This window comes from Aethalodelphis obliquidens, unplaced genomic scaffold, assembly GCF_003676395.1.
Source record: "Aethalodelphis obliquidens isolate GAN/ISIS:26980383/991018 unplaced genomic scaffold, ASM367639v1 scaffold59, whole genome shotgun sequence".
Classification (NCBI taxonomy): domain Eukaryota; kingdom Metazoa; phylum Chordata; class Mammalia; order Artiodactyla; family Delphinidae; genus Aethalodelphis; species Aethalodelphis obliquidens.
In genome coordinates this window covers 9873456-10017634 of record NW_020838003.1, presented here as the reverse complement: position 1 = coordinate 10017634, position 144179 = coordinate 9873456, and the positions used below count along the sequence as shown (strand labels likewise).

At 40.3% G+C, this 144179-nt stretch overlaps 4 protein-coding genes, 1 long non-coding RNA gene, 1 other non-coding gene and 1 pseudogene across 18 annotated transcripts in view; 6 read left to right on the top strand and 1 right to left on the bottom strand.

The window, feature by feature from the left end:
• The window catches only part of TMEM150C (transmembrane protein 150C), a 66196-nt gene extending 37494 nt beyond the window's left edge, over nt 1-28702 (top strand). The window contains exons 2-8 of the mRNA XM_027087603.1: nt 10990-11079; nt 12560-12613; nt 12743-12775; nt 13241-13308; nt 19954-20081; nt 23244-23421; nt 26429-28702. Of these exons, the coding sequence (XP_026943404.1) occupies nt 11000-11079; nt 12560-12613; nt 12743-12775; nt 13241-13308; nt 19954-20081; nt 23244-23421; nt 26429-26637 (750 nt within the window). The 5' untranslated portion in view covers nt 10990-10999 and the 3' untranslated portion in view covers nt 26638-28702. The remainder of the gene's footprint in view (nt 1-10989; nt 11080-12559; nt 12614-12742; nt 12776-13240; nt 13309-19953; nt 20082-23243; nt 23422-26428) is intronic.
• On the top strand, nt 7359-7502 carry LOC113609962 (U4 spliceosomal RNA). The gene has a single exon (XR_003428889.1). It is a non-coding gene; the product is annotated as a U4 spliceosomal RNA (small nuclear RNA).
• A 14540-nt stretch (nt 28703-43242) lies between the features above and the next one.
• On the bottom strand, nt 43243-78845 carry ENOPH1 (enolase-phosphatase 1). 2 transcript variants are annotated; one of them, XM_027087497.1, is made up of 6 exons: nt 78520-78845; nt 55632-55733; nt 53985-54187; nt 51809-51941; nt 49725-49848; nt 43243-44360 (listed from the first exon to the last, which is right to left on the bottom strand). In XM_027087497.1, exons 1-6 carry the CDS (start codon nt 78601-78603, stop codon nt 44221-44223), a joined length of 786 nt encoding a protein of 261 aa, XP_026943298.1. In that variant the 5' UTR covers nt 78604-78845; the 3' UTR covers nt 43243-44220. The 2 variants fall into 2 exon arrangements, with proteins under 2 accessions (XP_026943298.1, XP_026943299.1); XM_027087498.1 differs by having other exon boundaries at nt 78549-78841.
• On the top strand, nt 75838-88000 carry LOC113609845 (uncharacterized). Its single transcript, XR_003428841.1, has 2 exons — nt 75838-76800; nt 86919-88000. It is a non-coding gene; the product is annotated as an uncharacterized LOC113609845 (long non-coding RNA).
• On the top strand, nt 79058-84833 carry HNRNPDL (heterogeneous nuclear ribonucleoprotein D like). Of its 7 annotated transcripts, XR_003428838.1 has the most exons (9): nt 79066-80187; nt 80980-81148; nt 81248-81409; nt 81899-82030; nt 82177-82291; nt 82817-82987; nt 83326-83418; nt 83791-83895; nt 84573-84833. XR_003428838.1 is itself a non-coding variant. In XM_027087494.1 (8 exons), the coding sequence occupies exons 1-7, from the start codon at nt 79745-79747 to the stop codon at nt 83394-83396; spliced, it is 1263 nt and encodes a 420-aa protein (XP_026943295.1). In that variant the 5' UTR covers nt 79066-79744; the 3' UTR covers nt 83397-83418; nt 84573-84833. The 7 variants fall into 7 exon arrangements, 5 of the variants coding, with proteins under 5 accessions (XP_026943297.1, XP_026943296.1, XP_026943295.1 ...); XR_003428837.1 differs by having other exon boundaries at nt 83326-83895; XM_027087494.1 differs by lacking the exon at nt 83791-83895.
• A 10399-nt stretch (nt 88001-98399) lies between the features above and the next one.
• Nucleotides 98400-107388, top strand: LOC113609903 (28S ribosomal protein S17, mitochondrial pseudogene; annotated as a pseudogene).
• Nucleotides 107389-132133: 24745 nt separating this feature from the next.
• The window catches only part of HNRNPD (heterogeneous nuclear ribonucleoprotein D), a 17160-nt gene continuing 5114 nt past the window's right edge, over nt 132134-144179 (top strand). For 2 of the 6 annotated variants that reach the window (XM_027087487.1, XM_027087485.1), the window contains exons 1-3: nt 132175-132718; nt 134565-134621; nt 143684-143852. In XM_027087487.1, coding sequence (XP_026943288.1) covers nt 132486-132718; nt 134565-134621; nt 143684-143852 — 459 coding nt within the window. In that variant the 5' untranslated portion in view covers nt 132175-132485. Of the gene's footprint in view, nt 132719-134564; nt 134622-143683; nt 143853-144179 lie in introns of all 6 variants that reach the window. The other 4 variants (XR_003428825.1, XR_003428827.1, XM_027087488.1 and 1 more) reach the window with 4 other exon arrangements.

Below are 144179 nucleotides of genomic sequence, written 5' to 3'. Positions count from 1 at the left end.
TATTGTGTTGTTCATCTCTGTTTGTTTGTTCTTTAGTTCTTCTAGATTTTTAAGTATGTTTTCATGTGTCTTTTGGCCTGTATGTCTTCTTTGGAGAAATGTCTGTTTAGATCTTCTGTGACATTTTTCTTGTGTCTGTTCTTTTTTTTAAATTGTGGTAAAATATCATATAAAAGTTACCATTTTAAGTGTATAATTTAGTGGCATTAAGTACATTCACATTGTTTTGCAACCATCACCTTCATCCATCTCCAGAACTCTTCTCATCTTGCAAACTCTGTAGCCATTAAACACTAACTCCCTATCCCCTTTTTCCCCCAGCCCCTAAAAACCACCATTCTACTTTCCAACTCAATAAAGTTGATTACTCTAGGTACCTCATATAAGTGGAATCACACAGTATTTGTCCTTCTGTGACTGGCTTATTTCACCTAGCATTATGTCCTCAAAATGTCCATGTTGTAGAGTATGTCAGAATTTCCTTCCTCTTTAGGCTGAATAATACTCCATTGTATGTTTACACCACATTTTGTTTAGCCATCCATTGATGGACACTGATTGCTTCCACCTTTTAGCTACCTTGAAAAATGCTGCTGTGAACATGGGTGTGCAAATATCTCTGAGTCTCTGCTTTCAGTCCTTATGGGTGTGTATCCAGAAATGTGTTACTGGCCCGTATGGTAATTCTATGTTTAATTTTTTGAGGAACTACCACACTGTTTTCCATAGCAGCTGCCCTATTTTACATTCCTGCCAATACTACACAAAGGTTCCAGTTTCTCTCCATCCTCACCAACATTTGTTATTTTCTGGGGTTTTTTTGGTTTTGGTTTTGATTTTGATAATGGACATCCTAATCAGTGTCACGTGGTACATCTTTTTTTGATGATGTAGGTTTCTAAAATTATTTTTCTATTATGGTAAAAAATATATAACGTAAAATGTACCATTTTAACCATTTTTAAGTATATAATTCAGAGGCACTGATTAGATTGGCAATGTTTTATAACTATCACCACTCTATTTCTAAAATTCTTTCATCGCCCCATGGATGAAGTTTTTAAAAGTGAATTTTAAACACTATGACAATTAATCCCCAAATACTTCAGTGTGCATCTCTAGAAAATAGATACCTTTTCCTATATAATACAATATTTTTATTGTAAGAGCCTTCACTTACATTCCATTGGACAGAACTTACACACAGGGCCACACTCACTTGAAAGGGAGGCTGCTAATTATAGTGTAGTTGAGCAGCCACTTGCCCAGTTATAATGGAAGAAGGGAGAGCAGATTTTGATGCTATACCAACCTACAGTAATAAAGCAATGAAGACTTAATTGGTTCACATTACGAGAAGTTTGGGAGCTGGTGATATCGGGAATTTAGTACAGTGTCTAATGAATGATATTATCAAGGAGTCAGTTCTTTCCATCTGCTACTCTGCCATCCTTAGTATTTTGGCTTTGGGTCCTTGTGTTTGTTGTCTCATGGTTACATGATGGCTGCCATAGCACTAGGTATCATACTTTCACAACAGCATCCCAAGGGGGAAAGGAGAAGAATGGGCAGAAAAGAGGCTTTCCATTTCATCTCATTGGCCAGGTGCAAGGGAGTCTGGAAAGATATTTGTCTAAGGAAAATGAGATAGCTATAATTGACTTATACTGGCCATGACTTATACTCTTGGGCCGAACACATTGCTGTACTGGGTAAAACTAGATTCTGTTAGCTAAGAAAAAGAGGAGAAATGATTTTTGAGTTGGCAATTATATTTGCCATATGTGGGAAATATTTTTATTATTGAAGGTATAAATGGACTCTGAGGAGGATCTTGGCATAGAAATTCTAAGAGGTTAATATTGAATTGAAAGACTAGAAGAAGGGACTTCCTTCTGGGATTATTCCGTGAATGGTGTGAGGACAGTATGTTCCATCTGTTTCTGAGAAAAAGAATCATTTGGGCCACTAGCGTGAATGGATCCCTATAAGTCATTTGTCGACTGAATGAAAGCGATTGATTTTAGAAATCAAGAGCCCATTGAAGAAAAACCAGTCACCATTCGTTCTACATAGAAACTATCATATTCCTTTGGAGATGGTAATATTTTAAAGAATTCCATTATTAATTAATATATTGTTTCTTTCCAGTGCTTGTGGAAATTATTTTGGCTCAAAATTGACCTCATAGCTTGAATAGTATTGTTTATATCTGTATGATTAAAGGAAGTCATATATTTTTATATGACACCAAGTCACTCAAGCTATCATGCTTTCCCAAACTTAGGATTTTGAAAGCAAAACTTTAACCATCAGCATATTGAGTTTGCTGTATTGAAGATCTCTATGCTGACTTACATCTGAGACCCTGTAAACATTTTAGGGCTGAAACAAAACAAAACAAATAGTCCTTGTCTTTACCATCTATAATTGTAAATGAATTACAAAATAACTCACGCTGTCCACATTTGTCTATGATACATGTGGAAAATAACTCGAGATTCCCAGAAGGTTAAAAAAAAATCAAGGGTGCTCTTGGTCCATAGACACTGCAACAATCCTGGTCATTAGTGGGTGACTCGTTAATCTTTCCTGCTCCATGCCAGCTGGCCCTGGGAGCAGAATGAAAAATTGCTTTGGTAGAGAGTTTATTTCCTGATAAATTACAAAATTTTAAGAAAGATAACTGAAGACCCCGAAGATCACTTGCAGTGGCATATAGTTAAGACTTATTGAAAAGCCATCAAATGTTAGGCACTGTTATCAGAGCCTTAAATGTATTTTCAACCCTCATAAAAACCCGATGAGTAGGTACTATTATTGTTCCCACTTTACTGAAGAAACTGAGGTACAGAGAGGACTGAAAAACCGAGATCACACAACCACTATAATAAGTGGCAGAGCTGGGATTCCAAGCCCTGGTAAGCTGGCTTCTGAGTCCATGAACTCTAGCTGCCTCTCACCACTACCCTAGGTTATACAAAATCCTTCCAATTCATAACAAGCAAATCGTTTCCAGCCCCAAAAGATATTATCTTAACTTTTGAGACATTTCACTGTCATAAGTAGTTTCTTATTAATAAAGTTTTAAAATCTGTAAATCAAGATGATCCAATGGGCTTTCTTTTTCCATTTGTTGCTTGGAGGAGTTTTACCGCCACCTGAAAGAACGGAAAGTTTGTCTTCAAGGATTATTATTGGTAACAGTATGCTATATTCTTTGACTTGAGTAGCTTCATTAGATTATACTATAAGAATCATCTGTTTGGAATTTGGTGATAAAATTATGAATATATGACCTTAATTTTATCAAGACCCGTTCATGTAGTTGGAGTCAAATCACGTTTTTCAAATCACGTTCATGTAGTTGGAGTCTTGGGTGCTGAGCAAATGTGGGCTTAAGTAACACTTTGTTTCTTTCCATGAGATTGTAAATTTTCAAATGACCAAGTGTTCTCTTAACCATTAAAGCTAGAAGACTTACAGAGGAACAAAAGTGTCGACAGCAGAGCCACTGCAAACGTTTGACAGTTCATTTTTCTTTCTGAGGAAGAAGGAGCGCTCAGGGAAGCAGGGAGCAGATTGAGATTTTCAGCCTTTGACTCTGAGTGCTCAGCAGTCCGCACTGTGCAGTCCCACTCCTACCACAGATTCCATGAAAGAGACTGAAGATCGCTCAAACTTTGAGAATGCTATTTATTGGAAGAAAAGAACATGCAAGAGAAATGTACAGGGGATTAACAGTACTGGCATTCGAGGAGGATTTGACCATCTGGATAACAGCTTTGCAAATCATTTGGGTAAATGACACCATTTGGAGGGGAGTCTTCCAAACTGAGTCTAAATGCCAGAACCCTTTCGAGAAGGTTTATGCAATTCTGGCTCTTTTCCTCCTTTTGTCAGAAACGCATTAGGTGACCTTGTTCCAGATATAGTTTACCATTTGGGACATGGAAGCAATTATCCTAAGTTTTTTCCTATGAGGTATTATTGGAAGATTAATATCAATGGAGTAAATATTACACAAAAATTTTAAAAAGTATAATTCAGAATGCACAGATAAAACTATCTTAAGAGTATGGAGTAGTCCTTCCTTCTTCCCCTCTTTCTTTAAAAAGGCAAGGAAAAATGTATCCTCATAGCTGGTAGGTACCATGTTGATGCAGCTCAGGGAAAGAGTGGAACTTGTCCTTGCTTGGAAATATAAGTAAAGTTTGTGTGACACTTTCTACTGTGATAGGAAGCATTGGGCCAGTTTATTTTAATGGTGTCTGGAAGGATGGGAGAAAGAGAACCACCTCTCAGTTTTAACTTTTAATTCTTAGATAACATTGAGGCAATGAAGAGAGTTGATTGAATAGATCTATTCATTTTTTTCTTTTAGAAGTACTTCCAGTCAAACATCTGAACTTGTCAAGCCAGAACACCTTATGAACCAAACCAAATCAAACATTCATCTCCTGGCATCTCCAGAAATCCTCCTCCAGCACAGAAAGTAGAGAGTATATCAGTGTTTTTTCTATTGCAGGTTCTTTGGTTACATTATCAGCTGGGTATGCGCTAAGGAAAGACAAATAGATTATTTTGGACAAGAAAAGTATATGTAACAGAGTCCCCTTCTTTGGTTAACACAGTCCCACCAGGGAGGGAGAAGGAAATAAAAGCATCAAGATATGTCAGATGGGGTATTGGTAGGTTAACAAAACCAGAAGCTGGTCCTGAAAGAGCATTTTACTTTGATTTTCTGGTCTCCATGATAACTCAAAGGTGGGTAAGGAGGTGAAGTAAGGGAACTTCCCCCATCTACACACATACACCTCACTGTTCTGTTCTTAACCTCATACTCGTCAGTTGACAAAAGAACCTGGCATGGTAGGGTGTATTATGGCTTAAATATATGTTCTTCATTGTAAGAATCTTCTTTACTACTTATTACTAAGTCAGAAGACTGACTTAGCTCATCACCTATTTCCTGATCCTTGTTAAAGTGATTTATAAATGGTCTAGGGTCTAATACAATTGAATAAGACAATAGAAATCTATTGTTTAAAAAGACATAACCAGATCACAGATTTAAATGTAAAATTATACATCTTTTAGGAAAACAATACAGGAGGAAATCTTCGATATTAAGGGCTAGGCAAAGAGTTCTTAGGCTTGACATCAAAATCATGATCCACAAAAGGAAAACTTGGTAAGTTAGAACTCATCAAAATAAAAAGACAGTCTTTTAAATAAATAGTTCTGGATACTATCAAGAAACCAGAAAATAGGGAATTCCCTGGTGGTCCAGTGGTTAGGACCCCACGCTTTCACTGCCAAAGGCCCGGGTTCAATCCCTGGTCAGGGAACTAACGTTCCACAAGCTGCACAGTGTGGCCAAATAAATAAATAAATAAATAAATAAATAAATAAATAAATAAAATCTGACACAATCCCTGTTTAAATAAAAAAGAAGAAAAAGAAAACAGAAAATAACAAGTGTTGGTGAGGATGTGGAGAAACTGGAACCCTTGTACATCACTGGTGGGAATGTAAAATGGCGCAGCTACCATGGGGGTTCCTCAAAAACTTAAACATAAAATTACCACATGACCACCAAGTACCAGCAATTTAATTCCTAGGTATATACTCAAAAGAACTGAAAGCAGGGACATGAATAGATATTTGTGTATGTCATACATATGTTTATAGCAGCATTATTCACAATAACCAAAAGGTGGAAACAAGCCAAGTGTCCATTTACAGATGAATGGGTAAACAAAATATGGCATATACATACAGTGGTATATTATTCAGCCTTAAAAAGAAATGAAGGGCTTCCCTGGTGGCGCAGTGGTTAAGAATCTGCCTGCCAATGCAGGGGACACAGGTTTGAGCCTTGGCCTGGGAAGATCCCACATGCCGTGGAGCAACTAAGCCCATGCGTCACAATTACTGAGCCTGTGCTCTAGAGCCCACGAGCCACAACTACTGAGCCCGTGTGCCACAACTACTGAAGCCCATGTGCCTAGAGCCCGGGCTCCGCAACAAGAGAAGCTACCGCAATGAGAAGCCCGCGCACCACAACGAAGAGTAGCCCACGCTCGCCGCAACTAGAGAAAGCCGTGCACAGCAACAAAGAACCAAAGCAGCCAAAAATAAATAAGTAAAATTAATTAATTTAAAAAGAAATGAAGTTCTGGGACTTCCCTTGTGGTCCAGTGATAAAGAATCTGCCTTCCAATGCAGGGGACACGGGTTTGATCCCTGGCTGGGGAACTAAGATCCCACATGCTGCGGGGCAACTAAGCCCGCACACCACAACTACTGAGCTTGCGCACCTCAACTACAGAAGAGAAAACCTGCAGACCACAACTAGAGAGAAGCCCACGCACTGCAAAGAAAGATCCCGCATGCCTCAACAAATATCCCGCGTGCCGCAGCTAAGACCCAACACAGCCAAAAATAAATTAAATAAATAAATAAAATTTTAAAAAAGGAAAAGAAATGAAGTTCTGATACATGCTACATCATGGTTGAACCTCAAGAACTTTATAATAAATGAAATAAGCCAGACACAGAAAGACAAATACTGTATGATTCCACTTACATGAGGTAGCTAGAGTAGTCAAAATCATAGAAGTAGAGAGTAGAATGGTGGATACCAGGAGCTGGGGGAGGAGGGAATAGAGTTATTGTTTAACGGGTATAGAGTTTCAGTTCGAGAAGATGAAAAGGTTCTGGAGATGAATAGTGGTGATGGTTGCACAACAATATGAAGGTACTTAATGCCACTGAATTGTACACTTACGATGGTTAAAATGGTAAAATTTTTACATTATGTATATTTTATCACACATACACAAAAATAATTTTTAAAAAGACCCTGTATAAGAGGATAGAGATGCTACAGACTTGAAGAAAATAAATTGCAAACTACATGTCCAAAAACAGACTAGTATCTAGAATATATGAAGAAATCTCAAACTGTTTTTTTATTCTCAACTGTAAAAAAAAAAAAAGAAAGAAATCCAAGTTGAAAATGGGTAAAAGACAAGAATAGACATTTCACTGAAGAGAGCATACATATGGCAAATAAGCACAGGAAAAGATGTTTAATATCACTAGCCACCAGGGAAATGCAAATTAAAACCACAATGAGATATCACTATATGATTCTCAGAATGGCTAACATAAAAAATTGTGATAGCACCAATTAACACTGATTAGTTAATGATAACACCAAATAGTGATATCATCGATAGTGATAATGATGTGAAGAAACCGCATCAATCATACATTGCTGGTAGGAAAATAAAATGGTACAGCTGCTCTGGAAACAGTTTGACCAAGTCTTTAAAAACTAAACATGTATTAGCTTTGCACAGTGGCAGTATTGCAGCCAATGAGGTTTATCCAAGGCGTGATTATTGCTAACTGAAAACTTTTCCCAGTACCCCACCACCATAACGACTTGAAATATAGTCTGCAATGGCAATTTTTGACAGTCTCTATGGAGATTGAAAGAAAAAAACTAAACATGTATTAGCAAATGACCCAGCAATTGCAATCTTGGGTGTTTATTCCAGAGAAATAAAAACTTATGTTCCGAGACTTCCCTGGTGGCGCAGTGGTTAAGAATCCGCCTGCCAGTGCAGGGGACACGGGTTCGATCCCTGGTCCAGGAAGATCCCACATGCCATGGAGAAACGAGGCCCGTGTGCCACAACTACTGAGCCTGTGCTCTAGAGCCCGCAAGCCACAACTACTGAGCCCATGCGCAGCAACTATTGAAGCCCACGCGCCTAGAGCCTGTGCTCCACAACAAGAGAAGCCTCTGCTCGGCACAACTAGAGAAAGCCTGCACGCAGCAGCGGAGACCCAATGCAGCCTAAATAAATAAATAAATATTTTTAAAATAGTAATAATCAATTAAAAAAAACTTATGTTCCCACAAAAACCTGTACACTAATGTTCATAGCTTCTTGATTTGCAATGGCCAAAATCTTGAAACAAACCAGATACCTTGTAAGAGGTAAATCAACACACTTGGTCCATCCATACCATGGAATACTACACAACAATGAAAGGTACCAAACTGTTGATCAACACAAACCTTAGATGGTCTCCAGGGAATTATGATGAGTGAAAAAAAGTCAATCCTAAAGGTTGCATACTATATGATTCCATTTGTATATCATTCTTGAAATGGTAAAATTATAGAAATGGAGAACATATTAATGGGTGCTAGAGATCATTAAGGATGGTGCAGGGGAGGGAAGTGGGTGTGGTTATAAAAGGGCAACATTAGGGATCTTTGAGGTGTTGGAACTGTCCTGTACCTTGACTGTAGTGGTGGCCACATGAATCTACAAATGTAGTAAAATTGCATAAACTAAATACACGTGCACACACACACACACACAGAAAGGAGAGCATGTAAAGCTGGTGGAATCTGAATAAAGTGAAAGGATTATATCAATGTCAGTATCTTGGTGTTGATATTGTACTGTGGTTATACAAGATGGGAAGACAGAGTGAAGGATGTACAGGATCTCTCTGTTTTCTTTCTTACAACTGCCCATGAATTTGCAGTTTTCTCTAAGGGAAAAAAAAAGAAAAAAGCATAACCAATGTAAACTTCCTGAGGAAGCACCAAAATAGTTCCATTAGAAGCTAAATAATACAATTATCCATAGACTTACTCTTACCACCTCCCAAGGCATACTTTTAGGTTAAAAAAGGGAAATTTCATCTATCATTAGGCAAGGGATACAGTATGGTTTTCTCATAATTTGTATACAAGGTTTCCCTATGAGAATTAAACTAGTAAAACTAAAACAATTTAGGGCTTCCCTGGTGGCGCAGTGGTTGAGAGTCCGCCTGCCGATGCAGGGGACACGGGTTCGTGCCCCGGTCCGGGAAGATCCCACATGCTGCGGAGCGGCTGGGCCCGTGAGCCATGGCTGCTGAGCCTGCGCGTCCGGAGCCTGTGCTCTGCAACGGGAGAGGCCAAAGGGGTGAGAGGCCCGTGTACCGCAAAAAAAATAAAAAATGAAATAAAATAAAACAATTTAGGAGAGTAGCCATTAGCCACCTTAGCTGCTTCCAAAACAAAGTAAGAAAAGCAATGTATACTTAATGATAACCAGAGGGTAGAAACTTAAGAAGGTGGGCCTTCAATATATGTGTAAGAAAAAGGTATTAATTAATTTTTTGGAGCGTCATCTGAAGAAAGAAACTATTATTAATACTATCAGGAAGGGAGTCTGCCCTGTTCTAGAAAAGCGGGAGCCCAGAGAAGAAAGTGTTAAGCTGTCGTGAGGCCCTGCCCTTGTCCTAACAGGTGTATTGATCTGCTTGGCAGTTAAGAGTTGGCAGGGATGCCACTTACAGAACATGTATTTATGTGTGAGGTACTTTACCTGCCTTGTCATTAATCCTCAGCACAACTCTACAAAATAGAAGTTATCTCCATCATTAAACTAAGGCTTAAGAGATGAAATAACTTGCTAGTGAAATAACTTACTAGATCACACAGCTAGTGAGTGGCTATTGTGCTTGATGCCTTGGTCTTAGAATTATCTCATTAACTCTCTTCATTCTAACTTCCTGCTTCAAAATTTTGATTTTCCATATAGACATTCCTAAAAGGGAAGCGCATGTGAATATTTAACCTTTTGGCAGTTCTGTTTTCACTGTATATCAGTTAAGTTGACACTGTGATTTACTCACCAGCCTAGTGTGAAAATGGTTCATAGGCATGAATTCTTCTGCAGCTGATTATTCTGGGTATATGGGAGCATTCTGTTACTGTAAAAATATAAGATACTGAACTTGGGTTAATTTCCAAGGTACCACCACCCTGTGAGGCTTCAGTCTTTGATGCCCTTCTCCCTCTCTTAGAATTCAGTCTTCATGCAGCAAGATGGGGAAATGGTGTTGCTGATTTAAGTAAATGGCTCAGGCTTACGGAGTCAGTTACAGGCAAAGAAGAAGTTGAGAACTAGGTCCCCTAACTCTTACTCCAGTGTAACCCTTTTGGCTGTACTCATCTTTTCAGAGCACCCTATTTCAAGGGGCAGATCCAGAAAAATTGGTTTACATGCTCAGTTAACATCCCTATTTTCTGTACTCCCTCTGCATCTTGGCTACTGGTGGAATTATTTTTGTTAGCATTATTGATAGCTTTATTATGAGCTCAATTTTCTGGACATAAATAAATGAATAGACAGTGAAAAGTCATATTGTATTTGTTTAAAATGTTCATCGTTTCAACATCGTATAAACTGGGCAGCCATGCACCACTGGCTCAGATAATAGCTTTTATATATTGCATAGACTATTACATATAAAGAGTTATACTCATTAGACCTCAGTATTTCCACTGCCTGGTATAGTACCTGGCACAAGTAGGTTGTCAATACCTGTGAACTGGATCAGATTGGATTAGACTGAATTAAATTGATTGAAAGTGGCTCTAATGTGTTTCGACTCCTAGATTCTGTAATTTATTTAACACCCCTACCCAAGTAGGTGTTTACACTACAGCATGTCTGTTCAAAGACACATTATTAGGTCAAGTTGTCTGTCCCCTGATCTGAAAGATCTACCTAATCAGGTAGGTCAGTTCTGGGAACTAAGACCTTCCTGAGACCTCGCAGATTACCAGCCTGGAAGGGAAGGCTGTGTTCTCTCTCTGTTCTCGGCACTGGGAAGGGCCAGGGAGTCTCAACACATGATAGCAGATATTGCAGAGGTGCTCAGAAATGTGGCAGCGCTGGTTCAAACCCAGTAAGTGACTTTTTGAAGTTAATTGTAAAACCCCAAATAATGAGCAGTGATATTTCCTTAGAGGTGCCACTTAATCACTTCACGCTTCTCTTTGTTAGGTCACCTGCGGAAGTCACTAGGGCACTTTATTTTCTTGAAACAGGTTTTTTTCCATCTTGAAAGAGTGAGATCAATTTTTGCCTTAGTTATTAATACCTGTTCATTTTATTTCAGGGGTACAGGCATGGATGGGAAGAAATGCAGCATATGGATGTTTTTACCCCTTGTATTTACCTTATTTACTTCAGCTGGATTGTGGATAGTGTGAGTATTCCCTTATTTAAGGACTCAGGTGCAATGTAGATAAAAATGTCAAGTGTTGATAGTATGGTTGCCCCTTCGTATCTGCAGACTGCACATCCTTGGAGTCAACCAACTGCAGATCAAAATTATTCAGGAAAAAAAATTCCAGAAAGTTCCAAAAGGCAAAACTTGAATTTTCTGCTCACTGGCAACTATTTACATAGCATTTACATTGTATTTACAACTATTTATATTTTATTAGGTATTATAAATAACTTAGAGATGAAAGTATACAGGAGGATGTGCGTAGGTTACAGTTGACCCTTGAACAACAGGAGTTTGAGCTGCGAGGGCCCACTTATATGTGGATTTTTTTCAATAAATACTACAGTACTGTATGGTCCATGGTTGGTTGAGTTCGAGGATACGGACCCTTGGATGTGGAGCTGACTATGGGACTTGATTATCCACAGCATCTTGTGTCCACTGCTGGTCCTGGGACCAATCCCCCACATATACCGAGGGACAACTGTTCATATTCATATGAATGTATTTGTAAATACTTTAAAATAATGTTTACTAATTCAATCATGCTAAATTCCCCATTTCTCTTCCCTTCTTGTTTCACCCAAAGTAGATAATAAGAGCAAGTAATAAATTATGCAAAGCAGATGGTGAAGAATACTGGTGATGTGGACTCATTATTTGCAAGATTTGCTAATTTGACATTAACATGCTATAAAGATTCCATTCACAGCCCCGTTCATAGTCCAGTTTTTTGGTGTGTGTGACTGGGTCTGGTATGTTTATAAAATGGGTATCATTACATTAGAAGTCTTGCTTATCACAAAACATTCCCACACTTGCTTATTTCAAGTACTGTTTACTTCTAGAAAATTATTTTAGTTCCTTGCAGTTCATTAAGAAAGGTGGACACGTATTCCTGAGAAATTAGAAACTCTGAATCCTAATTTTAGTTTGCCCAAAGTTGTATGGTCTTACTTCTTTGCTTCCCGGTTTCCAGATTATAATGATTGCCATTAATTAATTGCCATTAATTTTCTTTTGAAAATTACAGAAATACTATTAATTACATTTATGGTTCAGAGGGCTAGGTGAGCTATAGGTAAAGCATTGTAGTAAAACAACATTGTCCCAGTTAGAAAAAAATGAATATGATTTAATGTGGTTAGTCCAATAAAACTGGGAAACAAATGATTCTTGGGTTTTTTGTTTTGTTTTGTTTTGTTGCGGTACGCGGGCCTCTCACTGCTGTGGCCTCTCCCGTTGCGGAGCACAGGCTCCAGACGCGCAGGCTCAGCGGCCATGGCTCACGGGCCCAGCCGCTCCGCGGCATGTGGGATCTTCCCGGACCGGGGCACGAACCCGCATCCCCTACATCGGCAGGCGGACTCTCAACCACTGCGCTACCAGGGAAGCCCGATTCTTGGGTTTTTTTACATTTCTTTGTTTTATAAATTTTTTTGTTTTTTCTTCATAGATACTTTATAGCTGTGGAGGATGACAAAATTTTCCCATTAAACTCAGCTGAAAGGTAAATTTATCTCTGGGTAATTCTTTGTTCATCAGTAGATTTAACAAAAACTTTGCCACTGATGAAGTTAAGCTATGCGCAAGTGACCATGCTTTAACCTGAGCTTCTGGGTTTTCTTTTGTTATCCAGGAAACCTGGTGTGAAGCATGCACCGTATATAAGGTAACTTGATAATTCTCTTCTGATCTGTTGGATCTTAGGAAAGTTTAGGGTGTATTAGTTCTGGCTACTAAGGCAAAGTAGCATAGACTGGATGGCTTATAAACATGAGAAACTTATTTCTCACATCTCTAGAGGCTGGAAGTCCAAGATCAGGGTGCTAGCATGGTCAGGTTCTGATGAGAGCCTTCTTCCAGGTTGCAGACTGCCATCCTCTCATTGTGTCCTCACATGGCAGAAAGAGGGCAAGAGAACTCTTTAGGGTCCCTTTTATAAGGGCACTAATCCCATTCACCAGGGCTCCACCCTCATGATCTAATCACCTCCCAAAGGCCCCACCTCCTAATGCCATCACATTGGGGGTTAGGATTTCAGCATATGAATTTTTAGGGGACACAGACATTCAGTCGATGGCAGAGAGTTATCAATTTTACTACAGTAATAATAAAACACTTCCTGTTTTTCAAGTATTGCAGGTGATGAACCTCCTGCAAGCTGTGTGTTTAGTCAAGTTATGAACATGGCAGCATTCCTAGGTAAGAAGAGCATAAAGAATGCTTTATGTGCTTTGGTATGTTTCTTTTTTATTTTAAATTCTCCCAAACCCATATCAAAATCATGGTGAACTTAGTTGATAATTCGGTATCATATCATGTCAATATGCTGAAGAGGGCTTTTTGTTTTGAGGGTCTTTTTTCTCATGAATCCTTTTACATTCACCTGCTTACCTTACGTTTTCTTTTCCCTTTACCATCTTTAATCATTTCAGCCAATTCTTGACTTTATTTCTTTTGCTGCATGAGATAATATATTTCATGGGCCATAAAATCCTGCATGAGAATGTAATATTGTGCGATATGTTTGCTTTAAAAAGAATGCCTTATTTTTTCCTTCACTGGCAAGGATGAAAAAATGCTTAGACTCTGTGATAAATATTGATGTGTGTAGATATTGTCTTTAAATCTAAAGGTCAGCCTTAACATTAGGGTGATGCTGTCCCCTGTGCCTATACACATATCAAGCTGGCAAATGGAAATGTAGGTTAAAAAAAAAAAGAAAGAAACCTTTTGTACTCATGTCTGGCGCCAATTCCCCACTTTTCCTTTAGGGACCAAGGCCCTCATTTAATATCCTGTCCCCTTTGTACTGTTCCCTGGGGATCGTGGGAACCAGCCATGCTCTCTGTCTTCCTCCAAATTGACCTTATAGCCCATTTCCTCCAGGCCAGGACTCTCGGTGTCTTTCAAAGGGTCAACCAGCTACCACCACTGGCATATTGTTGGGTCGGCCAGTGACAGCTAAATTTTTCAACAGTGGTTTTCTGGAAGTGTTTATTTTGCATAGTAAGACTTTCACTCCAAGTAAGAGAGAATGATGATGTTATTACCAAGGGAGTATTGGCACCTGTCCCCCAGAGAGGTGCCCTGTTATTTCATCTATTTATAAACACCCCACAAAGAAATTTCTATTCACTCTTACATGTTCCTTTTTAATGTTTGCTGTAGGAAAAGGGAAGACCTGTAGAATTCCCTGGAAAATCAAGGGAGACTGTTGGTCCAACATGCAACACAGGCAGAATCTTAGTTGGTTCAGAAGGCTGATAATGTGAGAAACATGGAGAATGTTCCCTGTGAGGCACCAGGGGAAGTGCTAGTGGGTCCGGTTTTGTGTCACTGCCTTTAGCCTCAAAGTTGCCAGGAGCTGTAGACTCACTCTTTTTTCCTAGCCTTGACACTACTCTTCTGAAGAGCTCTAATAAACATATTCATGCTAAGGCATAAATGACCTCTAAGGAGATATTTGCATTTAATAGAACACAAAGTCCCAAGGGTGAATCTGGACTTGCAGGGTCAGGGACCCTTCCCAGCCCCTCTGCAATCACACCACATAGGCCTGCAGGTTGTTACAGACTCATATGATCATCCCCACGGAGCACAATAATAACAATAATTAATGGCAGTCACTTAATATTCCAGGCACAATGCTGAGTGCTTTGCAAATACTGCCTCTTCTAATCATGATACACAGGAGACTGCCTTTATGAGGAAGGAGACTGCCTTTATGAGGAAGCTATCACAGGCTCTCTGTCCTCCACTGGGCTTTAAAGAAACCAATGAACATGTTGGAAACAATATATTATCCTTTATATTCTTAAGACAAATTGATATGTCCCAATAGTCTTTAGTGTAAAATCTAAAATATGCCAGTTTGCACAGCTCGCAAATTTATCCAGTTATAAAGCTGATGATTAACTCATTATAAAAGCATTTCCAAAAACACAGTCATGAAAACAAGTTCCCCTCTTGCAGATGACATTCGTCATCATCTGACTCTCCAGTCCTCCCCTGCTCCACCAAGAAGCAATTAAGTTTTTACTAGCTTTTGCTCTAAGGTATTACAGCATCCAATATTTATACTTTATTATCTTTCATCATTTTTAGTGCCATCTGGTAGACACAGAACTGATTAAGATTAGTGTTCAGTGGGAGTGAACCAACAATTATTTATCTGGGAATGAAAAAGAATCAGTTTACTAATGATTCTTGCTCTAAACTGTGGTTGCTTTTGTCTCCCCAGGCCTATCCCTCTTAGACCTCAGACTGTTACTTTAGACGACATCACTGACTATAAGAAACAACATAGACCACCTGTAAATCACTGCTTGTTGGCAGCTGTATAGATGATAATTTATAACCTGCAAATGAGTTGGTGTAGCAAAGATCTTATATCTTTTTGATGGACTAATCAAAGATCAAATGCTCAGTGATTTCCTTATAGAATTAGTTACGCTTTTTGTCCTGAATCCACACTTCCATTTCTCCTGGGGGGTGGGGTGTAAAGACCTAAGACAAATTTCTTTTTTTTTTTTTAGGTAAGAAGTGGATTTATTTAGAGAGAAACATACTCCACAGACAGAGTGTGGGCCATCTCAGAAGTCAAAAGGCCCCAGGTTACAGGGTGGTTAGTTTTTATGGGCTGGGTAATTTCTTTTTTTTTTTTAACTTCCTAAATTTTATTTATTTGTTTGTTTGTTTATTTCTTTTTATACAGCAGGTTGTTATTAGCTATCCATTTGATACATATTAATGTATACATGTCAATCCCAATCTCCCAATTCATCCCACCACCACCACCCCCCCACTTTCCCCCCTTGGTGTCCATACGTTTGTTCTCTACATCTGTGTCTCTATTTCTGCCTTGCAAACTGGTTCATCTGTACCATTTTTCCAGATTCCACATATATGCGTTAATATACAATATTTGTTTTTCCCTTTCTGACTTACTTCACTCTGTATGACAGTCTCCAGATCTATCCACGTCTCTACAAATGACCCAATTTTGTTGCTTTTTATGGTTGAGTACTATTCCATTGTATACATGTACCACATCTTCTTTATCCATTCATCTGTCGATGGGCATTTAGGTTGCTTCCATGACCTGGCCATTGTAAATAGTGCTGCAATGCACATTGGGGTGCATGTGTCTTTTTGAATTATGGTTTTCTCAGGGTATATGCCCAGTAGTGGAATTGCTGGGTCATATGGTAATTCTGTCTTTAGTTTTTTAAGGAACCTCCATACTGTTCTCCATAGAGGCTGTATCAATTTACATTCCCCCCAACAGTGCAAGAGGGTTCCCTTTTCGGCACACCCTCTCCAGCATTTATTGTTTGTAGATTTTCTGATGATGCCCATTCTAACTGGTGTGAGGTGATACCTCATTGTAGTTTTGATTTGCATTTCTCTAATAATTAATGATGTTGAGCAGCTTTTCACGTGCCACGGCCATCTGTATGTCTTCTTTGGAGACCAAGAAAAATTTCTTAAAAGGAATATTATTTTCTGCTCTGGAGAGGTTGTGAGGATAAACTAATAGCTGAATGATTTTGGTCACCTAATAGCGGCGTCTTTCCCTCCTTCAGCCAAAACATATTGATTGTCATGTTCTACTGCTGTCATAAATAAGAATTATTGATGCATAAACAGTAAAACTAAACAAAATGAAAAAGAATTTGGCCAGACACCAGTCTAGAACTGCAGTGAAGAGCTGCTGTTTTGAGTTTGAACTTTAAAAACCCGATCAGCTTCAAAATAAAAGAATTTAACAAAGAAAATAAGGAATTACTCTAATATTTATATTTTTTAACAGGCAGATAAATAAGGGACACTTTTATAGCAAAGGACTGTTGGGAATATCAAAAACAACAAAAGGGTGGGTTTTAAAAATCTTTTCTAAAACTGTAAGTAAAATTTAAAATTTTTAAATGAAACAAAAAATATATCTATTGAGCAGAATGTTAATGTGGTAAAAATTGGTTGACATATATAAAGATGGCTTTGAAATTGCCCTACTGCCCAAGAAAACTTTTTCAATAAGGTATAATTAAATCATTACTTGGTTGTAAATGGACTTCATAACAGATAGTCTGAATCTGTCTGCATTTAAACCTGTTAATAAAACTGTTAATGGATCAGAAGCTTTATTATTTCCACAACCATAAAATTTCAACTAGACCCTATTATGGAAAGAAATTAGGCCTAGCCTCAGCTGATTAATAATGGAGTTAATAGGTTAAAAGGGCCAAGTGTGGTGTTTGGAATGCTGTTCTGGAAGTTGGGAATGTTGGGTTGATTCCTGTCTTCAGGGAAGTTTCTGTTTCCTGGTTAATGTCATCATCTGTTCTTGATGAAATGACTTACCATCCATATTACAAATGAGAAGGCTAGCAATGCTGGAGCCAGGAGAATAGTACACATCCAGAGTTCACTGGAGAGAAATGAGTAACACAGACAGTGGCACTGACTGTGTCCCTTTGGGTAGAGTGGCACAAACTACCTGGATGGTCAACGTGAAGAGCCATTTCGGTGTCTGCTTTGGCAGTGGGTTAGGGCTTCGGCGAGAGTTCCGACACCATCCTAGCCCTCCAAACTAGATGACAACCAGAAAGTTCCCAGAGTCATACTCTCCACTAGTCGTTTTTAAAAGAAATTAAATGTGCTGCCTCAATATTCTGTCATTATGTGCTGACTAATATCCACACACAATTAATTAGCAAATGTCTCCCCTGGTGCCTTGTGTGGAGATTTCTGGTCTAAATCTAATGACTTCTTTATCTGAAGATCACTTTGTGTCAGGGCGCTTATGTTGAATTTCTCGTCTCCCCACTTCTTCCTCCTATTCGTATCCCCTAAAGTATTAGAAATTGTGCTTATTTTTTCATCCTCTAGGATAGTTATTGTCAACATTAATAGACTTCTGATAATATGATAACTCCTAACTGGATCCCTCAAACCATTAGGTTGAAAAATTATCAAAAAAATGGTTCTGAAGAACCTAGGGGCAGGACAGGAATAAAGACACAGACGTAGAGAAGGGACTTGAGGATACGGGGAGGGGGAAGGGTAAGCTGGGTTGAAGTGAGACAGTGGCATGGACATATATACACTACCAAATGTAAGATAGATAGCTAGTGGGAAGCAGCCGCATAGCACAGGGAGATCAGCTCGGTGCTTTGTGACCGCCTGGAGGGGTGGGATAGGGAGGGTGGGAGGGAGGGAGACGCAAGAGGGAAGAGATATGGGAACATATGTATATGTATAACTGATTCACTTTGTTATAAAGCAGAAACTAACACACCACTGTAAAGCAATTATACTCCAATAAAGATGTTAAAAAGCTATTATCAACTCAAGTATAATCTATTAATTTGATGATGAATCATGGGCATTAGCTTTAACATAAATATACTAAAAGCTAAATCAGATCCAAACAATTTAAGATTTCATAGATTGCAGTTTATTTCTATTTTGTTTCCAGAATCCAACTATTAACCAAGTTGTATACCACTCTTTGACCAGAGGTACTTGGAACTGAAGTACCTCTGTTACTGAACTGAGTACCTCTGTTAGTTCAACTCACTGAACTAACTTTGTAGCTTGAAACTATGAAATTCGTCATACTTGGGAAATGCAAACTTGTGAATGGGTTTCTTTGTTAACGGCTACTAATAATGGCCTGAAATCAAGGCAGACTTACAGCAAATAATTACCTACTAATTGTTGTATAAATAGGATGATTCTTGAATTCCTAATTGTCTTCCCTGCTAAACCTTAATGTCAAAATAAATTGCCTTAGGAAGTAGTAAGTGCATTTCTTCATATTAGATATAACATATTAATTGCAAGTGCTTTTTAAAAATCATTTGTAGACTGACCTCTCCCAGCTTTTTGTATAAATATGAAAATATCCCTGCACCAAGCAATTAATAAAAGGAGATTCTTAGATTAGTGACTTGAGTATGGACTGGCCTCAAGGTTACTATTAGAAGTCAGATTTGAAATCTAAGTAACTTCCTTTTTCTCTCTGCAGATTCTCCAATGACAATTTGATTCAAAAGAGTGGGATTTTAAAATAAGTAATTAGCATCATGTGAAGAATTGAGCTTTCTTAATATAATCAATATGATTTTCAGTACATACCAAACCCCCAAATCTGCTATGTTAAAATACAGATTCCATGATTTTATTGCTGTAACTGCTCTAATTTGGGTGAGCTGTCTTTGTCCTTTGACAGTGAACACCTGCAGGTAGAATCAGAAGGGAGAGGGAATAAACCAGTAATAAAGGGATTTGTACATGTGCCTTTATCTTCCTTCCTATCCCCGGGAATGATTTCTGGCACAGGGACCAGCAGGTTTGTCTAGATTGGTAACCTTGTCTTCTTCCCCATGTTTTCTTGCCCTATCTAACACGGTTCTAAACTAAAGGCTGATTGAATCAGTGAATTCCCGTGCCATGGGCTGTCTCTCTGTGTCTGATCTGTTGTGTGCCAAGCCTCTGTGATGTTCTCCTAAGCCAGTCTGTCTTGTGCTGACCTTGTTTTTGAAAACTCTGAGAACAACACTAGTTGTTACCAGTCTATCATCTTGCGTCACCCAAATAACATATAGCACGCTGCTTCAGTTCCTCTCTGCTTTCCCCAGGTTAGCTAGAATAAAACATCTCAGTAATCAGAAACATCACATGGAAAATTTCTTTTAAAAATGCATCTGTCATTTTAGAGATTTAAAGGTGTACTGTGGCAAAAAGTTTACTTCTGCACATTGTGGCTTTAGAACACTGCTTCCTAGTCTGACTGTGTGATTTAACTTTTTCAATTATAACATTTTGTTTTATTCCCAGCTCTGGTGGTAGCTGTTCTGCGCTTCATACAACTGAAACCAAAGGTTTTAAATCCATGGCTGAATATTAGTGGATTGGTGGCACTCTGTCTGGCTTCCTTTGGAATGACCTTACTTGGTAATTTTCAGGTACTTCATTTGGCCTTTTTCACCTCCATCTCACACTTCACCTATATGATGATCACAGCCACTGAGTTATAGTCACTACGTGGCCCATAGAATTCTCCATGAATCTTTAAAAAAATGCTAACAGTGGTTCCTGATATGCACAGTTTCTCCAGCAGTCAGCCCATCTGTTCTTTGAGCCTCCCCTACGTAAGTCTGAATTAAACATGAGAAATTCCTCCCTATGCATTGGAAATACAGCACAGCTATTGGGAAACGTATCTACTAAAATAGGGCTTTCAAACCGCTATATACTTTTTTTCATAACAAATTTTATTCTAATGTACCTTTCTAGAAAATTAATAGGATCATTGCCTTTCTGTAATTAAACATTGAACATTCTTATTGGATGAAACCTTGCATTTTAGATAAGCAAGCTCACATGGGAGTCAGTTTGAAAACCCAGAATTTCTCTAGAACGCCTGTGACTTGAATAAGGAGGTACTAACCCTCACTCTTCTTCCCAGAGATGTAGAAACCCAAGGTCACTTAAGCATAATTTCCCTTGCCAATACCCTCACACAACTCTTGACCTAAATGACTTCATTTGTAAAATAGACATGGAGACCCTGCCCAGTTACAGTAGTTTTCTGTTTTCCCTGCCTCCATTCCCTCCCCAGCATCCTCAGGCCTCTGTGATATACTACTGCTAGAAACTTCCTCCTTGCAGTCAAACACCAATCCTGACACTTCTCCGCCGTCTGTTGAGTGAAATCCAAATGGTGCAGGCATTCCAGACACTCAGCATTCTAGTGAGTGTTTAGGAATGTTCTTACTGAAAATATGGTAGTGGATTTTCTAAGACTGTCTCTCGTCCTTGACCCTCAGTGCTGATAATTCATTAAATTAGGATAACTCATTCCCCAAGATGTCCCCTGGCACACAGTAGCAACTCAATAAGTATTCTTTCTAATAAATAAATTTATTTATTTATTTTTATTTTTGTGGCTGCACTGGGTCTTCGTTGCTGCGCGCGGGCTTTCTCTAGTTGCGGCGAGTAGGGGCTGTTCTTTGTTGCAGTGTGCGGACTTCTCATTGCGGTGTCGTCTCTTGTTGCGGAGCATGGGCTCTAGGTGCACGGGCTTCAGTAGTTGTGGCACGTGGGCTTAGTTGCCCCACGGCATGTGGGATCTTCCCAGACCAGGGCTTGAACCTGTGACCCCTGCATTGGCAGATGGATTCTTAACCACTGTGCCACCAGGGAAGCCCTTAATAAGTATTTTTTACTTAATGGGCTGTCTGACAGATAGGCAGGCAATCCCACCCATTCCTCTAACTATTCTAGATCTCATTCCGTATCAACCTAGATAATGAGAAAGCTGCATTCTTAGAACATATTGGCTAGGAGGATGAATTATCAGGAGAATATTTGAGAGTTTATCTGTTAAGCTCCAAAATGTTAGGGCACAGAGCATTTTTTATTGAGATTTTGGTGGTAGTCTTTCCTCCACTTATCCATCTGTGCTACAGGGACTGGCATGTTGTAAAATGCTCAGTAACTATCATTTCTCTCAACCAGGTCTTAGATGGAAGTTACTGCATAGACATTTTGTTTTTCACTAAAGTTCCCCGAAGAATCCCAGTGATTGGGTTGTTTGGGTGAACCACAGATATTCAAAACTGTAAATGATGACGCTATATATGAAGAACATTTTCTGGAATATCTACAGAGATTACACAGGAAACAAATAACACATTAGTTGCCTGTGGAGAAACCAGGTGGCTAGTATATGAGATAAGAGACAGACTTTTCAATCTATACTCTTTTTACAATTTTTTAAAGTTTGGCCCATGTAACTGTATCATCTATTTTTAAAATTAGAATTAAAAAGTAAATGAACAGACTATGTAGACCATGGAAAACCAATTTCCTAGTAGTAAAATTTGACTTGGGGAATCATTACTTAAAGTGTTTCAGGACTTTCCTGGCGGTCCAGTTGTTTGGACTCCACGCTTCCAATGCAGGGGGTGTGGGTTCGATCCCTGGTCAGGGAACTAAGATCCCACATGCTGCGCAGCCAAAAAATAAATAAATAACAATAAAATAAAATAAAATGTTTCAAAAATATGTGTTTTGAACTGTGGGGGGGGGGAAATGGCTTCTTCAAAGAAGAAAAAATCCTACAGCCAAAACAATAGAAAAAAATTGTAAAGGGAAAGTAATATTGATTTGATACAACCATTATTCATAGCAACGCTAAACAATAAAACACCTGAAGGCAATGGCGATTCAAAAAGATATTTTCACCATGTTTTTAAAGCCATCTTTCAACAGTAGATTTTATTACCTGTGTTTCCTATATATGTGGGGTACATGTGTAGTTAAAAATATATGCAATTAATAAAGGTGTTTTAAGTGACAGATATATTTTTTAAATCAGTGGGTAATGATTTGGGCAGTTTACATCTCTAACCCCCAATTGAAATAACCCAGATGGGTCTCCTTTAACCTATTAACTGTATAAAAGCCTTGACCAGGAATCTTCGAACACTGTTGCCCTAATGGGTCTCCAGATATGGCAAAAGCTCATAAGTGCAGTTTTCTTATTATAATAGGAAACAAAACAAAAGCCCATTAACAATGAATTGGCCACATTACATAGACTGGCCAGTTTTGTAAGAGTAAAGAACAGCTCAAGTGTTATTAGTTGTCCCAGCCAGTGAAATCTTGACCTGCTTAGAATTGTCCATCCTCAATCAGTAAATACACAGCCGGATTCTGGTCTCATTTCTTAGTGTAGAAAACAGAGTTTGGGGTTTATGTCTGTAGAAACTTTGACATTTCTCTTTTTTTGTGTAACTCTCCTGCTTTTTTCTTTTACTTTTCTACAAACCTTTTCTGGAAAATAAATTCAAAGAATAAATTACCACTGCCTGTATGATTCTTCCAAACAAACGTTTTGAGGTGTGGGCATACTATTCATTTCTCTTCTTCCCCTCAGAGTTGGAACCAAGGGAGAATAGACACAAAGAGCCAGTGGAGATGAAGGGTTCTACTCTTTCTACAACCTATCATCCCATTATTGGGACATCTCTTTACCTATTTTTTCCTCCTTCACGTATTCCATTGGCTTGTATGTATTTTCTAAATGGGCCTCCACAGGTCATTATCTGTTCATCCCTTAGCTCACAAATGATGAAGAAATCCATAATGTCGGAACTTCCTTGACTTTTGGATTTGGCACACTGACCTGCTGGATCCAGGCTGCATTGACACTCAAAGTAAACATCAAGAATGAAGGACGGAAAGTTGGAATTCCACGAGTTATTCTCTCAGCATCTGTCACTCTCTGCGTGGTCCTCTGTATCCTTTGAATGTGAAAACGTTCTTTGCCAGTGAGATTAAAACACAGATAAGTTGTGCATGTAGAAGATGAGAAGAGTGCCATTCTCAGTTGGTTAGGATATACTGTCGTATCAACTCAGAATATTAGACAAAAAAGAAAAATAAATAGTTATAAAAACGAAAACTTTCAGACCTATTTTTCATGCCAAAGAGGAGATGGAGAACCAAGCTCTGCCTTCTCAAAACGGTTTCAATCTGTAGGAATGGTGCCATGCATTCTCCTTTTGATGTAAAGTTTCCTTTTGTGAAAAACATAGAATGCATAACCAAAAGAGAATTGTAGGGTTTTTTTCCTTCCATCTTGAAAAATTCTTTTCATTTTCGACTTTTTTAGTGGCTCTGTTATTTCATTTAATCTATTAACTCTAAAATGAATTTCTAGGGACAAAAATACATTTATACCTTTCAGGAAAACAAGTAAGCTTTTCTGGAAAAATTCAAGAACTAGATTACCACTGCATGTACTGTTGTCCTAAACAAATAATTTTGAGGTGCTATTTATTTCCCTTCATCCCTCGGAGTTTGAACCAATGGAGAACAGTCACACGGAGCCAGATGGGGATGAAGAAATCAGCCTTTATTCCTAGTAAACTTGGAAAGGAAAATTGTGCAGGCCTCTTATCTTACACCCTGGAATTCAATCTATCCACCCAGTAAGAAGCAGAGAAATCAGGGAAAGGCAGAGGAGAGCACTACACTCAGCTGGAGCCCAAACAGATCGCAGAGGGACTGGTCTAGGGTGGAGCACAGTGACCCCACCTACTATAGCAGGGCCCAGTGGAAGTCGGCCAGTAACCACCCCACCAATCAGATCAGTCACTCAATCCTAAGTGTTTACTCCATTAGGTCCTCTGGAAACTGGAGAAGAAGGGAGTTCCTAGACGGCAAACTGTATAGCTAACACAGTTACAATCATCAATATAATAGCCAATATTTATTGGGTACTTATAATGTGCTAGGCAGTATTCTAAGCACTTTAAATGTGTCAACCCTTTTAATCCTCACTTAACAAGTAGGAATAGTGAAAAACGAAGGTTAATTACCCAAGATCACACATGGTATGTGTCGATTTGTTCTAAACTCAGGCTCAGTTCTTATACTCTTAACCACTATGCCATCCCTCCTTAGAGTGGCTTTAAAATACGAAAATGTTGGGCTTCCCTGGTGGTGCAGTGGTTGAGAGTCCACCTGCCGATACAGGGGATGCGGGATCGTGCCCCGGTCCGGGAAGATCCCACATGCCGCGGAGCGGTTGGGCCCGTGAGCCATGGCCGCTAAGCCTGCGCGTCTGGAGCCTGTGCTCCGCAACGGGAGAGGCCACAACAGTGAGAGGCCCGCGTACCGCAAAAAACAAAACAAAACAAAACAAAAACCGAAAATGTTTAGCGTTTGGAGATGTTCATTAGTGGAGTATTTGGAGCCATTTCTTTATTCTTCCCTCACAAACTGCCATTCAGTCATTTTAGCGGTTTTCTTAAGTCTCATTAGATTGAGAACATTTAAGGACTTGAAATTCAAGCCAAAAAACTTGCTTATTACTAGCAACCTGATAAAATATTTTATGAGTAAACGGGTCAGAATTCTGCCAGTGCGAGATTTGAAGATATATTCCTCCCCTGTAAGTTAATATTGCTTTGGCAACATTTTGAACCCTCAGTCAGAAGAGTATGTACAGATTTTAAATCATTCTGAGTTTTGAGCTTATACCAAACAATTCTGATCCATGATATTTCCGAAGACTTGGAACCATTTCGTGGTTCCCAGGTGAATGAATCCAGGCCTAGTCAGGAGAGCGAAGTTTGGCTGAAGTAGTTGTCACAGAATTTTTCACTCTCTGAAAATTTCCCAAGATTTTAAGGCTAAGTTCTGAAGGTAGAACTAATTCTAAGGGAACAATTCTGATTTTTCTAAATAACTTTATTTAGTCCTTGGCCTCTTAGCTTTTCACTATAGAACGTTATGAACCTCTCTCCTCCCCAGCTCCTACCTTCATATATACTGATGTGTGTGTGTGTGTACATATACATACACTCTGTGTATAGTCAGGCATAGATGAATCATCTGTTCTTTGGTTTTTTAATTGCCTGCTTTCATTTAAGTTTAAATGCAACACCAGGAATGAAACCAGCCTATAGAATATTGTCTGAAAGGCAATAGTGAAAACTAGAGAGAAGAAGAGGGGCCACTTAGACCTTATTAGTATCACTGCAGAGACAAACACAGCCTATATGGAGGTAGTTAGCTGTTTGATACGTTCACATTGTTCCATCGTCATTTGCAGTGTCTTTTTTTTTTTTTTTTTTTTTGTGGTACGCGAGCCTCTCACTGTTGTGGCTTCTCCCGTTGTGGAGCACAGGCTCCGGACGCGCAGGCTCAGCGGCCATGGCTCACGGGCCCAGCCGCTCCGCGGCATGTGGGATCCTCCCGGACCGAGGCACGAACCCGTGTCCCCTCCATCGGCAGGTGGACTCTCAACCACTGCGCCACCAGGGAAGCCCTGCAGTGTCTTTTAAAAATACAGCGTTATTTTTCTGGCCAACTAGTTACTTTGGAATTGTAATTCTTTAGCTAGTCTCACAGTTTATTAGGCAGCCATAGAGTATAGTGGTCGAATGCATGGCCAGGGAGTCAGAGTGCTTGTGTTTGAATCCCAGTTCCACCAGTTAATACCCGTGTTACCCATTTGGCCTCCGTTTCCCTATTTTAAGCGAACTGCTGATAACAGGATGTTGTGATGAATAAGTTAGGTTTTCCATGAAAGCACCTAGAAGCATGTCTGGCACAAAGTAAGGGCTCAATAATGTTACCTTGTATTATTTATGTAGATGGTGTTCAGCTGGCTCTGTGAAGCTCTTCTGCTAGTCAGGGGGAGAGCCAGGCTTTTCCCGTAACCTGTCTCTGCCCAGAAAAGAGCCCCGTCTTAATGTGGCCGATGGAGGAACTTGCCTTGACTACTTCTCCCCAGACTTCATCCTCATGGCCCAAGGCATCCACCTGTACGCAGCCAGGGTCCAGTGGGGCCTGGTCATGTGCTTCCTGTCTTACTTTGGCACCTTTGCTGTGGAGTTCCGGCATTATCGTTATGAGATTGTATGTTCTGAATACCAGGAGACTTTCCTAAGCTTCTCAGAAAGCCTGTCTGAAGCTTCTGAATATCAAACCGACCAGGTGTAACCCATCAGTTTTTCCTTGCTGGTGAGGTGGGTGTAGCATCAGGGGAGGGGCCAAGGCACACCCACAGGACTTGACACACAACCTCATGACACATCGTAAACACAGGCACGTGCACACGCACACACTCACACACACATTCATGGCCACGTTTGCCAAACGAGCGTTTCGGGGCGAGTTATTTAACAAAAAAGCACAAGCCCTATGTGTCGAAATACACGCTGTTAGCACTGAAAATATAATGCACGACAGAGCAAGAAGCTTGTGCATGATCACCTCTCTTTTCCCCTCTCTCCCAGCACCCCCTGCTCTTCTTGTCCTCTTCACGTATTCCAGACATCCTGATCACCCTACCTTGGGCAGGCCAAATGTAACATGGGAATAATGCCAACTCCCAACTGCCTTCAGATGCAGAGGGCTTGGAACCAGCTCACGAGGACATTCTGAATCTGGCACTAGGGCTCTTGAATGGACAGAGTGTCATTTGGTTGGATGGAAACTGTACAGAGATGTGACCCCGTGTAACCTGTGGATGATGTTGGATCAAGGATAGAACTTTCCCACAAAAACTCCCTTCATCATCGTTCAGTGGCTGTCTGAGCAGATTCGACAAAAGGAATACGCTACGAGCTGTGAGGGGGAAGCCCACCACCACGATTTGGACTTTACTGTGACTGAGAAAATATTTCCAAATGTGAATATTTGTAGGCCATGGTCTGCCATGGAGAGATGGGGGTAGCGAGGGTGTGGTTTCAGTTTTGCTTCCATAGTATGCTATGTTCAGTTTTTATTTTCTATTTCATAGTTTGCTTTGTTTTCTTTTTTTTTTTTTTGAAGTAACTACCATGGTTGTCTTGGGGCCTCACGGACAGAGAAGATGTAGGCCAAACGCAAGAACTGAGCTTGTTTGGGGTTCAACATGATAAAAGAAAAAAAAAAGAAAGGTCACCTGCAGGCTTAATTTGCTGCTTTTATGTTTGAAGCTAAGAAAATGTTCACAGAAAAGCACAAAGAAATACGTGTGGAGGTAATAAAAAGAGCTCCTGCTGGACATTTGGAAAAGAGAGGAGTTTCAGAGGATCGTGTTGTAAATCCAAATCAAGGAGGAGTTTCTTAATATGTATCTGTTGCTCAAATTTAGTATTTTGGGGGGCGGGGGGTTAAGGGCTTTTCATATTCAGAATTTGTAGAAGCCAATTAAATGGTTACCCTCCCCGAAAAACAAATTGGTTCAGTTCGTCCCCTACAACACATCATGTAGTTCCCACCTGCGAAGAGTTTAGAACTCAAACTCTATTCCTGGGCTTTAGAGGATGTGCTTCATAAAAAAGGGCAGAATTCTCAATCAAAATGCGTTGGAGTGGGCCAAGCTGATGGACCCTCCGTGAGTGCACTTTGTTTCAAGAAATCCCCAAACTTACTTCATAGGGGCTTGGGATTTCATGGAATATAATGTGAAAAAATGTTTTTTTAATCCAACCCAAACTCTGAGCTTCTTGAGGAGGGGGTTCAATGACTTTTCATCTCTGTATTTATCCCCACCTCTTAGCACAGTGCCTGGCACATATTAGGTGCTCAACAAACATCTGTTGAATAGAATTACTGGTAATTTACAGTACAAAAAAGGAGTATCAGAGAAAGACTCAAAGATGTGTGAGAGAATGGAAGATGACTGTTTCATGCAAGACAGGAATGGAAGAAATCACGAGGGTTAGATGGGGGAGGCAGAACACCTCTAAGGGACAAGTAAAATGTGAGAAAAAGAGACAAGCAGAGAGTGTTCTCCTATTAGAAAGTCATCTTACTGTAAATAGTCCAAGGTGACATTTATTATTTTTGAATACTGCTTTTGGGGTTTTTTTTTCATTTTTATATTTTAAAAATTTTATCAGAGAACAAAGATTTATGAAGTTTTCTTTTACTCTACACGATCCAAATTAAATAGCTTTTGGTGATGCACCGTACACTTTCTTAAGAGTAGATCTAATAGCGCATTTTAACAGAATCAAGCAATGACTGGCATTATTCATCGGGATCTGACCACTAAATAAAATTCTTTTGTGCAGAATTGTGATTTTTCTTTTGTCTCTTACAAGAACATTTCTTCTCTAATATTAAAGCATGTGTAAACTGACTCAGACATTATGTTGAAAACTTCAGTGTGACATTGGCAGCATATTTCTAGGGTGTTTTCCAACGCTAACAACCAATTCTCTGATTCTCTGGACACCAACTGGGTGTCCTACAATTCAGTTCAATTCTGACACTACCCAAAGTTATCCTCAGACCCCACGGGTTTAAAGGCTTGGTCCCGCAAGACCTCCCTCGCTTCAAATGCCGGTTGCAAGTATCATGTCCCCAGATAACCCACACTTCGGTCCAACCTGGTCATAAAATTGGAGGGTTCCCACAATTCCCTTCCCTTCTGGATTCAATAATTTCCTGGAACAGCTCGCAGAACTTGGGAAAACACTTTACTTCCATTTTCTGGTTTATTATAAAAGATATAACTTGAGAGCAGCCAAATGGAAGAGATGCATGGGGCAAGGAAGGGGAGGGATGCAGGGGCACAGCATCCTCCCAGGGTTCAATGTGCTCACCAACCCAGAAGCTCTCTGAATCTCACTATTGCTGAGTTTATAGAGCTTCCTCTCCAGCCCCCTCTGCCACCCCTGCCTGGAGGTCAGTCAGTAGGTCTAGCCACTTGGTCTTTCTGGTGACCAGCTCCAACCTGAGGCCATCTAGTGGCCTCACCCTTAGTGATCTCATTAGCATAAACTCAAGTGTGATCAAAGGGACTCATTACAAAAAACAAAAGCCATTCCTATCACTCAGAAAATGCCAAGAGCTTTAGCAGCTCTTGGCAGGAACCGGAAGACAAAGACCAAATAAATTTTTGTATTAGACCACACAGACACATAAAGATCAAGATTACAGAACCTCCTAGGAGTTAAGGACCACAGCATTCATCCAGAAGGACAAGGCCAGGGAATCTGCATTTGGAGTGAGCATTCCTGGAGGAGCTAACGCAGATGACCCAGAGAACAAAATAGTAAATATACTACACTATGTTTCTGGTAGTCCAGCTAAGTCTCTTGAAGAAAAGTTGCCTTCCTGGTCAGGAGAGAAATATTTTACGAACAATGTTAACATTTTCAAGGTTCAATAGTTTTTGATTTAACGGAGAACTGACAGTAAGGTCAAGTTTTATTACCTGTGTTATTTATTGGGTTTTCTTTGCCCCTGGTATGGGAAAGTAAAACTTGTGTACCCTGAAATTTGCATTCTGCTGGTTATTGTGGAGACTGGTACATCACTGTTTATTTTGGTCCTTAGGCATTGTGTCAGGATGGATCGGGTTTTGCTATCCCAAAATAAAACTAACGAAACTAAAGTTTATTACTCATGCTAGGTGTCTAACCCGGGTTATCAAAGGGGCTCTGCTCATCACTATGACTCAGACCCTGGCTGGTAGATGCTCCGTCTTAACACTGCTCCCACAGTTGCTGTCAGCCAAGGCAATGTGGGAGACTGCTCACTGGTCTTAAAGCTGCTCTGAAGTGACAAACAAAACCACGTGGCCATACCCTAGAGTGGCTCTCCTGCCATGGGCTCAGAATGGGAGAAACATTTGTGAACAGCCTAGTAACTTACTGGCCACAATAAGTGGACTCCTGGCCACATGTGTTTTGTCCCTCAAAGTAGTGGGAAGTTGGGGAAAGAGAATTCCACATGTGAAATAAGTTGATTTTCACAATCCTCAGTTCCATATCAGCTCAGATTCCCTATTAACATTCCTCAAAGTGAGGGTTCCAAGAAACAGCAAATATCCAAATCTGAAGTCCAAGGAAGGGAGGGTGGGTGAGAAAGCTAGGTTCCTCACTGGAAAAGCAAAGATCTTTCCATTAGCATAACTATTGTTTTATTTCTCCTATCTTAAAAAAAAAAAAAGTCCATATTTGCTCTCTCCAGCCCCTCTCTCCCAATTCTTTCTTCTTCTTTTTTAAAATTTATTTATTTATTTATTATTTATTTTTTTGGTTGCATTGGGTCTTTGTTGCTGCGCACAGACTTTTTCTAGTTGCGGCGAGCGGGGGCTACTCTTCGTTGTGGTGCGCGGGCTTCTCATTGCAGTGGCTTCTCTTGTTGTGGAGCATGGGCTCTAGGCGCGCAGGCTCAGTAGTTGTGGCTCGCGGGCTCCAGAGCGCAGGCTCAGTAGTCATGGCGCACGGGCCTAATTGCTCCGCGGCATGTGGGATCTTCCCAGACCAGGGCTCAAACCTGTATCCCCTGCATTGGCAGGTGGATTCTCAACAACTGCATCATCAGGGAAGCCCCCAATTCTTTCAAAAAATTTTTAAAAATTTTGTTGAAGTATAGTTGATTTACAATTGTGTTAATTTCTGCTGTACAGCAAAGTGACTCAGTTATACATATATATTTTTTTCATATTCTTTTCCATTATGGTTTATCACAGGATATTGAATATGTTCCTTGTGCTATACAGTAGGACCAATTCTTTCCTGAACACACTCCAGTCTTGCTTGTTACCACTTCACTGGACCTGCTCTGCTCAAGTTCTCCAAAGACCTTGTCATGTTATATACACAGTTCATTCTTTTCATACCTTACCTAGCAACACTTCACAACTGGATCACCTACCTGCATAAACATTTTCTTCACGTGGCTTCCAGAACACCATGCTTTTTTAGTTTTCCTCCTGCTTCTGTCCCCTCCTCAGTCTCCTTTGCTGGGCCTTCTCCTCCCTGACATCTTTGAATGTTGAAGTCCCCCATGGCTCAGGCCTTGGAACTCTTCCTTCCCATCTACACCCACTCTCTTGGTGACCTCATGCAGTCTTCTAGTTTGAACAATTGCCATATGCTGACCTCTCCCAACTTCTCCAGCCCAGACCTCTATCCTAAATGCCAGACCTGTATATACAACTACCATTGTGACATCTCCCCTTGAAGGGCACCTAAAGTTTAACAGTCCTGATCTGATCTCTTTAAACTCACTCCTCCAGGAGTCTTCCCATCTAAGTTAAGGACAACTCATCTTTCAGTTACCAGACAGAAACCTTGAAGTAATCCTTATCTCTTCTTTCTCTCACACCCCACCCACATCTGTCAGCAAATTTGGTTTGCTCTATCTTCAAATTATAATAGAATTCGTCCACTGCTACCATCTAATCCAAGCCACTGCCATCTCTCCTGGACTTTTAGAATAGCCTACAAAAACTACTTTCTCTGCTTTTTCATTTGCTCCCTTCAGACTGTCCTCAGCACAGCAGTCACAATGATCTCAGATCATCACTCCTCTGCTTAAAATCCTCCAGTGGCTTCTCTTGTACTCCTACTAAAAAACCCCGTTCACTAAAATGCCCTACAAGCCCCAACAGGACCTGCCTCTCCATCTTTCATTTCGCCTGGTCCACTCCCTCTGCCTCCTTGTGTTCCTCCAACAGCCAGCCATGCTCTGACCTCAGGACTTTTGCACTTGCTAAAACCTCTGGCTTGGACAATCTTCCCCCGTCTCTCACCTTCTTCACCTACTTAAGTGTTACCTTCTCACTAAGGCCTCCTTGGCCTCTAAAATTCACCCCCCTCAAGCCCATCCCAACACTGTCACTCTTTCCAGCTTTATTTTGCCCCATAGCATTTTTAAAAACATGGTCCTGGGCTTCCCTGGTGGCGCAGTGGTTAAGAATCCACCTGCCAATGCAGGGGACACGGGTTCGAGCCCTGGTCTGGGAAGATCCCACGCAGAGCAACTAAGCCCATGCGCCACAACTACTGAGCCTGCGCTGTAGAGCCCACGAGCCACAACTACTGAGCCCGCCTGTCACAACTACTGAAGCCCGTACGCCTAGAGCCCGTGCTCCACAACAAGAGAAACCACTGCAGTGAGAAGCCCGAGCACCGCAACAAAGAGTAGCCCCCACTCGCCACAACTAGAGAGTCTGCGCACAGCAACAAAGACCCAACGCAGCCAAAAATAAATTAATTAAAAAAAAAAAACATGGTCCTGTGATTACTTAAAAGTCTGACATATGTAACCCTCTCTAACACATTTTACTTATTTTATTATCTCATCTTCTCTACCCCTAAAGTGCAAGCTCCACAAGGGCAGGGATTTTTGTCTGCCATATACCTGGCACCTAGAACAGTGCCCAGCATATAGTTAAGTGCTTAGTAAATTTTTTTAACACCTTTATTGAAATATAATTGCTTTACAATGGTGTGTTAGTTTCTGCTTTATAACAAATTGAATCAGCTATACATATACATATGTCCCCATATCTCCTCCCTCTTGCGTCTCCCTCCCACTCTCCCTATCCCACCCCTCTAGGTGGTCACAAAGCACCGAGCTGATCTCCCTGTGCTATGCGGCTGCTTCCCACTAGCTATTTGTTTTACATTTGGTAGTGTATATATGTCCATGCCACTCTCTCACTTCGTCCCAGCTTACCCTTCCCCCTCCCCGTGTCCTCAAGTCCATTCTCTACATCTGCATCTTTATTCCTGTCCTGCCCCTGCCCCTGGGTTCTTCAGAACGATTTTTTTTTTTTTAGATTCCATATATATGTGTTAGCATACGGTATTTGTTTTTCTCTTTCTGACTTTGGTAAATATTTTTTAAAATAAATGAATGACTGGTAGCTACTATCCCCTTCTTTTTCTTTTCTTCTTTCTTTTTTTTTTAATTTAGTCTCTTAAATATGAGCTGCTCAGTGTTCAAGGCACTTAGGAAACAATAGTAACAGGGTCAGATTTCAGAGGATGCAACTGTCCCCATGCTTCTCATAGCAAACAGCTTTATGGGTCTTAAGGAGGAAATTCTAGATTTAAAAAAGGGTTTTTCTTATGATGTCTGCAGCAACTAGTACACGTTAAATACCCAAGTTCTAAATAGGACCTAAAATAATCCTTATGCAAACTCCGTGTCAGTACCTGATTTTCTCTCATGGAGCTTCAAAAATAAAATCGTTATTTTTGGATAACTGGGTCCTTACCTGAGGAAAATTGCATCTATTTCATGGTTTTAAGACAGGAAGCTGAGATGACTCTGCAGGTCATACTCAGATATTTTAAATTTAAATCGTCAAAAACTCTCCTTACAAATACTGTTTGGATTAGGATAAAGAAAATGGTGTAAGTTATTGAATGAATATTTTTGTAGAAAGTAGAACTAAGGGATTTAACAGTCAATATTGGAATAATATCTAACACCTCTAGATTTTTGTTAAACCAAGTTTAGATTTGTAGCCCGGGATCGTTCAGAGGGGCTGGAGCAAAAGAGCTTTGACTAAACACAGGAACAAAGTGGATCCAGGGACTAGAAGTACTCCAGGGACTTCCCTGGCGGTCCAGTGGTTAGGACACCGCACTTCCACTGCAGGGGGTCTGGATTTGATCCCTGGTCGGGAAGCTAAAATCCCACAAGCCGTGCAGTGCGGCCAAAAAAATAATAATAATAAAATTTTTAAAAAACAACAAAAAAATAAAGAAGTACTCCAGAGACTACCCAGTGATTTGCTTCTTGAATGGCCCTGGAGGCGCCTTCTCAAAATACAGCCGACTTCCATGTCATATCTATAAGCATTATCATTTCTTGCCCTTGGAAAGCTTTAAATGCTACCTTTCGCTAGTATGAAACCTGAGAGCATGATGCCTATTATTACTGGCAGTCTTTTTCTACCCCATTGCTCTGTATTCTGTAAGTAATGAACTCCTGGAATTTCAAGCACAGGCTGTTAGGAATGGGAAGTAAAGAACAAATTTGTGAGGCTGTGAAAAAGACAGTGGGTGTCACTTGCTACCCATGTGAGGAGGGTGAAGGGGAAGGAAAGAGACATTCTGAGGTTTCAAGCCTGGATGATTGGGAAGGTGGAACACTCACAAAATCTAGGAAGATAAGAGATGCCACTGTTTGGAGGGAGGAAAAGGGAGCACGTGAGGCAATCTTGATGCTCCTCACTTGCACTCTGCAGCACAGGCCCTTTAAATCCATCTGTGCTGAAAGGGATGAGAAGTCTGTCCACTGCTTGGTACCATATGACACACTTGGTGACTTTCCAGTTACTGTGGCTGCCTAGCAAATTACCACAAAATATAGCGGCATAAAAATAACTATGCATTATGCTCACAGATTCTGTGAGTCAGGAATTCAGACAGGGCACAGCAGGGACAACTTATTCCTGCTCTACGATGTCTGAGGTCTCAGCTGGAAGACTTGAGGGCTGGAGGCTGGAAGCATCTGAAGGCTAGTTTATTCCTATGTCTGCAGATGGAGGCCAGCGTCAGCTTGGGGCCTCCTTTCCTCTCCCCAGGGGCCTCTCCACCTGGTCTCTCCCTATGGGCTAATTTAGGCCCTCACAGCATGGTAGCTGGCTTCCTCAGGGCAAGTGTCCGAGGCCTAGCTCCTGAAAAAAAGGATATAGAAACTGTATCCTTTTCATAACCTACCCTGGAAAGTCACAGAGCATCACTTCTGTGGGCCTCTTTTGGTTGGAGCAGTCATAAGCTCCCACCTAGATTCAAGGGAAGGGAACAAAGGCCCCCACCTCCTAGTGGGAGGAGTGTCAGTGTCACACTGTTAAAAGAGCACGTCGGGTGACATCAGTGAAAATGGAGGAATAAGGAACATCAAAAGTGCTTCCCTCCAAAAAAGCAACAAATAGACTGGCAAAAACTGTCACAATCAACTTTTTCAAAATTCTGGAAAGTTAGTAAAAGCTTACAGCAGCCCGGGGGAATGCTTAATCAAGGCAAAAACAGCTGAATCTCAGTAAAGACAGAGAGCTTGGTGGTGTTTTAACTCACCTTGCTCCCATCCCTGCTCCCCAGCTCAGGGGTAGCCTAGACAATAACAGCCTGTATTTCTGGAACGGGTAAGAGAACCAAAGGGAGCAGAAAAATGGACCTCATTTGCCAAGAACTGTGGTTGTTTGTTTTAGGCTGTGTATTAGTTCAAGCTGCAGTCACAAAATACCACAGGCTGGTTGTTTGAAACAGCAGAAGTTTACTTTCTCACAGTTCTGGAGGCTGGCAAGTCCAAGATCAAGGCTCTGGCCGATTCAGTTTTTGGTGAGGGCTGTCTGGTGTCTCTTCCTCCTGCTGTGAAGACATCAATCCCATCAGACTAGGGCCCCACCCTGATGACTTGCTTTAACCCTAACTATCTCCTGAAGGTCCTATCTCCAAGTAGAGTCACACTGGAGGTCAGGACTTCAACATATGAATCTGAGAGGGGCCGGTGGGGGGAGGGGGCGAGCCCTAGAATCACAATTCAGTGCATAACCATCTGCCTGGCGGCTCCTTGGAGGACTGGCTCAAAGAGTTTACCTTTATCTTGCCGAGCTAAGAATTCTGCCAGTGTTGAGGCAGCTGCCCAGGGGCATTTGTCAAAAAACGTTTAAAGGCAATGTATTAGTCACAGTTACCGGGAGCACTGGATAACAAATGGGACAAAAGACAGACTAACCAGAAAGCTTGAGAGGAAAGAGTGGAGAATGAGGTGCTTTGGCAAATAAGGGCTTTGAAAAGCTCTGACATATTCCTGGTGTTATGGGTTGAATTGTGTCTCCCCAAAAAGATTTGTTGAAGTCCTAATCCCCAATAGCTCAGAATGTGACCTTATCTGGAAATAGAATTGTTGTAGATGCAGTTGGTTAAGATGAGGTCATGCTGGAGTAGGGTAGGCCCCTAATCCAATACTACTTGTAAGACAGCATGTGAAGACACAGACACACAGGGAGAATGCCATGTGAGATGGAGATGGAGATTAGAGTAATACATCTGCATGCCAAGCACTGCTAAGGGTTGTCAGCTGTCATGAGAAGCTAGGAGGCAAGGGACAGATTCTCCTTCAGTGCTTTGGTGCTTCCAGAAGGAACCAACTCTGCTGACACCTTCACTTCAGATTTTTGGCATCCAGAACTGTGAGAGAATAAATTTCTATTGCTTTAAGCCACCCAATTTGTGGTATTTTGCAGCCCTAGAAAACTAATACAACAGGTAAATATTAAAAGAAAATATAAATATGTTTGTTGTTTGTAACTCCTTTTTTTTCTCCTATCTGGTTTAGAAGACAACTGCATAAAGAAATAATTATAAATCTATGTTGATAGGCACACAATAAAGATGTAATTTGTGACAACAACATAAGTGTGGGGGGGATGGAGTTACGTATGAACCAAGTTTTATATCCTATTAAAATTAAGGTAGTAGTAATTAGAACTGGATTGGTATAAACTAAGATGTTAATTATAACCCCCAGAGAAACCACTAGGAAAATAACTCAAGAATATAGTGTAAAAGAAACGACAAGCAAACTAAAATGGTGTACTAAAAAATACCTCTTTAACACAAAAGAAGTCAGTAATGGAAGACTGAGGACCAAAAAAGATATAAGAAATATAGAAATCAATTTTGAAGTATATAATGCAGTATTGTTGACTATCATCAAATGTTGCGTGTTAGATCTCCAGAACTTATTCATCTTCTAGTTACAAGTTTGTACCCAATAGCAAAATGACGAAGTAGGTCCTTATCAGTAATTACATGAAATGTGGTGGATTAATCTTCAATTAAAAGGCAGAGACTGACAGAATGGATTTTTAAAACATAATCCGCTATACTCTGTCTCCATGAAACACATTTTCAATTTAAAGGTAAAAATAGGGCTTCCCTGGTGGTGCAGTGGTTGAGAGGCCACCTGCCGATTCAGGGGACGTGGGTTCGTGCCCCGGTCCGGGAAGATCCCACATGCCATGGAGCGGCTGGACCCGTGAGCCATGGCCGCTGAGCCTGTGTGTCCGGAGCCTGTGCTCCGCAACGGGAGAGGCCACAACAGTGAGAGGCCCGCGTACCGCAAAAAAAAATAAAATAAAAATAAAGGTAAAAATAGGTTGAAAATTAAAAAATGAAAAAAGATATGCCATGTAAACAGTAACCAAAACAGGGCTGGAGTGGTCAGAGTAACATTAGGCAAAATAGACTTTTAAGACAGAAACTGTTACAAGACACAAAAAAGTTTATTCATGATAATGTTAAAGGGCCAATCCATCAAGAAGATATGACAATTATAGACATATATACACCTAAAACAAAGCACCAAAGTAAATGAAGCAAAAACAGACAAGAATTAAAGGAGGAAATAGTCCAACAATAATAGATTGAGAATTCAATACTCCACATTTACATTTAACAATGGAAAAAACAACTAGACAGAAGACTCAATACTATAAACCAACTACACCTAGTGAACATCTACAGAGCACTCCACCTAACAACAGAATACAATGCTCTTCTCCATGGCATAGAGGACATTCTCCAGGACAGACCATATGTTAGGCCACAAAACAGGTCTCAAAAAATTTTTAAAGATCAAAATCATACAAAGTATGTTCTCCAAGTACAATGGAATGAAATTAGAAACCAATAACAGAAGGAAATTTAGAAAATTCACAAATATGTGGAAACTCAACAACACACTCTAAAACAACCAATTGTTCAAAGAAGAAATCACAAAGAAACTAGAAAATACTTCAAGATGAACAAAAATGAAAACACAAGATACCAAAATCTACAGGATGCAGTTAAAGCAGTACTCAGAGGGAAATTCACAGCTATAAATGACCATATTTAAAAAAATAAGAAAGATCTCAAAGCAATAACCTAACCACCCACCTTAAGGAACTGGAAAAAGAAGAGCAAACTAAACCCAACACAAGCAGAAGGAAGGAAATAATGAAGATTAGAGACAAATAAAATAGAGAACCTTAAGGAACTAGAAAAAGAAGAGCAAACTAAACCCAACACAAGCTGAAGGAAGGAAATAATGAAGATTAGAGACAAATAAAATAGAGAAGCAAAAAACCCAAATGTTGCTTCTTTGAAAAGATCCACAAAATTGATAAATCTTTAGCTAGACCTCATATTATCTCAACTTAAACTAATCATACTTTTGTTCCCACCACTCCACCGAGACTGCATTTGTCCAATCCAAGGGCCACTGCTATTCTCAAATGACTTGAATTCTTACCAGCACTGACACATTTGAGCACCCCCTTCTTCATTTGGCCCTCATGCTTCTCTCCTGATTTTCCTTCCTCCAGGCCCAATCCTTTTCCATCTCCTTTGCTGGTTTCTCTCCTTAGCTTGATCTCTAACGTTGGAGACTAAGGGCTCTGTCTAGGCCTTCTATCAACAGTCTCTTCTTATGTGCCCACATCCCATAGCTTCTAATAGCATCTCCAGGCCAATGAGCTCACAAATCTGATCTCCAGCCAGGGCAAGACCCTCAGCTCTAGACTTAAATTCAACTGCTTGTTGGTCACGTTTACCCTGGCATTTCACACTTTACGTGCTATGTCAGTGGCACCACCTATCCAACTGCTCAAGCTAAAAGTCTAGAAGTTATCCTACCAAATCCAATCAATAAACAAGTGCTATCATTGTCACCTCTAAAACATACTCTGAATGTGTCCACTTCCATATATTTCCACTTCTGCCACCCTAAGCCAAGCCACCACCATCCTTTACCTTTATTACTGCAATAGCCTTCTATCTTAGATGTAGCAAACTGTCTCTCTGAAGCACCATTTTATTCATGAACTGGAGGTTATAAACCTAAAAACATGTCCCAGACACCCTAACATGTAGAGTTCTGGGTTAGAATCAGCTACTGCCAGTTAAAAGCACTAGCACAATATTTGTAAAGAGAAGGAAGACAGAGGCAATCTTCCTATTGGTATTGCTGTTGGTAAGCGAGGTCACAGAGTACCAGTGCTTGGAGGAAGTTGTAAGGGTTAATTTGGTATTCCAGTATCTGGCCAGCTTTGTGGATATGAGGCACAGTGTCAGTGATGGCAGGATTCCTCAGCTCTGGATTCAACTACTGTGGGAATCCTTCAGCTCCGTAGCCCAGCAGTAGCCCCCCACTACTACTACTCTAGTCCTTCCCATCAATTTTGTAAATGTCTCGCTCTTTCTTTAAAACCCCTCTCTGAATAAAATACCTAAAGCAGTTTCTGCCTTGGCATTCAACTCTGATATATCTAACTGGTTTCCTGCATCCACTCTTGCCCACCTATAATCCATTCTCCATCCAACAGAGAATTCCCTGAAAAATGTAAATCACATCATGCCATCTTCCATTTAAAATTCTCCAGTGGCTTCCCACCACACCTAGAAAACAACCCAAACTCCTTACCGTGGTACCAAGCCCTAATGATCTGGCTCTGCCCACTTCTCTGATGGCATCCAGCCACTGGCCTTCTCTCAATTCCTAGAATAGGCCAAGCTTTGCCCTAGATCTTTACTACATGCTGTTCCATCTTCATGGAATGCTCTTCCTTCTAGTTTCTCAAATATCTATTCTTTTATGTTTAGATTAGATGTCACGTTCTTTACATCCCCTTTGTAAAAAGCCACTCTACCCTAGTTTCTCTGCAGAGCACTTACTGGTGTCTAATTTTCTGTTGCTGTTTATTATTGACTGCTCCCTCCAAAAATGGATGTACCATGAGAGTAGGGAGGGACTTTGTCCCCTTATAGCATACTGTAGATGCTCAATAAATATTTGCATGAATAACTTAGGTAAAATCTGCAAGCAGAGTGAATTTTACTTCTGTTAGAGTTACTCCAATGTTTCAACAAAAACTACAAATTATTCTTAAATATTAAGTTGAGGATAACAGCAGTTTACCATCTAGGCTTGGGTGCTGGGAATTACAAATTCTTTTGGCATACATTACATTCAACTTTGTACTCCAATGGGCTTTTTTTTAAACCCCAAAACAAGTCCATTTTAACACTGCAGCTGGAAAAACCAGCTATCCAAAAATCACTGATTTTTTTAAAATGTGACTTAGGGAACAAGGGGGGAAGAGAAATATTAGTGGGTAGATTTCATTCAGGATTACTGCCATTTTTTCAAAACTACTCTGACTTTTGCAATATCATGTTATGATTTTTTGGTGTTTTTTTTTTGGCTGCATTGGGTCTTTGTTGCTGCGTGTGGGCTTTCTCTAGTTGCAGCGAGTGGAGCTACTCTTCGTTGCAGTGCGTGGGCTTCTCATTGCGGTGGCTTCTCTTGTTGTGGAGCACGGGCTCTAGGCATGCAGGCTTCGGTAGTTGTGGCATGGGGGCTCAGTAGTTGTGGCGCACGGGCTTAGTTGCTCCGCAGTATGTGGGATCTTCCTGGACCAGGGCTCGAACCCGTGTCCCCTGCATTGGCAGGAAGATTCTTAACCATCACGCCACCAGGGAAGCCCCATGTTATGGTTTTTAAGAATAAATATACTCATTTTCCTCTCTTAATGCTACCTCCTAACTCCCATCTGCTGTGTCTGGGGAGGCCTCACACTTGCTAGTCTCTAGAGAAACAGCACCATCTGCTGGGCAAAGCCTGCTGTGCACCTGTCTTGGTGAAAAACGTTGGGCTCTCAACTTCTTGCGCCACCATGAACTGGACACCAGTTGGGCTTAGCAACTAAAGCCTGCCTTGCAGAAGGCCAAACAGAAAGCCCTGCTACCACAGAAGTGCTGATAAGATTAGAGACGCCTGAGGCTTCTCTTCTAAGAAACCAACTTGGGTTTTGACCCAAGATTGGAAATCAGTGCCCCCGAGGGAAAGAGCACAACTAAGGCAGATCTGGATTAACAAATAGAAATAACAAGAGCCACAACTTTAAGAGACCTTTGTCCCCTGCATTCTCTGCAGACAAGATGCTGAGAAAATTTAGTAACTTTGTCTGTTTCCGGAAATTGCAGAGGTGAGAATTTTTTCCCCTTTCCCTTACTAAGGATCATGATTTGAACTGGACTCACCTCCTAGCTCACTACCCACTCTCTAGGCATTTTTCCCTTCCTCATGACCAGCCTACTTTATGACTCAAGTTCTTCCTAAGATCCTTTTCCATCACGTTAATTATGAATGCGTTTCCTAAGACCTCAGAAATATTCCACTCACCTTCTTTTTCCCTTCCTTCACAGCCCACTCTGAAGAACTGAATCTGATATTGCAACTTTCTCTTAATTTTTTAATCTATTTCCATCTTCAGCTACTCAGTATAAACTACAGTTTTTCTGGTACCTTTTTTATCATGGATAGTAAATGTCTCTTGCTGTAGACAATGTTAGTGTCCCCCCAAGGTGATGTATTGATGGTGGGGCCTTTGGGAGGCCTTTGGGGCCATGAATGGGATTAGTGTCCATATAAAAGAGGCCCAAGAAAGCTGCTTTACCCCTTCTGCCACGTGAGCTTACTGTGAAAAAGACAGCCACGTGTGAGGAGACAGGCTCTCACCAGACACTGAATTTGCCAGCACCTTGATCTTGGACTTCCCAGCCTCCAGAACTGTGAAAAATAAAGTTTTGTTGTTTATAAGCCACCCAGTGTCTGGAATCCTGTTACAGCAACCTAGATGGACTAAGATACTTCTCCAGCTCAATTCTCTGCTGGCTAGATACTGAGCATCCTCCTTTTCCTTTAATTCCTTTCTAATCTAGTCCCTGGTGCATAATTTTCTTTCTTTCCTTCCTTAATTTTCCAATTGTTCATTTACTATCATTAAGAGACCCCTTTTCTTTCGCCTTCTCATAAACTTTTTCAGAAACTATATGAAGTTTATCCTTTAATTACCATTTGGGCTTTACCATCACTTACAAATTACTCCCATTTCTAAGATTTACGTATATTCATTCCCCTTTCACTACTCTTCTGTATCTTCATAGTCCTTAGATTTCTTCATTAGCTACTAGAAGATAATAACTGTCAACATAAAATCTTTTACATTCCCTGTCCTCTCATATTTGCAAGGCTACTTCCTTTTCCTTATTCAAAGCATCCCCAAAATTATTCCTCCAGGATTCATTAGTTTTTCTTGATTAATTAGGAGAATAATTGCCTCCTTCAAGCATTATCTTATATACCTCAAATATAAGATTCTCAAAAATCTAAGAAATCTACTCATATCTTGAATGTTTACTATCCAAATGAAATAATAACCACTAAGGTTAGCCATATATATATATATATATATATATATATATATATATATAACTCAAATGATAGTCAGTGATTTTCTACTGGCATTCCATTAAAACACACACATGCATATTCACACATATCACAAACACACACAAGATTAAGGCAAAAAACTAAACTAAAATTCTTATTTGTCCAATCTCTCTTCAGTTTCTCTTCTGCTTATGGCAGTAAGCAAACCTACATAAAACTGAGTGAAGGAACTTCCCTGGTGGCACAGTGGTTAAGAATCCACCTGCCAACACAGGGGACACGGGTTCAATCCCTGGCCCGGGAAGATCCCACATGCCGCAGAGCAACTAAGCCCATGAGCCACAACTACTGAGCCTGCGTTCTAGAGCCCTCGAGCCACAACTACTGAGCCCGCAAGCCACAACTACTGAAGCCCACGTGCTGCAACGAGAAGCCACAGCAATGTGAAGCCTGCACACCGCAACAAAGGGTAGACCCCGCTCACCACAACTAGAGAAAGCCCGCGCGCAGCAACGAAGACCCAACGCAGCCAAAAATAAATAAATACAATAAATAAATTTATTTAAAAAAACCAACAACTGAGCAAAGAAGAAAAGTTTTTATTAATTACCACATGAAATTGACACGACATCCTATTAGGCTGAACTAGGATAAATAATGCTGTTATAAAATTTACATTTCTCATATCCATTTCAGAGAAAACATTAGATATTAGGGCTCTTCTAGGCCTTATGGACAAATTTCAGCAAACCTTTTGTTTTTTAATAGTAAACAGCAGTTAACATATGTTCTCAAACTGTGCTAAGAAGTAGTTAGCAAGGTTAACTCTGAAATCTGTGATAAGTGGCAGGGTTAGGACTGTTTTGTTAAACGTTAGGAAGCACATTTCTATTTTAGCTGTTACATTAGTGCATCTTTTTCACTGGTAAGGCAACTGCTTGCTGTGGGTACCACAACGATTAGCAAGTTTCTTAAGTAACAGATATATGATTAATCAAGACTCAAATGAGTTTCCTTTCCCAACTTTGCTCTCTTTTGGAGCAGAAACAAATAGCATTGTCATTTGTAAATAGGGAAGGTTAACAGCTTGAAATTCAGTTGCTGTAATCTTCTAACTCACAATTTAAAAGAGGAGTAGATTATTACTAGGAATGTCTTCGAAATACTTCTAGTTTTTAAAATAACCAGGCTTCTGAGTAACTTCTCAAACCTACCTTTCTATTTTGGTACATGACTTGATAAACATAACACATTTGACCTGTATAGTAGTAATTTCTTCTATCAATTATATTTCGCCCTCAATAATGGTTAGAGCTGTGGTTTCAAACAATTTCTACATATAAAGCATCATCTTTAAATAAGTTTCCTTTTCACTGAACTGAGATTCTTTTTCCCACTTACGTGCTTGTGAAAGGTAATTTGAACATACACACACTTACATACCTTATGTATGTGTATGTATGTATTTTTTAAGTAAGTTACTTTTACCATTAGAATAAAACTAGACTACAGGGACAACTCTGTGAAGACAGTTTGGTCTTCCTTAGAACTCCTCCTCTAGGTTGAGGAAGGCAGGTACAGTTCACTGAAGGACGTGATGAGGCTGAAGTAAGTCTTCTCATCATCTGTTAACCCCGCATTGCCAGGTCTCACCACCACAGCTACGTGCACGTCAGCTTCCTCAGCAGCGCTGGCCTCTGCGAAAATCCAAATATGTGTCAGAAATGGCAGAATATGATGTTTGGGATTTGCTTCAAAATAATCAGAGGGATGTGGGAATGTAACAAGTAAGTCTGGTCCAGATTTGGTAACTGTTGAAGCTAAAAGACAAGCACAGGGGGTGGACTTATTATTCTTTTATATAATTTTTAATTTTTCCATAAAAATTTTTTTCAAATGCATAACTAACTGTACTGATAGACAAGGAGGGCAGTGTGTCCTAGACTTCTAAGCTTTATTAAGTACTTATGAATGCACAAAGACAGAGCCATGTCCACAGCTTTCTTCCATCCCCTCCCATCAGTCCTACAGAGAACTGAGCTGTTTCCCAAAGGACAGGCTGTCAGAAATAATACCAATTAAATAGATACGGGGCAAATGGAATCCCAGGATCTAATCAGGCTGAAATACCTACTCTCACACCTGGAGCCCAAACATGTCACAACCCTTGGCTAGACTGCCCATCTTTTTTGTCTGACAAATTCCTACTCTTCAAAATTCAGCTCAAATATTCTATCTTCTAGAGCTACTACCATCTGTATTAGAACATCCTATGTGCTCCATTAACACCCTGTATTTAGTCCTATCAAGACAATATGATTTGACATGTTATTATCTGTTGTCTCTCTCCTCATTGGACTAAGAGTGTTTTAAGATCAGTGACTGCGTGGAAGTAAAAACAGGACTAGTCAAATGAAACTAAGTAAGCTATGTATTTGAGGGGATATCTCTAATATGTCTTGGGTTAGTACCCCTCCTCATTTTGTGTCCATCTGAAAGATAATAGCTAATACCTTGTATTAATTTAGCACCTACTATGTGCCAGGTACTATGCTAGGACCAGAGATATGTGAACAAAACAAAGTTCCTGCTTTCCTGGAACTTCCATTCCCATCTACATCTTCACAACAACCCTGAGGTTGTTAGTATTACTATCTCCATTCTACAGATGCAGAAACTGAGAGCTAGCAAGTGGTAGAGGTGAAATTTGAAATCGTGTGTCAGACTCTGTGGTCTGTGCTCTAGAACAAGGGTCAGCAAATTATGGCCCACCGCCTGTTTTTGTAAACATGGTCTTATTGGAACACAGTCACACCCACTCACTTATGTACTATCTGTGGCTTCTTTTGCATTACAAGGACCAGAGTTGAACAGCTACTACCCGGCCCTTTACAGCAGTGGTCGCCAACCTTTTTGGCACCAGGGACTGATTTCATGGACGACAATTTTTCCACGGACCGGGGTAGTGGTGGGGGACGGTTCAGGCGGTAATGCGAGCGACAGGGAGCGGCAGATGTAGCTTCCCTCGCTTGCCCGCCACTCACCTCCTGCTGTGCGGCCCGCATCCTAACAGGGGATTGGGGATCCCCTGCTTTACCGAACAATTTTGCCAACTCCTGCTCTAGAGCATTGCTGCTCTGAGTGTAGTCCCTGGACCAGCAGTGTGGAAATCACGTGGAAGCTTGTTACAAATACAGAATGTCAGGTTCCCCAATGTGCAACTACTGAATTAGGACCTGCAATTTAACAAATGACTCCTCTGCACAGATAGTAAGTTTTGATCAGAAATTTCAAGGAAGGAAAACTGGCAAGAGAGGAGGAATTGTAGGCAGACATAAAGTACATGTGCAAACAGTAGGAGAATGGACACAGGACACAGGTCTGTGGTCACAGAGATGGGGCATACTCGGGCAGATAGAGCAAAACTGGGGAAGAATCTGAAACACATTCTTTGCAATTCAGATCTGGTGTAATAAGAAACCCCAGCAGTTTCTCAATCTGTGGAAAACAGCCAGAGCAACGGAATGCATTAATTAAAGGGCAGCAGTACTAAGAAAGAGTAAATGGGGCAGAGCTGTCTCTTCCACCTACCCACCTCCTATGAAAGGACTGTCACCTCCCAGAGCAAAAATAGTGCTCCAAAATCCCCACCTCTGGCAAATTCTGCAGATGCCATTCACTCCAGCAGCAAAGGCATTGCCTTCCACGCACCCCAAGTTCCCAGCCTGGCTGCCTCAAGCACAGTCCTCTGGACCAGCAACCCAGGATCTCAACCACGTTGAGTCATCACGATCCATGTGGGACTTACTAGTGGCCGTTCCACATTCAGCCTCTTACCAAGATCACCGTGGGGCAAGTTTTTGTCCTTAAGCATCTATTTGCTCTTTTCATATATTATTGAGACACTTATCTAATAATACTTGTTGACTTCAAACCCTGGACCTCTTTTTTCTTTCCCTCCAAAGGGAAAAGTCTTTCAGTTCTCTCTTTTATATTTGAGTATTATTTGGGATATCAACTTAGTCTTCCACTCTGCCTTGGCAGTGGAAGTCTGGACACGTGCTACTAAAACACAGGATCAGAGACAATAGAAAAGAGCAAGGCAGGTAGCCAGGTGCCTGGCCCTGTCCCAGCTACAGGTGAGCCCAGGTCTGGCCCTACTGCCTAAGCAGGAGTGGGGCTGGCAGAAGATGAACGGCAGGAATAAAACCTCCTTGCAGAGGACTCAAGGGAGAGACAACTTGGAGATTATCTCTAGTCTCTAAAGAGAATAGGAATAATTTCTGGGACTGCAACCTAAGGATATGGCTTAAGTGAAAAGAGAAAAACTTGAAATTATGATGTACTTTGATGGCAACTAGAAAAAAAATGTGGCTAAAGACAAGAATATGAAGAAACTATAAGTGGTCTTCGGGCAGGGGTTACAATTATTAGCGGTAACCAAAAAGCAGGGAATAAGGCGAGAGTCTGGGGATCACAGGTTGAATCATGCATTCAATCCCAGAATGCTTGGGACAGGCTGACTTTGTGGGGAGCTGCAGCCACAAAGCAGATCTCTAATTCTAAGCCTGCAGACACTCACCGTTCAAAATCCTAGCGGAGTTAAATATAGGGCAAACCATGGATTTTCATCTCCAACAGCCCTGTTTACGTGAATGATTAGAAAAGCAATTCACAGGTTAAACCAGCTAAACTCACCAGAAAGAGACCTATTTCCTTTGCATAAGGAGCAAAACAAAGCAAAAGGTCTTCAAATTATCATTCCTCACACCTTTATCTACACAGATAGTAAAGTGACCTCCCCAGCCCACCACTCAAAGCCCCAAAAAGCCATTCAAGGAAGAGGGTAAAATGTAGCTTTGAATCAGTAAATGGTTTATACACAGAAATATGACAGGCAAACATTTACAGTACGCTGACAGTTCAAAGCAGAGGCCAGGTGAAATGGCTATTGGTACATAGGTGTAGCCTGGCCAGCTGGTTACACAGTGAACCTTGAAGCTGTGTGTCCACACGTCTGTCTCTCACCTTCAGTGCAGTTAAGACACGCAAATGCAAAGCTTTCCAGGATGCAGAAAAATAAGATGACAGCTTGTAGAACCTTGCACTTTGAGGCTGACCCAAACCAGGACGTGTAGCAGGGGCAGGTCTCCGCTAAATCTACTGAGCTTTCAAAATTCCAAACAACAAATGGCTGTGATTTGCTACCATCTCCCTAGATCAAAAATTCCAGTCTAGATTCACCGAGGATTGAAATTTAACAAAGATATTAGCGGTTACTGAATGTCAACTGTACGTCAGGTAAAATTAAGCCTGTCTACCACTCTTTCTCTGGAACACACATTATGACTTCTTGAAGGCATTAGATGACCTATGCTGGTTAAGATATTTTTTTAAAACTGCTTCACAAATTAGTATATATTTGTTTATATGCCTACAGATCGTACCTAATATGATAAACCAAAGCAGCAGACAAAGAATATACTCACACACGCTAGCACAGATAAGATGCCTTTGCCAGCAGCCTGGGTTTGCCTTTGGGCGGTATCTCTGAAAAGTCCCAGTGAGTGGGAGTGACTCTAGTTCTGCGACAACTGAACAGAAGGGCTGGAGGGATGAATGTCAACTACAGATTGCCGAAGCTGCTTCCACGGGGCCCAGGAGTCCCTCGGAGCCACCAGATAGGAGAGCGCCCCTGCCCTCCGCCCCTTTTCCCTACTTCCCTTCTTGAGCCTGGTGAAATAGATGTAGTGTATCAGAGCAGCTGCACTGTACACAGAGCCCTGTACTATGGGTAAACGAAGGGTAAAACTTATGATCCAAGATGAATGGAAGACACACAAAAAAGTAAAACTATCCTCCAACACAAGTGCAATTACAAATACACCAAAGTAGGACCCCGAGAGATACACAGACTCTAAGGAAAATGACCACAAGATCAAAGGCTGCAGCCAGCAGGGGGAGTCTGGGAAAGCCTCGCCAGCCGGGGGCAGGGACCCCCCACCTCCCCCAGCACCCCCCGACCTCTTCGCCTGCTGCTGCTTGCTTCCGTCTTCACTACCGGTTCCTTCTGTAATTCTCTGGAGGACACATATTCTCATACAGATAGATGCTTGAGCGTATGCTTTACGTTTGGTCAAAACTGCTCTTGAGGGCTTCCCTGGTGGCGCAGTGGTTGAGAGCCTGCCTGCTAGTGCAGGGGACACCGGTTCGTGCCCCGGTCCGGGAAGATCCCACATGCCGCGGAGCGGCTGGGCCCGTGAGCCATGGCCGCTGAGGCTGCGCATCCGGAGCCTGTGCTCCGCAACGGGAGAGGCCGCAACAGTGAGAGGCCCGCGTACCGCAAAAAAACCTGCTCTTGAAATCACTTAAATTGCCGATACTGTACAGTATGTGCTGTTTCATACATTCACTCCTTACAGTGATAATGCATGTGCTAATGCACTGTATATCATATAAAGAGGGCCATGCTGGGTAAAAAAGATGCCAATTTTTAAACATGAGATCCGTGTGCAGTGAGGCTGAGCTTTACAACATGAGGGGCGCCCAGGGCCTGAGCCCATCTGAGGGAAGGGAGAAATGAGGTTCCTCCTCGCTGAGGGGCAGTGCTCATCAGCCAGCAGGAAAATGAGGCAAAATCGCTCCAACTACAGACTTCTCTCTCTCTCTCTCTCACTTTTTTTTGCTGAGGGTATATAGCTGATCTCACTGCTGTTAAGTACATTTGATGCAGGTCCCCTGTGACTTGACTGTGCTGGACTGGCCACACACCCACCCTCATACTCCTGGCTGCATGCTCCTTCCCACCCTCACCGCTGGGTGCCTCTGTTATCTCCCCATTTCATGTTAAAAGGAGACAAATTCATCTTTCCAATGCCACTTCCCCCAAGGATGGGTAGATGGAGAGGGAGGTGGGTTGGCTGTTTCACTGTTTCCTTTTATAAACCTGCTTCATTTTCCAAGGCTACCCACATAAATTTTCTTCACGAAGGCAAAGCGTGTGCAGTGCCAGGCTCGGCTCCCACCCTGGAGTGTACAGTGCAAGAAGTCAGATTACTCACCTCGGGTAACGTCCGTCAGAAACAAGATGTTGTTGGTTGAGCACCCAATGCTGCTGGCAATCTTTCGATAACTCTCACTCTCCACTTTGTGTCCAATCTTGGTATCAAAGTGACCGTCCACAAGCTGGACACAGAGAAGGGGAAAGAACGATGCTACTAACACACATGCAACCCAGCCCCTCTGTCTCTCATCCCTTTTCTCTGAACTACTCGACAATCATAGTGACTTCATCCACTCAACAAATATTCCCTGTAAGTCTACTTCATAGAGAATTTTATGGAAGCTACAAAAAGTAAATATAAACTAAGGTTTTATAGAAATAAACATTTGGAAAAAGAAAACTACCAATTCAATGTATATAAGATCATTTTATAATCTTGGCCTTCTTCCATTAGCATTAATTTTGTATCCAAAATCTTTTAAAATATATATGCCATACTTCCTATCCTTAAAACACTATATTCACTCAAACTACTTGTTAGACTGGGTTTCACCCGATGAAAGGTTCTCAACATTGTCCTTTTGATCCCAGAATGACCAGATTTCTCTAACCTGCCTAATTAGTAAGCTATTACTTTACTTTCAAGAAACCTTCATTTTCTAATTAAAACATTTTTAAATTCTACCCAAGAGCTCATATATACCCTTGACATCTTAGAAATAATTGGGGTCAAATATATAACTTACTAATTTAACCAACAGTCATTAAAATAAGTTCACATTTAGGATCAGCTATTACGATGTGATCTTTCGAATATTTTCAGAACTTTTCACAAACTAAAAATAAGCCTAACAAAGATAAATTAAGGTAATATTAATATTGTGATTTTTAAAGTTAATAATTGTTTTGCATATTTTCTTTCTCTCTGAAGTCTGCCTCACACTAAGCAAGTGTAGAATAAAGTTTTATTACTGAACTCGGAGGGTAATTACTGTGTCCTGTCTACTATCACCTTATTGTCTATTTCATCAGAGAGAGCAGAAAAGAAGCTTATATCTGTATTCAGAGGAGAATAGTTAACAAGCAATTAAAGGGTTTTACTACTGATTTAATATTTGACTTAGAACTAAGATGAAAAGCAGGAAAGTAAGATGAGACTATGACAATCTCCAAAGTCAAAGTGTTCTCTGCACATGGTAGAGGGTCAATAAATATTTATTTAAAAAAAAATAGTTGGCTGAGTAAACTACTGTGAATCACTAATTTCAGCCTGTATTCAGTTAGTCAACATTTCTTTTTAAAGTCCTAAATGTAGTCCCTTTTTCCAATGACTACCCTGTCTTCCAGGGGACGTAGGGACTGTGGGACAGAAAAGCTAGCAAGACTTTTCTCAGGTACAAGGAATGTTAATAGGAGGCCTTAAGTAATCACTGTGTAATAACATGCCCAGTTCTCTTACAGAAGAATGCTGAATCTGCTAAAATAAAATCTGTCTCTCTCCAAAGTACCAGAAACAAATGAATCCACCATGTAGTCTCCTGCATTCAAGAAGTCTGTGTGCCCTTTTGTGAGGGATAGTGGCATGTGCCACTCTTTTACATCTTACCTAATACTTTAAACAACCAAAAGAAGCCATTAGTTTCCTTTGCTTTGGGTTGATGATTTTCTAATACTGACAAGATAGCTGATTTACAAGCTAGCTTAGGTCTTATTTATCTGTGAGATATATATATATATATATATATATATATATATATATATATGTATGTATATGGTTCTAATACTACTGTCATCAGAATCACTTAGGGTAGATATTTGAAAATGCAGATTCCCGACCGTAGCCCAGACCTTCTGATATAGATTTGCCAGGAAACAGGGCCCAGGGATCTACATTTTTAACAAACTCCCCAGGTGATCCTTATGCACAGCAAAGTTTAAGAACCCCTGATGCAAAGATTGGTACCACAGCTACACTTCACCCTTCCACAATGTATTCCCCAGTTTTTCCACTTCTTTTTTACAACCTGCATAGCATATGTAAATGCAATTATCTGAATGCTGCTTAGCTTATAACTTTAGCACTCACATTCACTGTTTTATGCTTTGATGGTGTCAAAAAACCAAAGTAATCGGGTAACCTACCTCAAGAATATCTCCCTCTGTAGAATGCCCAAATAACAGTTTCTGTGCCTCTACACTCCCTGAAGAATAGATATACACCTTCATTCCAGCCTCTCTCCATTTCCTGACTGCTGGAACCACATCTTCAAAGAACCTAGAGGGAAGACCACCAAGTTGAAATGAAGGAACATGTTATCCAGCCAAATGAAAACCAGTCAAATAGCTGCCACAAGTTTCTCTATTTGTGTCCAAATGGTGGCCAGGAAAAGCACCTCCATGAGACTGTGAACTCCTGCAGATCTAATGAGCGTGTCCCCAGAGTTCCAGGGTCACAGTAGATTAGAAGCAGTAATTTAGGTCGAGGGGAGAAGAGTTTTTGACAGACAGCCACACTAAGGACAGTAAAAAGTGATTATAGAAAAAGAGATAAAATAAGAAAGGAATTTTTTTTAATTGAAGTATAGTTAATTTACAATGTTGTGTTAGTTTCTGGTATACAGGAAAGTGATTCAGTCATATATATATATATATATATATATATATATATATACATTTTCAGATTCTTTTCCATTATAGTTTATCACAAGACACTGAATACAGTTCCTTGAGAAAGGGATTTTTTTAATTGCCAAGAAATTCAAAAAAGCAAACAACAATACTAGTATACTATTGTGTGCCTTTGATATAATTCATGACGAGAAAAGGTTCAATTATGTCCAGTGTGCCTTAAGAGAGCATGGAAATGCTTTTAGAAAGATCTACACCCAAACAATTAAAAAAATGTTTGGAGGCTCAAAGCTATTAATCTTTGATTAGCTAGAAAACAGAACTACGTTTCTTGAGAACTAAGAAAACCTTAGGTTTTACTATACAGGAAAAAAATTATGTAACAAAGCAGTTAACAGACATGTACCATTTCACATTAGCTAATCAGCAATGATTCCTGACAGTCTTGTTCACCAACTCTACAGTGGACAGCATCACAGGAGATGAGTGAAAAGAGAAGTACAAGCAACTTGGGATGTGGAACCAGTCATCTATAAAAGATTAACTGGAAAATGTCAGAGAAGTCTTCTACTGGATGAAACAACATTGAACAAAATGAAGAAAAGGGATTAGCTACTAGTTCAAAACAAGCAGTAACTGTTACTTTGTATGTTACTTTGCACTCAGAGACAGGATTAGTCCATGTTGAATTTGCAGATTGTTATTGCTCCAAAGCAGGGCTTAGAAGTCAAAGATGATTTATTTCAAGTCCTTGGTTTTATAATTAAGGAACTAAAACCAGGAGAAGGATGGGCTAACTCCTGTGAGCATCATCTCCTGACTCCAATGCTTTGAGTGTTTTACCAAGTGAACTAACTGATATTTACTTCCACATCACTGGCTTATCCTGAAATTCTAAAGCATCCTTAAAAGGTGGAAGCCCCTTGTAAAGTACGTAAGGAATGGCATCTCAGTTGACAGAAAAACAAAAGAAATATAGGCAGCTAGTAACAGTCTTGGATCTTAGGGTTTACATCAGGCAATGCCCTGAAATCCTTAGTGGCAGCAACTTATTAAGATTTCTTAACATAGCAACATAGGACTCACGAGTCTCCTTCGGCAGGAGTGCTCTTAGGAACCCCACAATCAAGACTCCGAGGTCTGGAAGTTGCTGTAAGAGCACAGAACAGAGTGGCACTGCTGACACTGAGTAACCCCACAGTGACGGGGTGCATAATTTTATAGCATTCTTACTTCTCTAACAGAGCAGAAAGCAGGTAATCTAACTTTCAATCCTGGGAAGCAGCCCAACAGTGCTGTCACTCATACACTAAGGATCAGATATGACTCAGTTCAAGGAAGTTGCCATTTTCTAAGAAGCTGTTTTTTGTGTGTGGGGTTTTTTTTTTTTTCTTTTTTAATTGGAGTATAGTTGATTTACATCTAGGAAGCTGTTTTAGACTTGAGTTAAAAGTCTCCAACCATCACACAAAGCCAGACATGGGCCTGGGGGATTTACCTGGGTGAAATGCTTTATCCCAGCTTTGAAAAAACAAAACAAAATAACTCACTCACTTGTTGGAATAAAAAGAATGTTGATTTTATCTACTTGGCAAATCATGCAACTTACACTGGAGAGAGAGGACTAGTGGAAAATGTATTTGCTTTGGTGGCTAGTGAAGTGTTTAGAGTCACTTGAGGAGCTACATACTCTGCTTTCATGCTCCCAGCTTTGAATGCCGCTCTCCACATGTGGCCCTGCAGCTGTTTCAGCGCCATGGTCTTCCGGTCCAGAGACATCTGCCAGCACACGTTATCTACCACGGCCTGGATCATCCGCTGCAGGTCATCCGCCCCATTCCCGGATGCTGCTGGGATCGGAACAGCCCCATCCAGGTGGGAGTCCTCTTCAGCCTTTAAATCATAAACAACACAAAATTTGTTTCTTACTCATTTTTAAAAAGATCCCTTAAATGATACCTGAAAACTAGCAGACCAACTTTCTCCAACCACCATTAGCACCGAGCCCTGTTAAAATTAAAGTATCCTACGCTTTGGGACTGATATGAATGATTCCTAAAAAAAACTGGATTATAATTAATAAATTTACCTTTCCCGTATCACTAAAGCTGAAACTTAAACCAAGAGGCATGTTGTGTGTGAGAAAAGAGATAGCACAAAATGATAAAATGTTATAATAAGACCTGGTTTGTTGATTCACTTACTAGGATCAACAAACCAGGACTTCAATTAAATCAGATCATTTTCTCTGCACTATAACTAACTGAGGAAGAAATAAAGAAAATCTCAGTGAAATTAGTTTATGGCTGGAATTCAATGAAAAGAAACTAGTGAAGCAATGTCTGGGGTTGGTTTACATTCAGTCTCCTGCTATCTCCCACATCTTGCAAAACCTTAATAGCTATTTAGAAGCTGTTTAGTCTATGACAATGCATATGTCCAATCCCTAAAGACTCAATGATTGATTTATATGCTACAATGAGGGATTATGTATGTATGTTTCAACAACAGGAGTTGAGACAACAAAAAAAGGTAAAGAAGGGAGTGTTTCAGACTAACCCTGAGTTATCTGGAAAATTCAACAAATCCAAATGCCCCATGCCTCAAAGGATGTAACTCTCTTTCCAATCCTAACTTCTAACATTATAGAATTTACAGAAAGCCTTCCACATTGTCCAATGTAGAAAATTAACTCAGAAAAGCCAGAGAGTTAGCTCTGCATAGCATGTAAGACCTTTGCCAATGAAGCAATTTTAATAAGAAAAACAACAGATCGGTAGTTCCACAGCACACGATGTGGAAGGAGAAAGACTGAAAACTGGGGAGGGATCAAAGTAGAACAAAGTACATGTAACGAAGGCGAAGGCAGGTATGAAGGCTGGGCTGAATGTGAGCTGGGGAGAGAGGTATGTGAGGGCCCAGGAACTCTGTGGAGGGGCAGCAGGGGCTCATGCCATGAGGAGAAGAGAGTGGAGAATGAGGTGATGGGGTGTTATCACTTGGAGACATTGATGAAAAATGTGATCAGATGGCACAAGACCCTTTTGCATTCCACCCAGAAATGACTTAGTTTTATAAATACATGATATTTTATGCAACTGAAATAGCTCCAGAAAGAGGCAATTGTAGAGACCACAAACTGCCATTGATGTCATTATATCTGACCTTTTAATTAGGTACTGTGAATTCCTAAGCAGGCAAGTCACTACAACGTCTGTGCCCTGTGAATCCAGAGCACTTATTTTAAAATAAGCTCAGAGAATATTCTAAGTCGTTAGGCATCCTCAGTTCTAACACCCTTGGGAATGTAGAAGCAATGGAATAGAAATATCCCAACCTGTTTCCTCAAAAGATTGATATCCTGCTGGCACTCCTCTTCTTCCCAATGTGTCTGCAGATACTCTTTAACATTTTCTTTGATGTAAGGAAATAAAATGTCCTGGATAAAAGTGCAAAAGAAAAAAACAAGAATTAGCTTTAGTGGTTTGCATGAGATCAAGTTCTTCAACAATCTCACCTTAGCTAATTCTAGCAAATAAGACAATGAAAATTTCATTGAAAATATGAAAATTGGTGCTCCGGATATAGGAGTCAGACGGAGACTGAGAAACAAACGAACTAGATCAAGAGTCAGCACCTACAGCCTGTGGGCTAAATCCAATCTTCTCCCATTTTTGTAAATGAAGTTTTATTGGAATGTGTCCACACTCATTTGTTTACAGGGTGTCTATGGCCACTTTGGGGCCACAATGCAGAGCTGAGTACTTGTAACCAAGACCATATAGCCCTCAAAGTCTCAACATTTCGCATTCAGTCTTTTACAGAAAAAGTTTGCTGACTCAAACCAGATGGCTAGACTATACATCCTTGAGGGTAGGGATCAAGTATACCCTGCTCACAGCTACATCCCCATTGCACACCACAGTACTTGGGACATGCACATAACTCAAATATCTTGTGACAGAATGATGTCCACGTATGACAAATGTTTTTGTTGTTGTTGTTGTTTTAATTAATTAATTTATTTCTTTATTTTTGGCTGTGTTGGGTCTTCGCTGCTGCGTGAGGGCTTTCTCTAGTTGAGGTGACCGGGGGCTACTCTTTGTTGCAGTGTGCAGGCTTCTCATTCTGGTGGTTTCTCTTGCTGCGGAGCACGGGCTCTAAGTGCACAGGCTTCAGTAGTTGTGGCATGCGGCCTCAGTAGTTGTGGCTCACAGGATCTAGAGCACAGGCTCAGTAGTTGTAACACATGGGCTTCGTTGCTCAGCGGCATGTGGGATCTTCCTGGACCAGGGCTCAAACCCGTGTCCCCTGCATTGGCAGGTGGATTCTTAACCACTGAGCCACCAGGGAAGTCCACAAATGTTTTAAAAAAACACCTGATCATGATGATTCTTTCTTGGAAGTCAGAATACCTACAGAATTACCCTATGTATTCTGATGTGCAAAACAATTCAGAAATAAATAACCTGTCAGTAATCCATGCATTGGGAACATGATTTTTCTTAGGTCAAAATTTTTACATCTACTTGCAATTGTAGTGTATGTATCTTTTCAAATCCAATTTGACACATTCAGGAAAATATTAGTGTCTACTATATACTAAGATATGCTACTGCGGCATGGAGAAGGGGATTGAAAAGATAAACAAGTCACAATCCCTTTTCTCAATAAGCTTCTGAAGAATCTAGTGGGGGGGGATGGAAGGTAAACAGAGAATTGTAAAATGGTGCAATGGGTGAGACAGAGTATGAGCAGAATGCTGCACAGATCCGGGGTGTAATGGCCCTGCAACAGTCTTAGCAATAATCAGTCTGAAAAAACAGAAAATAAATATATGCTCTGAATAGAGACAACAGGTATACAATTCAGAGAAGGACTTACATTTTAAGGGAAAGTCTATAATCAAGTGGAATCCAAGAAGTCTGTTTATTTAAATTGATTCACTCATTTATTTATTTAAATATGCACCAAATGCCCAGTACGGGGCAGGCCTTTGTGGCAAGGGCTGAGGATATAATTGTGCGCAAAACCCATACGTGATCCCTAATCTCAAGGAGCCAAGTAGCAGAAACAGACATTAAAGTTAAGGTGGTACTTCAATAAATGGTACAGACGAGAGGTACACAGTACTACTAGGGCATAATAGGAAAGTTTGACCTAGTGAGGGAGGTCAGGGAAGCCTTCGCTGGAGAAGTGACAACAGAACTGAGATCTAAAGCAATGATTCTGAAAGTGAGATTCAGGACCCCTGAGGTCCTGAGACCCTTTTAGAAGGCTCCACGAGGTCAAACTATTTTCAAAAAAATACTAAGATGTTATTTGCCTTTTTCACTTTCATTCTTTCAGGAGTGTACAATAGTTTTCCAGAGGCTACACAGGTGTGATATCACAACAGACCCAATGCAGATATGAGAATCCAGCCATCTTCCTAGCCCATTTATAAAATGTAAAACAATGTCTAAAACAGTCTTCTAACCATGTTTTCCAAAACAAACAAAATATTCTTCATAAAAATATATTATTTATTAAAGTTAACAAATTAATAGGGTTTATTGTTTAAAATGAATAAATATTTTTAAATTTCTCAGTTTTAATTGCTAATATGGTAAATGTTGATCAATATAACCCACATAGGGCTTTCCTGGTGGCACAGTGGTTAACAACCTGCCTGCCAATGCAGGGGACACGGGTTCGAGCCCTGGTCCAGGAAGATACCACATGCGGTGGAGCAACTAAGCCTGCGCACCACAACTACTGAGCCTGCACTCTAGGGCCCGCGAGCCACAACTACTGAGCTCGCGTGCCACAATTACTGAAGCCCTCATGCCTAGAGCCTGAGCTCCGCAACAAGAGAAGCCACTGAAATGAGAAGCCTGCACACTGCAACGAAGAGTAGCCCCCGCTCGCCGCAATTAGAGGAAGCCTGTGTGCAGCGACGAAGACCCAACACAGCCATAAATAAATTTATTTTTAAAAATATATATATATACATATATATGTATATGTGTATATATATATATATATATATATATATATATAAAACCCACATAAACAGAAGTTCTTTGGGTCCTCAGAAATTTTTAAGCGTGTAAAGGAATCCTGAGAATAAGAAGTCTGAGAACCACCAAAGGTGGACAGGACTAACCTGGAGAAGACTAGAGGAGAGAATGTTACACACAGAGAGAACAGTGTGGGTAGGGAAAGACTCCCGTAGTGTGCAAAAGGCCCTGGAGACAAGCAATCCTCTTCCCTGCAGAGAGGGCTCACTAAATGCAAAAATAAGAATGGGCTCCAATTCACTAAGTGCCAGCATGTGCTACTGCAGGGTCATTTGTGCCAAACGGCACACCCAGTTTCTTCTGATTAGTACTAACCAGTAGCAGCCCACCACCCAGCTTTGTGCTGAAAATCACTGATCTGTGTCTTCTCCCTCTCTTCCCTTTCCGCTTCCTCCTTATTACAAGCTTCTGCATCATGAGATTTTCTTAACTACTGCTACAATAGAGTGAACAAGGGCAAAAAGAGAAGAAAGAAGCTGGCAGAGGAGAGGGGGTGGGGGGATGGGCAAAGTAGGTGAAGAGGTACAAACTTCCAGTTATAAAATAAATAAGGCATAGGGATGCAATGTACAGCATAGGGAATATAGTCAATAATACTGTAATAACTTTGTATGGTGACAGATGGAAACTAGACTTAACCTTATTTTGTAGTGTATAAAAATATCAAATCACTATGTTGTATACCTGAAACTAATTTAATATTGTAAGTCAGTGATTCTTCAATTAAAAAAAAAAAAAAGAGGAAGCTGACAGAAAACTTTTTATTTTATTTCCTGCTAACAGGCCTGGGGGATGACATGGTTAGGACATAGTTAATAGATCATTATGAATAAAACCATGTTTTTTAGTGTGCATAGAATTTCCCTGACTGGAACAAAGGCTTGGCTCCATAATTAGAATTTTTTTAACACTTCAGAAGACCCAATTCTAAGTTCAACTTAAATTGCACTCCCAAATGAAAATATACAACACAAGAAAGTTATTTTGGATTTTTTTTTAAATGGTAGGACTGAAGTGTTTACCTCTCTTCACAATACGTTTTTCAAATTTCACCTGCCCTAGTAAAAATAAAGAAGCCATTCGGGATTCCCTGGTGGCGCAGTGGTTGAGAGCCCGCCTGCTAATGCAGGGGACACCGGTTCGTGCCCCGGTCTGGGAAGATCCCACATGCCGCGGGGAGGCTGGGCCCGTGGGCCATGGCCGCTGAGCCTGCGTGTCCGGAGCCTGTGCTCCGGAACGGGAGAGGCCACAACAGTGAGAGGCCCACGTACCGCAAAAAAAAAAAAAGAAGCCATTCAATTTTGCTTGTTCTCATGGTGCATTCCAGTAAGTAATGGGTCACTCAGCAGATTCAGAACAGTGTGATCAGACAAAATTTTCAGCATACTTGACACAAAAGCTTTGTTTAAGCTCCATAAAATCTCATTTTTGATCTTAAAGAAGGAAAATGAAGAGCCAAGATTGACAGCTTTCCTTTTCTGCAAGAGATTTTTACTGGGCTGATATACTTCTGATTTTCTTGAAATACTCGGTTTTCTCAGCATGCCCCTCCTCATTCCTTGCTTTCTCCCACTTAGCATCTCTCCTGCACTCATGCACTGTGGCAGGACTGCAAACCCGCCCCCACTTGAGAGCGCTATCTGAGAAGATGCAGCAGAACCGAAGGCGCACATACACAGCACTTCTTCTCCTAGGCAGACACACATGTGCAGAGAAGAAAGTAAAAAAAAAAGTTTACTGTCCCACTGGGTATGCTGCAAAATAATTGGAAACAACCTAAATCGTCATCAGCTAGAGAATAAACGGGTATATTCATACTCTAAAACATTACATAGCAGTTAAAAATGAATGTACTAAAATTGTATTTATCAACATGAATATAAACTCTAACATATGAATAAAAGTCTAATACAAAATGGGATGTGCTAAGGGACTCGGTTATAGCTGTAATGTTCTATTTCTTTAAGATCTGAAACAAACATAATATGAAGGTTTAATTAGCTTTGTGGTCGGTGCATAGTCATCACATTAATCTTTATCCTTCCTTGTTTTAAATGAGTTACAATTAAAAAACAAACAAGCCACCTTTGATCCCTCGTCCTACACCTTTCTCATTTGGTCCTTCTCCTCCAGCGGCCAGCCTCCATTACTCCCCAACTCCTAAGCAACTGGAATATTCCCCAGGGAAAACTTTTGGTCAGATTCAGGGCCACCCAGTAACTGAAGAGCTGAAGTACTCAAAAAATTTCTAAACGCATGCAGTGCTGTATTATTTACTTTGTGCTTCACAAAGTTGAATTTCCTATATCCAGCTTTACTGGTACCAAGAACAATTCATGAAGAGCCTGTTAATCCTGAGAGCCCAGGTCCTTAATCTCTGTGGGAGAGCAGATAAAGAGTACAGACTACAGGCAGCATGCCAGGCTGGGGTCCTACCTCTGTCTTTTACTAGCTGTGTTCAAGTAACTTATCCTCTTTGAGCCTGTTTTCTCATCTGCTAAACGGCAATGACAATACCAAGCAGTCATTGCAGTCATTAGAGATAATCAGATGAAAGCACCCAGTACCTTACCACTAATTATATACTCCAGCACAAACATTTAAACTGGGCAAGCATCACCTTTACCCCAATTTAGTGATAAATAATTGCAGAGAAGTCCCCAGAGATAAATCACAAAGACAACCAACTCATTCATTCAACATTTACTGAGGACCTATTGAGTGCCAGACATTTCTGGTAACAGAGTTATAAACCAGAGACCCTCTCCTCAGAGAACTCACAGAAATAAAAGGTTAAGATTTCAAACAATTCTAAACTTTTAGGAAAAGCTTTAGAAATTAGAAATTACTTTAGAACTCCGGGTCATCCAATTTGCCTCTTTCCTCTATCCATAAAACTCCCCTCTGCACTAATACACAAAGGCAGGCAATGAAGCTTGAACTTAGTATAACTGGAATTGGCATGCTAGCAGATCGAACAGTCTATTTTAGTGCAAAAGTGTTACTGCATAACATAAAAGTACATAGGGCAAATAACTAAATTGTGAAGATTTTATCCATTCTTTAAACATACTTATTGAGCATCTATCATGCAAAAAAAATGCCTTCAAGTTGCTTATTTTTAAAAGCCAATAATTATATCATAGCCTGATATGTACTACGATACCAGGTAAGAATGCTCTAAAAATAGACTTTTTAAAGTTAGTACTTATTGCCCAAACCTGCCCATTGAAAATTTTCAGGCTTTAAAATTAATTCCAGAAATAACTGTGATGATAAATACTTTAACTTCAGTTATAGTTATAATCCATTTATAGATAATTTCAGAATTCTATAGTATGTAAAAATGCTACAATAAACCCAGGATTCTATAAGCATGTAAATATTTTTAGTTCACCAGTCACCTATGGGGTTGTTACAGTAGTACATATAACAAAAGGCTACAGAACTAAATGAGAGTACTTGTCTTTCAGGGGACTACGATTAAATTCCACTAAATGTTAGATGGGATACTCTGCAAGCAGAAATTTATTATTCTACACAGCTCAACGACAGCATTCTGAAAAAGCTCCATTAGGGCTACAATATTTCTGACGATCTAATTAAAGAAGTTGCCTCATAAATGTTCAGAAGTCCAAATATGGATTTGCTTTATGGTCAAGTGGCTGTTTTAATGAAAATGTCATAGAATCAATAAAAATAAAATTGTTGCTATAATATTTACTCAAGTCTCCTTTGAAGAAAATGGGTAATAAAAAAGTAATGGGTAATACTACTGCTATTTAAAGAAACTATTTTAAAAGGCTTCCAAAGGAACGACACAGTGCAAATGATTTATAGTATTTGAGAACTTAATATTTTTCCAGCCAGAAAATTAAACAACACAAAGGCAATATTGGTGGGCTATTATTTCTGTATTAATCTCAGAGGATAAAAAGCAAAGGAACAGACTTCCCTGGTGGCACAGTGGTTAAGAATCCGCCTGCCAATGCAGGGGACATGGGTTCGATCCCTGGTACGGAAAGATCCCACATGCCACGGAGCAACAAAGCCAGTGAGCCGCAACTACTGAGCCCACACGCCACAACTACTGAAACCCGTGTGCCTAGAGCCTGTGCTCCACAACAAGAGAAGCCACCGCAATGGCCCGTGCTCGCCGCAACTAGAGAAAGCCCACACGCAGGAGCGAAGACCCAACACAGCCAAAAATTAATTATTTTTTTTAAAAAGCAAAGGAAAATCAAGTAGCTTGATGGATCTTAAGAACAAATCACAATTCTTGGGACTTCCCTGGTGGTGCAGTGGTTAAGACTCCATGCTCCTGATTCAAGGCATCCAGGTTCGATCCCAGGTTGGGGAACTAAGATCCCACGTACCGCAACTAAGCCCGCACGCCGCAACGAAGACCCAGCGCAGCCAAAATTAATTAATTAATTAATTAAAAAAAAAAAATCACATTCTCTAAATAAAAAATAGAACATAATCGTATTTTCGGAAATGTCTAACAGATAAAATCTAAGAGAATATGGACATAAAGGTTTACAAAGGTTTTCTCTGGGTCATGAGATACCGAGGGGAAACCCCCCCTTTTTTTTTTGACATATTTATTTCTACAATGAAAGTGTATAGTCTTTTTTTTTAAAGATTTTTAAAAAATTTTTATTGGAGTATAGTTGATTTACAGTGTTGTGTTAGTTTCTCCTGTACAGCAAAGTGAATCAGTTATACATATACATATAACCACTTTTTTTTAGATTCTTTTCCCAGATAGGTCATTACAGAGTATTGAGTAGAGTCCCCTGTGTTATACAATAGGTCCTTATTAGTTATCTACTTTATGTATAGTAGTGTGTATATGTCAATCTCAATCTCGCAATTTATCCCTTCCCCACCTTCCCCCGCTGGTAACCATAAGTTTGTTTTCTACATCTGTAACTCTATTTCTGTTTTGTAAATAAGTTCATTTGTATCATTTTTTAGATTCCACATATAAGTGATAATTATATGATGTCTTTCTCTTTCTGACTTACTTCACTTAGTATAATCATCTCCAGGTCCATCCATGTTGCTGCAAATGGCATTATTTCATTCTTTTTTATGGCTGGGTAATATTCTATTGCATATATATACCACATCTTCTTTATCCATTCACCTGTTGCTGGACATTTAGGTTGCTTCCATGTCTTGGCTATTGTAAACAGTGCTGCTATGAACACTGGGGTGCATGTATCTTTTCGAAATAGAGTTTCCTCCAGATATATGCCCAGGAGTGGGATTACTGGATCATATGGTAGTTCTATTTTTAGTTTTTTAAGGAACTTCCATATTGTTCTCTATAATGGTTGTACCAATTTACATTCCCACCATCAGTGTAGGAGGGTTCCCTTTTCTCCACACCCTCTCTAACATTTATTGTTTGTAGACTTTTTTTTCTTTTTCTTGGCTGTGCCACACAGCACGTGGGATCTTAGTTCCCCGACCAGGGATCGAACCCATCCCCCCTGCAGTGGAAGCGCAGGGTCCTAACCACTGGACTGCCAGGGAATGCCCTGTAGACTTTTTGATGATGGCCATTCTGACTGGTGTGAGGTGATACCTCATTGTAGCTCTGATTTGCATTTCTCTGATAATTAGTGATGCTGAGCATCTTTTCATGTGCTTTTTTTGGCCATCTATATGTCTTCTTTGGAGAAATGTCTATTTAGATCTTCTGCCCATTTTTTGATTGGGTTGTTTTTTGTTCCTTCTTTTTTTGACATAGAGCTGCATGAGCTGTTTGTATATTTTGGAGATTAATCCCCTGTTGGTAGCTTCATTTGCAAATATTTTCTCCCATTCTGTGGGTTGTTTTTTCATTTTGTTTATGGTTTCCTTTGCTGTGCAGAAGCTTTTACGTTTAATCAGTATAGTCTTTTCTTAAATTGAGATATAACTGACATGTAACACTATATTAGTCTCAGGTGTACAACATATTGGTTCAATATTTGTATGTATTGTGAAATGATCACAATAAGTCTAGTTGACATCAATCACGACACAGTTAAAACAAAGTTTTTCTCTTGTGATGAGAACTTTTAAGATTAACTCTCTTCGCAACCTTCAGATATACAATACAGTATCATTAACTCTAGTCACTGCGTCATATATTACATCTCCGTGACTTATTTGTTTCATAACCGGAAATCTGTACCTGCTTGAACACTTCTAACAATGGAAAATTTACTACTTCTTGGAGTGGCTCATGCCATCCATCAGAGTGCTTCAGCAGTTGTGGTATTAGAATTACTCCTTAAATATCCTTCCTGAAGACCATACTAGGAGCTACCAAAAAGAAGTTTCGGTGCTCTGGCTGCTACAAAGGGCCACAGGGACTCAGAAATTATAACTTTGCTGTCCCTATTTTCAAGGGGTAAGCAGAGACATAACCGTTCCCCTTTGAAAGCTGAAGTGTTTAAGGAATGAACATTAGATTTCATCATCTGCATTCAAAAAGAATTAATAAAATGTGTTGCTCATAAGACAAGTGTCTTCTAAATCACATTAAGAAGATTAAACTGTAATTCGGGCTTCCCTGGTGGCGCAGTGGTTGAGAGTCCGCCTGCTGATGCAGGGGACACGGGTTCGTGCCCCGGTCTGGGAAGATCCCACATGCCGCGGAGAGGCTGGGACCGTGAGCCATGGCCGCTGAGCCTGCGCGTCCGGAGCCTGTGCTCCGCAACGGGAGAGGCCACAACAGTGAGAGGCCCGCGTACCACAATAAAAAAAAAAAAAAGATTAAACTGTAATTCAAGAAAGATAAACTATAATCTAATTAATTGCAATGACTCACATCTCACAAAGGAAGGTTATCATTACAAGGGGCTAGTAGTTGGCATAAGGTTTTAAAAAGAAGCACAGAGACAGAAAGAATATCAGTATCTCATGCGCTGCAGAGAGGGAACCCTGACTGGCTCTAGGATGGAGTCCAAGTCCCTATGAGCAGAGAAGACAGGGAAGAAACTGACATTTACTTCCTTGAATCCACCTGTCATCTCTGCAAGGTGACCCCTTTGAATAGATGAAGAAGTTGAGGCTCAAAAAGGTTTCACTCTATACTGAATAGGGTCAACTTCAGAAAATATATATGTCGAACACATATACTGGGACAAAATACACTAAACTGTTGAGCAATTACCAAATGGTTAAGATATGGTGATCTCTATTTTCCTTTTTATATGTTCGTCTTCCAGACTGCATCTTAGTCTATTGTACATTTTTAATCATGATGCTATTTAATAGAAGAGGCTGATCTGAAAAATCAAAAATCTAAAATCCAATCAAATAAATGTATGTGGTTTGCCCATGGAAAAAAAAAAGGAGAGCTCTTTAAAGTTCTTATTTATCATTCATATTGTTTAAAAATAATTAAACTTGAAAAAAGCACCTCTTTTTTGGCACGTGGGCCTCTCACTGTTGTGGCCTCTCCCGTTGCGGAGCACAGGCTCCGGACGCGCAGGCTCAGCGGCCATGGCTCACGGGCCCAGCCGCTCCGCGGCATGTGGGATCTTCCCGGACCGGGGCACGAACCCGTGTCCCCTACATCGGCAGGCGGACTCTCAACCACTGTGCCACCAGGGAAGCCCAAAAGCACCTCTTAAATAGTGTTGTATTAGTTTCTTATGGCTGCTGTAACAAATGACTTCAAACTGTGAGGCTGAAAACAACAGATAAACATCACAGATAAACATAAACAGATAAACATTCTCTTGCAGTTCTGGGGGCCAAAAATCTGAAATCATAATGTTGACAGGGCCTGATTCCCTTCAAAGACTCCAGGAGAGGTTCCATTTCTCGCCGCTTCCGTTTTCTGGTCTTGTAGCTGCATCGCTCCAATCTCTGACTTTGTGCTCACACTGCCTCCTCCTTCTCTGTGCATCTATCTTCCCTGTGTCTCTTATAGGACGCTTGGCATTGAACTTAGGGCTCACCAGATAATCAAGGGCGATTTCTCCATCTCTGTCAATACTCCTTTTTTCCAGTAAGTTAACATTCATAGGTTCCAGGGATTAGGAAATGGATATCTTTTGGGGGGCTATCATTCAGCCCACTACAGCTGGCTTATTCATCGTATAATCAATATTGTATTTCCAATTAGGAACATCACCGTTTTTGAAAGCAGATTCTAATAAGACATGACAGATTAAATGACTATGATGTACATTTGAAGACTATATAATAATGCCACATGTTTTAAGGGTGAATGCTAATATGAAGTATGTTACTGGGTTACATTAAATTCCTTGAATGCTGTTTTATTTTAACAGAATATTGCTTGATAAAAGAAAATCATTTTATTGTCCAAAAAAAAAAAAAAAGGTTTCACTGCTGGTACAAAGTAAAGCCTAGACTCAACCCCAGGTCTACTGAATTCTAATGCCTGAGCCTATCCAGCTCTGGGGGTGAATGACTTCGGGGAGCACAACTCATTAGGATCATCCAAATCCCTGGATACTGATAATATATTCTCTACAGAAACTTCTAATACCATTTTTCTCAAAGAGATTTGTACTAAAAAGAATGAGAGATTTTGGTTCACCTGGCAGTTCTGTAACAGTTCTAATAAGTAGGAATAATATGAGTAATCGTAGTAATAGTGGGAATAACTGCCAACACTGACTAAGCCCTCACTATTCCAGGCACTCATTCTACAGTCAATCCTTAGTGATCTCATCTAATCCATGATTTTAAATACCATCTGTTGCTGATGACCCTCAAATCCATAGCTTTAGCCTGGACCTCTTCCCTGAACTCCAGACTGCTTTTTTCCAGCTGCCTACCCCAGATCTCCACTTGGATGTCTGAAACTCAACTCTTGCTTCTAGCCCTTAACGCTACTCCTCCCACATCTCCCCCAGCTCAGTAAGTGGCAGCTCCATCCTGCCAAGATGCTCAGGCCAAAAGCCTTAGAGTCGTGCTTGACTCCTTTTTCTCTCACATGCCACATCCAACCAATTCATCAGCAAATGAGTTAGCCCTACCTACAAAATACATCCAGAATCTTATCACTTCTCACATCTGCCACTGTTCCCAAGGCACTCCAAATTTACTCAATGAATTGATTAATGAATGGCCTGAATTATGTCATTTCAATCCTCATAATAGCTCTATGAAACAAGTGCCCTTATTTCCTCCATTTCACAAAGGCACATAAAAGTTAAGCATAAATTAAGAAACTATGGTTATAGTTTATCAAACAGGTCTTTTTTTTTTAGTTTGAAGAGTCAGATCCCCAGAACCCGATCATCCCAGGAAAAGGGATCTAATTAGCTTACTGGACCCACACAAAGTCTGGGGCAGGAGTCAGCCAGCCTCTCGGAGCACACCACGTTAGCTGCCAAGCGCTGATCTAACCATGAGCTCCTCTCTCAAGTCCCACCCAGGCCCCACTGCCAGGATTACCACTAGTTTCCAAACCACATGTGCTAGTCTCTCTCTACTCAGTAAAGGGTATCAGCTCCACACTTTTTAGACTTAAGAAAAGGAACTTGTTAGAAGGTCACATAATGAATCATTGAAAAGAAAATCAAGTTAAGAAATGAACCGCTCACGTACACACCCAGAAGACAAAGAACCCTTTTTGTATTAAAGAATTCTGTGTTTGAAAAGAAATCCATGCTTCTGAAATGGAGTCCCCTGGGAAGGGTCCAATGAGTTTCCAGTAGGGCCTCTGAGGACAGAGCTACCAACTTTCCACACAATGCAGAAAGGTGATGGAGAACCAGGTGCAAGAGGGTCAGGGTGGCTTGGCTTCCACCCCTCTTATGACCCCTACCTGAACCAAAACCAATTTTGAAAATTAAGTGAGTTAATAAATGTGAAAATCTAAAGTTTTATACAAAAATAAGCTTTTACTGTAAAAAGAATACTTTTTTTTTTTTTTTTTAGTGAAGGGGTGACATGGGGTGAGCTGTAAGGATGGAAAATTTTAAGAACCATCAGACAAGGTAGGACTTTTCAGAGCTAAACACAGGATATCCTTTAAAAGTTTATCTGAGCAAGATAAAGGCTTATCTATGTATTTTCAAAACAGGGGTTATTTATTAGAATTGGTACCTTTTTGCGGGTCAATATGACTACATTTCTTTCAAGGATCTAAGTGACTTTACTGTATGCATAGGGAAAAAAATCAGGAGGAATGTTCACCAAACTCTTAATGACTATTGCTGGGTGGTAGGAGCAGAAAGGGCATTCATTCTCTACACTAAAATCTTCTGTAATGTTTGCAATTCATAACAAGTGTGAATTAATTTTTGAGGAAAAATTTTGGGGAAAAAACACTTCCCTCTATGCTCACATTAACAGATACAAGTTTCCACAGAATAACATATTTAGCTCTTTAAATACTTAAATTTAATTGTTAATCAAAATTTTTTTATGGTTTTTAATTTCCATTGTTAACTGACTTCTTTCTCTAAAACTAAGAGGTTTTAGAAATCTTGGGTCAATGAATATTCTAATGAGACTCTAGAAATACATCAGTTAAATTGCATACTGTGCAAATAAGATAAAAGTATCACCTTGAGGAAATCTGAAATAGCAGGGATAGCAGAAGTGGGAGAAGCAATACCAGCCATTCCCAGGCCCATTCTGGAATGCATCATATCACCATCAACAAGCATTTGCTGAATGCCTTATGTGCAAGTACTATGCCAGGCTCTGCTTTCTGCCCTTAAGGAGCTCTCTCAGCATCGCTGGAAGACAGCACACACAGACACCACCACAAGGCAGCATCTGCTACAGTGGCAAATACATGGCCCTGCAAAGGAGGGAGAGAGAGGATTTTGAAATTCCTGCTTAAACAGAAGTCCTGTGAAAGCAGAAGCAGGTCTTGCCTGTGTATTCCCATAACCTAACACAATAAATATGTTTTAAATTAATAAGTACATGGAACCAACTTGCACTTGGAGAGGAAAAAGTATGACATCCCAAGCTGGAGGAATGGTGGTGGCACGAAAGTGTGGCATGACCCAAATGGGCATGTTCAGCTATTAAAAAAAAAGTGTAAAGAAATAGAGGAATAGAAAGTTGGAAAACCCAATTCACTGAAGTTGAGGAGTTGAAACTATCTTTGAGCCAACAGGAAACCACAAAGGATTCTCTGATGGTGCAAAGACAACCTGTTAACGTTCCTGTCTTCCTTACTAGGTTCCTTAAGGATGGCAGCAGCATCTTTAAGGATTTTGGTTGCCTAGCAGAGCCTGGCACATGATAGGTATTCAAATAAATGTGAGGGAAAAGAAGGGAAGATTGATTAGGCTGGAAAGATTATGCAAGTGCCATGATACGGAAGGCGGTAGACACGAATAAGAGACCAGAAATTAAGGCCGGAGGTGTTTTCTAATCTACCTCATGATATACTCAGACCCAATACAGTGATTCTCCAAAGGCTCCTCCCCTTGTCTCAAGTTGAATCAACAAAATTCCTCTCACATACCACCATGGGTATATCTCCCTTTAGGAATCCTGAGCAACTGGGAAGGTTTGGGGAATGTTGATCAACCCATCAACAGCTACTTATCAAGGCAGTCCTGCCATTCCAGTGCCTCCTCAAGTTCTCTGAGGTTAGCCAAGTTCTGCATCTCGTTCTTAACTTATATCTGGCCAGGGCCATAAGGAACAGAGGCGGAGGTAATCACAGTGGGTTTCAGTAAATGTTAGTTCCCCCTTTTCCACAATGACCCTTCACAAGCACTTTCTGTCTCCACCAAACAGTCTGATATTTCCTGCATTATAATCAGTGTTTCTACAGGGCTTTATATTTTTCAAAGGTTTTTGCACTCTATCTCAATCTTCATCACTACCTTATAAGCATGACAGATCCTACTACCCCATTCTTGAAGATGAAAAAGCCTAAATCCCTAGACTGAATGAAGCCAGGGAAGATGACACAATTACAGTTACTAGCATCAATAATAAACAGCACAAGTGGAAGCAAGCTTGTGGTTGCTGTCCCTTGTGGGTAGTCTTCTAGCAGTTTCATATTGAAAGCAGAATGATAAAACTTACCAAATGGATATTTAACTAAAGTTGGGAGATACTATCAGACAACACAAGCTCTCTTCTTAGAAAGACCATAAAATTAACATAACCGTTTTCATGAGAAAAAAAATGTCAATTTCAACATTTCTTGATTATTATCTTCCAAAATATATCGTTAGAATATAAGAGAACATAAAAGAGTAAATTACAAGTATTGTTAAACAATCAAGAATGTATTAGCTATTTCTAAAAGTGCTTTAACATAAAATATCAAGATATTCCAAAGAAATTCATTAAACAAATGTCAGAAAAGCATACAAACATGATTCTGCTGTTAATTGAATCAATATCTTTATCATTTTGATTTTCAATTACTTCAAATAAATATTATTTGTAGGATCAAGGATTTGTCTGCTTAATTCATATTTTCTAACACAGAACGTTCAGTTTGTGATCTCTTCTTTTCCCTTAGTCTTGTTCGAACCTTGCCAAATATCTTTTTCTTTAAGGTAAAACTCCAGTCCCTTAAACACTGTCTTTACCAACCTCCACACCACCACAATCCTTAAGAGAAACACAATCTTTAAAAAAAAAAAAAAAAACTGTCAATTTTTAAAAAAATTTATAGATACTATCCAGTACCATAAATAATAAATTTCAAGACAAAACTGGAGCTACTATAAAGCCGAACTCTGATGTAGCCAAAAACCTGTAAAGGGATCTATTAGTCAGAAATGTTGGTGCTAGCCAAGTGTGGCAGAGAGGAAACTGCCCCCTACCCTCAAATGTACATGTTCCTAATCCCCAAAACCTATAATTATGTTACTTTACTCAGCAAAAGGGGCTGTTTTTAAAGACATGATTTAAATTAAGGATCTCAGGATGGGGAGATTACCCTGGATTATCTGGTTGGGCCTGATATAATCAAAATCCTTGCAAGTGAAAGAGGGAAGTAGGAGTGTCAAAGTCAGAGAGTGAAGGACCGATCTGAAGATACTACTCTGCTGGCTTTAAAGACAGAGGAAGGGCCCAAGAACCAGGGAATGTGGGTAGCCTCTAGAAGCTGGAAAAGCAAGGAAGAGTTTTCCCCTAGTCTCCAGAAGGGACACACCACGCCAACATCTTCCTTTTAGCTCACTGAGACCTATTTCAGAGTTGTGACCCTCCAGAACTGTAAGATGATAAATCTGTACTGTTTTAAACCACTAAACTTATGGCAATTAGTTACAGCAGCCACAGGAACTAATACAGCAGGTTAAAGCAAGGCACTACTCACCTGCCCATCTGCCAGGACACTTAGAGCCTTATTCTTCAGGTCCCTGTTGTACAGACATTCAGTGAAATGTTTCTACTAACAAATTATCTAGAAAATGACATAAGATGGTGGTAGTGAGGGAGAAGAGGGAGCCGCAGAGGAATTTTGGAGATCTGTCGGAATTTTCAGGCCTATTATCTTGCTTCCCTATAAGTACACATAACTCCTTTCTATTTCTATTATTAAGAAAGTTGTTTTTACAGTTCAATTTCTGGAAGACAACTTGCAAAAGCTGGGGAAGTGGCCACTTGCTTAATGGTTTGTTGTCTACCAGTTTATTTCATCATCTTGCTCTCCTTTATCAATTTACTTGACTTTTGAGAGGTTTTGGTTCTGTTAATGATAGACCTCCCCTAATTCACCTACACCCTTGGGCTGCTCTATCACCTCCTCTGAGCCACTGGAAAAGAGGAGTGCTAACAGACCTTGGCACAGGTAGAACTTACGAATTTGTATAAAGCCTAACTACAGGGACTTCCCTGGTGGCACAGTGGTTAAGAATCCGCCTGCCAATGCAGTGGACACAGGCTCAATCCCTCGTCTGGGAAGATCCCACATGCCGCGGAGCAACTAAGCCCGTGTGCCACAACTACTGAGCCTGCACTCCAGAGCCCGAGAGCCACAACTACTGAGCCCATGTGCCACAACTACTGAAGACCATGTGCCTAGAGCCCATGTTCTGCCACGAGAAGCCACCACAATGTGCACTGCACTGCCTGTGCACTGCAACAAAGAGTAGCCCCCGCTCGCCACAACTAGAGAAAGTCCATGTGCAGCAACGAAGACCCAACACAGCCAATACATAAATAAATAAAATAGATTTATTAAGAGGAAAAAAAAAAGCCTAACTACAGAGTTCAGTCCATGGACCATAGTATCACCTGGGAACCTGTACGAAATTCAGCATCAAGTTCTGTTCCACATTATTCAGCAATAAAAAAGAATGAAATCTTGCCATTTGTGAAGTGGATGGACCTAGAGGGTATTTTGCTAAATGAAGTAAGTCAGGCAGAGAAAGACAAATCCCATCTGATTTCACATATCTAAAAAACAAATGAACAAACATAACAAAACAACAGAGTCATAGATACAGAGAAGAAATAGGTGGTTGCCAGAGGGGAGGGGGTTGGGGGATTAGTGAAATAGGTGAGGGAGATTAAGAGGTACAAACTTCCAGTTACAAAATAAATGAGGATGAAATGTTTAGCATGAGGAATATAGTCAATTATATTGTAATATCTTTGTATGGTGACAGATGGTAACTAGACATATCACGGTGATCATTTTGTAATGTATAGAAATATCTAATCACTATGTTGTGCACCTGGAACATAATATTGTAGGTCAATTATACTTCCATTAATAAAATATGTAGACACTGGGAGGAAATGCATCAAAATGCAAACAATGGTTATCTCTGGGGGGGTGGAGATTATGGGTGATTGTTAATTTTTACTTTATGCTTTTATGTATTTCTAATTGTCTGCAATGAACACATATTGCTTGTAAAATTAGAAAGAAAACAATAAATGTCATTAAAAATGAAAAAAAAGTTCCTTTCCAGATCTTCTGAATCAGAAATTACATTTTAGACAGATCTCTAGATGATTTGTAAACACATTCAAGTCTGAGAAGCACAAAGAGCCATTGGCAAGGGTACTCACCATGACCCACTTACTATATTTTAGGGACAAATATTCTAATCAGATTCATACTTTCAGTTAATGAGAGGTTCTTAATTATTACAAAGATTTTATTTCCAAGCACAAAAAGTTTTCCTAAGGCATAAGTGAAAAACATGCCCCCGCCCCTGCTAGTACCCCTGCCCACTACTCCTGACAAGATTTGTTGAGATGGTGGATGAAATAGTGATTGTAAGGCCAACTGGCCCGAGGCAGGGGAACACAATCAGATTCACAGGTTGCATCAGACCGAAATTCTCCGGACCACCCAGTTCCAGAAACTGCCCTGGAGACATTCCGGACCACCCAGTTCTGGGGACTTTGAAACCAGCCCAGCCTTCCCGCCTTTTGAGGGGCGGGACTAACGGTCCCCCAGGATACCCGAAAAGACCACCAAATAAGGAATACCCTGCGCCCTCCCAGATTCACCACACCCCTTTCCCTTCTTCCCCTATAAAATCTTGCCCAACCCTCGCCCGGGTGCGACTTCTCTGGCCCCTTTCTCTCGGACCAGTGAACCTCGCCCGGGAGCGCTCCCTAATAAAGTTCACTTGAAGCTTTCCTCTGTTTCGCGGTGCCGTTTGTTAAGATCCGACCTTACAGTGATGGAAATATAAATATAAATTTTATATTTTTTAAATATAAAAAACTTTTTATAAAGTTTTTTCAAGGGCTAAACATTCATTAAATGTTCACAGTAGCCTTATGAGGTGGATATCCCCAAAGTACAGTTGAGGGAATATGTACCTAGACTCAGAGACATTAACTAACTTGCCATAGATCATTTAGGGAAGAGCCGGAATGCTAATCAAGACTTGCAGTCTCCAAGCCCATCCTTATAACTACTACTCTACGAAGCCAATCCTCATTATTTAAAGATTCTGTATTTGCAAATTCTCCTACTCACTAAAACTTATTTATAACCCCAAAATCATTACTCACTGCACTTTCCCAATTTTTTGAGGACAGGTACATACATGAGCAGAACAGCTAAAATTGTGAAAAACCAGATGCACATGTTCCCAGTATGTGATGCTTTGCCTTCTTATTTCACCTCTCATATTTTAAGCAAGTACCCTTTTCAAGGTCTACTTAGCACCACATTTTTCGCATTTTGTGCTTTTTGTTGGTGAGTGTGCAGTTTAAAATGGTCCCCAAGCAAAGTGCTGTCTAGTGTTCCTAAAGGCAAGAAAGCTGCCTTACAGAGAAAACACATGTGTTACATAAGCTTCGCTAAAGCGCTACTGGCAGTGAGTTCAATGTTAATGGATCAACGATATATATTAGATAAGGCAAACAGAAACACACATAAAACAAGGTTATGTACTGATCAGCTGACAAATATGCTGTGACCAGAGGCTCACAGGAACCAAACCCTGCATTTTCTCTAGGGGCAATGATTCAGTGTTTGCTAAGATGGCGTTCACGGTAACTTCACAGAACATAACTGCCGCAACTGTTGTTACATGTACTAACTTGACATGTAATGGCAGGAAAGGCACCAAATTATAGAGCGTTTTCAGAAACAAGACACCATTTTCTCCAACTCAAAAACAATAGTTGAAGGTTCTTGACAGGATAACCCCAAGGACTGGTAATGGTGTTATTTCATAGCTTACAGACTAAAAACACCGGAATAATACAATGCACAAAGTCAGAAAATGAATATTACATCACACAGACAAAGATCAAGCAGTGGCTCTGTGAGGTGCATGCAAGATGATTCAAGGGGAGAAGGGAAGTGAATACAATAACATTCATTTACACTTATTTAAATCTCATCTTTAAATTCCAATTTACTTTACAACTTAATAGTACAGTAATATGTGTACACAATAAATTCTATTGGTAGTGCCTGCCTGCTCCAATTCTGCTGATGATGTACGTGACCAAAAAATGTTGGGAGATCACCACTGTAGAGAATCAAAGTTAGCGCTTGAAAAGAAAATAAAAACTCCAGAGGCACACGTCCTGCAGTGGGCTGGTGGCTTTGAGGACTCGCATGCACTGGGAACCATCTATTGCTGCTCTGTCCCCAACACATTGTGAGGATCCTCACAAAGATATCCCTCCAGGCATCAGTTGATTCATATGAGAAATTAATTAGCTGGTTGTGACACTGATTAGATGATCCAAGCTAGGAACCCTTCGCTTTCTAGAAATTTGACCAAAGAAAATAAGACATAATAGCAGGAAGTAAAAACATTGTTTATTGTTGCCCGGAGCCCAAAGGCTGAAGGCATGCCCTGATAGAGCAACAGCCTGTCCTCAGAGCACCCAAACTGGGAGGATTCTGTGGTATCCCATAAGATATCCAGCACTGTTAGTGTCATCTTATATAGTTAAGTTGCATCATATACACATTCAACTCTAAGTGCTCAGCAAAAAGAGAGAGAGAGAGAGAGAGAGAGAGAGAGAGAGAAAGGGAAAAAAAAAACACATAACCAGAGCTGGCAATCTGTCTGCCATTCTACTCAATGAAGGTGTTCTGTTCCCTTGGACAGTCTCTCAGTTCCTCAGTGTCTCTTACAGCATGAATGGTTCATTGTGAGGCTAAAGTTTGACACAATATATTTTTCATCTACATCACCTAATCCCAAACCAACTTCCTCTGATACTCAAAGGAAGAAGCAGGGATATGTTTCAACCCTGAAGGAAAAATGGCTGCATATGACTTACTGAAAGACGGAATCAATCTCCAAAGAGAACTGATTTCCTAAGGGTAGTTCAAGGGCAATTTTTGAAAATACTCAACTTTCACAGTGTACGCTGACTGTAGAAGCAACCCCCCAGATAAAGTGAGACTCAACTATAGTTATTCTGTTCCAAGGGCTCACTCTTATACCTACCACCTAGAGGTGGTGTATATTGAAATTTGCTGCCATATACTTTTATGGTACTTCTTACTGATTAAAGTGCTCTCATACCAGCTGTGTCATTTAACACCCACATGGCCAGGCAAAGAAAATGGAACGAGCACTGTGGTTCCCATTTCAGAGATCGAGTGCAATAATGGAAAGAGTAAGAGTTGAGTCAGACAATTTGGTTTCAAATCCCAGGCATACTGTTCAATTTTTCAGAGCCTTAGTTTCCTATCAGTAAAATGCAAAGAGTACACACACCTCACCAAGTTTTTGAGGATGAGTCAAGTATACAAGCTGCAGGTATACATTACTCAATGTTTCCTTACACCATTCCACAGGAAGGAGGGCTACAAGTTCACACACCTAATGTGACTAATAAAGCCCAAGTAGAACAAACATCGCCCAATTCCCAGCTCCATGCTCAGAGGTCCAAGAAGCATATAACTTAGCATCTCTTTAAAAAGTGTTCAAAAAGATAGAGATACTCTGGTAAAAGTTTTTCTGGTTCAAGTAAATTTGTGACATGCTAGTCTCTTTAAGGCTCACAGTGTGTGTGTGTGTGTGTGTGTGTGCAAGTGTGTACATGATATAAAGGCTCTGAGAAGGCGTGCAATAAAGAAACCTGGTTGAATAAATATAGAACATTCCCCCAAAGTGGATTTAATAATGGAAACCTTTTCTGCATAATTACTAAAAACAGCCACACAAACATAATGTTCTTCTGAACATACTTTTAGAAACACTGGTTTTGGTAAATTAATGTATAACAAACTAACAGACGATTATATTGTAATAGATTAATATTAATAAAAATAATAACAGATTATAGAACAAGGCACAAGAAACTACCCTTTAAACAAGACCCCGAATCATTTTTTGGCAGTCTGGTGTCAAATCCAAAAAAAAAATCTATTTGGGAATTCCCTGGCGGTCCAGTGGTTAGGGCTCCACACTTCCACTGCAGGGGCCTGGGTTCGATCCCTGGTCGGGGAACTAAGATTCCGCAAGCCAAACAAAACCAAAGAAACAAATCAAAAACAAAAAAAATCTATTTAGATCATCAAGGCATTTTTATTCTCAGAAAAATCTCAGGATAAGTCTTTCATAAACAAAGATTCCAAGAAGTGGCTCGTGTCATCTTACAGAAGACATAGTGGGTAAAAAAGGTGAAAGAGACACATAATGTTTTGTTACAAAATTGATTTGCATGAGGTATCTTACTCCCTAAATCAACTTTCCAAGAACGCTACATATGCCATATAACAACTACCTGTCCTGTCATTATCCCTGGTCTCCTGATAACAGTGGCAAGCAAGAGAAAGCCAGAATGGAGATAGTGACTTGTAGACTATAAACCACAAAGATGAGGAATCCTTTTTATCTTTGAAAACTACAAGAAAGCAGTTATTATTTTTCCTACTTTGTACTTTCCCTCCTTTCTCGGTTATTACTGCACGCAAGCACTTCTAGTGAATACTTTTATCTTAAACCTCTAGAAGTCAAATAAGAGAAGACTAGGCCCGAGGAATTCTTTAAAAAATTATATTAATATTTGATATTTACTTATCCTGGCAAATACAATATATATATGAAAGGAACCTGCTCTAATGCAAAGTTGTAAGTTTGTGAACTAGGTATAGACAAGTGTTGGTTAGCACTGACATCCTAGGAGGAAGGCTTTTGGTAAGAACTTTAAGCTTCCATGGTTTTTCGAAGAAAATGAACGGAATCTAGACGTTTGCTAGCCTAGTCCAGTAACATACAGTGTGCATTTCGGCCACTAAGAGCAGGAGTGGGAAAGGGCCAAGAGCAACCATTACCGCCTATCACCAGGGGTACCTGAAAAGTCATCTTCATCCTTCAGCCTTCCCATTTTACTAGACTAGAAGCCTCAAGGACCACTAGATCGCGGCCGCCGCCACGCCAGGTCCAACCCGCCACAAGGCGGAAGCTCACCAGCGAGTCGACGCGGCGCACACCTGCCCGGCGGGCGGCGCCCACAACGCTTCACCTTGCTGCGGCGTACCTGCCCTCCTCGGCCCTTCTTCACCACCACCTCCATCCCTTCCCACCTGCAAATAACCGAGGGCAGGGACGCGGGAAGGTGAAGACGGTGAGGAAAAGCATCCCCGCAATCCGCCGCAGACTACCTCCTCCCATCCCAGAGCCGCTGCAAAGCCACATCGTTTCTCCCACGCCTCGTGTCTCTAGTGCAAGGTCTGCAATAGTTTAAAATTTTTGTTTTAAAGCACAAGTAACTTCCCCGCTCCCTTCCGCCCCTCACCTTCACGAAAGCAATCGGGGTTGTGGTACCTTCGATATCTAACAGGATCACAGTGACTTCGGCAGGCACCGAAAGCACAACCATTTCCCCACCGGCTGCTACTACGAGAATCGGCCTACTGGTAGGGAGGGCGGAGGGCCGTGCCGGCTGCGCCCAGCAAACTGCTGGGCTTCCGACAGCCCCGAAAAGAGTCCCGGAGCGCACAACCGCGCGCGGCCTGACGCACGAGGCGGAGAGGACACGTCGGCGCCCCTGAAAATAGAGAAACCCGCAGCACAGGGACCTTGAACTCGCAAGCTGCCCGGGCCTGGAGGCCTAGACCACGTGGGCAGGGAAATGGGGCGGTCCTCGCGAGGTTCCGATGGGGCGGGGAGAGGTAATGGCACCGACGTCGATTGGCCGCTAGAGGGCCTCTAACCCGATCAGTCAAAATGGGCCTCGCGTGGGCGGGAACAAAGAAGCGAACGCGGGAGCCCGGTGCGCGGGCGCGCGCTCTCCGCAGACTGGTTGAGCGAGCGGGAGAGGCCCGGGGCACGTGCAGACGGGAGCCCCGCGAGTGGCGCGCCGGGGATGTGAGTGCCCCTTGCCCTCTACGGCACCTAGCCCCCTCCCTGCCCACGGCCTCCGCTTTTGCATTTTTACAGTAATCCGACTGGGCCCGCGCCCCTCCTCCCGTCAGCCAGCGAAAGAGGCCGTTTGCATCCCGGTCAGCCTGACTGCGTTGGCCTCGGTTCTGGCCGAGCGGCTAGGGAGGCCCGCCGCGCCCCCTCGGCCCGCGCGCCTGTAGCTGCAGCGGAAGAGGCCCCCGCGCCGCGCCGCTGTCCGGAGGGGCCAACGCGCGCCCGCTTCCTGTTCGGCTGCTTCCAGCCAGCTCGAGGACAAAACACGCGTGCGCGCGGCGGACGGCAGGGCGCGCTCGCCGCCTCAGCCACCGGCGCTGGGCGCAGTCCGCCTTTTTCCGGAGCAGCGCGGCCCCGGTACCAATCGATAGCAGCAGCTCCGCACTGGGGGACCGAGGGCGGAAAAAGGCGGGGTTGACGGCTCTTTGCTGGGAGTGGGCTGGACCGGACGCCAGAGACAAAGGCTCTCAAGGCAAGAGGGGCTGTGACGCTGCTCGGGATTTTTGACCCAGGACTTTTCGCCCCTTCGTTTTTCTCTTCTGACGCTCTTTTCCCAAGCCCGCGTCCCTTCACCTGCGACCTCGTTCCTCAGCGGAAGGGCCGCGATGGAGGTCCCGCCCCGGCTTTCCCATGTGCCGCCGCCATTGTTCCCCTCCGCTCCCGCTACTTTAGCCTCCCGCAGCCTCTCCCATTGGCGGCCGAGGGCGCCGCGGCAGCTCGCCCCACTCCTCCCTTCGCTCGCTCCCAGCTCCGCCCGGCAGGGGGCGCGCCGGGCCCAGCGCCACGTCACCGCCCAGCAGCCCTCCCGATTGGCGGGTGGGGCGGCTATAAAGGGAGGGCGCAGGCGGCGCCCGGATCTCTTCCGCCGCCATTTTAAATCCAGCTCCATACAACGTTCTGCCGCCGCTGCTGCCGCGACACGGATTGCACGCCAGCGCCTCCCGGCCGATAACTCAGCCGCTATGGAAGACATGAACGAGTACAGCAACATAGAGGAATTTGCAGAGGGATCTAAGATCAACGCGAGCAAGAATCAGCAGGATGACGGGTACCGCACGCTTCTCCTCTTTCCCCCCTCCCCCAGCGCTCCGCATGCACCCCTTCGTCCCTCGGGGGCCGCGTGCTGCCCCTGTTCTTTCCCCAAGTCGATTCCCCGCGTGCCCGTTGGGCCTCACTAGGTTGGAGGGAACAGGAAAGTAGGAAACGGAGGTGGGGCGGTGACTCGAGAGGCCCGCGGGAGGTGGGGGAAGGGCAGAGGGGTTGGAGGCGGAGGGCGGCGGCGTTTGTGTCCCGAGTGCGCAGGCGCGCGTGGGGCCCGAGGGGGAGGGGCCGGCCGTGCTGTGCCCCATGCTGCAGCTGCAGCCGCCTCTTCATTGTGTCTGTGTTACGGTTCCGCGCAGTTTTCAGGGGGAGGATTTAGGGAACTTCTGGTTTGGGAACCTGTAGGCGACTGGTACCCAGATTCCCAGTACGTCTGATGATGAGTTCTTTTAGGTGGAACGTTGGCTTGATAGTTGAGGAAGACGGTGAGCCTAAGTTGTGTGGGATCAGTATAGAAAGTTGGATTTTCTAGTCGGGAACAATCTTTACCATGTATTGTTGGCCTCGTTTAAACTTGGCATTGTGCAGTGAGGAGAGCAAGGTGTCCACCGTTTTGAATAAGTGAGGAACTTGGGGATCTTTGTGGTCTTCGTGTGTGTCTGTAAACGGGTTAAATTATTTGTACATCAGGATGTATTTCCCCATGCTTATTTTATACTTTTATTTCATAAACGTAATTTCAGAATTTAAGTAATCGTTGTAGTTGCTGCTAACCTTAAAAAACAACTTTTATTTCTAGTAAAATGTTTATTGGAGGCTTGAGCTGGGATACAAGCAAGAAAGATCTGACTGAATATTTGTCTCGATTTGGGGAAGTTGTAGACTGCACAATTAAAACAGATCCAGTCACTGGAAGATCAAGAGGATTTGGATTTGTGCTTTTCAAAGATGCTGCTAGTGTTGATAAGGTAGGAACATGTTTCGCATTGTGGTGCTTTTGTGTGTTTCTTGCAAATTGTTCAGAGGGTTGCTTGTATGTTGTCAGATTAAATAAATCTGTCTTTTAGGTTTTGGAAATGAAAGAACACAAGCTGGATGGCAAATTGATAGACCCTAAAAGAGCCAAAGCTTTAAAAGGGAAGGAACCCCCTAAAAAGGTTTTTGTGGGTGGATTGAGCCCAGATACTTCAGAAGAACAAATTAAAGAATATTTTGGAGCCTTTGGAGAGGTGCGCTCTGCTTTTACGTTTACGTGTATTTTCATTTGATATGTTTATATAATGTTTATCCCTGATCCAGTTCTTACAGAGCAAACTCAATGTTGGATGAGGGTGGGATTAAATTATTGCTCAAGTCCCTTCCAGTCACCGTACCTTAATCAGTGCTTGCTGTGTTATAATGGAAACTAGTGTCTAATGGAAACTAATTCAGCAAAAAGAAGGATGCTTTGGTGTGGTTAGGGTTTGGATTTATTAACTAGTGGCATCTGTGGAGTAAGAAATGGTATTAAATAAGGTTTTACTCTCCCTTTTCAATGCTCCATAGATGAAACAGATCACTCTAGTTTCATGTGGATAATAAAGCGGTGGTTTATACAGAAGTTATTTCGTTAGAATGACATGTTATGTTGAAGCTTGAAAAGGACTTGTGGCATTCTAAAACATCTTGGTAGCTTTTTACCATTAGTGGGTGACCTTGAGTGTGTATCTTGATTTCAGATTGAAAATATTGAACTTCCCATGGATACAAAAACAAATGAAAGAAGAGGATTTTGTTTTATTACATATACAGACGAAGAGCCAGTAAAGAAATTGTTAGAAAGCAGATATCATCAAATTGGTTCTGGGAAGGTAAAGCCATTTTGATTATAGTAAATGAACAATATCCTTTTCTTTTCTTAAAGTGAAATTTCTCATCCTGTTTTGAGAAGAAAAACAATGGCTTGACATTAGAATATTGGTAATAATTCTGTTTGCTTTTTAAATTTTGTTTTTAGTGTGAAATCAAAGTTGCACAACCCAAAGAGGTATATAGGCAGCAACAGCAACAACAAAAAGGAGGAAGAGGTGCTGCACCTGGTGGACGAGGTGGTACTAGGGGTCGTGGCCGAGGTGAGACTTAATTCCTGGGCAATGACTCAATGCTGTAAGCTATAAACTGCGGAATATGAATAAGCCCATAGGAAAGTGAAGCCAAATTTAAACTGTTACAACATGGAAACTGCTCAGCTTAGTGGGTGGGCTTTTGTATTTACTGGTTTCACCTTTTCAAACAATGGCCACTCTGACAGTGTCATTACTGATGGGAAAATAACACCATTAAACGTAATTAAGATTACATGGAACACTTTGGCCTGATAGGTTTTCTAGGGCAGGAGTCCTTGTTTTAAAGATAAACACTCTGTCTTCTCTTTTGTCCTGATTTTTCATTGAATTTCGGAAGCCTGATACTGGCACAATTGGACTTTCTGCCCCCTTTTTTATGCCAACTGTAATAATACTTTCTTGGTCAGTTAGCAATATAGGTATCCATTCTGCCTTTTTAAGATTTGCAGAGTGAGGGACAGGAACGCATCATTTTATGTTAGGATTGGGGGTCAGAAGTTGTTTCCTAACAATCATTGTGCATTGTTTCAGGTCAGGGCCAAAACTGGAACCAAGGATTTAATAACTATTATGATCAAGGATATGGAAATTACAATAGTGCCTATGGTGGTGATCAAAACTATAGTGGCTATGGCGGCTATGATTATACTGGGTATAACTATGGGAACTATGGATATGGACAGGGATATACAGACTACAGTGGTAAGAATATTTAACTTAATTTCATAAACCAATGGTACTAAAATTCGGTGTTTAAAGTACAATCCCATTCTGAGACTCTGTGTGTGTGGGTGTTTTCTATTTCTTGAAGTGTTTGGAGTTAAATTTTTGAGACATTTAATAGTCAGGGAGCTTATACTGATAGACTTCAGTCATTACAAACATTCTAGAATGTGATATGTGACTAGTTTATAATGACTTTTAAAATATCTGGTTATTTTAATTGCCATGGAGGATTTTGCATATTTAATAGTTTTTTAAATATACAGTGAAACCATTTCATTAAAAGCTAAGCATAATCTTTTGTTTTTTCAAAATAGGCCAACAGAGCACTTATGGCAAGGCATCTCGAGGGGGTGGCAATCACCAAAATAATTACCAGCCATACTAAAAGGGGACGTTGGAGAAAACAGGTGTGTATAAGAGTTCAAGACACCAGTGGAAATTCTAATTTAATTTAAAGATCAATAGACAAATGAAAAATAAGTGAAAACAAAATATCATGTAGCCTGTTTTTACTAAATTGTTAATTTTTTACTTGCTTTATGAACCTGTTTTGCCTAAAGTGTCTATAGATCTTTAACTTTAAAGTTTTATCTCACTTTCTTTAGTATTACAGAAAAACTTAAGAGTTTTTCTGTTTGCTTTGTGTACCAGGTGGTCTAGAGGAATAATTAAACTTTTTTAGAACTATTAACAGGTAAAGTACTGAAATGGGTACAACTTAAGGAAAACAGGAATGTTGTCTTCTAACTCTGACATTATACCTTGTTTGTACCCGCCAGCGGGAACTTCATTGCAGGCCGTGTGTCACCCTGACCACGTCTATCTCTGGGGGTCGCACGTTGCGGGCAGAGCGCAAGGCATACACCAGAAAACGCTGTCCTGTGGTATGGTCTCTTCCAACTTCATGTACCAGCGTAAAGATTAAAGTGGAAAACTTCAGACTTTGGCTTCTTTTTTAATCTTTTTGAAGATTAAGTGTCTAAACTTAACTTAAATGGTTTTTTACAGGAGTTAAAGTACATAAATGCCTTTTTACAGCTTAATCATTTTGGTCTTCTGTTTAGTGTTGTATTTCAATTGTGGAGCCTCATTTTAAGTGTTCATTTAAGATTTAATGCTTGCTTTTTCTTTTTATAGCTAATAGTGAAATCTACAAACCAAAACAAGAACTTTAAAATCTGGGATATAAATTAAAGATCATATGCACACAGAAATTTGTTTTCTTGTAATACAAGCCTATTAGAAATCCATGTTTGTAATAGCATTGTACGTGGCTTACTAGAGATGTTTCTAGTAGACCTTGAACCTAGCACAGTTCAACCTGTGAATATGGGAAGACTGCATTCCCAGATTTTCTAAGTAAATTTATTTTAATATCATTTGGGAACTTCAGGGTAAATTTATTAATTACCCGAACTGCGTTTTGCCAATGAATTTGCATGTGATCTTTAATTATTGAAGAAAAGAATAAAGTGAGAACTTAAAACAATTCATGAAAGTGGACCTTTGAAAGCTTGTCAGAGTTGCACAAATCTAATTGCCATTTTGTTTTTGTTTTTAGGGAGAGATTGCTAAAGTAACCCATCTTGCAGGACGACATTGAAGATTGGTCTTCTGTTGATCTAAGATGATTATTTTGTAAAAGACTTTCTAGTGTACAAGACACAACTGTGTCCAACTGTATATAGCCGCCAGTTAGTTTTTGTTTTTACTTTGTCTTTTGCTATCTGTGTTATGACTCGACGTGGATTTGTGTTTATACAAATTTTATTTGTATGATTTCATGTTAAACCTCAAATAAATGCTTCCTTATGTGATTGTTTTTCTGCGTCAGGTACTAAATAGCCCTGTAAAAGTGTAATTTTAAATAAGCAATAATTAAGGCACAGTTTATTTTGTAGGGAGTGTTGATCCATAGGGAGAAACTGTGGTCCTTTACAAATAGCCAGCTACAGTGTCTACTCTGTTCTCTTTTTGTTAGATGTATTCTGTGTTCTAAGGCTTCATTTCCCTGTTAACTGAGGCTTCCACATACCTTTAAGTAATGTTGTTTTCTCTTTGTGTATCTGGAGACTTTGTCATGAAAGTTTCTGTGGCGTAGTTATAGTGTTGTGATGAGTGGAAGCTTTCTAGTAGACCATAAATCTTCTGGTTATATTTTGAAAAGTAACTTTTTAATGGCACAAAGCATGCTGGTAGCTCCTTTTGTGAATAGAAAATATTTTGCTTTGCTCTTGTCTCTGGAAAGGCATTTGTTACGACTTGCTGTATTCAGTGGTCTGCTAGAAAGAGCTTTGGCTAATCATAATACCATAACTTTGTTTTCTTGATTAAACTGTCTAAATATACCCAGGGGGAAAAAACACTTGAACTGTGTTATAGGAGCCACAGTTTAAGAATATCAGATGTAGTTACATTTAACACAAGGATTTTGGCAAATAGGTATGAAGTTACTAAAATTTGAACAAAAGTTAGATTAAAATATATGACGTAGTGGATGAGTAACTAAATTAATTGTATACTATTCTGTTGGTATTATGTCACAGCAAGCACCAAACTGAACAAAATGTTTTCTGTTGGGGCATTTTTAGGAAGCTGTATTGGGTGTTAACTGTTACGTGGTGTGAGTTCTTAGAAAAAATCATGGTAGTAAGTTTCATCATTTTTAGCGCAGTTAGTGCATGAGCTGAATAGTTAAGCATATCCATATTCAAACGTAAAAGGAATAGTGGGGAAAGGTATCCCTTAAATCTTATGTAAATGCAAATCTAAGTGTGACCAAGTCATGTCATTACAACAGATCTTCTGGTGCATTAAAAGTTTTAGCTGTAGATTTTGGAGGATGTCCTGGGTAAACTCAAGTTTTGAATTTTACATTCAGTGTAGTTATTGAATTTAAGGTTTTTGTTTTTGTTTCTGTGGTTCCATGTTAGCCATTAGGATTGGCATACAAGTTCTATGTGGAATAGTTGACCTCACCTTCAACCAAGTGTAAATTTTTTTATGCTAATGAACCTGCCTTGTTTTATTTGGTGCCTGCAACTTTCTTTGTTCTGATGATGTTTGTACTTGCTGGGCTATCAAGTTACAATGCTTTTGGCCTTTTGCTCCTGTTTCGCTATTTGACCGTACACCTAGGCCAAGTACCAATGTTGGCTGTTGCAAGGGATTGTTTGATTTGTTCAACATGCAACCTTAGGGAACAGAAAGGAGATTTTCATTTTAAGTTATCTTGTCAAAGTCAGTAGGTGCAGTGTCTTTAGGGCAGTGAATCCTGTAAGTTCAAATTTATGATTAGGTGACAAGTTGACATTGAGATTGTCCTTTCCCTGATCAAAAATGAATAAAGGCTTTTTAAACAAAATCCAAACTCTTCAGTCAAGTCTTGATATATATGACTTTGAAGAAATACATCTAGAGATTATTGAGGTCTTTTAGAAAAACTGAAGTACCTATGACAAACATAATTAACTTGTATATTCTTAAATATGCTTCCTGAGTTGTTTTGAGCAAGTTCTATGTGTTGCTACTTACCCTGAAAGAAACCTAATTAGCAGTTTTGTTGATTAACATGTTAGTATTCTGTAGTCTGATGGCTACATTTACAAGATTAGGGATTTAAGAGTTAAACTGTCATTGGGATACTAACATGGATGAGCAGAGCATTTATTTCATTCTCTTCCATGCATCTTTTTCATAATGGTGACAGTAACTGGACCCTTTGCTAATCTTACAAATTTCAATACAAAAAAACCTGAGAAATTAATTGCTATAGGTTGCAAGTATTTGATAGGATATCCACCACAGGATACTATGTTTCACTGATGAAAAAGGTGATTCAAGGACACTGCAATTATAATTGCACTTTTAAATGTAATTTTATATAAACTGCAATTTTTAGTTACAGGTGTGTGTGTGTGTGTGCGCGCGCGCGTTTCTGCCATTTGAATTGCTCCTAGTGTTAAGCGAAGTCAGAAAATGTCATTCTGTAAAAATCTCTCTCAAACTTTCCAACTTAATAGAATTGCCATCTACTGTGGTCTCAACTTTCTGAGCAAAAGCAATACAACTTTGTTTTCATGTAAAGTCATTCAAAAGTGTATTGCCATAAAAATGTAGGCTGTTCCTTTAGGATTGGTTGAGGTTTTATATTTGTCTTGAAATAGTCAGATGTGGGATTTCAGTGAGTTTGGGTTGAATAGAAAAAAGTGGAAACTTTGACTTAACCACTGTGTTTTATAAACTGTAAGAAAGAATACAGTGGTATTCTATGGATTAGAGGGTAATGCTGAACATCCTAAAGATTGTTGCTTTAAGTGGCAGTTTAATTCCTGACCTTATTCTTTGGTCTACTTATTCAAGAGGAGTACCCCCATTTGAGGAGGTATATCATGATCTCAGTGTGATTGGGGAAGGGATATTCAACAGTCTGATTTGTTACTTAAAATCTAAAAATTTCAAGTAACAATGCTTAAGAGTTTGCTTTATCAAAGACTAGCATGTGTTATAAATATGTGAGAAGCACTGTACTGCAGACAGGTTTTCTCATACTGTTCCAATGCTTATCTCCTTTTGAGAATCTGACTAAAATGAGTTTTCTTAAGACAAAAAAAATCATGGCTATATATAAATGTCTCAAGGAAATGATAAACTACTTTGAAAGCTATCTAGTTTTAAAAAGACTCGAAGTTGGCTCTTACGGTGACAGATTGACTAGAATTCATTCATTTAGGTCACACCATGCAGTTTGTAGGATCTTAGTTCCCCCACCAAGAATCAAACCGGGCCCCACAGCAGTAAGAAGCACCAAGTCTTAACCACTGGACTGTCAGGGAATTTCCAAAATTTATTGAATTTGCTATCATTGATGTGGTTACCCAAAGGAAGTTTCTTCAAATGTTCTCAGAAGTTTGTGTGCTGGCTGGTGAACAAATACAGGGTGATTGTTTTATTGATGAGATAGGAAGGGCCAACCCCATAAAAGGACTTATGGAAAACCATAATTAATCCCCTGATTTTTCAAATTGAGGAAGTTGGCTAATTGAAAGTAACTCATTACATTTTGGAGTCTATCAAGCATCTCTGAGGACTAGATTCAGTGTTTGCCACTTCTGGGAGGGATCTCTAAGCATTAAGATTGGTCAGCAGTCTCATTTGTGAGTGCTGAAGTCTTTTGTAGGAAAGTAGCGTTTGATTATAATTCATTCATTCTTGGGACTTCCCTGGTGGTGCAGTGGTTAAGACCGAGTTCCCAATGCAGGGGGCCCGGGTTCAGTCCCTGAACTGGATCCCACATGCCTGCCACAACTGAGGAGTCCGCCTGCCACAGCTAAGACCCAGTGCAACCAAATAAGTATTTTTTAAAACAATTGATTCATTCTTGTTCCTCTGATGAAACTGGAGCCTAGATAATCTGAAGCAACTATTCATTCTCATGAGAGAGCTTTTCTATGGTATTTATTTTATTTATTTGGCTGTGCCGGGTCTTAGTTGCAGCATGCAGGTTTCTTTGTTTCAGTTGCAGCTTGCAGGATCTTTTAGTTGCGGCATGTGAGATCTAGTTCCCTGACCAGGGATGGAACCCGGGCCACCTGCATTGGGAGTGTGGAGTCTCCGCCACTGGACCACCAGGGAAGTCCCTGTCCTATGGAATTGAGTGATTACTTTGGTTACCCTTGAACAATGAGACGTATGGGACATAAAAGTTCTTTAGACCACCATACAGGCAGAAGGGTGAAGGGAGGGTGTGACAGTGAGGACTAAAATATTTTAGGGTACTTCCAATATTTTTCACTACCAAGAAACACTAGGTATTTTCTCCCCATAAACTGTATGTTTTGAATGGCTGTACATGTCACATATATTGCTCTCATTATGTAGTGACATTTCTATTAATCAAAGGCATAAAGCTGTCAATCAGAACGTCTACAGTGACAATCAGCGTTGTACCATCAACTTAATAATGCCAGTTAAAATCTAAGAAACAATATTTTCATTAGCTTGTACAGATTTTTTTTAATGTGTGATTTCTATCAGACAAAATACAGAAAAAAAGTCCAAGAATTTTTATTACTTCTTCCTAGGAGTTTAGAACTATACCTAGCACATCATTTGGAGATAAGGACAAACAAAAGGCATTTTTGAGTGTGTGTTACTTTCATAATCTGGAAAAAAGTGATTTTTAAAATATTTTTATGGATATAATTATAATTTTTTAATTATGCATTTGAATGACTTCAGAAATAAAGAGACCCCCAAATTACACCTTTGATCTCATTCAAAATATGTCTTATTTTTTCATGTATTTATTCTTTAGTTACAATCCATGTAAAAATAGGACTTAGAGCCTGTCATAACTAAGAATATCTCCACTTTGACCTATCGTCACCACTCGCCCAGCTTGTGGGATCTTAATTCCCCGACCACCAGGGATTGAACCGGGGCCCTCTGCAGTGAAAGCGAGGAGTCCTAACTACTGGACCGCCAGGAAGTTTTCTTCCCTTTTTCATTTAATTAAAGTTATTTTAATTGCTATTAACATGATGCTTTAGAACACCAAGATATAGACGTGGCAAAAGGGTTTTTATTTTCCCTTGATTCTCCATCCAAGACAATAACAAATTCAGACATAACATTCCATTACCAATTCACTGATTGTGGAGTTTGGTTTTTTTGTTTATGTTTGTTTTTCCCACGTATCCCAGACCCCAGGAGAGAAGGGTCTTGGTGTTGGTGGCAGGTACAGGGATTTTTCACCAACCCATAGCCAAGATTCATGGTACTACAATTGTAGGGTTTTGGTTTTGTATTTTCTTGAACGTGAATCTTTTAAAATTCTACTGGTGTTAAATATTTGCCACTTGGTGAAATAAAATCATTCTTCTCTTCATTAAAGACCAAGGAGCAAATTTCTCTCTCTGCCTTTAGTAGAAAAAATCAAGCAGACACTCTTAACCAGGAAATATACAGGCATTAACTACTGCTCTCTTGACAATTCTCCTGGGAAAGGTATGCAGACTCTTAGTATAACTTGATTAAGAACAACGGTCACAGTTGATTAACTGCATTTATTGCGTAAGAAAGTAAAAAAAGCATTACATGAAGATGTCAAAGGTTTTCAGAATTACTCGATAAATCACTGCTAAGATCATGCCCTGTTTTTTAAATTTGCATTACATATTTACATTTCCATGCATTAGTGCAGTCCTACATATAGTGTAAGAGTATTCAGGTGTACATATATACCTAATAAGATAAAAGGCATACAGGCCATACAGGCATACATATACTTTAAAAATATTGCAGGTAAAGTTCCAGACGATCGCAATAAAGCAATACGGTGAGTCACACAAATTGTTTTTGTTTCCTGGTACATATAGGTTATGCTTACACTATAACTGTAGTCTATTAAGTGTGCAATAGTGTTATGTCTAAAAAAACAATGTATACACCTTAATTTAAAAATACTTTATTGCTAAATAATGCTAACCATCATCTGAGCCTTTAGTGAGTCATAATCTTTTTGCCAGTGGGGGTCTTACCCGGATGTTGATGCTGCTGACTGATCAGGGTGGTGGTTGCTGAAGGTGGGTGGCTGAGGCAGTCTCTTGAATAAGACACCAAGGAGGTCTGTCTTTCATGAAGGATTTCTCTGTAGCATGCAAGGCTGTTTGACGGCACTTTACCCTGCTCAGTAGAACTTCTTTCAGAATTGGAGTCAACCCCTCAAACTCTGCAACTGCTTTACCAACTACGTTTATGTAATATTCTAAATTCTTGACACAACTAGGGCAACTCCCAGGCTCTGGTGGGGGACGTCGGACCCCTAAAGGGACAGGAAAAGTACCCACACAACCAGGTAGGACGTGGCAGGGAAGGAGGGGGGAGAGAAAGTGGAGGGAGCAGGGGACTGGCACCCGTGAGGGGTGGCTGGGGAAGGAGAGGGGTTCCATGACCAGAGGGGGAGCCCACCCATGGTGCAGGGATCAGTGGGGACAGAGAGAGACCTCTGGGGGATTGGGGGATCAGAGGGGAACGCAGCTAGCATCTCCCCTGACTGCTTGGGTCCGGCAAGCCTGCTGGGGTCCCAGGCCTCTACCTCCACTCTCTGGGGCCCCCACTGTCTAGGCTGAGCCTAAGCCATGACCCCAACCCCACAAGGCCTTTTCTGGCCATGAGGGTCCTGCGCCTAGGCCCCACCCCCAAGGCTTCTTCTGGCCTTTTTTTTTTTTTTTTTCTGTAGTGGTTCTGTTTTGCCTTGTCATTTCATTCGTATTTTTATTTTTTTCTAATATATTTTTTATTTTTCTAGTTTTATTTTTTATTCTTTGTTATTGTTATGCTCTCATTTTTTTTTTTTTTTTTTCTACACCGCATGGCTTGCAGGACCTTGGTTCCCAGGCTGGGGGTCAGGCCTGAGCTCCTGTGGTGGGAGCACTGAGTCCAAACCACTGGACTAACAGAACCTCAGACCCCAGGGAATATCAAATGGAGTGAGGTCTCCCAAGGTCCTCATCTCAGCACCAAGACCCAGCTGTACCCAAGTGCCTGTAAACTCCAGTACTGGATGCCTCAGGCCAAACAGCCAGTAAGACAGGAACACAGCCCCACCCATCAAAACAAATGAGATGACAAAAAAATACATTACAGACAGAAGGGCAAGGTAAAAACCTGCAAGACCAAACAAATGAGGAGGAAATAGGAAACCTACCTAAAAAAGAATTCAGAGTAATGATAGTAAAGATGATCCAAAATCTCAGAAATAGAATGGAGGCAAGGATTGAGAAAATACAAGGAATGTTTAACAAAGACCCAGAAGAACTAAAGAACAAACAAACAGTGATGAACAAAACAATAACTGAAATGAAGAACACACTAGAAGGAATCAATAGCCGAATAACTGAGGCAGAAGAACAGGTAAGTGAGCTGGAAGACAGAATGGTGGGAATAACTGCTGAGGAGCAGAATAAAGAAGACAGAATGAAAAGAACTGACAGGACAGGCTCAGAGATTTCTGGGACAACATTAAACACACCAACATTCGAAATATAGGGGTCCCAGAAGAAGAAGAGAAAGAGAAAAGGTCTGAGAAAATAGTTGAAGAGATTATAGTTGAGAACTTCCCTAACATGGGAAAGAAAATAGCCACCCAAGTCCAGGAAGCGCAGAGAGTCCCAGGCAGGATAAACCCAAGGAGAAACACACCAAGACACACGTTAATCAAACTAACAAAAATTAAATTCAAAGAAAAAATGTTAAAAGCAGCAAGGGAAAAGCAACAAATAACATACAAAAGAATCCCCATAAGGTTAACAGCTGATTTTTCAGCAGAAACTCTGCAGGCCAGAAGGGAATGGCATGGTATATTTAAAGTGATGAAAGGGAAAAACCTACAACCAAGATTACTTTACCCAGCAAGGATCTCATTCAGATTCAATGGAGAAATCAAAAGCTTTACTGACAGGCAAAAGCTAAGAATTCAGCTCCACCAAACCAGCTTTACAGCAAATGCTAAAGGAACTTCTCTAGGCGGGAAACACAAGAGAGGAAAAAGACCCACAAAAACAAACCCAAAACAATTGAGAAAATGGTAATAGAAACATACATATTGATAATTACCTTGAATGTAAATAGATTAAATGCTCCAACCAAAAGACTGGATAAATGGATACAAAAGCAAGACCCGTATATGTGCTGTCTACAAGAGACCCATTTCAGACCTAGGGACATATACAGACTGAAAGTGAGGGGATGGGAAAAGATATACCACGCAAATGGAAATCAAAAGAAAGCTGGAGTAGCAATACTCATATCTGATAAAATAAACTTTAAAACAAAGACTGTTGGGCTTCCCTGGTGGAGCAGCAGTTGAGAGTCCGCCTGCCGATGCAGGGGACACGGGTTCATGCCCCGGTCCGGGAAGATCCCACATGCTGTGGAGCAGCTGGGCCCATGAGCCATGGCCACTGAGCCTGCACGTCCAGAGCCTGTGCTCCGCAACGGGAGAGGCCACAACAGTGAGAGGCCCGCATACTGCAAAAAAAAATTAATAAAAAAAATAAAAATACTGTTATAAGAGATAAGGAAGGACACTACATAATGATCAAGGGATCAATCCAAGAAGAAGATACAACAATTATAAATATTTATGCACCCAACATAGGAGCACCTCAAAACATTAAGCAAATGCTAACAGCCATAAAAGGGGAAATCAACAGTAACATAATAATAGTGGGGGGACTTTAACACCCCACTTACACCAATGGACAGATCATCCAGACATAAAATAAAGAAACACAAGCTCTAAATGACACAATAAACCAGATAGATTTAATTGATATTCATAAGACATTCTGCCCAAAAGCAGCAGAATACATTTTCTTCTCAAGTGCACACAGAACATTCTCCAGGATAAATCACATCTTGGGTCACAAATCAAGCCTTGGAAAATTTAAGAAAATTGAAATTGTATCCAGCGTATTTTCCAACCACAATGATATGAGATTAGGAGTCAATTACAGGAAAAATACAAAAACACATGGAGGCTAAACAATATGCTACTAAATAACCAAGAGATCACTGAAGAAATCAAAGAGGAAATTTTAAAAATACATAGGAACAAATAACAACGAAAACATGACAACCCAAAACCTAACGGGATGTAGCAAAAGCAGTTCTAAGAGGGAAGTTTATAGCAATTCTATCTCCCCTCAAGAAACAAGAAAAATCTCAAATGAACAATTTAACCTTACACCTAAAGCAACTAGAGAAAGAAGAACAAAAAACAAAAAAGTTAGTAGAAGGAAAGAAATCATAAAGAGGAGAGCAGAAATAAATGAAATAGAAATGAAGAAAACAATAGCAAAGAGCAATAAAACTAAAAGTTGGTTCTTTGAGAAGATAAACAAAATTGATAAACCTTTAGCCAGACTCATCAAGAAAAAAGGGAGAGGATTCAAATCAATAAAATTATAAATGAAAAAGGAGAAATTACAATTGACATTGCAGCAATATAAAGGATCATAAGAGAATACTACAAGCAATCATATGCCAATAAAATAGACAACCTGGAAGAAATGGACAGATTCTTAGAAAGATACAACTTTCCAAGACTGAATGAGGAAGAATTAGAAAATATAAACAGACCAATCACAAGTAATATGAAAAGATGCTCAACATCACTAATTACTAGAGAAATGCAAATCAAGACTACACTGAAGTATCACCTTACACCAGTCAGAATGGCCATCAACAAAAAAATCTACAAACAATAAATGCTGGAGAGGGTATGGAGAAAAGGGAACCCTCTTGCACTGTTGGTGAGAATGTGAATTGATACAGGCACTATGGAGAACAGTATGGAGGTTCCTTCAAAAACTAAAAATAGAACTACCATATGACCCAGCAGTCCCACTACTGGGTATATACCCTGAGAAAACCATAATTCAAAAAGACACATGTACCCCAGTGTTCACTGCAGCACTATTTACAATAGCCAGGACATGGAAACAACCTAAATGTCCATCTACAGATGAATGGATAAAGAAGATGTGGTACATATATTCAATGGAATATTGCTCAGCCATAAAAAGGAACAAAATTGGGTCATTTGTAGAGATGTGGATGGACCTAGAGTCTGTCATACAGAGTGAAGTAAGTCAGAAAGAGAAAAACAAATACCGTATATTAATGCATATATGTGGAATCTAGAAAAATGGTACAGATGAACCTATTTGCAGGGCAGGAATAGAGACACAGACCTAGAGAAAAGACATGTGGATACAGTGGGGGAAGGGAAGGGTGGAACTAACTGGGAGATTAGGATTAACATTTATACACTGCCATGTTAAAATAGCTAGCTAGTGGGAACCTGCTGTATAGCACAGGGAGCTCAGCTCAGTGCTCTATGATGACTTAGATGGATGGGATGGGGGTGGGGGTGGGAGGGAGGTCCAAGAAGGAGGGGATGTATGTATACATATAGCTGATTCACTTCGTTGTACAGCAGAAACTAACACAACATTGTAAAACAACTATACTCCAATAAAAAATAGTAATAAAATAATAAAATTTTAAAAATAAATTCTTTGTTGTCATTTTGGCAATCTTCACAGAATCTTCAACCGGAGTAGGTTCCATCTCAAGAAACCGCTTTGCTCATCCATAAGAAGCAATTCCTCATCCGTTAAAGTTTTATCATGAGATTGCAGCAATTCAGACACATAGAAACAAATAACAGACTTCACTTCTAATTCTAAATCTCTTGCCATTTCCACCACGTCTCCCAACTGAAGTCTTGAACCCCTCAAAGTCATCCATGAGAGTTGGAACCAACTTCTTCCAAACTGGTATTTGATATTTTGACCTCTCCTCACAAATCACAAACGTTCCTAATGGCATCTATAATGGTGGATCCTTTCCAGAATGTTTTCAATTGACTTTGCCCAGATCCATCAAAGGAATCACAATGTATGGCAGCTATAGCCTTACGAAATGTACTTCTTTGATAAGACTTGACAGTCAAAATTATTCCTTGATCCATGGGCTGCAGAATGGGCATTGTGTTAGCAGGCATGAAAATAAAATAAAACTCATTGTATATATCTCCATCAGAGCTCTTGGGTGGCCAGGCACATTTTCAATGAGCAGTAATATTTTGAAAGGAATCTTTTTTTCTGAGGAGTAGTTCTCAAAGTGGGCTTAAAATATTCAGCAAACCATGTTGTAAACAGATGTGCTGTCATCCAGGCTTTGTGCCACTTATAGAGCACAAGTGGAGTAGATTTAGCATAATTTTTAAGGGCCCTAGAATTTTTGGAATGGTAAATGAGCATTGGCTTCAACTTCAAGTCACCAGCTGCATTAGCCCCTAACAAGAGAGTCAGCCTGTCCTTTGTAGCTTTGAACCCAGGCATTAACTTCTCTCTAGTTATGAAAGCCTAGATGGCATCTTCCAATAGAAGGCTGTTTCATCCACACTGAAAATCTGTTGTTTACTGTAGCCACCTCCATTAATTACCTTAGCTAGATCTTCTGGATAACTTGCTGCAGCTTCTACATCAGCACTTGCTGCTTCACCTTGCACTTTTATGTTTTGGAGAGGGCTTCTTTTCTTAAACCTCAAGAACCAGCCTCTGCTAGCTTCAAACTTTTCTGCTGTGGCTTCCTCACCTCCCTCAGCCTTCACAGAATTGAAGGAAGTTAGGGCCTTGCTCTGGATTAGGCTTTGGCTTGAGAGAATGTTGTGGCTGGTTTGATCTTCTATCGAGACGACTAAAACTTTCTCCATATCAGCAATACGGCTGTTTCACTTTATCATTCGTATGTTCACTGGAGGAGCACTTTTAATTTCCTTCAAGAACTTTTCTGTTGCATTCACAACTTGGCTAACTATCTGGTGAAAGAGGCCCAGCTTTCAGCCTATCTCAGCTTTGGACATGCCTTCGTCACTAAGCTTAATCATTTTTAGCTTTTGATTTAAAGTGAGACATATGTGACTCTTTCACCTGAAAACTGAGAGACAATTGTAGAGTTATTAATGAGCCTAATTTCAATATTGTTGTGTCTCAAGGAGTAGAAAGGCCTGAGGAGAGGGAGAGAGACAGGGGAGCAGCCAGAACACACACATTTATTGATTAAGTTTGCCTTCTTAAATGGGCATGGTTCACGGTGCCCCAAAACAATTACAGTAGTAAATCAAAGATCATTGGTTACAGATCACCATAACAAATATAATAATAACTTAAAAGTTTGATATATTTTGAGAATTACCAAAATGTGTTGCAGAGACATTAAGTGAGCAAATGCTATTGGAAAAATGGTGCCAATAGACTTGCTCAATGCAGGGTTGCCACAGACTTTCAATTTGTGAGAAAAGTAACATCTTGGAAGCACAGTAAAGTGAAGTGCAATAAAATGAGGTATTCCTGTATAATTTTTCAAAAAATATTTACTTGCCTCTGCATTCAGCAACTATGGACTAAATAATTCAAACCAATCCTTCTGAAGAAAATTAAGCAGGATGAAATATTATTTTAAATCTTCTTAAAAGAACTGAAAGAGTTTAAAAGATAATGAGAAATTTACCTGGCTAAAATCTAAGAGAAGGTCAAAACCTGGAGAAGCAAACCTAGCTGGGTTTAATGGCCTTACTGGACAAAGGGCACAGAAGCCAAAAACGTAGGTCCAACCCCAGGCGGAGACTCTCATACCTCATTACTCCATTAAACTAAGGTCTTCCAAAGGGCTACACTCTCAAGGCAAGAGATAACCCAGATTCCTCACCTGGGCGGTTAAGGCAACTTCAATCTCAGAATTTAGATTAAGATAGTCCTAGAAAGGTGAAGGGCCTCAAGTGCCTGGAAGAATCAGATGAAAATCATTATTTCATCTTAGGTTTCTGATTGTTTCTACAGATATTTTTTAAAACATGATGACCAGCACATAAATAAATTAAAGCCAGCACAAGTGAGAATCAACACACACGATGAACAGTTCCAGGAGATATCAGGCCTCCATGCCTATTATGTTTTGGGGGGTTTTTTTGGCTGCCTTGGGTCTTTGTTGCGGCGCACAGGCTGTCTCTAGTTGCTGCGAGCTGGGGCTACTCTTCGTTGCAGTGTGCAGGCTTCCCATTGCAGTGGCTTCTCTTGTTGTGGAGCACAGGCTTTAGGCATGAGGGCTTCAGTAGTTGTAGCTCTCAGATTAGTTACTCCATAGCATGTGGGATCTTCCCAGGCCAGGGATCGAACCCGTGTCCCCTGCATTAGCAGGTGGATTATTAACCACGGTGCCACCAGGGAAGTCCCCATGCTTATTATGTTGAAATAATATATAAGCTTGAAAATATCTCCAGGGAAGAGGAAACTATAAAAGCAACATAGCAGATCTGATAAAGAATCAAACAGGGCTTCCCTGGTGGCGCAGTGTTTGAGAGTCCGCCTGCCAATGCAGGGGACACGGGTTCGTGCCCCGGTCCGGGAAGATCCCACATGCCGCGGAGCAGCTGGGCCCGTGAGCCATGGCCGCTGGGCCTGCGCATCTGGAGCCTGTACTCCACAACGGGAGAGGCCACAGCAGTCAGAGGCCCGCGTACAGAAAAAAAAAAAAAAAAAAAGAATCAAACAGAACTTATACAAATAAAACAATACAATAAATGAAATTAAAAACAAAAGATAGGTGGGTCTAACAACAGATTGGACACAACTTAAGAATTGCAGAACTGAAGGAAAAAATGAGAAGAAACTATCCAAAATGTAGCATGAAAAGATAAAAACATGAAAATTGCCATAGAGAACCAGTGACATATAGGATACAGTGGGTAGATATAACATATTTAATTGGAGGTTTAGAAGAAGAGGCAGAATAAGAGACAATATTTGAAGAGATAATGGCTGAAATTTTTTCAGAAGCGATGGAAGACAATCTACAGATTCAGTATACCAACAAACTGCAAGTAGGAAAAATACAGAGAAATCTTTACAAAGATACATCATGGTGAAACCAAAATATTCAACCACAAAGACAAAATTTTAAAAGGAGCTAAATCTAGATATCCAACCACAAGTAAGTAGGAAATACAAGAAATAGAGGCATATGTTAAACTACCATGAGGATGCAACAATCCAAATCTAGAATGTGGAAAATTCAACTATTAGAATGTCCCACTTCTTCAAAAAATAGATGACATGAAATTAGTGGGGAGTGGAGGTGGTTTAAGATTAAAAGACTTATGGTAAGCAACATGTATTATGGTAAGCAAGCATTTAAAGTGCAAATCACTATTCTTTCTTTAATTATGACATAGCAAGTATTTTATGGAAAATGGAGACTACCATCCCATGTTTGGGGAATTCCCATCATACGAGTCTTGGTAAGAAGCAAAGAGTACCACCCAACATAATATTTAAAAAATCAACTTACCCAGCCTTTCTTACAGCCAGAGCACAGATATATGACCACAGCTCTATCAGTCAGAATTCTCCTACATTAGACTTTGAGACAAACGCTAGTGAATCAAATTGATTTAGTGGAATCAATGCTAGGGCAGGTGGCAGCCATGGTGGTAGCTACTTTTCCAAAGGAGCAGTGATGTTCTAGCGGCAGCATCCAGTATCTAGCATTGATGATGTCAGTGTTGAAAGCAGCAGGATCTGTGGATAGCAGGAGCAGCAGCAGTAGAAACACGGTGGCTTTATGGAGCCAGCTTTGTGGTGTGATTTTGGAAATGGTTCCTGGATGAGAGTTCCCAAGTGTGGCTTTCCAACTCTCCTGGAGAGGCTAAGGTACTAAAATAGTCTTTATTAAATTCATTTTTAGCACAAAAAAAAAACCTCAAGAGAGTGAGGAATGGATATATAATAGATGAATTAATCAGAATAAGTGCCAGAATAGCAGAGTGAGGACATCCAAAATTTCACTGCTCCATAAAAGGAATGAGAACAATGGCAAAAAATTGTCAAAATCAACTTTTTCTTAACATTGGAAATAAAGTTTTGCAACAGTCCAAGGAGCTTCTTTTTTTTAATGACTGAATCTCAGAACAGTAAGCTTTGTGACATTGCAACTTCCCAATGAGGGAATACAATGAACAAATTAGATAACCTAGTTGAAATAGGTAAATTCCTAGAAAGACAAAAACTACTGAAACTACCTCAAGAAGAAATAGAAAAACTGAACAAGTAAAGCCATTGAATTAATAATTTTAAAAAACAGTGTTTCTCTGGTGGCACAGTGGTTGAGAGTCCGCCTGTCGATGCAGGGGATGCGGGTTCGTGCCCTGGTCCGGGAGGATCCCACGTGCCGTGGAGCGGCTGGGCCCCATGCGCCATGGCCGCTGAGCCTGCGTGTCCGGAGCCTGTGCTCCGCAGCGGGAGAGGCCACGGCAGTGAGAGGCCCGCGTACCGCAAAAAAAAAAAAAACAAAAAAACAAGCAAACAAACAAAAAACAACTTTCCATGAAGGAAACCCTAGAACTATAGGCTTCACTGGTGAATTTTACCAAACATTTAAAGAATTAACACTAATCCTTCACAAAATCTTTCAGAAAACAAAAGAGAAGGGAATACGTTCTAACTCATTCTATGAGGCCAATATTATCCTGATATCAAAACCTGACAAAGATATAACAAGAAAACTACAGACCAATAATTCTTATAAATATATACACACACATTCTTTATTTTATGGGGGTTCTTGTTTGTTTTGTTTGTTTGTTCATGTTTTGGCCACACCACACAGCTTGTGGGGTCTTAGTTTCCTGACCAGGGATTGAATCTGGGCCCTCAGCAGTGAGAGCATGGAGTCCTAACCACTGGAATGCCAGGGAATTCCCCACACACATTCTTTCAAAAAGAAAAGAAAAAAAAAAAATCAAAACCCTAGGAAACAGAACCCAGTAACATGTAAAAAGGATTATACATTATGACTAAGTGAGATTTATCCCAGGAATGTAAGGTTGGTTTAACAGCTAAAAATCAACCCCAATGTAACGCACCATATTAATATACAAAAGAACAAAAACTAGATAATAACCTCAATGCACCAGAAAAAGCACTTGACAAAATCCAATACACTTCCATGATTAAAAAAAAAAATTAAACAAACTAGGAATAGCAGGTGTTACGGACTAAATTGTGTCCCCTCCCCCCCCCCAAAAAATTTTCATGTGCAAGCCCTAACACCCAATGTGACTGTATTTGGAAATAGGACCTTTAAGGAGATAACTAATGTTAAATGAAGTCATAGGGTAGTACCCTAATCTAATGTCTTTATAAGAAAAGGAAGAGACACCAGAGATCAATCTCTCCCTCCCTCTAAATGTACATACACACACACACACACACACACACACACACACACAAACACAGAAATGGCCAAGTCAGGACACAGCAAGAAGGAGGTCACCTGCAAGCCAGGAAAAGAGGCCTCACCAGAACCCAATCCTGCTGGCACCTTGATCTTAGGTTTCTAGCCTCCAGAAATATGAGAAAATAAATGCCTATTGTTTATTTTTTTAATATTTATTTATTTATTTTGGCTGCACCACATCTTAGTTGGGGCACACAAGAACTTCGTTGCAGCATACAAGATCTTTTAGTTGTGGCATGCAGACTTCTTAGTTATGGCATGTGGACTCTTAGTTGCAGAATGCATGCAGGATCTAGTTCCCTGACCAGGGATCTAACCCGGGCCCCCTACATCAGAGGCACACAGTCTTACCCACTGGACCATCAGGGAAGTCCCTAAATGCCTAATGTTTAAACCACCAGTCTATAGTATTTTGTTATGGCAGCCTAAGCAGGCTAATTTAGAGGGGAACCTCCTCAACCTGATAGACTGTCTAAAACACCCCATAGCTAATATCATACTTAATGGTAAAAGACTGAATGCTTTCCACCTGAGATGAAGTACTAGACGAGGATGTCAGCTCTTGTTACTCCTATTCAATCTTGTACTGAAGATTTTAGCCAGGCCAGCTAGGCAAGAAAGAGAAGTAAAATTTATCCAGGTTGAAAAGGAAGAAGTATCAATAAAACTATATTTGCAGATGACATGACCTTGTATATGGAAAATCCACAAAAATATTAGAATAAATTAGTTCAGCAGGGTGGCAGGATACAAGATCAATGTACAAAAATCAGTTTTATTTCTATTCACTAGCAATGAACAATCCAAAACTGAAATTAAGACCACATTCTTTTTGCAATAGCATCAAAACAGAATGAAATGCTTAGGAATAAATTTAACAAAAGAAATGTAAGATTGATAAATAGCTAACTATAAGACATTGATAAAAGTAATGAAAGAAGACTTAAATAAATGGAAATATAGCCCACGTACATGGATTTGGCTTAATATCATTAAAATGGCAGTAGTCTCCAAACTGATCTAGAAATTTAATGTAATCACTATCAAAATTTCAGCTGGATATTTTGCATATATTGGCAAGCTGAGCTTAAAATTTTTATGGAAATTTAAGGGACCCAGAATAGCCCAACTATCTTGGGGAAAAAAGAAGAAAGTTGGAGGATTCACACTTCCTGATTTCAAAATTTCCTACAAGCTGCAGTAATCAGGGCAGTGTTGTATTGGCATAAAGATAGACATAGATCCATGGAATAGGGTTGAGTGTCCAGAAATAAATGATTAAATTTATGATCAATTGAGTTTTGATAAGGTTGCCAACACAATGCAATGGGGAAAGAGTAGAATTTTCAACAAACGGTATTGGGACAATTTGATATCTACATGCAAAAAAATGAAGTTGGACACCTACTTTATAACATATACAAAAATTGTATGCAAATGCAAATGGTGAAAGATCTAAATGTAATAGCTAAAACTAAAATTCTTAGAAGAAAATGTAGAAGCATTGGAGTAAATCTTTGTCATCTTGGATTAGGCAATGTTTTCCAAAAGCACAAGTGCAAAAAAAAAAAAACCGATAAATTGGATTTCATCAAAATTAAAAACATTTGTGCTTCGAAGTACACCATCAAGTAAGTGAAGACAATCCACAGAATGGGAGAAAATATTGGAAAACACATATCTGATGAACGACTTGTAACTAGAATATAAAAGAAACACAACTAAGAAAAAAAAAGACAAAAAGACAAAAAAAGACAAATTATAAAATGGGCAAAGAATCCAAATAGACATTTCTCAAAAAAAGATATACAAATGGTCAAAAGGTACATGAGGGAATTCCCTGGTGGTCCAGTGGTTAGGACTCCACGCGACCATTGCCAAGGACCTGGGTTCAATCCCTGGTCAGGGAACTAAGATCCCACAAGTCACCCAAAGTGGCCAAAAAAAAATAAAAGTACATGAAAAGATGCTGAATATCAGTTGTCATTAGGGAAATGCAAATATCAAAAATGCAATGAAATACTGCTTTGAACATACTAGTATGGCCAAATCAAAAAGACAGACAATAACAAGCTTTGGTGAGAATGTGGAGAAATCAATCCTCATACTTTGCTGGTTGGAATGTAAAATTGTGGCGCCACTTTAGAAAACAATGTGACATTTCTTCAAAAAGTTAAACATAGAGTTACCTTATGACCCAGCAATTTTACTCTTAGGTAAATACCAAGAAAAATGAAAACATGTCCACACAAAAACTTGTACACAAATGTTCATAGCAACATTATTTATAATAGCTGAAAAATGGAAACAATCCAAATGTTCAACAACTGATGAATGGATAAACAAAATGGTATATATCTGTGCAATAGAATATTATTTAGTCACAAAAATAATAAAGTACTGACACATAATACAACATGGATGATATTTGAAAACATGCCAAGTGAAAGTAGCTAGACACAAAAGGTCACATGTTATACAAATATTATATATGAAAATGCTATATGATATTATATGCCCAGTTATATGACATATGCCCAGTTATATGAAATGTCCAAAATATGTAAATCCATAAAGACAGAAAATAGATTAATACTTGCCCAGGGGCTAGAAGAAGACACAGTAAGAAATGACTGCTGATGTGTATGGGATTCCTTTTTTGAAGAAAAAATTCTAAAGTGGTGATGAATACACAGCTCTGTAAACTTACTACAAACCACTAAATTGTACATTTAAAAAATAAATTTTATGTTATGTGAATTATATCTCTTTAAATTTGTGACTAAAAAAAAAAAAGTTGTGACTAAAAAAAGGTACATTAATCCAATACAAAGTATACACCTTTATTGAAAACAGATTTGAACTATCAACTCTGACAAGACAGTTTTTAAACACATTAAGGGAAATTTAAACATGGACATCACAATGGTATTTAGTTATCTTTTAAAGAAAGTTCTTACCTGTTAGAGATACATACAAAAATATTTATGCTAAAATGATATGGTATATGGTATGGTATTTACAGCATAAAAAGAAAGAGGTAGAATAAAACAAGTTTGGAATGACACTGATAATTTTTTAATTGGGTAGTGGGTACATGAGTTCATAATATGATTATTTATAATTTAGTGTATGTTGTAAATTTCCACATAAAAGTATGAAAAATAACTAATAAGAGAGTAAGATAACAGGAAGCTGGGGAGAGAAGCATTATTTCCAAAAGTGTAGTAAAGCTTATTGCTGACTTCTGAATAGAAACAATGGAAGTGGGCTTCCCCGGCGGTGCAGTAGTTAAGAATCTGCCAGGACACGGGTTCGAGCCCTGGTCGGGGAAGATCCTACATGCCGCGGAGCAACTAAGCCCGTGTGCCACAACTACTGAGCCTGCGCTCTAGAGCCCGAGAGCCACAGCTACTGAGTCCACGTGCCTAGAGCCCATGCTCCGCAACAAGAGAAGCCACTGCAATGAGAAGCCTGCGCACCGCAACAAAGAGGAGCCCCCGCTCGCGGCAACTAGAGGAAGACCACATGTAGCAACGAAGACCCAACGCAGCCAAAAATAAATAAATAAAACAAATAAAATTTTTAAAAAAAGAAACAATGGAAGCCAGCCAATAGTGGAATGGTATATTTAAAAATGCTAAAAGAAAATAACCAGAACTGAGAATTCTCTATCAGCCAAAAATTTTTCAAGATTGGAGGTGAAATAAAAATATTTTCTGAAAGAAGAAAATATTAACATTTCATCTTCGGATCTTCCGTGGTGGTGCAGTGGTTAAGAATCTGTCTGCCAATGCAGGGGACACAGGTTCGAGCCCTGGCCTGGGAAAATCTCACATTCCGCAGAGCAACTAAGCCCATGCACCACAACTACTGAGCCTTCACTCTAGAGCCCGTGAGCCACAACTACTGAGCCCAAGTGCCACAACTACTGAAGCCTGCACGCCTAGAGCCCGTGCTCCGCAGCAAGCGAAGCCACCGCAGTGAGAAGCCCGCACACCACAACAGAGTAGCCCCCACTCGCCACAACTAGATAAAGCCCGGGCACAGAAAGGAAGACACAATGCAGCCAAAAATTAATTATTAATTAATTAATTAAAAAATAAAACACTTCATCATGAGGAAGCTTTCACTAAAGGAGATTCTAAAGCCAATAGTAAATATAGATCCTAGAGGGAAAAGGCCTGAGATACAAAAAGGAATAAAAAAAAAAAAAAAAACTGTAGATGTGGGAACGTGTAAATGAATGTTGGCTATGAAAAAATTAATTTTTATAAATTCACAAAACAGAAATAGACTCACAGACATAGAAAACAAACTTATGGTTACCAAAGAGGATAGTTGGGCGGGGCGCATAAATTAGGAGTTTGGGATTAACATATACGCACTCTACATAAAACAGATAAACAACAAAGACCTACTGTATAGCACAGGGAACTATATTCAATATCTTGTAATAACCTATAATGGAAAAGAATCTGAAAAAGTATATACATATCTGAATCATTTAGCTGTACACCTGAAACTAACACAACATTGTATATTAATTATACTCCAATTTTAAAACATGGTTGAAAGAAAAATCATGATTAGGATTTGTGGTTTTCAGATTTTTTTTGTTATGAAGGAGAGCATAAATATCTTTGTAAATATTCTTTATTCCTTTGGATTGGAGTAATTCTTATACATTTCTCAAAGTAGTATAATTTTATACCTATTATCATATTTTAAAATTTTATTTATTTAATTTATTTTTATTTTTGGCTGCGTTGGGTCTTCGTTGCTGGGTGCGGGTTTTCTTTAGTTGCGGCGAGCGGGGGCTGCTCTTCATTGCCATGGCTTCTCTTGTTGCGGAGCTCAGGCTCTAGGCGTGAGGACTTCAGTAGTTGTGGCTCGCGGGCTTCAGAGCGCAGGCTCAGTAGTTCTGGTGCACGGGGCTTAGTTGCTCCGCAGCATGTGGGATCATTCCAGAACCAGGGCTCGAACCCATGTCCCCTGCATTGGCAGGCGGATTCTTAACCACTGCGCCACCAGGGAAGCCCCCTATTGTTATATTGCTCTCCAAAAAGACTGAATAATCTACAGGGCTATTTACAACATCATTGTACTAGTCAATATTTTTGTTTCATTTGACAACATTGGTGTTTACTTTTTTTTTTCTAGTTTAAGAGAGATGTAATGGTAGCTTAAGTTCTTTTAGTTTGTTTTCTTTACATTTTAATATGACTGAACTAGTTATTTCCCAAAATGCAAAAGAAATATGATTATTTACCTTATCAGTTTTTTACTGAAGAAGGATATTTTGACTGTCATTTTGGCCATTCAGAATATTCTCATATACCACTATTTATTCTTTGCATTAGCCATAGGGCAGACAGTTATTACATCGCATAGAAACTGACCTAAGTATGCGGAAATATTAGATTCGCCAAATGTTAGACCATCTAGTACAATGGGGAGAATCCTGAATGATCAAAAGTTATCCTCATAGGGGCTTCCCTGGTGGCGCGGTGGTTGGGAGTCCGCCTGCCGATGCAGGGGACGTGGGTTCGTGCCCCGGTTCTGGGGGATCCCGCGTGCCGCGGGGCGGCTGGGCCTGTGCGCCGTGGCCGCTGAGCCTGGGCGTCCGGAGCCTGTGCTCCGCAGCGGGAGAGGCCGCGGCAGTGAGAGGCCCGAGTACCGCAAAAAAAAAAAAAAGTTATCCTCATAATTTTCTCATGCATTTTCTAAGAAAGAACATAAATTATCAGTCTTTTACCAAATTCAAAATGAATTTTACTGATAAGAATGACATCAAATAAAATTGATTTCACCTAAAACTGAACATGATAGGGAATTCTCTGGTGGTCCAATGGTTAGGACTCTGCCCTTTCACTGCACGGCCAGAGGGGAAAAAACAAAAGACAAAAAGCCTGCACATGATAAAATTAGTGATACACTTTTTATTTTTTAAAAATCGCATCTCTTTTTATAGCATGGAAAACTTTAAATATTGACTTAAGAAAGCTTACAGACAGTGGAGCCCTGAGGTGACTGCTGACCCCGCTCTGCTGCCACAGGGGGTGGATTCCAGGGCCGAAGCGCCGCGGCATGGGAGACCTCCAGGTGACCAAAGCCACATAACGTCAATAGCTCATTCATCCATCCATGCCAGATGGGTCGTGGGGAAGGTGATTGCGACAGCAATTCAAATACCTGCTAAAGTGAGAGTAACCAGGCTTGTTCTGGATCCCTACTTGTTAAAGCATTTTAATAAGTGAAAAACCTACCTTACGATGCTCTTCAGCAGTGCACAGCCGGGAATACTGTGCTTCTCACAGCTTTACCTGTCCCACGGACACAGCACGTGAATCATGAACTGGCTGCGATCATTTTCAAAGTTGGACAAGTCACAGATCTGGTGACCGGGAAACCCTGAGCAGGAACTCCCTACCTTGAGATTCCAGTCAATTCGGAAACCACTCACTTGAACCAAAAATCGGGAAGAACTCGCTATCTCTTTAAAATAGTGAAGGTGGATTGGAAGATAGAGCCAACAGGAAAGATTCCTAAATTCGTTTTATGGAAAAAATGTTTTAACTTCCGTCACAAACTGTCCAATTTATCTTCTAGTATTTATGACATAGCTAAAAGTAAATGAAGTAAAGACCTTGTTACAATTTTCCATAAAGGCTTATAGTCATTTTTCAAATTTCTTTCTCGGTGAGCATACTTTCCTGTTACACTAAGTATGCCTAGCAATCCACTGCATTATTTTATAAGCTCACTGTTTTAGAAGGTGTATTTTTTTTTATTCAAAGGAATCTTGAATTTATCTTAGAACATTTATTTTGGGAGAATAAAACTTACCTTTTGATATCATAAACAGATAAGGCCACATTAAGTGAATATTTAGTTTTGAGGGTATATATTCAAAATTAATTAAAATTTTTCTCTGGGCTTCCCTGGTGGCGCAGTGGTTGAGAGTCCGCCTGCCGATGCAGGGGACATGGGTTTGTGCCCCGGTCCGGGAGGATCCCACATGCCGCGGAGCGGCTTGGCCCGTGCGCCATGGCCACCGGGCCTGCGCGTCCGGAGCCTGTACTCCGCAACGGGAGAGGCCACGGCAGTGAGAGGCCCGCACACCGTAAAAAAAAAAAAAAATTTCTCTGATTTAACCAATTCTAAACGGAAATATTTTATATGCTTCGTTCAGACTTTATCAGGTTGAAATCTGTATTAATAAGAATGTTGACACATAGAAAATAAACTTAAAAATTCAAAAAAAGGAAAACAAATAATGAAGTACAAAACAAAACTTTCAGTTGATAAAAGAAAAACATTTATTAACTAAAAATCAAAGAATGAAATCTTTTTGACAAAATTTAGATATGCAAAATTAGAAATGGAAAAATTTGATTTGGTAGCAATTATGGTCATAAAAAGAAATTATAGGGAATTTTCTGGTGGTCCAGTGGTTAGGACTCCACGCTTTCATTGCCAAGGGCCTGGGTTCAATCCCTGGTCGGGGAACTAAGATCCCACGTGCAGCGCAGCCAAAAGAAAAAAGAAAAGAAATTATAGTGGCAAAATCTTCAATGGTAAAATTAGATATGGGCAAAATGTGACCAAATCTTCAAAACAAAGAATTGATTCTGATCAAATTAATTGATTTCAGAGAAATAAAAATAAAATGAAAAACATTGAAAATGGCTTTACTGCTCTCCATATAGAATTAAGCAAAGATTTAAATTTACTTTATATTTAGCTATAGAAAAAAAAGGATAATTCATCAGAGTATCATTCTATTAGAATATTTTATTGATAAAAACATGATAAAAATTTACTAATCTCAGAACAGCAGTATAAAAAGTACTCAATTTCATATTAGATGTGTGTGTTGGGGGGAAGGGATGAATGGGTTAGAAAATATTATTTTTATTTGTTAATTTTTTTCTTTTGTCTTTATTTCCTGATGACAATTTTGTGGAATAAGTTCAAAAATTTATTTCCTACCACAATTCAGATGTACAGGGAAAAAAACAGAAGTTTTTCTGGTTTTTGTTTTCCTCTCACACTAGACCTTTTATTCAGTGGAAATACAGCATTCTAGTCCATCTTGACATTCTGGGATTCTGTGATTTTGTTTTTCCAAAACAAGATTTTATTCATGGCTACATAATAAATTATCATAAGGCTGTACCATAATGCATTTTTTACCCCACTGATTTACAGTTAAGTTTGGCCAATTACCCACCAATAAAATAACCTTGTAGGGTACAACACAAGTGTTTTTTCAACCTAAAACTATTCTGACCTTCCTCTTATTTAGTGGGAGAGAATTATTAAATATCTAATCCAGTTTAAGCTTTGTCTACCCCAATAATTGAAATGATCCATTTAGTCCCCCAAGAATGGAAACCATGCCTATGGAATATTTAAAGTAGAAAAAGAAAACTGTTATTGGAACTAGGGTAATCATCTTTAGATATTTAAAGGAGTGTTATATGGAGGCATGATTATATTATCCTATGTGACCAAAGAGTGGGACTGGGACAAATAAAATCATGGAAAGGGAAATTCTACTCTGTTTAAGAAAGAATTGTCTGATATTTGGAGCTGTCCACGATTGAATGATTGCTCATGAGAGATGAGATTTACATCATCAGGAATATTCAAGCTGAGGTTCAGGTGTGTTATAAGAGAAGTCAAGCTTTGGTTGAGATCAGATATCCAAAATCAGTCACAGGGAACTTGTTACATGTGGTTTAAGCAGGACCAATGTTTGCAGCGTCAATGTTAGTCCTATAATAATGTCACTTTCTCGGGCTTCCCTGGTGGCGCGGTGGTTGCGAGTCCACCTGCCGATGTAGGGGACATGGGTTCGTGCCGCGGTCTGGGAAGATCCCACATGCCGCGGAGTGGCTGGGCCCGTGAGCCATGGCCGCTGAGCCTGCACGTCCGGAGCCTGTGCTCCGCAACGGGAGAGGCCCGTGTACCGCAAAAAAAAAAAAAACAAAAAAAAAAAAAATTATGTCACTCTCTTTTTTGTTTTTAAATAAATTTATTTATTTATCTTTGGATACGTTGAGTCTTCGTTGCTGCACACGGGCTTTCTCTAGTTGCGGCGAGCGGGGGCTACTCTTCGTTGCGGTGCGCGGGCTCCTCATTGCAGTGGCTTCTTTTTGTTTCGGTGCACGGGCTCTAGGCAAGCGGGCTTCAGTAGTTGTGGCTCTTGGGCTCTAGAGCGCAGGCTCAGTAGTTGTGGCGCACGAGCTTAGTTGCTCCGCGACATGTGGGATCTTCCCAGACCAAGGCTCGAACCCGTGTCCCCTTCATTAGCAGGCAGATTTTCACGCACTGTGCCACCGGGGAAGTCCCAATGTCAGTTTCAATTACTAGCATTCCATTAACGTTAATTGAATTGGAAAGAGAGGAACAGGGTTTCAGCACAAGTACACCCTTGGAAGTATGTTTTGCAGGAGAAAATCATCCATCATGTCTGTTAATACAAAAAAAAAAAAAAAGATTAACAAGACCACCGGTCTGATAATCTTAAAAACTTCTTCAGTTCCTAAAAATCTAAGATTCTGCATCTGGGAAAGCTGGTTTAGCTTCAGTCAGGAGAAATGCCTGGAGACAGCTGGCAGAGGTTTAGGAAAGAAGGAGCTGGTGTCTGAAGTGAGGAGTGATTTGGCCACATTAGAGTTCTCAAGAGGCAAATGTGGGAACGGGGTTAATAAACAAACAAACCAAGGTAGAGATAGAAGGTGGAGTTTGGTCACCAGGAAGAAAGCCGGAGACTAACTTTTGGAAGTAGTGTTCAGCAAAATCACGACCCCTCCTGGTTGTCTTGACCCAGCCAGCCTTTCCAAGTGTCATCCCCACTCTCTACCTGTCAACACAAACTGTTTGCAATTCCTTGAACACAGGGAGCCCTCTCATTGTACATGCTGTCTCTTCTGCCTGGAAAACTGCTCCCTCCCTTATCTCCCTGGGGTCCACCAGTCTTTCCTCCAGACAGAGCTCACACATCAGCTTCTCTGCGGAGTCTTCCCAGGCCTCTCCAGGCAGGGGTAGGGACTTGGTTCTCTGTGTTCCAATAGCATCCTCCACATAAGGATTACATTAATATAAATATTCTTAAGGTGTCTGCCTCTCTCACTGGACCATGAGCCCCTCAAATGTAGGAGCCATGTTCTATTGATATTTTTGTTCACCAGAGTTTAAATTGTGCCAAGTACGTATTTATGCCTCAATAGATATTTGAAAAATGAATAAATGAATGACTGAATGAGTCCCTGGTGGTGCAGTGGTTAAGAATCCGCTTGCCAGTTATTGAAATGGGGAAAAAACTCAATACAAATAAAAATGATATCAAAAAAAAAAAAAAAGAATCTGCTTGCCAGTGCAGGGGACAGAGTTTCGATCCCTGGTCTGGGAAGATCCCACATGCCTTGGAGCAACTAAGCCCGAGCACCACAACTACTGAAGCCCGCATGCCTAGAGCCTGTGCTCCACGAGAGAAGTCACCTCAATGAGAAGCCCGCACACCGCAATAAAGAGTAGCCCCCGCTCGCCGCAACTAGAGAAACCCCACGCGCAGCAACAAAGACCCAACATAGCCAAAAAATTAAAAAAAAACAAAGAAAACAACTTTGTAGTTTCCAAGGAAACAAGAGCCTGTTCAATTTGGCAGGCCGGATCTGATGTTGCCACCTTTACATTCAACACTTCTTTGTTTTGATCCTATTAAAACATTTGAATTTCATTTAAATCTCACCTACATGTCAGCATTCCCTCCAATCCTGTAACTCTTATCTTTTCCTTTGTTTAGTGAGACACCCCATAGTTTCTCCAGTGTGCAGTCCCTCTTGTTTCAACATGTGTGTTTGAATACAGGTTTGTCCCTTATGGTCTTTGGCTGATTGAGCTAAAATAATTGCCATCGAGGTATGGCTAAGCTCTTTGCTGCCACGAACCAGGACCTCGACTCAGTAACAATATGCACATCTGAGACCCCTTGAGTTTCCCCTGCTGAGGCCTCTCTGTTCTTGATTGTGTGGCTTTTGTGCTGAATCTGGACTTTTGTTATCTCTTTGGCCTTCAGAGTCTTGCTGGTTTCTTGAGTAAGTAGGCAGGGCACCTAATCCTTAAGGTTAGGGCCTAAAACTCTTCTAAGTGCTATTTTCATTTTTGACCAACTATCAGCCAACTTCTCATGGGTTGCCTACTAATAAACTTGCACTACTTCCTGACATAGCTTCATAGTAGATGGTTTGGAATTGTACTGGCTACTCTGAAGAACTTTGACATAAACAAGATTGTTCATTCTAGAGACACCTTAGAATGAAAAAGAAAAAGAAAAAACAACCCTCTCTTGGGACTTCCCTGGTGGCACAGTAGTTAAGTCTCTGTGCTCCCAATGCAGGAGACCCAGGTTCGATCCCTGGTCAGGGAACTGGATCCCGCCTGCAGCAACTAAGACCTGGCCCAGCCCAATAAATAAATAAATATTTTAAAACCCTCAAAAATCTCTTGAGGGGATTGTCTATCTTATTTGTGTGAAAGATCATTTAGTTTAAAGAAAAACTCCCTCCCTCCTCAAACATCCTTAATTTCCATTCTGAGGGGATTAATAAATATTGGCTGTTTTATTCTGTGACTTGATAAAATTGTCAAGAGTCTGAGTTACTATTTAAACCAGTTAAAAGGACTCGTGGGCTTCCCTGGTGGCGCAATGGTTGTGAGTCCGCCTGCCGATGCAGGGGACACGGATTCGTGCCCCAGTCCGCGAAGATCCCACATGCCGTGGAGCGGCTGGGCCTGTGAGTCATGGCCGCTGAGCCTGCGCGTCCGGAGCCTGTGCTCCGCCGCAACGGGAGAGGCCACAACAGTGAGAGGCCCGCATACCGCAAAAAAAAAAAAAAAAAAAAAAGGACTCGTGTGTGTGTGTGTGTGTGTGTGTGTGTGTGTGTGTGCATGTGTTTTGAAATGGGTTTTTGTAAATCTAAATATTTTTCCTCTCCTTGCAGCAGAAAGATTATTAGGCTTTCTCCAATGATAGTTTTATATTTGTCTAAAGCTGGTTCCCTTTCACTTTTTTTTCCTTCTGTCTCCTCCCTCTTCCCCGCTCTCCTGAGAAATCTTAAAGGTGAATTGACCAGAAAAAAATCATTTTGTTGGGACTTCCTTGGTGGCCCAGTGGTAAATAATCCACCTTCCAATGCGGGTACACAGGTTCAATCCCTGGTCGGGGAACTAAGATGCCACATGCCACAGGACAACTAAGCCTGCGCACCACAACTATTGAGCTCGCACACCTCAACAAAAGAGCCCGTGTGCCCGAAACTACAGAGCCCACGTGCTCTGGACCCCGAGCACTTCTGAGTTTGTATCCAGTAAGTCAGAAGAATGAGTGGCCTGAGGACCTTTGAACTTGCATCTGGTGTCTGAAGTGCAGGCAGTCTTGTTAGGGCTTGTGCTTTTAACCTGCGGAGTCTAACACTAATTCTGAATTGTATTTCAGTACACAAGGTAGATACCTAACAAGGAAATTCCTGGGCCAAAAAAAAAAAAAAAACAACCCAATGCTTTTACTGATACTGTTTGAAAAATAGCAAACAATACTAAACTTAAATAAATTTAATCAGAAATAGACATATTTAAAAAAATTTTGCCAGCTATTTCAACTCTTCTATTGACAGACAAGAAAAGCAGGACATAACAGAATAAAGTGTCAAGTTTACAATGGTAAACTTGGGTCTATATTTAGAAAACTTTATGAAAAGCCATATTAATGTAAATAATAAAAAATACAAAAAGAGAGACGGTTAAAGTGTGATGTGTGTGTGTGAGGGAGAGAGAGGGAGAGAGAGAGAGAGAGAGAGAGGTGGGTTGGTTTGGGACACTCCAAATCTGTGATTACAGAGAGAATTTTTCATAGATTTCTGTCTTTGATCTTCATACACAGCATACAGCATGTATGAAGGATCCAGTGGATCCAAAAATATTTGCAAGCCACACAAAAGATAAAGGACTAGTACTTAGAATATATAAAGACTATAAAGACCACAGTTCAGTCATAAAAAATAAAGAACTAGGGAGTTCCCTGGTGGTCCAGTGGTTAGGACTTTGCACTTTCACTACCGTGGCCCAAGTTCAAGCCCTGGTTGCAGACCTGAGGTCCTGCAAGCCACGTGGCATGGCCAAAAAAAAAAAAAAAAATTTTAATTAGAATATGTCATAAAAGACATCATGATATTGTGGTTTATAATACTAAATACATATTTGTCTCTTTCTAACACATGATTCCCAAAACCCTTAAAATATACTAAGTGATTAGAGTAATAGGGGCATCTTTTGTTATAATAATTACTATTTTGTCCTCAGTTTCTGAAATAGCTTTAGAAAAATAAAGGTGAAATGTGTATCTTTTGTTATTCATAAAAACTCCGTTTTACCCACCTGTGTGAATAAGGTGATTTTTTTGGAAAGCCCCTAGATAACCACGTGATGGGAGCTGGTTGTCAGGGGAAACAACCATGTGATTAGAGGGTTGGAACTTTTGCCCACCACCTGATCTCCAAGGAGGGGAGAGGGGCTGGAGGTTGAATTTATCATAAATGATTGATAATTTAATCCATCATGCCTACAAGAGAAGGCCTCCATAAAAACACAAAAGGAAAAGGTTTGGGGAGCTTCTGGGTTGGTGAAAACATAGAGACACTGGGAGAGCGATACATTCAGAGAGGGCACGGAAGCTCTGTGCCCCTTCCCTCATACATTGTCCTACACATCTCTTCTATCTGGTTTTCCTGAGCTGTATCCTTTTATAATAAACTGGTGATCCAGTAAGTAAACTGTTATCCTGAGTTCTGTGAGCCACCCCAGCAAATTAATGGAACCTGAAGAGGGAGTTGTGGGAAACTCTGATTTACAGCCGTTTGGTCAGAAGAACAGGTAAAGACCTGGACTTGTAGTTGGCATCTGAAGTGGAGGAGGCGGGGGCAGTCCTGTGGGTCTGAACCCTTAACCTGTGGATTTGAAGCTAACTCCAGGTAGACAGTGTCAGAATTGAGTTAAATTGTAGGACACCTATCTGGTGTCAGGAGGATCTGAGGATTGCTTGGTGTTGAGGAAAAACTCACACACCTCTGGTCACAGAAGTGTTGTGAATGTAAGTAAAAGAGGAAACAGAGTTTTGTTCCATTAGGCTTGGTGTCAGAACTGTTGTGAAGTGGAGTGTTTAAATGTGAGTGTAGTAGTAGTAGAGCAGAGGAAAAACACAAGGAGCATTTTCCCTGTAAACATGCATAGACATTTCACCGAAACAGGTGAAATATGCAGATGGCAAATAATCACATGAAAAGTTGTATGACATCACTAATCCTCAGGAAATGCAAGTTAAAAACACAATGGGATTCACTACACACCTATCAGCATGGCTGAAATAAAAAATAGTGATAATATCAAATACTGGTGAGGATGCAGAAAAAGTACATCATCAGACAGTGTTGGTGAGAATATAAAATGGTACAGCCACCCTGAAAACCTTTTGGCAGTTTTTTATAAAACAAAACATGTAAGTACTGTTCGACCCAGCAATTACACTTTTGGGCATTTATTCTAAAGAAATGAACATTTATGTTTGTACAAAAACCTGTACATGGATGTTCATAGCAACTTTACTTGTAATAGCCCCAAACTGGAAACTGCTCAAATGTACTTCAACAGCTGAATGGTTTAAACAAACTGTCGTCCATTCATATCATGGGATACCATGCAAAAATAAAAAGGAATAAGCTACTGATACACGCCACAACCTGGGGATGGAACTCCAGAGAATTATACTGAGTGAAAAATAACCAACACCAAAAGGTTACAGACAGTGTTATTCCTTTATGTAATCTTTTGAAATGATAAAATTTAGAAATGGAGAACAGCATAGTGATTTGGGGGTCAGGGATTAGCACAAGGTGCTGGAACTCTTTACCATGGTGGTGGGTACACCACCAGTACCTGTCCATGGCCCGTTAGAAACCAGACCGCACAGCAGGAGGTGAGCAGCGAGTGACTGGGTGAAGCTTCATCTGTATTTAGAGCTGCTCCCCATTGCTCGCATTACCGCCTGAGCTCTGCCTCCTGCCAGATCAGCGGTGGCATTAGATTCTCATAGGAGTGTGAATCCTACTGTGAACCCAGCATGCAAGGGATCTAGGTTGCACACTCCTTATAAGAATCTAATGCCTGATGATCTGAGGTGAAGCTGAGGGGTGATGCTAGCACTGGGGAGCGGCTGCAAATACAGATTATCATTAACAGAGAGGTTTGACTGCACAGAGACCATAATAAATTAGTTGCTTGCAGACTCATATCAAAACCCTATCAGTGAGTGGCAAGTGACAATTAAGCTGCATCTGGTGGCAGGCTTTATAGTGACAAGTGAGTTGATGTACTTCAATTGTACAGCTGCATCTGGTGGCAGGCTTTAAATCAGAATCCAACACTTATTTTAGTCTGCGCGTGGCCCGCCCATTATTTTATTTACAGTTCTGTCTGCACGTCTTTCCCCAACTGTGCACTTGTCTCAGTCACAGTTTTGGTAAGCCCACAAGCTCACCCTAGCCAAAATGAATAAAAAACAAACATCGTTGGAGAGCCTCTTTGAAAAGGGGGAAAGACCCAATGATGAGACAGCAGAAGACACTAAGACTGCCAACAAAAAGAAAGCTGCATTTGGGGGGCTTCCCTGGTGGCGCAGTGGTTAAGAATCCGCCTGCCAACGCAGGGGACACAGGTTTGAGCTCTGGTCTGGGAAGATCCCACATGCCATGGAGCAACTAAGCCCGAGCACCACAACTACTGAGCCTGCCCTCTAGAGCCCATGAGCCACAACTACTGAAGCCTGTGTGCCTAGAGCCCGCGCTCTGCAAGAGAAGCCACCGCAATGAGAAGCCTGCACACCACAACGAAGAGTAAACCCTGCTAACAGCAACTAGAGAAAGTCCACGGGCAGCAACAAAGGACCCAATGCAGCCAAAAATAAATAAATAAATAAAATCTAAAGAAAGAAAGAAAGCTGCATTTAAGAGAAAATACCAAGAGTCTTACTTAAATTACGGGTTCATTGCAACAGGTGATTCACACTCTCCAAGCCTGCTTTGTATAATATGTGGTGACTGGCCATCCAACGAAGCCATGAAACCTTCAAAACTGCTTCACCACATGGAGACCAATCACCCTGCATTAAAAGACAAGTCTTTGGAGTTTTTCAAAAGAAAAAGCTGTGAACACGAAGGACAGAAGCAATTATTGAAGGCCACCACTTCATGAAATGTGTCTGCACTGAGAGCATCATTCTTGGTGGCTAACTGCATTGTTAAAGCTAAGAAGCCCTTTACTATTGGTGAAGAGTTAATCCTGCCTGCTGCTAAGGACACTTGTCATGAACCTTTAGGAGAGGCTGCAGTTCAAAAGGTGGCACGCGTTCCTCTTTCGGCTAGCTCCATAACTGGATGAATTGATGAAATAGCAGAGGATATTGAGGCACAATTGTTAGAGAAGATTACTGAGTCACCATGGTACACAATCCAGGTTGACGAGTACCAGTGTTGACAATAAGGCAACAACGCTTGGTTTTTTTCGATATATTTTTCAAGAGGATGTGCATGAGGATATGTTATGTGCACTTTTGTTGTGAACCAACACCACAGCTGCAGAACTATTCAAGTCTTTGAATGATTACGTATCAGGAAAACTGAACTGTTAATTTTGTGTTGGTTATATGCATGGACAGGGCGGCTGCCACGACTGGACGCCTTTCTGGTTTCACTACTCGGGTCAAAGAGGTTGCTTCAGAATGTGAGTCTACGCACTTTGTCATCCATAGAGAAATGCTGGCTAGCTGAAAAATGTCACCTGAACTTAACAACGTTTTGCAGGATGTAATTAAAATGATCAACCCCATTAAAGTACATGCCCTTAACTCACGTCTGTTAGCGCAGCTCTGTGAGGAGATGGAGGCAGAGCACACACGTCTTCTCTCACACACAGAGTGAGATGGCTTTCTAGAGGTAGACCACTGGCCAGAGTTTTTGAGTTGTGAGCTCCAGAGATTTCTTTCAAAAAAACAGTCACCACTGGCAGCAAATTTCAGTGACACAGAATGGGTTGCAAAACTTGCTTACTTGTGTGACATATTCAAGCTTTCAACGAACTCAGTCTGTCACTTCAGGGGAGAACAACAACTATGTTCAAATCTGCAGATAAAGTGGCTGCATTCAAAGCCAAACTGGAATTATGGGAGCGATGAGTGAACACTGGGAATTTTGACATGTTTCAAACATTGGCAGAGATTTTGAAAGAGACTGAGCCAGGGCCTTCTTTCTCCCAGCTGGTGAATGATCCCCTATCTCAGCTTTCAAAACAGTTTGAGCATTACTCCCCAACCACAAAAGACCCCCAAACTGGGAAGGAATGGACCCAGGACCCATTTGTGAATAAGCCAGGTGAATCGACTTTGTCCGTGCTAGAAGAGGATCCACTGTTTGAGATCGCAAATGACAGTGGCCTTAAAAGTATGTTTGAGACAACTTCAAATCTCCATATGTTCTGGTTTAAAGTCATGGAGGAATATCCAGAGATTGCCACAAAAGCACTGAAAAGCCTGCTTCCATTTCCAGCATCCAATCCTTGTGAAGCAGGGTTTTCTGTAGTGAGAGCAACCAAAACGAGATTACGGAGTAGGGTGGACATAAGCAACACACTTCAGGTGTCACTGTCTCCCATCATCCCCAGATGGGACCATCTAGTTGCAGGAAAACAAGGTCAGGGCTCCCACTGGAAACTGCATTATGGTGAGATGTGTAATTATTTCACTATATATTACAATGTAATAACAATAGAAATAAAGTGCACAATAAATTTAATGCGCTTCAATCATTCCAAAACCATCCCCCCACCCCGATCCGTGGAAAAATTGTCTTCCACGAAACCAGTCCCTGGTGCCAAAAAAGTTGGGGAGTGCTGACGTACACAGAGTAAAACTGAGGAAGTGTGAAGATATGTGGATTGTATTCATGTCAATTTCCTGGTTCTGATTTAAATTGTAGTTTTGTAAAATGTTGCCATCGTAGGAAAATGGGTGAAATGTACATGGGATCCTTCTATGTTATTTCTTTTTGCGGTACGGGGGCCTCTCGCTGTTGTGGCCTCTCCCGTTGCGGAGCACAGGCTCCGGACGCGCAGGCTCAGCGGCCATGGCTCACGGGCCCAGCCGCTCCGCGGCATGTGGGATCCTCCCGGACCGGGGCACAAACCCGCGTCCCCTGTATCGGCAGGCAGACTCTCAACCACTGTGCCACCAGGGAAGCCCCTATGTTATTTCTTACAATTGCATGTGACTCTAAAATTATCTCAATAAAAATTCAAATAAAGAAAAATAGTTTGATGGAATTGCTTTTACAGTTCTCGTTGTGCAAAGGTTATTTGAAACAGGACATGAATCTAAAAAAATCTACTACTCTGATGTGGCAAATAAATAAATTTATGTTATACATTCAGCCTTTCAGCTTTCAATTCTTTACACGATTTTGGACATTCAATCACCTGGGCTCAGAGCTGTGATTATGGGAAAATTTACAAAATACCCTAGAACATTCTCTGGTAGAGAGATCAAGAAGTCACTGAAGAAACTTTCCCAGTATAGGTAAAGAAGAGTGAAGACTGAAAAAGGTGGAAGGATGTGAGTAATTTTCAAAAATTAAAAACAAAATTTCTTTTTTGATCAATTTAGATGTTTGCTTCTAGAGACGAATAGCCTAGCAGCTTGTGGGCCACTGTGTAACTGATTATACACTGCACTGAGTGATTATAAATCACACTGATTAAAAAAAGTTATCAAAGTGAGATAGTATTTGAAGTTATGAGTATACCTCATCTGTAGATGAAGTCACTAAGAAGGGATCTGTAGTAAGAAGAGAAGAGGACCAAGGAGAAAATTCTGGAGAATAACAGAGTTTAAAGAGAGGACCTACCAGAAGATCTTAGTGGCAAAATTCAAGAATGGTGGTACCACTCTGAAGTTTGTATGTCTATTTTTAGAGAGTGGGAGTGGGTTAGCGGTTTGTCTGGATGTTTAGGGTGAAACTGTATTCATTTATTACTTGTGTACTTTAATACTACTTTAAAGTAAAAATAAGAATATAGTACAAAATAAAATTAAAAAGCTTCACAAGTAGTAGACAGTGTAAGGATATTGGTTCCTAGACCCAGAAAGAAGAGTGGTTAGACTGTTAGATCCTGTTCTGGGCCTATCAGGCTGCTTGCCAAACAAGAGGCCACAATGAAGTGTTTGTTAACAGAATGATGTTTGGCAACTTCCTGAGGAAGAGTGCAAAGGCGGCCTTGGTCCCTGCTGTGGCCCATGGAGAGGTATGTGGCCTTCCTGGAGTACCTTGTTGGAAAGTGATATATGGTCTATTGTCTCATCAAACTTGAGAGTCACTAGCTGCTTTTATAAATTTGTGGGAAAGGTCATCCATCCCTTGCAGAAGAGACCTAGGATGTACATTAAAGAATTCAGAAGTGCTGGGCCAGAAGATGAAGTACTTAGGAGTAAAAACAGCATTCTGGACAGTGTTTTCAATAGAAAATTGTCAATGGAAAGGAAGAATGATATGGTATGTAGATGCTTAGCTGCATAGAATCTGGTTTCCTGAATGACATCTTTGGACAATAAAAACTAGTATCTTGGCTAGGGAAAGAGTGCATCCCTAAAGGGCTAGGGGAAAACAGATTTTCTTCCAGAAATATGGCAAACTGATCAAGAGGACTTTGTTGAAGGAGGGAGGAAAATCTCCAGATAACGCTAAATCTATATATGACAGAAGGCACTTGAAATGACATAGAATATCAATGAAATCCGAAGACTTAAAATTATCATGAGGTGGTATTTGAAGCTATGAGTATAGATGAGATCACTCTATTCTCTTCTTGGCTACTTCCTGCCAATTACTATGCAATTGTCCGGCTGATTTTTGAAGGTTTCAGGTTTGAGGTCTTCCATAGTCAGTAAGGCCAAAGCTCAGCAAATGGAGATGGGAATGAAGGGGGCTGGCAGGCCTCCCAAAAAGAGCCCACAGGGTGGCAGTACTTTAGTATGCCCACCACAGACCAAGGTCTGGTTCTCAGATCTCTAAGTACTGATTCTGCCACTGTAAACACACAAGATGCCACTGCAAAAACCAAAATGCCAATTTATTAATTTATTAATGTACAATTTTGGGGACAAGGGACGTTTCCTTTTCAGTGTCCTGAACATTTATGGCTGCCATGAAGGATAACACCTTCCCCATATGAGGGTAACCATGAGGCTGAATTATTATTATTTTTACAAATATTTATTTATTTGGCTGCGCTGGGTCTTAGTTGAGGCATGCAGGATCTTTTAAGTTGTGGCATGTGGGATCATTATTTGCAGCATGCGAACTCTTAGCTGCAGCATGTGAGATCTAGTTCCCTGACCAGGGATTGAACCCAGGCCCCCTGCATTAGGAGCATGGAGTCTTAGTCACTGGACCACCACCAGTGAAGTCCCCTGAATTATTTTTTCTGTTAATTTATTCTTTACTGAAGTACAGTTGAATTACAATATTGTGTTAATTATTGCTGTACAGCAAAATGACTCAGTTATACATATATACATTCTTTTTCATATTCTTTTCTTTTTTAAATTGAAGTGTAGTTGATGTACAATGTTGTGCCCATCTCTGCTGTACAGCAAAGTGACTCGGTTATACACATATATACATTCTTTTTTTATATTCTTTTCCATTATGGTTTATCACAGGATACTGAATATATTTCCCTGTGCTATACGTTAGGACCTTGTTGTTTATCCATTCTATATATACCAGTTTGCATCTGCTAACCCCAAACTCCCACTCCTACCTTCTCCTACCCCCCTCCCCCTTGGCAGCCACCAGTCTATTCAAATGTCCCTGATTTTGTTTCTGTTTCATAGGTAGGTTCATTTGTGTCATATTTTAGATTCCACATATGTGATATCATATGGTATATGTCTTTCTGACTTACTTCACTTAGTACGATAATCTCTAGTTACAACCATATTGCTGCAAATGACATTATTCATTCTTTTCTATGGCTGAGTAGCATTCCACTGTATATATGTGCCACATCTTCTTTATCTATTCATCTGTTGATGGACATTTAGGTTGTTTCCATGTCTTGGCTATTGTGAATAGTGCTGCTATGAACATAGGGGTGCATGCATCTTTTTGAACTATAGTTTCGTCTGGATATATGCCCAGGAGTGGGATTGCTGGATCATACAGTAGTTCAGTTTTTAGTTTTCTGAGGAACCTCCATACTATTTTCCACAGTGGCTGCACCAACTTACATTCCCACCAACAGTGTAGGAGGGTTCCCTTTTCTATGAGGCTGAATTATTCATCAAAGGGTAATTGACCCAGAATAGATACCCCCAAAAAGGTGAACATTAATCTTGAGGATGCAAAATGGTAACGTCTGATTATTTCCAACCCTACAAAAGAGAACCTCTTTCTTACGATAAAAATAGCCATATTTAAAAAGTTAGGAATTTCTTTTTGGAATTTCAAACTGGAGAGCACTAGATAATCACTGCGATGTTATTTTACAGTATATCTATTCAGTAGACTATTAGGCAGCCATTACAATTTTAGCTATGAAGATTATGCAGCAGCATAGGAAATATGTATGGCATAATAGCTGATGAAAACAGTAGGATATGCAATTTCACTGTTTAAAAGCAAACACAGAAGGGAAAAAAAACTGACATGAAACACATCAAAATGTTCAGAGTGGTTATATTTGGAAGGTTGTCTTAGGGGTGATTTTTTTCTTTGCTTTTCAAATTGAATAAGATATTTTTTCCCTCTGCAGTGGAAGCACCGAGTCTTAACCATTGGACCACCAGGGAAATCCCTGAATAAGATTATTTTAAATGATTAAAAAAAATTACAGCTGGATTGTATGTAGTGACTACTGCTTTTTTCTTTCCACCTCTCCCAAGAATTTGCATGTGGTCACTAAATAATCATTCAGCCTCAGGTCACTTCCTTTCTTTCATTTTTTTTTTTTTTCTGACAGAATTATGTTAGCAAAATGCTATCGACACAGTATACCCTGATTCCAGCATTTGATATATCTTTGCTCTTGATCAAGGTTCTTTGGGTTACAGTAACAAAAATGTACTCAGATTTGCTCAGGTAAAATGTGAATCTTGGGGAACAGGAGCATTGCGTATAACTCAAGGGAAGAAGTTCAGCTGAGGACAGAAGTCAGTGACAGGTATGTCATGAAGAACCAAGGCAGATACCATCTTCATCTTGTCAGGACCACGTGGCCTCTGGTCTCTCGTTCTTTCTATACATCTGCTCATTCTTTCTCTCTCTCCCCCCTTCACACTCAAAACTTATGTTCTCAGCTTCTATGATCCACATTGTGCAAAAAGGCTGCTCAATCCTCCAATCAGATTTCCTCCTAGCTCTAGCCCTCTAACCAAATGCTTAGAGACCCAGTATCCTAATTTAAATTCAATTTCAATTCCCAGGAGAGAAATCCAATTGATCAGTTGGGGTCAGGTGTCTACCCTGGCTGTGCTTTGGCAATGGAGGTAGGGGTGGAGTCATAGAATATAAATTTGGCTGCAAAGGGGCCACTCTTGGTTGAGGGGAGAGTTCAGAGAAAGAAGTCATGGCTTGGCAGACAACTCAAAAGGTATTTACTACCTGGGCTTCTCATGAGTCCTCAGCATCAAGGTGGAGACACAGGAGTTGGTCGAATAGACAAGAAGGTATATCATAACTGGTTATATGATCACACCCACAGGAGATAAATCAGTGACACCCTGCCTAAGGTTTCTGGAGGGAGTGGCTTTCAGATCTTATGAGTAGATCTCTGGTAGCTTCCAGTAAGGCTCTAGGTGGGCTCTGTCCTGATCAACAGTTTTTAATAAAGTCTTGGATTCCCTGGGCCTGGGGAATTTGTGTTTCCACTTTCCTTAATATTCTTAAATCTTCTCTACCTCCACCCCTGTCCACACTCTCTGCTAATGAAAGACTTCTTTTCTATTTTATTTTATTATTTATTTTTAAAATAAATAAATAATTATTTATTTTTTAAATTGAAGTATAGTTGATTTACAATGTTGTGGTAATTACTGCTGTACAGAAAAGTGATTAAGTTATACATATACATTCCTTTTTAATATTCTTTTCCTTTATGGTTTATCATAGGATATTGAATATAGTTGTCTGTGTTATACAGTAGGACCTTGTTGTTTCTCCATTCTCTGTATAAAAGCTTGCATCTGCTAACCTCATCCTCCCACTGCACTGCTTTCTCAACCCGCTTCCCCTTGGCAACCACCGGTCTGTTCTCTATGCTAGTGACAGACTTCTTAACCAGCTGAGAAAAATAGAAGGAATCAGAACTAATTATCTGTTTATCACCAAACTTATTGATTTACCTACATCTGTACTCATATAATCTTCCTTCTCTCCCATACAACAGATGAATCATCTCTACTCCACTTTGTGCATTGGATCCCATCTTCTCTCACCTACTTAAGAACTTGGCTTCTTCAATTTTCCTATTTCTACTCTACATCACCAGTTTTTGTCTTTCTACTGGATCATTACCATCATTTTACAATTATGGTGTAACACCAAAAAAAAAAAAACGAGACCCCCAAAATAGAGCTATAAGTCATCTAGACTGCTGGTTAGCCATAAAGTTAAACTATCAACAGACAAAAAATCTTTTATACTCTGGTCCTCTTGAACAGATACTGTATCCCCTTTGAGAAACGTTTTAGCAACCTTTACAAATAGCTTTCCAAATTTGTTAACCTGTGGTCATCACCATAGAATAATATGCAATGTACTTGTTCCATTGGCGTCTTCCAGGATTTGAGTCTAGTTATTAGTCTAGAAGCAATGAAATTAGAAGCGATAGGTATGGGTCTTGAGGAGAATCAACATTCCTCTGCAAAACACTTACTTCAGGATAGGTCATTACAGGTTCTTCAGGCAAGGGGAGGCTAATCTCCAGACAGTAGATGGACTAGATTCCTATTGCTGCTGTAATAAATTACTACAAATCTAGAGGCTTAAAACAACACAGATTTATTATTTTACAGTTCTAGAGGTCTCATTGGGCTAAATGAGGAGGAATGCAGGTCTGGGAGATGCAGCCAAAGGGTTATAGAACACTCACTATTGACTTTGAATTATTGAAGCAGATGAAGAAGCCGGAACTCATGGAGAAATATAAGAAGACAGAGCTTGTGGAGGAGTCTGAGAAGCTGCCATTTATGGTCACCTTGACTGCAAAGCAGGAGTATGCACAGAAGTTTGAGATGCCATTGTGTTTGGCTGCCACAACTGCAAAGTGAGAGCTTGTGGCCAGATCTGAGGATCTGGAAACTGCCAGTCTCCTGGAAGAAGCTGCTACAACCTCCTGAGAAGAAAAGCTTCTTTTCTCTGCCTTTCCTATATGCTGTGAGTACCTCTCATTGGCAACTCTAACTTGGAACCATAAAGGGAGGGGAATTCTGGGAAATGTTCTTGGCTTCTCCTCTGCAATGGAGAGATGGTACATGTGGGTGGCAATAACGCAAAGTTGACAACCAACAATTCAGCATAGTTAGAAAACTTCTGATTTTGAGAAATTAACTGGCAAGTCAAACTGTGCTTAAATGATAAAGGGCATGTACTGAATCATGAGACTAAGTCTAGAGGTAGGGATAGCTGTAGTGGAAATTGATCTGGTAGCTCAAAAAATGTGAGCAGGACCTGATATCCTGTCTTCCATGTCTCGGTTACTCTTCATTGCTCTTTGATTCCTATCTTCATAGGCATTTTTTGTTGCAAAACAGCTGCCAGTGGTTCCCTCAGCTACATGCTTCTCAGCTTATGATAGACCAGTGGGTAGGAGAGGATTTCTTCACTCAGATGTCAAAGAGAATTTCTTGAATGTGATTGGTTGATTTAGGCTCTGTGCCTTTCCCGAACCGAACTATGTGACCAGGGGCGATGAATTCATTCTGATTAGTTGACTGAGAAGGGAAAACCAATGTTTGGCTCCAACCCCAAATGTCTACTATAGTAGCCAAAACATCAAGGACACGAACAAGTTAAATAGAATAAACCCCTCCTACTATGGCCAGATGGACTGTTGATTATGTATCACTACTTTTAAAGTGTGACTTTTGAGCAACTGTATTGAGTCTGAGTGCCTGAGAACTCCCAGCCCTGGTGTAAGGAAGTGATTATTCTCAAGCATCTTGTACCGGATGAGGAATACCAAATAACTCAGAGCCACTGCAATAAAGGAAACGCTCCAAATAGCCCCAGGACAAGAAACACATTCCTAAACTTTTTTTGAGGCTTTCAATGTTTGTTAGTTGAAACTTAATCTGAAAACGCCAACTTTTCAATATTATGTTCTCTTTCAATAATTATTCCCTTGAACTGTAGCTCCTAAAAACTAAGCAGGACAACCATAAAATTAGCAGCTAAAAGAGACTTACAGGTTGATTATGAAACAAAACCTGATATTATTTGGCTTCAGCCTTGGTCCCTGGGAAAAAAAAAGATGTCTGGGGGATCCAAGATGCCAGAACTCAGTTCAAGTCAAAATATTGTATTGCAGTGCCTGAGGCAGGATTATGAAAAGGCTCTGGATAAGCCCTAGCTGCTGTTAACCAAAATTTAACCCAAATTTAACCAAATTTTAAATTTGGTTAATTTAACCAATTTGGTTAATTTGGTTAATTTAACCCAAATTTAACCCAAATTTTAACCAAAATTTCATCCCAGAGCTTCAGAAAAGGGGAGGGAAAAACGGAAAAAATACTGAATTTAACGATAATGTTAGTCTTATTCTCTACTTGAAATATTATTAATAATATTAATCCAATTCCTGTTTTATTTTTAATGATCCCTTGCTGTCATCAGAGCATGTTTTTCTTTGTACAAAATGTCATTCTAGAAAAAATACACTCATGTGACCACATATAAATAACACTTTATTTGGAGATTAGCCTCTCGCCAGAAGAAATCAACCATGAGAGGCCTCATGACAAAGGCCTTCTGACTCATCTTCCTGATACCCTCCCATGGTCCACTGTCCATACAACATCCAGAATGGTCTGGATTATTCGAATCCAGATTATAATTATCTGGATTATTCCGGCCACTTAAAGTTTAAGTCAGATCATATCCTTCCCCTGCTCAAAATCTTCCCATAGTTTCTCATCACATTTATTTTTAAATTTTTATTTATTTATTTTTTAATTTAAAAAATTATTTGTTTTATTTATTTATTTTTGGCTGCGTTGGATCTTCGTTGCTGCATGTGGCCTTTCTCTAGTTGCAGTGCGTGGCTTCTCATTGTCATGGCTTCTCTTGTTGCGGAGCACAGGCTCTAGACGCAGGCTTTAGTAGTTGTGGCACGTGGGCTCAGCAACTGTGGCTTGTAGGCTCTAGAGCGCAGGCTCAGTAGTTGTGGTGCACAGGCTTAGCTGCTCTGCGGCATGTAGGATCTTCCCAGACCACGGCTTGAATCCATGTCCCCTGCATTGGCAGGCAGATTCTTAACCACTGCGCCACCAGGGAAGCCCCTCTCCTCACATCTATAATAAAAGCAAAGTGCTAACTGCAGCTTACAAGGCCCTGGGGGACCTGGTTTCTGTATACCTCTCAGGTATGATCTATTATGCTTTCTTGCCTTCACTCTATTCAGTCACATTGGCCTCTATCATTCACTGAAAGTGCCAAGAACAGTCCTGTCTTTGCCTTGTAAAGTCTTCCCTGAGCTATGTGTATGGCTTTCTCCCTCATCTCCTTCAGGGCTCTACTCAGAAAGGCACCTCCTTCAAGGGTCTTCTCTGAGCGCTGTATCTAAAATAGCACATTATCTATCTCTAGCACCTTACAAATTTTTCTTCCTATCACTACTTTATATTACATTATTTCATCTATTGTTTGCCTCTTCCACTAGAATGTCAGCTCCATGAGATCAGACCTGTCTGCTTTGGTCACTGTTACATTCCCAGTGCCAGAAATGTACCTGTGTCATGTGTTGCATGGTTGAATGAGAATAAATCTAACTAGAAATAACCCACTATTTATGTCCTAAGAAGCATCTGGATGAATGAAGACATATTTTGGAGGTAGGATTTAGTGACTGATTGGATATGGGGGGTGAAGGTGTGGGGTGCTATCAAGGATTCCCTGATTTTTGCCGGGAGCACACAGGTGGGTGGAGGTGTCATTTATGGAGAAGAGGAAGACCAAAGAAGCTGATTTGTAGGGAAGGTCAGTTCAGTTTTGGACATCTAAAGCTTGAGATGCCTGTGGGACAACCAAGTGGAGAAGTTAAGCAGGCAGTTGGATATGTAGGTCTGGAGTGGGATAAATGTTTTTATTGTTTGAATCTTTTTTGAGCTAGGTTTTCTTTAATTGACTCTAAAGGCACCCTATTGACATCTCTGTGGTCAAGCATAACTGACTCTATGATAGACTTGCTAAAGTAAAATCTGACACTTCACAGTGATAGGGCCTTTTTCTTCTCTAAGTGAAAAGGGAGCTTCCTGACAACCAAGAATGATGATAATGTTCACTTTTTGCGCAATTGGTCACTTCACTTAAAATCACAAGCTAATTCTTCAACGAAAAGCTTAAATCCTACTGAAGATGTTCTGCAAGTGAGTAAATGGCTGTTTAACATTGTTGTATTAGAGTCTCAAGTATGTGTACCTTGCATAGGAAATGAATTCTCTCTGCTGTTTCTTCTGGACACTGTTTATTCTAGGTTGCTGAATGGAATGCATATTCCACTTAAAAATTTTTGAGCATAGATTTGCTTGCTCCATTTGTAGAGTATATTTATTTATTTTTTATATTTTGGCCGTGCCACACAGCTTGCGGGATCTCAGTTCTCTGACTATAGGGGCTGAACCCAGGCCACGGCAGTGAAAGTCCGGAATCCTAATCACTAGGCTACCAGGGAACTCCTTGTACAGTGCATTTAGCAGATAAACTGTGACTTCTTGACTTAGGTGTGTACATCTTGTCCAGGGTAAAAGTGATTCCAGTTTAAAATCTCAAATGAATTCTGCCTTTTATAAGTACTCTAGTCTTTTCTGCAGTTTTTGCTTCATAAATGCTAAATTAAATGAGGATCTAACATTTCAGTGTTATCTGAATCACTGGGAACCTCCTGAAGCATGGAATTTCTGATGTCATGGACACTGAGAGGGGACACGACCTCACTGCAGTGATTTGGCCAGTCTAACATAGTGCCAATATACAATCTTCAGCCCCTTAAACAGTAAATTCTTACCTATGACTATGGAATACAAGTTTGGTTCTCCCTCTTAAGGAACTTCACACACCAGCAAGTGGTTTGAGGAAGTGTTTTTATGCCACAGATGAAGTGGGATGGTGGGAAGAGACTTTTAAGTCCCTGCAAGCATACCTAGTTTGCCTGAAAGATCCTAAACCTAACAAGTTGTCATTCAGTAATTCAACCAGCAATTAGTCTATTATGTGTGTGTATGTATACATGTGTGCATGAGGGAAGAAGGATATATAGAACACATTAACTTTACTCTCCAGGAACTCATGGTCTAGTAAAATTACATATTTAGAAAAACAGAAGTAAAGATAAAGACTGTGAGAACGTATGATTAATTCTGCCTCAGGGAGTCTGGGAAGGCTTCACAGAGGTAGGAATATTTAATTGGGGTTTTGAAGGATGAATAGTTTACCAGGCAGATGAAGAACGTGAAAAGAACTAGGGTTGAAGTTAAATGGGTACTCAGAAGAATGTTGGGTGGATTTGGAGCATAGGATGCAGAGATTTGGACCATAATATGCAGGGATATGAGTGATAAGGCATCATACATACTCACATAACACATAACAAAGGTGTTAGCTTTAAAATCATTCCTACGTTTCCTGGAACTTTTAATATAAACTCCAAGAAAGTTCCTAAGTTACTGGGCTACGTGTTTATTAAAATAAACCTCTTGGGAAAGTCTATTACTAAGAGACAGGCATGTCTAAAGCTGTCTTAAAAGCAAAAGTGGCTGGGGGGGTGGTGGTGGTGGGATGAGTTGGGAGATTGGGATTGACATGTGTACACCAATATGTATAAAATGGATAACTAATAAGAACCTGCTGTATAAAAAAATAAATTAAATTAAATTAAATTTTTTTTAAAAAAGCAAAAGAAGCTTTTTTTAAAAAATTTATTTATTTTTGGCTGCGTTGGGTCTTCGTTGCTGCACGCAGACTTTAGTTGTGGCTCTAGGCGCATGGGCTTCAGTAGTTGTGGCGCATAGGCTTAGTTGCTCCGTGGCATGTGGGATCCTCCCAGACCAGGGCTCAAACCCGTGTCCCCCGCATTGGTAGGTGGATTGTTAACCACTGCGCCACCAGGGAAATCCCAAAAGAATTATCTTCTGAAGACAGAAGAGATTCAACAGGCACCCCCTTCAAGTGAGTTTCTTCTTAGTTGTCTCTAAGTTGGAATATTTGGTTTGAGCACAATATCCACTTTCTTCTTGGCTACTATTCCTTTTTTTAGGGGGGCCGTTCCACGCTGCATGAGGGACCTTAGTTCCCCCAACAGTGATCCAACCCCGAGCCCCCTGCAGTGGAAGGGTGGAGTCTTAACCAATGGACCGCCAGGGAAGTCCCTTGGCTACTATTTTGACAGGTGGAGACATACCTGAAGTCACTACCACTTGATCTGCGATACACATTCTTGGCACTGCCTGTGTGTGACTTACGTAATACAGGAGTTCAGTAAGATTATATTTTTAAGAAGTTTTCAGAATTTGATTTGTATTCTTGGGTTTTAATTATTCTATCATGTAAATTCTGCTAACTTGACTAATTATAAAAAATTAAGTGTTTTCAGTCTTCCTTTGAGATTTTTGGATAGTGTTAATACGAATTCATTTAATTACATATTGGAAAACAAATATTTAAACTCTGCAGAGTTCTTTTCGATATTTCACACTAGTCTTCGTTTCCCCAGTGCCTGGGCACACGCTGAACAGGCAAATAATCATTTGTTGACTAAAGAAGTACCTAAAAACTTGATTTTCTTCAAGATGTAATTGCAGGAAGCAGCAAATCCCAAAGCCCGAATAATCCAGTTTCCAGCCAAGGCGCCTGGGATTTCTAGTAGGTCTATTAAAGAACTTGACTGCTACCCTGCACAAAACCCCTAGCGGTGTTTAACAACAGAAAACTCCCCTAACCCACAACACAACAAACTAAGAAACCTTGTAAAGAAGATTCACAGTACAAGAGCTAAAAAACATGAACTTAAGTGAACTCTTGGTTGATCTAACAGCCTTCCTAACTCCTAGTATTTTCAAAGAATCGTGGTAGGTTTCAGGATCCTCAAATACAGCAAGCAATGCAAAACAATCCCTGTTCCTTAAAATACGCAAGTTACCTGCTTCTTCTGGAAAAATTTCAGGAGAAATGCAGGCAAGCAGAAGTGTTACTTGGAAAGCAACTCTTAAAAGTAAAGCAGCCCTAATCATCAACAGCCTCAGCCTGCCCGCCAGGGTCTGGGAAACGCGGCAGCTGCAGCCGGGGAAACCTCAATGTCACCCGGTCGCGGGCGACTACGGCGGCCGGAGGAGCTGCCGCAGTCCGTGCACGCGCACGGCCAGCCGCTGCGCCTCGCTCAGGCTACCGCGAGCCAGGCGTTCCCCGGAGTCTGTGGGACAAGGCCGACACCTCAGCGTAGCCTCCCTTCTCGGGCTGGCACCGCTAACACGCGGGGAGCAGCCGGCTGTGCGCCTCCCCTCCCCCACTCCAAATCCGCAGGCGCACAAGGCACGGCTGCCTTCCGGGAGGTGCTACCACACCCCTGCCCAACGCCGCTGCTCCCGCCCGCTGCTGGGGGTGGGGGTGGGGATTGGGGTGAGCCGACCAGGAACCCTCGGAAAAGCTGCGGCGGACGGAGGGGCCCTTCTAGCCGCGCCTTCGAAACAGCGCTCCTTGTTCTCGATGGTCTCCGCGCGGCCGTCTTATAGAACGCCATTTCCGGTTCCCTTTAAAGGCCCCACGCTGTGCGGCGCAGCGCGTGCGAGGAAGGTATAAAAGGGAGCGAGAGGGCGGGACCGAGGAGGAAGGGGAAAAAAACTAGCGGTAGAGGGGGGCGGGGGAGGTGCAAAGGGCGCGCTCGCGCGCCACGTGACCGGGACGCGCCGTTCTTCCGTCGGCCATTTTAGGTGGTCCGCGGCGGCGCCATTAAAGCGAGGAGGAGGCGAGAGCGGCTGCCGTTGCTTCTTATTCTTTTTTAGTGCGGCGGACGAGAGTGGGAGTGCGCGCCGCGCGAGAGTGGGAGGCAAGGGGGGCAGGCCGGGGAGAGGCGCAGGAGCCTTTGCAGCCACGCGCGCCTTCTCTGTCTTGTTGTGTGCTTCGCGCGGTAGAGCGGGCGCGCGGCAGCGGCGGGGATTACTTTGCTGCTAGTTTCGGTTCGCGGTAGCGGCGGGTGTAGTCTCGGCGGCGGCGGAGGCAGTAGCACTATGTCGGAGGAGCAGTTTGGCGGGGACGGGGCGGCGGCGGCAGCAACAGCGGCGGTAGGCGGCTCGGCGGGCGAACAGGAGGGAGCCATGGTGGCGGCGGCGCAGGGGGCAGCGGCGGCGGCGGGAAGCGGAGCCGGGACCGGGGGCGGAACCGCGGCCGGAGGCACCGAAGGAGGCAGCGCCGAGTCGGAGGGGGCGAAGATCGATGCCAGTAAGAACGAGGAGGATGAAGGGTGAGTAAGGGGCGGCCCGGGATAGTCAGGCCCAACTATTCCCCCCTCCCCCTCCTTCTCCCCCGCCATTAGGCCTCGTTCCCGCTCTCCCCCCGTGCTCCAGGCTCCCGTGTAGCCTCTTTGCACTGTTATCCCCTTCTCTGCGCCGGGTTCCCCCGGGGTTTCATTTCCTTCTTCCCCTGCCTGCTAATCGCCCCCTCCCCCATCACACACGTTTCCACCTTTAGCCGTCACCATGCTGCTCCCCGGCCCGCCCTTCTTCCCTCCCTCGCCTTGGGTCTCCTCCCACCGACTTAGCCGCCAGGATTTTTTCCCGCCTGTCGAGGGGTACCTTTTTTCTTTTCCCGCTGTCTTCTCTCTCCCCAGTTTCCTAAAGTCCTGGGCATAAAAACGCAGTCAGACACAAAAATCCTTTATGCCTGGATAACTAAGGTTTATTTGGTGCTTCTCACTGCAGCATCCCTAGACGATGCCATTCTTTGTAAGCACATGCTTCGGGGAACGTGTAGGTTGTCCAGCTCTGCTCCTCCCGTCTTGGCTTCAGGCCGAATGTTTTTCAGTATTTTGAGTAAGTTTCGCCTCAGCCTTTTCGTTTTTCTACTGTACACCATCGCACAACGGCTTGCTTGCATATTCCCCACTTTCTAGCCTACGGAACCAACTGGGCCTGGTGAAATTCCCCGAATCGCCTGTTGGTACGTTGGTTTTGCTCCAAGGGCTTTCCTCAAGTTCCGTGTCGGCGGAGCCTGCACTTGACTGTAGCTGTTCTACCTCCGACTTGCTGACCGCCCTTCCCCCACCCCGCAGAGTTATTCTAACCGCGCACCTTTTTCGCGCCCTCAGCTATTCGGTTCCTCAACTGTTCGTACAGATAGTGTACTCTTACCTTACTTTTTCTGTGCAATTTTCATTTTTTACAACCCACGCCGTGCCCAGAATCCTTTTTTTGGTCTCTCTTGATTTCTCCTTCCCGCTCTCACCCAGTTAAGTTACAGGAGGCCCACCAGCCTTCTCTCATAAAATGAACAAATTCTGTAATGTGCTATGGCTTTTATTCTTTTTGCAGGTTTTTAAGTAGTAACTTGTTCCCTCCGATTGGAATACGTTGTATATGTTATTTAAAGCTGCATAAAATTTTTTAGAACGCAGCGTTTGGGAGCCGGGAACAGAATATAGGAGTTAGCAGGAGGGACTAAATCAGGGGTTCTTGGTTGGGTTTTCTTATTCCCGTTACTGATCGCTGATGTTGGGTTAACGCTTCCTTTACTTTTTGTAATTGGGGTGTGTGTGTGTGTAATTTTTTCGCTGTAACAAGGAGAAAGGTGTTGGCTGGAAGGTAAAAGCAATAAAGTGTCGCTTTAACTCAATATTGGAAAACATTCTCTTTATTAGGAGAAAGCACAAGCTTTGGAGGGGGGAGAGATAAGCCCTTTGGAATATAGGATTTAATATTCTCAGCCTAGGCAGACTCTTGTCGGGCTGTTTTGCTGATTGTGCTGGCTTTGGGAGAGTGGAGGTGGGATGGGAAACGAGCTTTTCTTAATTTATCTGGAATTATCTATAGCTTAGTTTAAGAAAGGGATATGTTAAATATTTGGAAACTTAAGCCTTTTAACATTTTGGTTTCTTTCTGAATTCTGTTCTTTGGACAGAGGCACCCAAATGATTGTGTAACTTACTGTTTGGGGCGGGCTTTTTGTTGATTTTTCAAGTCACAAAGCAGCTGCCTTTGTAGTTATCTACTGTTGAACCGAAGTGTAAATGAATTAAAGTTTTTAACCCTAACAATGTCAAAAACTAAAACTAGAATTTTGATTGGTTGCTGTACCGGTTGTTAATTCCCTAGCCATTCAAACTCCTCCCCACGACACTCTGAAGCAGCGACGGCACAGCGGGAAGAATGGTAAAACTTTTAAATTTTATTTCTGTAATATAAAGGTTTCAATAGTCATAACATGTGGAGGCTGTGTATTGGTTAGTTGCCCATTGATTCCCAGGAAATTCTAGACTTTAGTACAGTAGGATATTTTGTACCTGGGATATAAAACCTTTTTAGGCATCATGTGTGATCTTTGGGCAAAATTGATGCCATTACATGGTTTTTGGTCTGTGGTAATGCATGTAATTGTGGTTTGGCCAATTAAAGCTTAATATAATTAGTAATGATATTTTTATATTTGGGCAAGAAAGAGTAATTTTAAATTTGATTTGTTTTAAGACAAAAAAATTTTTCGTGTAATTCTAAGTTTAATGTTATACGTGAAGGTTATCTGCTACAATAAAGTGTTGTGTGTTTAAAATGTATTGCATGTTATACTGAAATATTCTGGAAATGTCAGTAGTAAAACAATTTTTAAAGTAGTTATGTATATGCAAAAATGACATTTTTTAAAAATCACCAACCATATTTGTAAATAGAACTTTAATAAGAATTGCACATGTACTATTAAAGGCGTGCTGATGTGGCTTTCCACTACAGCTTAAATCAGATTTTTAGATCTTCAGTGTGATTTGGTTGGAATGTTAATTACAGTTGGTTGGTTGACTGACGTGTATTCACAATTGCATGACTTTGAAGGGCTGGTAGATTGAGTATTGTTCTTTTTATCCTTCCTCTTCCCCTAAATGTCAGTATTTCTGCCTTAAGGATCATGTTTGAGTTTTCCAGGAGTTTGTATCTACCACCACTGGAGTTTAGAGGGCCAGTAACTTGCAGATAGTTGACTTAACATCTGTACAAACAACATTCTTAAGAGCCCAGTTGGGACAGTATTTACATTTTACAGGAGCTTATTATTTTCTTTAACTGAAATCTGTCCAGTTTTATATTGGAGATAAAGTGTGACATACAGAATAAAAGTTGTTTGTTTTTTTTTTTTTTTGGCCGCGCCACTGGGGATCTTCCCCGAGACCAGGGATTGAACCCGTGCCCCCTGTATTGGGAGCGTGGAATCTTAACCACCGGACTGCCAGGGAAGTCCCCAGAATAAAAGTTTTATGATGGAAATTATTCTATTTGGTCCTGTGATAGTTCAATTTCACTGCTAGGTAATAGTGGCAAACTAAATAAGAAATTATAACTGTACTTGACTTTATTACTCCATTACATATTTCAAATATGTAAGCAATTATTTTCAGTAATTTGAAAGGCTCGTAAACTTAGTTTAAAGGTTGTTGCTTTGACGCTTGCAGAAATTATATGTGGTCTGTTAGTTAATACTATAACTTTGCAAGTTTCTTGAACTCTTAGGAAAAATGGACAATTAAATATTTATGGTTAATGAACATTTTAGATCATGAGGTTTACTTTGAGTTTACGTTTAACAAATATTTTCATTTCTAAAGTTTAATATTTGACTTTTAAAATAACGTACCCCCGCGTGCCACAACAAATTTCCTGCGTGCTGCAGCTAAGACCCGGCGCAGCCAAATAAATAAATAAATATTTTTTAAAAATTACTCTCCTGTCAGCCTCATCCTTTACACGTATTCTTGTTTTTCTTTCTGAACAAAAAGCCCTCAAGACTTAATCTTTTTGATGTCTGCACTTGCCACCCTATCTGTTCTCTATCTCCCAGTTTGAGGGAAATTGGGCAGAAGTTTCATAATAGTGGTGAGGGTAAGACCGGTTACTAGATATAAAATCTAAATTTAATTTCTTAAACACATTTCTGTGTGCGAATCTTTTTACAATTCTAACTTGAGACTGAAGTGAATTATAATTTCATCCTAAAACTATTTAAAAAATCAATTTGTTGCAGACTTAAGTGTTTTTTTTAATACAAGAATAAACAGCTATTTTGAGGAGGACATGCTTGTTATACCTCTAGTGGAGTAAAGTGTTTCCACAGTTTACTATGGACCTTTAGAGTAATTATTCACTTCCATAGTAAATGCCTTCCTGAGTTCATCTCATTATAATTTTTCCAACTTTATCATCCCTAGTTTTTACTTAAAAGCAATTGCACTGAGATTGCCCATTTTGGTGTGAACTCATTATGTCCTCTATAGGGCTATGATCCTTTCAGTGTGTAGGTACTTTAAAATTAGTGTCTGGCAAAATATGCATCCCATGTATAGCAAGCTACCTGGAGACAGAGTTTTTACTTTCTCATGATTATTGGGGAACTGTAATATTGTAGTAGCTTGCAATTTTACAAGGTAGGTACATTGACTTGCCTGCATTGGGTTAGGTAAGAAGCAGAATAACCTGTTCATTTATGAGCCAAAGTACAGCAATACTTTTCTAATAACAGGACTGTTGATCTAGTTCTATAACCATTAGTGTATAAACCCAAGTGTGATTCTTCCTGTTTGAGGATTTTGTGAATTAATTGTGCTGTAGGTTGTCTCCTGTCTTAATTTTTAAGAAATGGGTTTACCTAACACTTTGTTGTTTTAAATATTTGAGATTATAATCTATACCCTAGTGCTTCTGGGGCATCTTGAACATTGTTTGCTTTGTAGAAGAGCAGTTACTTTTAGATAAAGCAGTCTTAACGCCAAATTTACGGGCCTTTGATTCCTAAGTTGGATTTACTGTAAAGTTGAGACCCTGAGTACATGGGTCTGAATTTTGGCATTCTTGGGAATCTTTGACAAGTTTCCTGGGTTAATTGTAGTAGTGAATGCCCCCAGATTTGAGATGATTAACACCTAAGGAAGGAGTACTAAATTCTTTTCATTTCAAATTCTTATTTATCATGAAGGATACTAAAAATCACTTGACCTTTTGGGTTTGGAATTGGAGAATATCATTGAAGTTTTTGAGTGCTGCTTTTTGAGATAAATATACTTGTGGCCCCTTCTATAAATTAAGTGTATATTTTGTATTTTTTTTTTAAACATTGCTTGGGTGTTGTCATCTGTAAGGGTGCACTTAATATAAGAAGGTTTTGAATCTGCTATTGTGTGTGATTCATGGCCAACATGGAGAATGATTAGTTTTAGCTTGAAAGCATTTAAAAAGTAATAGAATAATAACTTTTTCCCTATTCCGATTAAACCTGTGCACCTCGAGTGTGTGCAGATTCACAAATGGAGTGAAACAACTTTAGTTCTGCTTCAACGTTTTAGTAGATAGGGCACTGAACTGGATGCTGGAAGCGTGGGATCTGTTTCTGTTACTTCACTTCCAACAGTGTGGTCTCAGGTAATATAACATGTTCGTTACTTGGTTTGCTGATTTGTGTGTTGGAAACAATGCTCACCACAGGAAGATTGACTACATAGCCTGCTTTCATAGCTTGTGTGTATTTATCCTGTGCCTTAATAGTTGATACTGCCAGTGGTTTACTCCTGTGGAGTAAAGGTAAGCATGTTTTAGTTTTTGGAGTATTACATATTGTACATTGGAGCTAGACGTTTAAGACTGTTTGGGGGTGGAGTGGGGAGACACGTATTATTGCTAGCAGTGTTTGGCCAATAATCAAGGTGGTAGTTTTTAAGTATTGGGTCCTATTCTGTAAGCTCCTGCTTATCTAGACTTGAAACTACCATAAAGTCCAAACAGCCAGGAAACTCAACTCTAGTTTCCCTACCCCAAGTCTTGTGAGAAAGATAGATAAAAAACTATCAGTTAATACACTCAAAAATTAACCAATAATGTCATGAAATGAATCTTACATAATTTTCCCCTTATATTATTAAAAAGTAATGTGATTTTAAAGCATTGCAAGATTCTGAAATTCCACCAAGAAAGGTAAAAAGCATTTTCTGAGTTTAGGGTTGATATTTAAATCGGTTTCTAATAAAAAAAAAACTTTATAGAATTGTGAATGTGTAGTAATCTCAGTTAACCAGAACCTTAACCTCTAGGTTAAGGAAATCCCATTCCTTAACCTCTAGGTAGAGGAGAGTTTACCTTATAAAGCTGATTGAGAGTTTATTTTAAAAGTAAAAATACAAGATGTCATTCCTGCCTGGGAATGAAATGAAGAAAAGGGGAGATTTTGGGTTAAACATTTAAAGTTTATTCAAAAACCGTCATGTTTATTAGCTATTATGTTTCAACTCACATTTTTAGTCATTTAAGTTCATTCAAAGTATGAAGAAATGAGATCTAATATATTACCTAGAGGAATTAATCTTTTTTATTGACTTGTTAAGAGTTTGTCAAACTGTTTCCAAGAGTATTTTTTATACAGATTCTAAAATGATACCATGTAATACTACCTAGTTGCAAAACAGTAACCCCCTCCCCATTTTAGGTTAACTACTGATTTAATTTTAAACTAAATCTATATTTTATAAGGAAAATAAATACTCATTTCTTATCTGTTGTTGAGATTTCACTATACTTAATGTCATTTTAGGATTGTAAAGGAATAATTTTAAGGATAAAATACCAGAAGTTTTATTTAAATAAGGATTAGTGGTATGCTTGAGTAACATTACTCGAAAAGGTGACAGTGATTGGCCAGTTATGTTGTGTACTTGAAATGTATATCAGATCGACATGCTGTTGTAGTTTTTAAACTGTCAGAATTTGTTATGAAACCACATATGGAAGGCCATGAGTTGTTAGGAAGTGTTTAAAAGTTACAGAATCCTTTTTTTCCCTTTCCAAAATTGGGAAAAAGTGTAATGATGTGTTTATCATTTACCTTGAGTAGGGTAGTAGGGCCAAGTGTCTTTATATAAAAAATACTTACTGTTGAGTAGAGTGTTAAACCTAGAGACCTCAGTAGTATTGAGAGTAAAGTTCTTAGATGGGAAAAAACAGTATTTCCACCAGCCAGCACTGCTCCATATATATTGCTGTTTATATTTTGAAATTATTCCTTACTGAAGTTACTGGCATTTATGTAGAGTACAGACAAGTCATCAGTGTGATTTTGGAACTACATTTTATTTAAGAGCTTAGAAAACCTAATTTCCAGTCTGTAGTTTTTACATGGTATATTTAAAATTTCTGGGTTAAGTCTTCAGCATTAAAACTAATCTTAGGATCCATTTATATAAAACTCATCCTGGCCGTTTCCCTTTAATGTTGGAAACTTCATATAGCTCATGCAGATTAAAAAAAATTTAAGCCATTAAGTGAAAAAACTGCTTTATTTAGATTGTGCTCTGTCCCTACTAAATAGTAATTTATTTCTATTGAGCACTTGGGATGTGTTAGACCATGTTCTGTGCCATTTAAATCCTCACTGCAGATAGAGGTAAGCTCTTAGTTCTGGAGGAAGGATTTAAACCCCAAGCAGTTTGGCTTACTGCCTCTAAATGTACTTCCTCTCGAGGAGAATGTCCCACAAAGCAACCTAAATTCTCATTTGGAGAGTTATCTGCACTGAGTTGTATAACTTTGTGCCTGTCATTTAATACTATAGTATGGTATAATGTCAGTATCTATAAGGCAAGAATATTTCAATTGTTGAGTAGGTGTTTTAAGTTGAATACTATATTGCCTTTGGGGTGCTAAATAACTTTACAGATAGGATTAAGAAATTAAACTTCGTTGATACTGTAGGTAAAGTCCTACACTTTAATTGGGATTATTGATTCACTTACAAGTAATGATCAAATTTTAAGCTTGTATTGCAGTATTAGGGGCCCATTTCTGCTACTTGAACAAGTCCTGTGCTGTAGTTTTAACTTGAGCTGCTCAGGATTTTTCTGAAGTTCCAGCTCTCCTTCATTGTAAAGTGTTTTGCACATCTCTGCAGGGGTGAAAGCAACTTGGAAGTCAGTCTTTGTGTTCAAGGCAGCAAAGGTAATCTGGACAGACACTAGGTATTGTGTTTTAAGCAAGATACAGTAATATAAAATATAGAAAATTTAAATTGATACCATCTTATATATACCATCCTATAATTTGAGGCAGAGCATGTCAGAATGCTGGTGTTTTAGAGAGGCTAAAATAAGTTCCCATTTATCCAGAATTAAGATAACACTTTTTCTTATTTGTTACACATGTATATTTTGGTGTGTCTACTGAGTAAAAATGGGGTGAATTTATTCAATATGCTAGATTTAGTAAAGATAGAATGAATTTGGTACAGTATGTGTTCATTGTAGTATATCCACCTGTCTGGTTAGGTTATCAGTTGTGCAGCACCCTTATTAGAGCAGAAGAAAACGAGTGCTTTGGGGCTGCCAAAACGTAATGAATTTGTCTCAAAAAAGAGCTAGTTAGGCTCTTGCTCAGAGGCTGTTTACTTCTACTTTACCCCAAATTTGAAAAGTTTGAGTGCCAGCTAACTTCCTAAAAAATGAAAGGGGGGGAAGCATTTTAGAATAGCAGCTGCTGATTAATCTGGCAAAAATGAAAACTAGAATTTGTTAAAAGAGCTAAGAAATAAGATGCACTTAGTGTATTAATAAATAGTTCTCTTAAGTTCAGAAGACCCTACGGGCATGCTATAGTAGCATAGTGTGTTAGTGGTGACTGACTCAATGTTAAATCATGATTACTCTATTTGATTAGGAAGGCAGAAGAGTGTGTGTGATATGCCATAGGAAAAAAAAAATCATTCCAAGTAATTGAAGGTTAAAAACAATTGGGGAGAGAGATTAGGAAGGCAGGCAATGCTTGAAGGAAGGTAGACTATTTGGCTTCTCATTCTCTAAAGGTGCTGGATAGCTGAAGTTTTACTACATATTTTGCTCTAATTTTTTGAGAAACAGTAGTCATTCTACGGATGTATAAATTATAGTTGACTAGGACATTTATATTCTGGATAAATGAGATTTGATTGTTTAAGAAGGATAGCCTCTTCGGTGACCTTTTTTAACTCTAAGGTAGACACATTTAACAACTTCTTTACTCAAGACTATATTAAACGTGGAAAGTTTCTTTCAGTAAGAGAACACTTACTGGGCCAGTTGATGAATTAGTATGCTTATCTAGTATTTAAGAAAACTGACTCCCAATGTTGAGAAAAAGTTTGGGGTTTGTGAATTAAAGAACGTGCCTCATTCTTGATTTATTTCTTTGTAATTATTTTTTGTTAATTTTAAATTGAGGACACAACTCAATATAAATATTGCCTTGGTTAAATAAAATCAAAACTAGTTCTGTCTCTGAGGAACAGACCAAACAGACACAGAATTTTCTTTCATTTCAATTTTATTTTTTTTTAAAAGACTTCTGTTATTCTCTTCAAACTGTTAAATTATCGATGGAAAGTTTCTGTAATAGTCACAGAAGTGGTAATTTAATAGTTAAATTTCAATTGAAGTTTCTATCTAGAACTTTCCATGAATATCTGAGCAAGAGGTCATTACCTTGAAGTCCGTTTCTTTCTCATCCTTAAAAAGATAGCAGTGTTCTCTTCACCTTGAAAGAGTAAATGTTGGTAATGTACTTTCATCTATGAAGGAAGTGCTCTGGATTGTTAGGTTAAAAATAAAGGTGCTTAAGGCAATTTAAGTAACTTGGACTGGATATTATTTCACTGGATATGAAAGAAAATGTAATTGAGAAAATACCTCAACTTTTTTTCCCCATGGAATTGGCAGTAAACATTAATAAACAATAATACCTGTACAATATTGTGGGTGTTTTGTTATGCTCATTTGATTATAAAATATAAAAAGTTAATAAAAGTTACTTGAAGCATGGAAATTTTATTAGCAGAAGTCCTGAATGTAAAGCATATAAATAGCCCAGCTCTAGAATACAGGTACAAGTTGAAAACCTAACCTAAACGGGAAGCACACTATATGCCTAAAAATAAGACTTCTTTTGCGTTAACTTTATTAGAAGTAAGAACAAGTCTGATAAAAATAATAAGAACAGTAACACCTCAGTTAATCTGGCATCTTTAGGTTAAGCAGAAGCAAGATCTTATTCTAGGGATAGACTTTGTTCTCTTGTTGCAAGAATTAATTGGCTTTAGTGGCGATATCCTAAAAAGCCCACAAGATGGAGATGTTCCTGCTTTAATTTCTTTTCAGAGCTGGAAGTTAGCACCACCCCCCCATCGCCACCCCTCCCCCTGACCCACTGCAGTTGCAAAGATAGAAGTCATTGACCAAGCATGATTTTATTCTGATGGTGAAATTGATTTTTAGCCCTCACATAACAAATTCTGACAGTTTATCCTTAAAATAACAATCTCTAGTCCTGTCTTTTTAAAGGGTAGGAGGGAGGTATATGTTAGCTCTTTTGTGGGAGTGGGTAAAGGGGGCAGATGTAAAAGGGATCACAGAGCTGCCAGGTCTGAGCTTTATGGCCTTCTGCTGTAATAAAAGTAAGATTTCACTTTAAATTATTTTGCGGGGGGGATGCATTTTTGGTTTTAAAGTGTCTTGGTGGTTTCCACTTACCACCTGTCACTTTTAGCGTTTTAAAGGTTTAAATATTTTATTGCTGGTTAACTGAGGTTCTACTGGAAATAAATCATCTAGGTTAATTAGTGGATTGTGCTTCAGTGGGTAATTTTTTTGTTCATTAAATTGCTTACGTGATTACTTTTGTCTTTATTAAGGATTCTTAGCACATCGAAAAACTTGGTTTACAACTTAATTGTGAGACTTTCCCATTTTATGTGCTAAGAGTTTTGTTAATGAGAGAACAGTTAAGAAAGGAGCTTCAGCATAGACACGCTAGTTACTGTGATTAATGGGGACCTCATAGCCTTTTTATAAGTTTAATAAAGATTTGGAAGAGAAATTTCAAGGTGAAATTCTGTTTTGCTGTTACCAGTATTTAACTTGTAATTTAAGAAAGACAGTGTATACTGTTTTTACTTTGGGGATACATTTCTCTCTTTGGCAAGTCAAAAGACTTAATCTGCTGCTTGCTCCCTATTTTGTAATTACGCAGGCACAGTAGTGACAAACAAAACTTTCCATAACTGTAATAGGGTGTTCTTGATATGTGGTTATGTAGGAAGAGTGACATTTTAATACACTGCCCAGTAAATTGGTGCAGTTTTGGGGAAGTATTATTGATGTGGATACTTAAGGCAAAATTAAAAAATTTTTTTAGCATTTTAATATTGCTTTTTGTCTTTACAGGAAAATGTTTATAGGAGGCCTTAGCTGGGACACTACAAAGAAAGATCTGAAGGACTACTTCTCCAAATTTGGTGAAGTCGTAGACTGCACTCTGAAGTTAGATCCTATCACAGGGCGATCAAGGGGTTTTGGCTTTGTGCTATTTAAAGAGTCGGAGAGTGTAGATAAGGTAGTGTGCCATGTGTTCTAATCAGTTAATAATGTAAAATATGTGAATAGTTTGATACAATTAATCTGCCTATTACTTGTGATTTCCCCTTTTGCAGTCATACGAAGGAAGAGATAACAGCTCTTGCCAATATGTTTTATGAAGAGAGTCAGATTCAAGAATTTTTTACTGAAAACTTCCTGTGTGTCAGGCTCTATTGTATTAAAATTAATTTTAAAAACCTTAAAGATGCCTAATTAGAAGGATATGCTGTGTTAAGTTCACAGAAATACAGATTTTGAAATTTGCTAGGCAAGAAACTTCTGACTGAATCATTTTACATTTTAG

Bases quoted from the DNA above. Each gene is read 5' to 3' on its own strand.
- ENOPH1 (XM_027087497.1), bottom strand. From the start codon at position 78,603: ATGGTTGTGCTTTCGGTGCCTGCCGAAGTCACTGTGATCCTGTTAGAT. The intron at 51,942-53,984 runs GTATGTAGCTCC...TCTTCCCTCTAG, and splicing joins GCTGGGAGCATGAAAGCAGA to GTTCTTTGAAGATGTGGTTC. The intron at 44,361-49,724 runs GTGAGTAATCTG...GGATTTTCGCAG, and splicing joins TCTGACGGACGTTACCCGAG to AGGCCAGCGCTGCTGAGGAA.
- HNRNPDL (XM_027087494.1), top strand. From the start codon at position 79,745: ATGGAGGTCCCGCCCCGGCTTTCCCATGTGCCGCCGCCATTGTTCCCC. The intron at 81,410-81,898 runs GTGCGCTCTGCT...TCTTGATTTCAG, and splicing joins ATTTTGGAGCCTTTGGAGAG to ATTGAAAATATTGAACTTCC. The intron at 82,031-82,176 runs GTAAAGCCATTT...TTTTGTTTTTAG, and splicing joins ATCAAATTGGTTCTGGGAAG to TGTGAAATCAAAGTTGCACA.